At 47.3% G+C, this 132,976-nt stretch overlaps 6 protein-coding genes and 1 non-coding gene across 17 annotated transcripts; 4 read left to right on the top strand and 3 right to left on the bottom strand.

Moving 5' to 3' along the window:
- Positions 1 to 1,983: 1,983 nt before the first annotated feature.
- On the bottom strand, positions 1,984 to 25,810 carry LOC118076544 (synergin gamma-like). Of its 2 annotated transcripts, XM_060269403.1 has the most exons (7): positions 25,596 to 25,810; positions 23,170 to 23,224; positions 17,576 to 17,672; positions 15,944 to 16,104; positions 13,727 to 13,840; positions 3,926 to 4,034; positions 1,984 to 2,527 (listed from the first exon to the last, which is right to left on the bottom strand). In XM_060269403.1, exons 2-6 carry the CDS (start codon positions 23,218 to 23,220, stop codon positions 3,975 to 3,977), a joined length of 483 nt encoding a protein of 160 aa, XP_060125386.1. In that variant the 5' UTR covers positions 23,221 to 23,224; positions 25,596 to 25,810; the 3' UTR covers positions 1,984 to 2,527; positions 3,926 to 3,974. The 2 variants fall into 2 exon arrangements, with proteins under 2 accessions (XP_060125386.1, XP_060125385.1); XM_060269402.1 differs by lacking the exons at positions 1,984 to 2,527; positions 3,926 to 4,034 and adding an exon at positions 10,221 to 12,749.
- On the top strand, positions 9,946 to 10,521 carry DUSP18 (dual specificity phosphatase 18). Its single transcript, XM_035099383.1, has one exon. The coding sequence runs from the start codon at positions 9,955 to 9,957 to the stop codon at positions 10,519 to 10,521; it is 567 nt and encodes a 188-aa protein (XP_034955274.1). The 5' UTR covers positions 9,946 to 9,954.
- Positions 25,811 to 29,813: 4,003 nt separating the features above from the next.
- Positions 29,814 to 40,127, bottom strand: SLC35E4 (solute carrier family 35 member E4). Of its 2 annotated transcripts, none has more exons than XM_060269431.1 (3): positions 39,771 to 40,127; positions 38,299 to 38,998; positions 29,814 to 34,886 (listed from the first exon to the last, which is right to left on the bottom strand). In XM_060269431.1, the coding sequence occupies exons 2-3, from the start codon at positions 38,936 to 38,938 to the stop codon at positions 34,465 to 34,467; spliced, it is 1,062 nt and encodes a 353-aa protein (XP_060125414.1). In that variant the 5' UTR covers positions 38,939 to 38,998; positions 39,771 to 40,127; the 3' UTR covers positions 29,814 to 34,464. The 2 variants fall into 2 exon arrangements, with proteins under 2 accessions (XP_060125414.1, XP_034954448.1); XM_035098557.2 differs by having other exon boundaries at positions 39,651 to 40,126.
- TRNAA-UGC (transfer RNA alanine (anticodon UGC)) lies at positions 30,345 to 30,414 on the top strand. Its single transcript has one exon. It is a non-coding gene; the product is annotated as a tRNA-Ala (tRNA).
- Positions 40,128 to 44,336: 4,209 nt separating the features above from the next.
- TCN2 (transcobalamin 2) lies at positions 44,337 to 58,614 on the bottom strand. The gene is made up of 10 exons (XM_035099252.2): positions 58,292 to 58,614; positions 57,242 to 57,416; positions 56,555 to 56,744; positions 54,634 to 54,794; positions 52,081 to 52,242; positions 50,655 to 50,830; positions 49,574 to 49,745; positions 48,084 to 48,282; positions 46,478 to 46,599; positions 44,337 to 44,948 (listed from the first exon to the last, which is right to left on the bottom strand). The coding sequence occupies exons 2-10, from the start codon at positions 57,306 to 57,308 to the stop codon at positions 44,887 to 44,889; spliced, it is 1,311 nt and encodes a 436-aa protein (XP_034955143.2). The 5' UTR covers positions 57,309 to 57,416; positions 58,292 to 58,614; the 3' UTR covers positions 44,337 to 44,886.
- Positions 58,615 to 60,920: 2,306 nt separating this feature from the next.
- On the top strand, positions 60,921 to 86,252 carry PES1 (pescadillo ribosomal biogenesis factor 1). The gene is made up of 15 exons (XM_035098780.2): positions 60,921 to 60,992; positions 62,030 to 62,109; positions 63,238 to 63,391; positions 64,419 to 64,528; positions 64,830 to 65,001; positions 66,634 to 66,723; positions 70,842 to 70,958; positions 71,808 to 71,885; positions 73,131 to 73,220; positions 73,993 to 74,123; positions 75,847 to 75,972; positions 76,214 to 76,398; positions 79,023 to 79,156; positions 79,258 to 79,425; positions 85,318 to 86,252. The coding sequence occupies exons 1-15, from the start codon at positions 60,969 to 60,971 to the stop codon at positions 85,396 to 85,398; spliced, it is 1,740 nt and encodes a 579-aa protein (XP_034954671.1). The 5' UTR covers positions 60,921 to 60,968; the 3' UTR covers positions 85,399 to 86,252.
- Positions 86,253 to 102,579: 16,327 nt separating this feature from the next.
- GAL3ST1 (galactose-3-O-sulfotransferase 1) lies at positions 102,580 to 129,598 on the top strand. Of its 9 annotated transcripts, none has more exons than XM_035098706.2 (4): positions 114,078 to 114,886; positions 115,042 to 115,177; positions 121,430 to 121,563; positions 124,382 to 129,598. In XM_035098706.2, the coding sequence occupies exons 3-4, from the start codon at positions 121,439 to 121,441 to the stop codon at positions 125,523 to 125,525; spliced, it is 1,269 nt and encodes a 422-aa protein (XP_034954597.1). In that variant the 5' UTR covers positions 114,078 to 114,886; positions 115,042 to 115,177; positions 121,430 to 121,438; the 3' UTR covers positions 125,526 to 129,598. The 9 variants fall into 9 exon arrangements, with proteins under 9 accessions (XP_034954601.1, XP_034954599.1, XP_034954594.1 ...); XM_060269302.1 differs by lacking the exon at positions 115,042 to 115,177 and adding an exon at positions 117,456 to 117,570; XM_035098710.2 differs by lacking the exons at positions 114,078 to 114,886; positions 115,042 to 115,177 and adding an exon at positions 102,580 to 102,768.
- Positions 129,599 to 132,976: the final 3,378 nt, after the last annotated feature.

The following is a 132,976-nucleotide window of genomic DNA, read 5'->3' on the forward strand; positions in this document are numbered from 1 at the left end:
TCAGTATGAGAGTCCAGGCTCCCTGCCGCACTTGGGGTGCAGAAGTGTGGTGAAAGAGTCATTCGCAGCCACCTAGAATAGTAAGTGGTCACCATCTCCTTGGCCACTCTGGGCTCCTTTCAGAGCAAGGGCAGGATAAACTTCCTTTGCAAATACAGTACTGTTGAACCTCGGTTGTCGAACGTAATCCGTTCTGGAAGACTGTCCAACTTCCAAAATGTTTGATAATTGAGGTGCAATTGCTGGTCAGCAAAATCCATAGAAAAAATGGAGAAATGTGCCTCGGAAGCCATTCGACTTCTGAGGCGCATTCAAAAACGGAAGCATTCACTTCTGGGTTGTCGGCATTTGAAAGCCGAAACGCTCGACTTCTGAAGCATTCAACAACCGAGGTTCACATGAAACACACATCTAAACTGTGCTAAAGTGTCACTCCATCCAGTCGACGCCTGACTCTGCATTTTCTCACAGAGTTTTACAATTATGCAAAACAGAGGTGTGGTAAAACGTGTATGTGGACATCTGCCACTACCGATGTTGGGGTCTCATCAGAGAATCCTTTGCTAAAGCTGCATCCTACGGGTCAGGTAGCACAATGTACCTGGAGCTATCCATGGTCCTGACTGCTGATCCCCAGAGAATGCCATGGCAGAGTCAGCAAACTTGCCCTGCCCTGACTTGTTATGTCTGGGCTTACTTCCACCTGAATCCGTCCAACTCAGCCTGCTCACCCCTTGTGAGCCCCAAGTCCCAGCTACAGGATTGATGCAGGAGCTGAAGGCCGGTCGGAAGAAACAACTGCAGGAGGGGTCACTGTTGCTTACAGTAAGGGGACAAGGTGGAAAGGAGGTTGGCACAGAGCAAATGTGCCAGCAAAGCCCATTCAGCCCCGGTGTCTTTAATAGAGGATTAGACAGATTCATAGAGGATAAGCCTATCAACAGCTACTATCCACAATGACTATAGTCTGCCTCCATGGTCAGACGCAGTAATGCTTCTGAGTATCCGCTGCTGGAAGCCACAGGAGAGGACAGGGCTCCTGTGATTGGGTCCTGCTTGACTGTGAGAACAGGATGCTATACTAGATGGCTCATTGGGCTTATCTAGTGAACTTTGCTTCTTGTTTTATTTGGCACATGCCGACCTGCGCACTGCTTTTCCCCCTCCTGGCAAGCAACAATGGCCCACCTGCCAGGCTCAGTTAGGTCTGATCTGGGAGCACCGGGAGCTAGGACAAGTCAGGAGCAACAACCATTATAGTTCTGGGGATAGGACTTCAAACCTGCAAGTGAGTTGGTGCCTCATAGTTGTGGCCACCATATCTCCAGTCACCCAGGTCTTGCACATTCCTTTCTTTCTGGATGATCAAAGGACAGGAAGAGACTTCACCCAGAATGATGCCGAAAACAGACAAGTCTTTAGCAAGAACACTGCAGGCAAGGTTTGTGCCTAGTACAGGCATTAGCAGAATGAATTGTCAGGCACTAAGAGGCAATTTGCAGTCAGTCCTGGTGCTGTCTTTTAGTGTGAACTTGAGCCAGGATATCCATAAGCTGGTGGGAGGCACCTGAGAGAACAGAACCATTACTAGAAGGCAGTCAGCTGTCCAGTTTTCTGTGCATGTGTGTGAGACGCACACACAAAAATGTGTATTTCCCCCCTTGGTCACAGGCTTACCTTAGGCAAGTCACTATTTCTCTCTCAGCCTTAGTCAATCAACTATCTGTAAACAGGGATTAACAGGTTGTGGAGAACCAAAAGACCAGGACCAGTCCAATACATTATGCCGCTTGAGGCAGAGCAGCCTGGTGCCCCCTCCCGCCCCAGATCAAGTTGCAAAGCGTCCAAGGCCAAACTGAGATGTTTTAGCACCTGAGATAATAAATCCAAACCAACCCACAAGCACCTTTCCCCCTTCCTGGCAGTAAGAATACAATAATAATAAATGGGTCAATAGCTAACAATTTGCTACTTTCCCATAACACCCAAAATCTGCTGCTGCATTTTGGACCTGCAAAAAGACTGTAAAGCCCTCTGATCATCAAAAAAAACCACCCACCCCTATTCAATTAAAGGGACAACAGAAATAATTGTGCCACATGAATGCCGTGAAGGCCTTGTATTAACTTTAATTCCATTATCCTAATGAGACAAGCCAGCAGGAAAGCCTACGGGGCGGTGGGGGAGACGCATGTGTCTTTTTCACTATGATTTTCTGTGCCAAGTGGAACCATGAAGCCACTCTTCTAGCTCATGGTCACTCAAGTTACCTAAGCCTGTTTTGCTGTGGCAGGCTCAGATTTCTCCATCCTGTGCCTTCCTTGGCCTTTGTTAGCTCTGGCAGTGTAAAGTTTGAGGTGTGGGCTTTGAGCAAGGCCCTCTGGTCAATCTTCTCCAGCATTCTCTGGTAGTGGCCATATTCCTTCTTCCAGCGGTTCATCTTCTTCTGCTGGTCATGCGAAAACTTCTTCATCATCTGGTCAAAGAGATTGCCCATCTTCCTTTTGCTGTCTTCAATGTGCTTGAGCTTTAATAAATTGTTCAGGGAAGCAACTGTTAGCAAAGTCACTTAAATAAACACAGAGTCCAGAGAGAAAAGTCTTACGGTAATAACACTCTAAGCAAGCTGAACCAAACCAGTGCATAATCTGAGGATTAAGGAACAGTGAGGTTCTGTCTTTCTCCATTCATGGCAAAGAGACATATAACCAAACATACAGAAGGAAAAGCCCTACAAACTACTCAGCCAATCAGAGCATGTGTGTGAAGTTCATGCCACTCTACCTGGTCAGAAGCGGGTTTGTTGTGCCCGGACAGAAAATAGAGTTGTGTAACCTAGGGATGCATTCAGGCGTGAGAAATATTGCATTAGTTTTGCTGATTATAATGCTAACACTCCTTTTCCGTTTTCTAATGCTCCTTTAATGTTGCAGTAGCTGCTGTGTTATGGAACTGTGGCTTTTTGACTGATACACCAGCAAATCATGCTAAATTTCATTCACACCAATGGGCATGACATGGCACAACCATGCATGTCACCTGCCAAGTTGCAGGGAACCAGGCAGAGGGCCTTCTCGGTGGTGGCGCCCACCCTGTGGAACACCCTCCCATCAGATGTCAAAGAGAAAAACAGCTACCAGATTTTTAGAAGACATCTGAAGGCAGCCCTGTTTAGGGAGGCTTTTAATGTTTAATAGATTATTTTATTTCATTTTTCTGTTGTAAGCCGCCCAGAGTGGCTGGGGAAACCCAACCAGATGGGCAGGGTATAAATAATAAATTATTATTATTATTATTATTATTATTATTATTATTATTATTACCATTAACCCCCCCCCCCCCGCCCTTTCCACATGTGTGTGCTTCTATTTCCCCCATGAAAAAAGCAGGAAAAACCTGTATGCCAGTATACTACCCCAAATTTCATTGCTTTACTCCCACAATTTTCCAGGTAAACTGGGGGCTGCAAACACATTTTCGGGGACTCAAAAAACATGGAAACAAAATGCCCAATATGCACTGCATTCCATTAGTTTTCCAGAAGTGGCTTTTTCGTTGTATGAAAGCTCAAATATAATGCTGAAATTAACTGTTAGGGAAGCGCTGGGGAAATGGGATAAACCTCTGGGCGAATGCAGCCAAAGTATTCCTGGTTCGGGAGCCATGTGGAGCTCTTTCCCCCTCCACAACTCCGCTCATTCCTGTGGATGGAGTTGATTTGCAAGGACATTGTGTGCACAGAACGTCTTCTTCTTCCATTGACACAAAGGGAGCTTCTTGAACATAAAAGAGATAGAGGTATACAAACAAGTTCCCGGATACACGATAGCTATTTGGCTCACCAGCCTAAAGAAACATTCTCTTGCATTTGAAATGTAACACAAGCAGGAGGGCTCAGGTAAGGAGGTTCAATAGCGAGATGTACCTTGACTTCATGCACTCGCTGGACACTGATGTTGTCACGAATGATCACCTTAGAAAGATGACTCTTGGGTAAAAACCTCTTTAAAACGGCTTCGCTGCCACTGATCAAACTGCACGGGGGGAAAGCGCCTGGTTAGAACCGCATTTGCCTATTGCCTCCCCCCAAAATTAAGAAAGCCTGTTGTGTAAATACCACCAATTTAGGAATTTCCACCTGCAGGCCTAGCACTTTTTTATTTCTTACATTTATATACCTCAAGGAGCTAAAGGTAGTACACATGGTTCTCCTTACTCCCGATTTTACCATCACAACAACCCTGTGAGGTAGGTTAGGCTGAGAGACAGCAACTGGCCTGCAGTCAGTGAGCTTCATCATGGCTGAGTGAGGATTCGAACCCTGGTCTCCCAGGTCATAGTCTGGCACTATAACCATTACACCACACTGGCTCTTCACACTGGTACATTCTAGGAGCTAGGAGGAGGTTGAACCGCACGCAAGTTAATTTTCCATTAGTCATTTTCTCCTGCTCACTGGATGAAGGCTTAAATATTATGTTATGGAAGATTTGAATGTGTTTTTATCTTTTTCCTGCAACACTGATATAGCTGCCTTCTTATTTTTGTACGCCTCTTGGGGGGGGGACAAATAAAGATTTAAAGATTTGTTGTTGTTGTTGTTTAGTCGTGTCCGACTCTTCGTGACCCCATGGACCAGAGCACTCCTGTTTTGCACTGCCTCCCGCAGTTTGGCTCATGTTTGTAGCTTCGAGAACACTGTCCAACCATCTCGTCCTCTGTCATCCCCTTCTCCTATTTATTTAATGATTTAAATAAATAAATAAATAAATTTAAATTTAAATAAATAAATAAATAAGGCAGTCCCCTGGTTTGAACCTTACCCTTCTAACCAGCTGACCTAAAGAAAGGTCAGGCCTTCTTTCTTTCTTAGTCTCAGGCCCTCTGCAATATCTGAATGATATTTATGCTGATATATGTTGCATGGTTATTGTAAGGATTTCAAGAGCATATGCAAAGTGCTCAGTATATATGGTACACAGGGAGATCTGTTTCTGGGTCACTAGTTTTTTTGTTTTAACCAAAAGCAACTGCTATAGGCATGACAGAGAATATTATTTTCTACATACACATAATATAAAACTTTATATTTGTGGAAAGACCCAACAAAAAAAAACCCAACACCAACCCTCTTTCCTCTTCTTTCAACAAAAAAACTCTGAGCATTTGCTCAGAGATGCTGAGCCAGGGACTGCCTTGCAACCCCTAAAGGAGACACATAAGCAAGCTTTATATTTGAGGAACAACAAATAAACCCTTCTTCCCTCATGAAACAAAAGAACTCTGCAAATGCTCAGAGGCACGTCAGTGGGGCTGTCTTGCGACCCCTGAACATGGCATGCAATTCATGCAGACACAAAGGTGGGAAACGAAACAAAGCCTCTTCCCTCTTCTGTCAGGGAACGAAAGAACTCTGCACATGTTCAGGGGCCCTTCATCGGGACTGCCTCGCATGTGAAATATTTACATTTGCGAAAGAGGGACCCACCCCCCAAAAAGCTCCTGATTGAGAGGGGAGGGTGTCACGAGTGAAGCCCCTACCCTACCTCCCTGTGCCCTGGTTGTGGGGGGGGGGGCTTGACCCGCTCCACCCACCCATCCACCCACCCCCTTTACCTGAAAAGCACCAGCACTTGGCCTCCGACGTGGGGCTGGAAGAAAGTGACCACGGCCGGAGGGGCGTCCTCGGGCCTCACCGCCTCCATGGCGCCGCCCCTGGCCGGGGACTGGACCGGACTGCGCTCAGCCATGGCTGAGCAATGCCGCCCCGCGGGAAGGAGCGGCGGGTCACAATGGGATCGGGCGTTCAGAGTTGCCCTGGAAACCGGCCCCGGGGCTTAGAAGGGCTCAATGCCTTCTCGTTGCCGCGGCCGCCGCTGCTTCTGAAGCAGGAGGACGAGGAGGACGAGGGGGCACCGCAGGAAGCGTCTGGGGGTGGGCGGTGGGTAAGGAGAGCTCCCCGTCGCCAGGTCGAGAAGGGTTTTTGGTGGGGCGAGCGGGATGCGAAGGAAGCGCTGCGAAAGAATCCATCCCCAAACTAAGGGAAGGATGGGGGGGGGGGGGAAACCTCCATGTCCAAAGGCAGTCTATCTCTGAATGGCCATAACAGCATAAGGAGAGCCTGCTATATCCTGCCATCTAGACCAGCATCCTCTTCTCACAGTGGCCAACCTGAGGCCTGAGTGGGAAGCAGGATCTGAGCACAAGAGCACTCTCCTGCGGGTTTTCCAGAAGCATTTCTGTCTCTGATTGTGGAGGCACAGCAGAGCCATTGTGGCAAGTAGCCATCAACAGCCCTCTCCCCCATGAATTTGTTTGATCCTCTTCTAAGTCGGGTCGCCATCGCTGCCTCCTGCAGCAGGGAGTTCCATAGTTTGTGCTGTGTGAAGAGGTCGTTTCTCAACCTTTACCAACTATACAATGCCCTTTCTGATGGGAGACGGCCAGAATTGTACACGGCATCCTAAATGTGGCCGCATCCTAGATTTGTATATTTGGCATTACGATATGGGCAGTTTTGTTTCCAGTTCCTTTCCCAATGTTCCCTGGCATGGGATTTGCCTTTTTCAAAGCTGCCATATATGGGGTTGACATCTTCGTCCAGCTACCTGCTATGACCCCAAAGTGTTGCTCCTAGGCTGGTTCAAACCAGAGGAGGATTTAGAGGAGAGTGATCAGTTCGCCCACACTGGGCGCCTAGCCAAGAGGGTGCTGAAGGAGCCCCTGCAACAGTGACTTAGAATGGAAGATGAGAGGCAGGACGGCACCGAATTTTGGCATTGCACAGGGCACTGCTAAAATTTGAACACACCCCCCCCAAGTCCACCACTGTTCAGACCCCATGATTACTGTTATATATGTGCCCATTCACTCAGTTTGGAGAGGGTCCCTTTGCAATCTCTCTCTCTCTTTTTAACAACCCTGCTGAGCAGGTCTGCAAACTTTGCCATCTCACTGTTCTGGCATATCAATTTCTGAGCCTTGACAGGATTTGGAGAAGGGTTGTAGCTCAGTAGCATACCACCATTTCAGCCCCTGGCATCTCCAGGTGGGATTGCAAAAATCCTTGCCAGAAACCCTGGAGAAGGGGAGCAGAAGGGCCATTTAGCCTGGAACCTTGAACTCGAAATGAGGCCTTAAATTTTGACACTTAATTCACAGAAACAGAGAAGCGCAGAATGCTGATTTCTAGGTACTGTAGTTAAGAAGGTGCAAGGCTCCTGATGCAAATTTGCATGTGCTAATTTATACACATAGAGGCACAAATGTACAGGTCTGAGCAAATTCAAAGATGGTGAGGGTAATCAAAATAGCAACCATGCTTTTAAAGGGTTGCATCCAACTAGGATGCAATTCATGAGGATTTGTGGTCATAAACAATCCTGCTTTTGCATCTCCAGAAGCTTTGGCGTGGTCTCACTGTTTCATTTCCCAAAGGGTGCATATCCTGTAAGTTCCTGCTGGTAACTTTTCATACCACAAATGTTCCAAGTCGTTATCCTTCCCTCCCTCCCACTTTTATTTGTACCGGTATTACGCACTATACATTTAAAGCAGTATTGTTCCACTTTAAATAGTCATCATGGCTCCAACCCTCCAAGAACTGGAGTTTGTTAAGGGTGCGTCAAGCTAGGGCTGGCTACAAAGAATTTCATTTGAAATAGCTCCAAGTTTTCAATGTCTTTTTCTCCTTCTAGACATTATTGAAAGACTATGATGTTCAAGGAGCAAACGACTTCCTGAATCAGTGTGACTGGGGGCCACAGTAGATGCCGGTGGTGTTTGACCAGGAATATATACAGGTACAGGCAAAGAGGACTCACAAATTGCTACTGTTTTCCCTGGTAACTTTGGCAAGATTTGCAATATTTTTATATAATGGCATATATCCCTCTAGACCAGGCATCCCCAAACTTCGGCCCTCCAGATGTTTTGGACTACAATTCCCATCTTCCCTGACCACTGGTCCTGTTAGCTAGGGATCATGGGAGTTGAGGGCCAAAACATCTGGAGGGCCGCAGTTTGGGGTTGCCTGCTCTAAACATTGTGGGACTCCAACCTCCAACAGTCCTCAGCCAACAGAGCTAATTGCCAGTGTTGATGGGAGTTGTAGTCCAACAATATTTGGAGATCTGCAGGTTCCTCCAGCCCTGTTCTCTGCAAGGGAAACCAGAAAAATTGGCAGGTATTTTTTAATTATTCAGTGCCTTCACATCTTTAATCCTAACGCTTTACGAATAATTCCCAACATTGAGCGATAGCCAGTATTACAGTATTACGTATTTTTCTAGAAAATGAGGTGCTAAGAGCTCACCAATAATTTCTCCCTTGTTCTCTGGGAGGTAACAAAAACAAAAACCCTGGCGATAGCCACTGCTGGATATTGCAATTCAGTTTGCCTTTTTCCTCATTTTCTATTTTTCCTAAAATTTATACTTTTCAGATTTATACATTTCACTGATTTTACAATCCTTTTGACATTTCAAAGCTTGACTTCCTTCCCCCTCTTTCTGCAGTTCCTTAAATTTATTTTTAATATCTTCTGCATATCCAAATTAACTTAATTTGCTCATTTATTCATCTTCTTTAAATATACAGTGGTACCTTGGTTCTCGAACTTAATCCGTTCCGGGAGTCCGCTCGACTCCCAAAACCGTTCGAAAACCAAGGCACAGCTTCCGATTGGCTGCAGTAGCTACCTGCACTCATTCGGAAGTCACGGAAGCCGCGTTCGGACATTCGGCTTCCAATAAATGTTCACAAACCAGAACACTCACTTCTGGGTTTGCGGCATTCGGGAGCCGGTTTGTTTGGGAGCCAAGCCATTTGAGTACCAAGGTACCACTGTATACCCTTATGAAACTGCAGGTTAGTACAATAATCCTGCCAGTGTTTTTATCTGTTTACAATATATCTGTAAATATTTAATAAACCATTTCCATTCTTTTATAAAAAGTTTGTTATCTTGATTTATTTTTCTGGTAGGTTTCTGCATATTTCTGCATATTTGATACAAAAACTTAATGGATTCAAAAACTTATGGAATATTCTCTGCACTTGTTGATCTGGTTCTTTTTTAATCGTTTACAATACACGTTAATTTTGTTGTTGTTTATTTGTTAACTGTGAGGTGACTGAGGCACAATTTTGTGGAGGGGTGGCACACTGCTAAAACTGACGGTGAGCAGAGGTGTTGGGGTCTGGGGCTGCAGGCGGTCGAAGAGCTGCAACTATTTTTGCAGTAGGGTCCCCCTCTCTCCCGCGTCTAGCCTTGGCAAGCTGGCTTCTTGATGCCTTCCAGTGAAAGCGTGAACAGTTACAGTAAGTGGAAAGGATGCTACCAATTTATACTAAAGCAATCTTGTTATCTTGATTTCTTATTCTTCCGGTCAGTTTTGCCATTGCTACATATTCCATAAGTTTTTGTATCCATTCTTCCTTTGCTGGGACTTCTTCTTTCCATATTTGGGCAAGTAACATTCTTGCCGCTGAAGTCGCATACGGTGGTGCCTCGCTAGATGAATTTAATTCGTTCCACGGGTATTTTCTTATAACGAAAAATTCGTCTAGCGAATCCCATAGGAATGCATTGAATTTTTTAATTTTATTTTTTTGCCCATAGGAACGCATTAATTGAATTTCAATGCATTCCTATGGGAAACCGCGATTCGCCAGACGAATTTTTCGTAAAATGAATTCGTCTAGCAAGGCAACCTCCGCTAGAAAAAAACTTTCGTTAAGCGGAAATTTCGTTAAGCAGGGCATTTGTTAAGCGAGGCACCACTGTACATGAATAAGTTTCTATACAATTTAGGTAGTTCTGTCTCTTATAATTCCCAAGAGCTTCTGGTTCCTTTTCCCTCATTGTCTAACTGGAAGCCTCATTTGCCTCCCTAAAGCCTAGCGAGCAAGAATGATGCTTCCTGTTGTAGCTGATGTCTAAAGTTCGCCTTGATGAACGCAGCATTTGGAACCATCCCTATCCTACTCAGGCACCCGTCTGTCTACGGCCTTTCCCGGATCACGAACAGCCTGTTCCTCAGTAATGGCGAGGCCGCCAACAACAAGCACTTCCTCTACGCCAACCAGATCACCACAGTTATCAATGTTTCGGTGGAGGTGGTCAACACTTACTTCCCAGACATTTACTACATCCACGTCCCCATAACAGACTCCCCCTCGTCCCGCCTTTTGGACTTCTTCGACCCCGTAGCCGATAAGATCCGCACCGTGGAATCAAACCAAGGCCGGACGCTAGTGCACTGCGCTGCGGGTGTCAGCCGATCCTCCGCTCTGTGTATCGCCTACCTAATGAAATACCACTCGATGTCTCTGGCAAACGCCCACGCCTGGGTCAAGTGCTGCCGGCCCATCGTCCGGCCCAACAACGGCTTTTGGCAGCAGCTCATCCAGTACGAGCAGAAACTCTTTGGGAAAACCAGCGTCAAGATGGTCCAGTCCCCGCTGGGGGTGATTCCTGACCTCTACGAAAACGAAGTCAGGGTCATGATAGCCTTGTGACAATTACAGAACTCGCGCCCTCTGGGAGAAGGGGGCTCAGCGGAGCTTAACGAACCCCGACGCTATCTTTACTAAGTGTGAAATTTCCCCCAACTCTGTCCACTGCAGAGCCCTATTGCCTGACGAAGAAGAAGGGCGGGGATTGTCGATAAGGGGGTGCTCTGTGTGCATGCGTGTGCCTTTTTCTTTTCTATACATAAAAGCGACAAAAAATGGAAAAAACAAACAAAGCCTAGGCAAGCTCAGTTTGTGACTCCTTTGCGTCTCGTTCCAAAATAACAAAGCCTTCAGTGGAGTGGGAGATATTTTCTTTTGGGAAACACCCATTGTTGCAGCAAAGCAGGACTCTAGTGCCTAGGGTTACCAGACCGATTCTAGGGGGACGGGGTCCCTTGCCCCCTACCCAGTCATTTTCTTCTGAAGGATGCTGGTGGCGCTGTGGTCTAAACCACTGAGCCTCTTGGGCTTCCCAATCAGGAGGCCGGCGGTTCGAATTCCCGCAACGGAGTGAGCTCCTGTTGCTCTGTCCCAGATCCTGCCAACCTAGCAGTTCGAAAGCACACCAGTGTGAGTAAAAAAAATAGCTACCACTGCAGCGGGAAGGTAAACAGTGTTTCCGTGCGCTCTGGTTTCTGTCACATTGTTCCTGTGTGGGAGCGGTTTAGTCCTGCTGGCCACAAGACCTGGAAAGCTATCTGTGGACAAACGGTGGCTCCCTTGTCCTGAAAGTGAGATGAGCGCCGCAACCCCATATTCGCCTTTGACTGGACTTAACCGTCCAGGGCTCCTTTACCTTTTTTACCTTTAATTTTATTCTGGGGGCACAGCACCCTCAATATTCCTCTGCCCCCCCTTCCTGCTTCCCTCCCTCAGTCTCCTGCCTCCCCCCAGCTGGGCGCCACCCTCTGTTTCTGGCTTGCCTCCAAGAGGAGCAAGGGGGCACATGTGAGTGTGCAGCATGTCTGTCCCCTGCCTGGCTGCCCACCCCTCCTTTACCCACTTCCTTCCTTGCTTGCTTGCTTCCTCTGTATGGCTTGGCATGGAGCTGCCCAGCAGGAGCACACAGGCAGGCAGGCAGGCTAGCAGAACTAGTATTAGGTTCATCAATTGACTTGCACACAGAGCACCTATATTAATAAAATTGAACAATATGTTTAATTAGTAAAATAAAAGACTACTTGCATTTTACAGTATTTCCTTAAGCCTCTTTACCCTCACCTTATTTCAGGCTACGGACCTGCATTAAGACTTTATTTGGCGATACTGGTTGCAAATGCCATGCTACGTACTTACCCAAGGGCAAGGCTAATTCAATTCAGTAGGCCCAAAGTAAGATGGCATAAAATTGGCAATGGAGCAAAGATACCAGGGATGTAAATCGTGGCTGCCCGGGTCAGGTCTCACACTGCTAAGCCCTAGTCCAGCCTGGTGACCACCAGAAATTTTAAACTACAATTCCCATCACTCTCAGCCAGCAGCATGGCCGTATGATTCTGGAGCTGATGGGAGTTGTAGTGTCAAACTTCTGTTGGTCACCAGGCTGATAATATTTTTTTATTAATTTTCAATTACCATGCAATAACAGCCTCATTATAACAATACCAAATTATAATACAATTGCTAATACCAATCATTCAAATACTGTACCAAATTATATATTGTAGTCCAAAACATCTAGCAGACATTTGGCTGGGTGGGCAAAACGGTCATAGCAGATCCAAAAATAGCAGGTCACTTGAGGTAGAAGCTTCCCCAACAACATCAATCGTGCAAAAAGGTTCTGCGTAGTCCCACTGATGCTCACAGGGCTGAACCACCACTGATTTAGTCTGGATGCAAACCCAGAATCCAGATAGAGAAGTGCTCGGAACAAATTAGAAAACAGGTTGTTCCTGGGCACATTTTAAAGCATCCTACAAAAACAAGATAAAGGCTGGTTTCGGGCTATCTTGTTTTGTCTCTCCAAAGATACTTCCCACCACCAATGAAGCCTTGGGAGACGATTCTGTAGCCTTCCAAAAGTCTCTCTTTGTTTCTCCAGATCTTCTTAACCTCCAAAGAAACTGACGACTGGAGTACATTCAGAAAGTTGGAAGGGGGGGGGGGAGAGCAAAGAATCACGTCCCTCCTGGCAGAGTGGCATCCACACAGTTCAGCCAGAAATTGGCACAGTTGGCGTGATAACAGCTACCTTCGTACATAATAGGACCTGAGTTTCCAGAACTCACCTGAGAAGGCAAAGAAAAATAAACAAGGCCTTTTCGGTCATGGCTCCCTGTCTGCAGGATACCCGTCCCAGTGTGATCCACCTGAAACCTTCCTTAAGATCTTTTCAACACCAATTACAGAATTGTGTTTTCCCCAAGGCGTCTCTTAGACTAAGATGACGTTTTGTTATTAGTGGCTGTTAAGGGGGTCCTTCTGTTTTCATGCTGTATTGCATTTGTATTGCATACGCCTAGCACCTCTGTTGTTCAGCTTTCAGTAAATGCTTGAACACCTGAGATGTGAGTTTTCAGGACCCAACGTATTCCTCCAACCGTAATGTTTCAACTGTTTTTAATCCTGAATTTTAAGCTGATGTAACCCACCCTGGGACCTGCCAGTGAAGGGAAGGCAATAAATTTAACAACAACGACTATTATGGTCATTTTTTAATGTGGATAAAGGCAAAGGTAAAGGACCCCTGGACGGTTAAGTCCAGTCAAAGGCGACTATGGGGTGTGGCGCTCATCTCGCTTTCAGGCCGAGGGAGCCGGCGTTTGTCCACAGACAGCTTTCTGGGTCATGTGGCCAGCATAAATAAACCGATTCTGGTGCAATGGGACACTGTGACGGAATCCAGAGCACACAGAAATGCCGTTTACCTTCCCGCCACAGCTGTACCTATTTATCTACTTGCACTGGTGTGCTTACAAACTGCAAGGTTGCATAGCTGTCAACCCTCCCTTTTTTTGCAGGAAACTCCCTTATTCCAAGCCACAGCTGTCAACCTTCCCTTTTTTTGCTGGGAATTCCCTTATTCCAGCACCGTTTCCCGCTGCTATCCTGGATTGTTAGATATACCGTAGATATACCATGGCTGAGTGGGGATTCGAACCCTGCTCTCCTAGGTCCCTAGTCTGGCACTTTTAACACCAGCATCTAGAGGTCCACAGATTCCCCGTTCCGTGTGTGAAACAAATTTAAAAATGAAGAAGCTCACCTGGGGCTCCCGCTTCACCTCAGTTAGGCACACCCCACAGACTGCTTCGGGTGCTAAGTCAGAAGCTGACAAGCGTGAGTCACTTTCACCAGATGGCTCCAGCAGGTTAACATTCTGTAAGCAAAGTCAACCGGGGGGGGGGCACCCAAAGTGTCAGTGCCTGGCTTTCTCTGCCCCACAGCCCAAATCAGAAACCCCAGGCACTTGGTCAAGGATCAGAACTCTGAAGAAGCATGCTGCCAGTCAGAGTAAGGAATGCTGAGAGAGATTGTGAAGAAGGTTAGCTCAGTAGTTGAGCACCTGCTTTGCATGCCGAAGGTCCCAGGTTCAATCCCCACCATCTCCAGGTAGGGCTGAGAAAGACTCCCCGCCTGAAACCCTGGAGAGCTGCTGCCAGTCAGTGTAGACAGCACTGAGCTCGATGGACCAAGAGTCTGATTCAGCACAGTGAATGGCTGCAGCTCAGTGGCAGAACACCTGCTTTGCATGCAGAAGGTCCTGGGTTCAATATCAGAATTTCCAGGTTGGTTTGGGAATGTCCCCTGCCTGAAACCCTGGAGAGCCGCTGCCAGTCAGTGTGGACAATACTGAGGTAGATGGACCAATGGTCTTAAGAGAATAAGCTCAGTAGTAGAGTGCTTGCCTTGCTTGCAGAAGGCCTCAGGTTCAATCCCTGGAAGCATCTCACAAGTTGGGTTGGGATTATCCCCTTGCCTGAAACCCTGGAGAGCCGCTGCCAGTCAGTGTGGACAATACTGAGGTAGATGGACCAATGGTCTTAAGAGAATAAGCTCAGTAGTAGAGTGCTTGCCTTGCCTGCAGAAGGCCTCAGGTTCAATCCCTGGAAGCATCTCACAAGTTGGGTTGGGAATATCCCCTTGCCTGAAATCCTGGAGAGCTGCTGCCAGTCAGTGTGGGCAATACTGAGCTAGACAGACCAATATTTTAATGGAAGGCCAGGTACACACTGGCAGCGGAAGGGGTGTGTGATGGGTGTCGTCCGCCCCGCGTGTCATCCCTGAGGGGGGTGACATCGCCATCCCGCCCCCCTGGGACGCTTGCTACGGATGGCGCCACTGCCCTGGGACGCTCGCCATTCGCCCCGCTCCTGGGTGCACAGCATGTGTGCCACTCTGGGTGCCAGAGCAGCTAGCTCTGCCTCTGCATGTACCCAGAAGAACAGAATGATCAGATGATGCGGACATTCCTGAGCTGGGTGGCCCAGTTCCATTTGACAGCTTCCTAGCTTCCTAAGGGACAAATAAATAAGCTGCTGCTTATTTCACCGCCGGAAGGATGACACCATTTCCCAGAGTGCCATTGACCAAGCCTTGAATAAACGATAAATTGCAAGAACTCAGGCCAAAAGAAGATGGGTTTCAAATAAATCTTCACTAGATTTTATTGATGTGATGCGGAGTTTAAATAGGAATCAATCCCAATACTGAAGGCAAATAAAGGTAAATTCCAGTAAAAATCAGGACAAGGCCCTGTTTCGACTATTCTTTGTCAGCTGGAATATTGAGAAATTTGAAATAAATCTTAGAATAATTCTCCTTATAATAAAAATACATTCAGATCTCTAAACATAAAGTTTTATCATATGTAAAAGACAGAGACTATGTTTAAATGCACATAACAGGTATATCTGTGAGTAACTAACCTTACATCAAACTTACATTCTGTTTTCTAAATAGTTAAATTGCTTATAATGTACAAAAATAGCTTCTCTGTGCTTTAAATGATAAACCATCTTAAAATAATAATCCTTATTTCAGGAATACTTGTAATTTTCTAAAGACAAAGTTATATTGCTTATAATAAACAGAGGTAGCTTACCAAAGATTCACAGGTCAAAGTGTACCAATTTTGGCCTGAGTTCTTGCAATTTATCGTTTATTTCTGGACTTTCTCAAGAACTCCAATTTCTACTGCTATTGACCAAGCCTCAGCAAGCCCAATAAAGACAGACTCTCCAAGTGTCCCAGTTTTGACAGTCCCGGATTTACAGAAGCCATCCCAGTTTCGGGTTGGGTCCCAGAACGCCCTGCTGTTCCTTAGGATGTCCCTGTTTTCATCGGAGAATTGTTGGAGGGTATGTAAACAAGCTGCCATAAGAGAGAAAACCCACCAAATAAACTGAGCAGAGGGAGAGGTGGGGTCAGCGCCAACCTTTGCCTCCGGGTGTTCTTGACGCAACCGCTAAGACCTCCTTACCAGCATCTGAAATGCAGAATGGCCAAAGACGAGAAAGGACAGGAGGTTGTTCCAAGCCAGCTCCACCTTGCGCAGGCAATGCAGCAGTGCTTCGCTCTCCGCTCTCCGAGCCTTCATCCCTTCTTCCAAGCGCTTGGAGACCCGGTACACTTCCGACAACCCTGGATGCAAAAAGAAAAAAGAAACAGCAAGGAAAGTCGTCCTCTACAGCTCTTGGGATATAGATTGGCATGTGCACAAGCATAAACCAGTGGAGTGGAGTTACTTAGGAACTAGTGAGGGAGGGTATCACCTCTGGGGGTTCAAGTCACATCTTGCAAGCATTGCTGCAACAGCCACTTCCCAAAGGCCACTGTTTTGTGGGTGTGATCCAGCTGCATACCGGCAAATTTAGGCTGCCAGTGGCTTATCTAGGCTAGCATCCTGCTCTCACAGTGGGCAACCAGATGCACAAGAAACCTCTCTCCTCCTGCACAGTGGTGTAGCATTGGGAAGGGGCTACAGGGGCGGTTGCAAATTTGTTAGGGGCGCAAAATTTCAGCACTTGGTGCTGTCTTAATACAGCTGTGCAGAAAGGTATAGGATCCCTGGACAATTATGTCCAGTCAAAGGCAACTATGGGGTTGCGGCGCTCATCTTGCTTTCAGGCCAAGGGAGCCAGCGTTTGTACACAGACAGCTTTCCAGGTCATGTGACCAGCATGACTAAACCACTTCTGGCGCAACGGGACACTGTGATGGAAACCAGTGCATGGAAACGCTGTTTACCAGGCATCCCCAAACTACGGCCCTGCAGATGTTTTGGCCTAGCTAACAGGACCAGTGGTGAGGGAAGATGGGAATTGTAGTCCAAAACATCTGGAGGGCCGAAGTTTGGGGGTGCCTGCTGTTTACTTTCCCACTGCAGCGGTACCTATTTATCTACTTGCAGTGGTGTGCTTTTGAACTGCTAGGTTGACAGGAGCTGGGACAGAGCAATGGCAGCTCACTCCGTTGTGGGGATTCGAACCACCGACCTTCTCATTGGCAAGCCCAAGAGGCTCAGTGGTTTAGACCACAGCACCACCCGCGTCCCTTTTTTCTTCTTCTTACAGCTGTGCACTTCCCTGGCTGGGCTCTGTTGAAAATGGCTTCTCCATACGAACCAGGAAATGACCTCTCCAGCCAATGGCAATGACTCTTCTTATCTCTACAGCTACAATCTCCTGGGTGGCGCAAATGCAGTTGAATTTGTATGCATCTTCCATCCGTTTCCATCCATTTCCCTCTCTTCCCTCCACATTGCCCCGGGCCTTGGCAACCCACGCTACGTCACTGCTCCTGAGCTTCCCAGCAGCTGTTATTCAGAGGCATTTTGGTCTCCAACCGTGAAGGCAGAGCATGCCATTTGTTAGCCTTTTCCAAGAACTTGTCTAATGTTTTTTAAACTTATCCAGGTTTCTCAGCCCCCACTGCCTTCCGTGGCAGCGAGTTCCATAGCTGTGTGAAGAAGTACTGCCTTTTGTCTGTCTCGAACCTTCCAACATTCAGCTTCACTAAATGCCCCCCCCCCAAGTTCCGGAAAAGGGAGACCGATAGGCAGCAGAGGTTGTGACGCTGGGCTTTTTTTTATAGGCACAAATCCATACCATACCCAGGATATAGGCAGTCCCTGGTGCAGACAGCAGCACTTCGCTGCACACAGATGGGTGACTGATGCCCGCGAGGATTTCATTGGCATTGCTGAATACCTGCAGGGGAAAGAGGGAGAGAGACTGTAACAAACGTCCTGGGGGGTGTTCATCTCTGCACACCAGAGCTGGGTCACTAACAACAGCAAACTCTGAAGCACAGGCAGTCGTCACAGCAATCCGAACACCAAAACCCCTAAGACAATGCGACAAAAGACCCCGAGTAAAGAGCTTCTGGGATAAGATTTATAATGAGTTGAAGAAAGTGTTTAAAAACACGTTTGTTAAGAACCCAGAGGCCTTTTTACTCGGAATTACAAGGAAAGAATTGCCAAAGAAGGGTGTTACTTTTTTTTCTGTATGCCACAGCAGCAGCTAGAATTGTATTAGCAAGGAATTGGAAATCTGAAGATCTACCTACGGTGGATGACTGGCAGATGAAGCTGATAGAATTTATGGAACTGTCTGAACTGACTGTGAGAGTCCGAGATCGGGGAGAAGAGACGGTGGAAGGAGACTGGAAGAAATGTAAGATTTATCTAGAGAAATATAAGATTAGAATTGGACAATAAGGGAAGTGGATACTCAAAGATGCTGAAGAAGCATTAAGCGTTTGTGAGAAGGAAATAAGTCTCAAATGTAAAATAATTATTGAAAACATTTATTATAGCTATATTAGAAGAAGAAATAGATAAAGAAGTAGAGAGTGTTGCAATGGACAGGAATAGAAACGTGGAGGGGGGGAAGGAGGAAGTCGGCAGGGTAAGATACATATTGGATTAAATGTTAAAGAATTGTTTTTCTGTTTTTTCTTGGTTTTTGCTCTTTAATTTTGTCTTCTTTTCTTTAAGCTTTTTGTATTTTTGTATTTTGTTCTTTTTCTATTTGTTACAAAATCAATAAAAAATATTTATATATAAAAAAGACAATGCGACAAAAGTGAGCTTTTGAACCATGCAGACATTAGAGTTTCAATAGAAAGTCAGCTTTCTCCCTCATTCCTGCATTGCTTAATATCCAACCCAATGAAGAGTTCTGCTGAACTCAGAAGCTTGCTAGCTATTGCATGATGTTTTGCTTTTAAAAATAAAGGTGTTTTTTTGCTTTTTTTCTCCCCAAAATAAAAGTGGCAGTTTTAACCCTTAGCCCTTAGCCCTTAGCCACACATGCTAATACCCTACCCCTGCCTCCTCTTCCTCTATTTCGGGTGCTTCCAAACAGCCGCTGTTTTAGCAGTGGATCAAACATGCACATCAACAGATTCAGCTTGTGCTACTGAAGTGAACTCTGGTGCACCAAACTCTCTTCTGCCCCAAAATAAAAAATTGCACTTTTCGCAGTAAGGAAAGTGATGGGGAAATGCACGCGGCAAGAATTGCTTGCTGTAACGTCTTATAACCACCCCACCAAAAAAATCAGAATGAACGCATTGCCTAGAAGCAATTTAGGGGCACTTTTCTCTAAGAGAAGTTAAATCTGCCTCATTCCCTTCAGGCAACTGCCTTGAGGGCTAGAAGGTTTGCCAAAAGTGCGCAAAGCAATGAAGGTGGGATGTGTTTTTTTGATTTGTAAAGCTAGCTAGTTTCTGCACTCTCAGACACCCTCCTCCATTCTCTGTTCAGTCAAGAAAGATGCATTATCAGAATTCAAATGCTCATCCCAGCCAGACGAAAACACTCAAGGAGTTTGCAGAGCGGGTGTTTGTGTGACCAATGGAGAGTCCTGAGTAGACCAGATGAAGAAGTTACATGTTTCACAGGTGTACTGAGCCTGGAAATTCTGGTGCATCCCTGTGTGCTCAAAGGAGCTTTCAAGGCTCTACGGACTGTGCAGAATAACTGAACCAGAGCATTCAAAGAGGGAGGAGCAGCCATGGCTCAATGGCAGAGCACACATTTTGCCAGCACTACAGACCACACTGTGTTTAGTCTGTGGTACCCCCAGTTGAAAGGACCCCAGGAAGCAAGTGATCGGAAGGACCTCTCTCTCTCTGCCAGAGATCCTGGAAAGGAAAGCCGCTGCCAATCAGGAGCATTCAGCTAGATGGACCAATGGTCAGGGTCAACATTAGGCAGACTGAGACGCTCATGGAGAGGAGTGTGTCTTGGGAAGAGTCTCAAGGGCCAGGTGAAGAGGACTTGAGGGCCACACCACTTGAGCCAGTGTGGTATAGTGGTTAAGAGCGATGGACTTGTAATCTGGTGAACTGGGTTCGTGTCCCCACTCCTCCACATGCACCTTGGGCTAGTCACACTTCTCTGAAGTCTCTCAGCCCCACTCACCTCACAGAGTGTTTGTTGTGGGGGAGGAGGGGAAAGGAGAATGTTAACCGCTTTGAGACTCCTTCGGGTAATGATAAAGCAAGATATCAAATCCAAACTCTTCTTCTTAGCCGCCCAGGGTGGCTGGGGAGACTCAGCCAGATGGGCAGGGTATAAATAATAATTATAATTATAATTATAATTATAATTATAATTATAATTATAATTATAATTATATTATTATTATTATTATTATTATTATTATTATTATTATTATTATTCAGCCCCTGATCCAGCCAATCATTTGGGAAGAGCAAATATTTAGCCAGAGAAGAGTCGGAAAAGCAGTTTTGTCCTGGTTGCATCTGTGGAATGTGCAGGAATTAAAGAGAGATTTGAGGAAGGCTTTTCAAAAGTCCTTTTCGTAGGGCTGCAGGCACACCAAAAATTACTATTTATCCAATCCTTCGGTTCCCAAACCATAAGATGATCCATGTCTTCTCTCCCTCCAGGCCGACGCTTGCCACAGAGAAGGAAAAACAATAAACTTTTCAAACCAGAACCTGAGAGCGAAAAGCTAAGTTATGCAACACATAAAGAACACTTCCTTGAAGGTCGCTGAGTCCCCAAGAGAATTGAAAAGAATCAAAGGGCTGACCCACATACGCCAGTGCAATGACTAAGTTCAACCAGCAGAGGGGGGAAGATGCCAAACAGACAGCCAGGCAGTAAAAAATAATAATCCTGCAATCAGCATTTTAAAGGTTTTTTTGGTCCCAGAAGACTGATGGAGTGGAGAAAGTGACAAAGGACAGGAACGAGGAACGCAAAACAGGACATAGGTTTAACTTGTAAGAATAGGAGAGAAGAAAGGCTCAAAACTGGCCATAAGCCACATCAGGCTAAAAGGACCCCTGGACAGTTAAGTCCAGTCAAAGGCGACTATGGGGTTGCGGTGCTCATCTCGCCTGTCTGTTTGTCTACAGACAGCTTTCTGGGTCATGTGGCCAGCAGGACTAAAAAAACTGCTTCTGGCGCAACGGAACACTGACAGAAACCAGAGCGCACGGAAACGCCGTTTACCTTCCCGCTACAGCAGTACCTACTTATCTAGTTGCACTGCCGTGCTTTCGAACTGCTAGGTTGGTAGGAGCTGGGACAGAGCAACGGGAGCTCACCCCGTCGCAGGGATTCGAACTGCTGACCTTCCGATCGGCAAGCCCAAGAGGCTCAGTGGTTTAGAACACAGCGCCACCTGGGTCCCATACCTCCAGCTGTGTCCCCCCAGCTGCTTTGGACTACAACTTCCATCAGCCTCCGTCTGCACAGATGACGAGGGTGCTGTTTATTGATTACCTGTATAGGCTTTTGCTGTTGTTTTCCTGGGTCTCTTCTAAGGGTTATTGTATGGATTTTATTGTAATGTATTGGTGGTTTCGTCTGACGTTATGCTTTGTGTTCTAAGTCGTTTAGAGCAGGGGTGTCAAACTCAAATTCATCGGGGGCCGCACCAGCAGTTTGGTCACCCTCAAGGGGCCGGTTGTATCTGTAGGACTATGTGTCCACTCTTTATTGTCACTGCATTCAATTATTACTGTTTTTTTGTAATAATGTAAGTAATAACTAGCTCTGAAAGCAGAAACATAGTCAGAATAATGGCAAGTAGATATTTAAATGTACAATTATTGTACAATTTATTGAAAAATGATTTTTGGTAACTGCACTGGGTGGTGGAGGCTCGCTAGGGTTTCATGCAGGACCTTTGCAGAGCTACTGGTACCTGGAGATGCTGGGGTCCTTCTGCATGCAGGACAGATGTTCTGCCAGTGAGCCACCACCCTTCACCAAAGGGACTGGCTGAGGTTGACTCACTGGAGCTGCTCTCCTGGTTCCAGGGTTTAAGAGCCAGAAGTATAAAGCAGCATCCTATGTTTCTGAGGAGAGGGAGAGGGAGGGGAGGGGAGGGAGGGAGGAAGGAAGAAAGGAAGAAAAGAGGGAGTGGGAGGGAGAGAGGAAGGAAGGAAGGAAAGAGGGGAGAGAAAGAAGAGTAGGAAATAAGGAAGGGAATAAAGAAGGAAAGAAAAAGAAAGAGGGAGAGAAGACGGAAAGGGAGAAAGAAGGAAGGAAGTAGAGGGAAAGAAAGAATAAGAATGAGGGAGAGGAAGAAAGATGGGAATGACGGAAGAAAGAAAGGAAGGAAGTAAGGAAGAAAGAAAGAAAGAAAAGAGGGAGCAGGAGGGAGAGAGGAAGGAAAGAGGTGAGAGAAAGAAGAATTGGAAAGAAGGAATAAAGAAGGAAAGAAAAAGAAAGAGGGAGAGAAGACAGAGATAAAGAAGGAAGGAAGGAGAGGGAAAGAAAGAATAAGAACGAGAGAGAGGAAGAAAGAAAGGGAAGGGGGGGTCGCCGCCTTGATTCAGCACCAGTAAAGAGCGCGAAGGGACCCAGGGGCAAAAAGCATTTCCCGTGCAGCGTGAGGCAGCGGGTGTCCGTTTTAGGAGAAGTGCGTAAAGCCTCAGAGTTGCACGTTCGTGAGCCTGAGCCGCTGCTGAGCTCACGTTCATGAGGCTGAGCCGCGGCAGGAGGAGGAGGAGGAGAGGCAAGAGGAGGAAGAGGCGGCGGCTTGCCGTGTCGGTGCCCGGCAGCGCCGTGCGGAGAGTCCCGAGCCTCTGGGACACAGCAGTGCTCTGTAGCACTTTGAATCCTCCTCCTCCACGCGGCGCTGCTGGGTGCTTTGTCTGTGCTTCAGCAGCAGCAGCAGCAGCAGCCGTTTCCAGGCGCCGAGCCGTGGCAGGAGGAGGAGGATTCAAAGTGCTACAGAGCACTGCTGCGTTGCAGAGGCTCGGGACTCTCCGTGCGGTGCTGCCGGGTGCTGACCCGGCAAGCTGCCTCCTCCTTCTCCTGCTGTGGCTTGGGGCGCTCCACGCAGTGCTACTCCGGCTGCCTTTCTATCCCCCTCCCGGCCCCAGCTGTTTGTCGGCGCTTTGTCAGCATGGCGCTTCAGCAGCAAGGTCCCGCACTCGGCGGGTCACATGACGAGGTCTGGCAGGCCGGATTTGGCACCCGTGGTTTAGAGGCTCTTTATGCAGAAAGCAGTTAATCAATTGAATAAATAGTTGCCCGAAGGAGCTGGAGGGCACCAACTTAGTTCCACAGGGTGGGGAGAAGATATGCCTCTGCTTATAGTGGCAGATCAGTCACCATACCTCGGAAGGCAGCATACTAGCAAATTCAGAAGTGCAGAGCTCCTTCATTATAGTTATGAGAACATTGTGGCTAATAGCCACCAGTAGCCTTACCTTATGGATTTGCTGCAAGCATCTCATCAGATGGGCAGCCTCAGAGTTCATCAGCCTTGACAGGAATGAGGAAGAAGTTAAGAGTAATGTAAACTGTAAGTGGTGGTGGGGTTTCACCGACCATTGCCCCTCTTCCTCCTGCCTCTGGTCATGGGCAGATTAACATAAAATAAGTGTAGCAACCGAATCTTTCCCCATTACTTTGTGACCATGCTTTGCCTGCTATATTTCTGGGTGTCATGCATCTGTTGAAGACACTGGAGGAGTATGAGTTGTAGCTCATAGAATCATAGAGTTGGAAGAGACCACAAGGGCCATCCAGTCCAACCCCCTGCCAAGAAGGAAACACCATCAAAGCATTCCTGGGAGATGGCTGTCAAGCCTCCGCTTAAAGACCTCCAAAGAAGGAGACTCCACCACACTTCTTGGCAGCAAATTCCACTGTCGAACAGCTCTTATTGTCAGGAAGTTCTTCCTAATGTTTAGGTAGAATCTTCTTTCTTGTAGTTTGAATCCATTGCTCCGTGTCCGCTTCTCTGGAGCAGCAGAAAACAATCTTTCACCCTCCTCTATATGACATCCTTTTATATATTTGAACATGGCTATCATATCACCCCTTAACCTTCTCTTCTCCAGGCTAAACATACCCAGCTCCCTAAGCCGTTCCTCATAAGGCATTGTTTCCAAGCCTTTGACCATTTTGGTTGCCCTCTTCTGGACACGTTCCAGTTTGTCAGTATCCTTCTTGAACTGTGGTGCCCAGAACTGGACACAGTACTCCAGGTGAGGTCTGACCAGAGCAGAATACCGTGGTACTATTACTTCCCTTGATCTAGACACTATACTTCTATTGATGCAGCCCAGAATTGCATTGGCTTTTTTAGCTGCTGCATCACACTGTTGACTCATGTCAAGTTTGTGGTCTACCAAGACTCCTAGATCCTTTTCACATGTACTACTCAGTGGTAGAGCATCTGCCCTGCATGCTCTGCCACTTTTAAAACCATAAGGACTAGAACCTTATGTATTTTTCGTTCCATAAGACACACTTTTTTCCTCCTAAAAAGTAAGATGAAATGTCTGTGCGTCTTATGGCGTGAATGTGTGGTCCCTGGAGCCGAATTGCCCGGGGGCTAAAGGTACATTGTGCTTTTTTTTCTTTAAAGAAAGAGCTAAAGGCTAACAAGAGGGAATGAGCGCTTTGAAAGGAACCCGCTCAGCAGCTGAATGCAAGAGATCAGGGAGGGAGATAAGAGAGCTAGCTCCCTTCCTGGCCCCTCCCGGCCCCTTGCCCAGGCCTCAATTCTTGTCTGCAGAGGGAGACATATGACTGGCTGATTAGATTATCTGTCTGGAAACCGTCGAAATGGGTCCCTTTCCTAGAGAAGCTGCAGAGTTGAACCCCATAAAAACAGGATTTTTTCCCTTTGCAAGGAAACTCAGCAACTTTGAGCTGATCCTAAAAAAATGGAGCTTTCCCCCTTTGCAAAAGAAGCTTCCTCAAATATTTAATGGGGGGGCAAAGGCACCTAGGCCTCTAGGAGTTGGCTGCTATGCCTAGGGCAATTCAAGAAAGCAAATTTTTTTTATTGTTTTCCTCTAAAAAACTAGGTGCGTCCTATGGTCGGGTGCGTCCTATGGAGGGAAAAATACAGTGCTACATTTTTAGGGGAAGGGCGGTAGCTGAATGGTAGAGCATCCGCTTTGCATGCAGAAGGTCCTAGGTTCAAACCCCAAGGGCATCTCTCGGTAGGGCTGGGAATGTCCCCTGTCTGAAACCCTGGAGAGTTGCTGCTGTCAGTCAGTGTAGACAATGCTAAGCTAGATGGACCAGTACTTTAATGAAAGGCCATGTACCCAGAAGAACAGAATGATCAGATGATCTGGTTTTCCTGCAATGAAAAGAGTCCACTGGTACGTTTAAGACGGCACCTGACAAAGCAGGCAGAGGTCCACAGCCACTAATTCCCGCTGTTTGCAGCAGACACCCAGCTGAAAGGTGTGCTTTCCCCTCGCTTCTAAACAGCCTCGCTGCTAACTTCACACCTGAGTGTTTAATGCAGCCTGCGCTCAACCAGATGTTTTGGCCTGCCGTTCTCATCATAATCCCTGCCCAAGGGCTGGTGTGCACTGCAGTCCAAAACATCTGGAGAGCACTAGGTTGGGGAAGGCTGATTTAATTCTTCCACACCCAAAGGGGATAGCTTTCTCGGTTGCCAAAATGCAGGGCTTACTGCTTTTTTTTAAAAAAATAAATAAACAGACTATTAAGCACAGCTTCATGGGTTTTGAGCACACCACACATCCTTATATTGCTCTGAATTTCTCTCTCCAGCAACACACACACACACCTGTCACTCCACCTCAAAACAAAACCCACAGCTTTTTAAAACTCCTGTCAAGTAGGAGGGAAGCCTTTGACCTACCTGGAGTGACAGGTAACTCCTCTGCAGCTGGAATTCAAAGGTGTTTTCTGGATGAGATATGTGGGCAAGCAAACGACTTTATTCCTTCCTCCAAAGGAAAAGTACTGAACAGGAACCTGGCTGATTCCTTACCTTCTACAGGAAGTTTGCTTTGTGCCACTCCAGAGTCAGCTGACAAACTCTGGATTCTGAGCAGGCAAGTTTTCCCACCTGAGCTCAATGTACCGTAATCTCCTGCAGCTCTCAGGCGCATTGCAGAGTGAGAGTTCACAAGGCGCCAGGTTTGCCACAACTCAATAAATTCATTCCTCTCGGCATAGCTACCAAGTTTTCCCTTTTCTCGCGAGGAAGCCTATTCAGCATAAGGGAAAATCCCTTTAAAAAAGGGATAACTTGGCAGCTATGCCTCTCGGTAAATTAAGGATAGATCCACACCATAAATTTAAAGCACAAGACTTCTCCCAAACAAATTCTGGGAACTGTCGTTTGTTCAAGGTGTCGGAAACACTAGCTCTGCGAGGAAACTACCGTTCACAGGCTTCTGATTGGGGGGGGGGAGGGAGGGAATCACGTGTCTGTTGAATAACTGGAACACTTTAAAACACAATGTAGTGTTTAAGGCTGCATTCTTAACTCTGCTTGACTGGAAGTAAGCTCCCTGAATTCAATAGGACTTACTTTTGAGTAGACATTAGGTTAGGATTACACTGCTAACGTTTCTCTTTAAAGCACTATAATATAGGCATACTTATGTTACTGCTTTTTATATAAACTGCTCCAATATGTTTATCATATTTAGTTTATATAAATATAGGGTTGCCAACAAAGCATTCTGTCTTAAGCAATGGCAACCATGATGTAATTAAGCAGGTAAATACATTATCTCCCTGCCATAGCTGCCAAGTTCTCCCTTTTTTTAAGGGAAATTCCCTTATGCTGAATAGGCTTCCTTGCGAGAAAAGGGAAAACTTGGCAGCTATGCTCCCTGCCAGGAAAAAGCTTCACCTGCCGATTCTTCTTGTTGCTCTGTCTGCTGTTAGAGGAGCAGGAGCACAGCCAGGATGTAAAGGTGGCAACTTGGGCACAAGAATATAAACCAGGCATCCCCAAACTGCGGCCCTCCAGATGTTTTGGCCTACAACTCCCATGATCCCTAGCTAACTGGACCAGTGGTTGGGGAAGATGGGAATTGTAGTCCAAAACATCTGGAGGGCTGAAGTTTGGGGATGCCTGATATAAACCAAAGAGCTCCACTGGGTTTACAGAAACCCAGATGTCTTTTCCAACTAGCTTTAAGAATTCAGACACACAGATAAGCAGCAAAAAGATATTTCCAAAATAGGAAAAGCCTCGTATCATGATGTCCACTGTGTTCTGAAAAGCTAAAGCCAAGAATGTGTTTACTTGTTGCTGGTTTTTTAACTCTTTTATTTTGCAGCTGTTTTCAGTAGTTTTTAATGTGCTTTTATTACATCATTTAATTTATTTAAAATTGTGTGCTACCTTGAAAGTCCTTGTCCAGTGTCGCTGGATTGTTGGTGCCTCCAGGTGACCAGTTTCTTGAGCATCGATCCCGATTTGTTTTCAGGGAGGTTAGACGATGTTGCAGTGAAATTGCATGACATTGGCTGTTTAACGATTCATTTTAATTTGTATGTTGGGGAGGTTAGATGACGGTGCATCGAAACAAGGGTTATCTCACTGTTTCCAGTGCATTTCCCCACGGCTTTCATTATTGCAAAAAGTCTAATCTTTTGTCAGGAAGTGACTGAATCTCACCTGAAAACAGCAACAGTCTGAAAGCACCCTCCATTCATCCAGAGATCCGAGGGCTAAATTGGGAGCTCTTTTAAACGACTCCTCTATTCAGCCATCATCCTGACTTGTTCCATCTGGTACGCAGGCTGAGACCCTACCTGCCTGTGGACTGTCTTGCCAGAGTGGTGCATGCTCTAGTTATCTCCCGCTTGTACTACTGCAATGCGCTCTATGTGGGGCTACCTTTGAAGGTGACCCAGAAACTACAACTAATCCAGAATGCGGCAGCTAGACTGGTGACTGGGAGCTGCCGCCGAGAACACATAACACTGGTCTTGAAAGATCTACATTGGCTCCCAGTACGTTTCCGAGCACAGTTCAAAGTATTGGTGCTGACCTTTAAAGCCCTAAATGGCCTTGGTCCAGTATACCTGAAGGGGCGTCTCCACCCCCCATCGTTCTGCCTGGACACTGAGGTCCAGCTCCGAGGGCCTTCTGGCGGTTCCCTCGTTGTGAGAAGCCAAGTTGCAGGGAACCAGGCAGAGGGCCTTCTCAGTGGTGGCACCCGCCCTGTGGAACGCCCTCCCACCAGGTGTAAAAACAAAACAAAAAACCAGCTACCAGATTTTTAGAAGACATCTGAAGGCAGCCCTGTTTAGGGAGGCTTTTAATGTTTAAGATTATTTTATTTCATTTTTCTGTTGTAAGCCGCCCAGAGTGGCTGGGGAAACCCAGCCAGATGAGCGAGGTATAAATAATAATATGTTGTTGTTGTTGTTGTTTGCACAAAACTTTAACATGTACAGTGTCTACAAAGCCTCCCGTTACTCTGTGTGTGGCAGCTTTGGGGATCCCTTGCCCTAAATCCTTTGCCCACTTTCCATTTCCTTTTAGAGCTCCAATGCGCTCAGCTGCTGCGTGCAGGACGGATGTCCACCCCGTGTGACATTGCCTGGCATAAGGATCCTGCCTTTCTGCTACGGTTCTAGCGTTGAAAGGCACAGGAGCCCTGCTGAAGAAAGGTGGTGACAAACCAGGAACAGAATGTTCCCTGTGTAGTGCGGCTCCCGGGAGGGCGAGATCATGCCAAGACGTTAATCTTGTTAATCCAAATTGGGGGGGGGGAGGGCGATAGGCAAGGGAGACTAAGTACCAAGCAATATTATTTCCCCTTCCGTTGCCTTCCTGGGCCCCTTACTGAAGGGTGGAAGCCAGAGTCAACTCAAGATCTGTTTTAAACTGAGATGAAGCAATAGAGCTCCAGGTCTCCCCTACATCGGCTCAAATACATAGCCAGTGTCAACTTATTGATTAATTTTCCTAGTAGGGCTTGTTTCCCATACTATTTGGTACCATTGGTCCACGCTTCCTCCTGACAGGTCTTTCCGGTGTCTGGTTATGGTGCTTCTGGTTGCTGAGAGTAAGTGGGTTATGAGTTTTTTGTGATGCGGGTGGGCATTATTGTCCTGGAAGATGTTTAGCAAGGCCAATTCTGGGGTAAATTCTAATGTTTGTTGGGTTATGTATTTCTCTTATGGTTGTTGTCCAGAATAGTTGGATTTTGGGGCACTCCCACTACATGTGGAAATATGTGCCATGTAAACCAAGAAAACCCATAATAATAATAATAATAATAATAATAATAATAATAATAGCCAGTGGACAGCTCCTTACTGCCTCAGGAGCGCAGCAAGAAAACTGGCCAGATCAGCCGAGGGAAATCAGTGGAGAAGGAACAGAGGGCCTAAGATGTGGCTTGATCTTCCGCCTCCATTTATTCCATACATTGGGGGTGGTGGTGAGGAACCTCAGGCCTGGCGGGGAGTCAGTGTGGCCCTCCAGGACTATCTGGCCCTTGGAATGCTCTCCAGGCTACACTCCCTGTCCCCAGGCCCTGTCCTTCACCAGCTTTGTTTCCTACCCGCCATGAGTGTTTTTGCCTGGCTAGAATATGCCCTTGAACTCCGACAGCACCTCCTGCTTGCCTGCATGGTAGATAGAGCTGTGTTTGGGTGTGAGTAGGAACCTGCCTAGTATGTACAAGTCGAAACTAATCATTTGTTTCTCTGCCCATCTTTGCCTCCAGTCCAGCCTATCCCTGGCACCGTTGCCCAGAAGAGAAGGCAGCCCTCAGGCTGAAAAAGGTGCTTCACCCCTGGTGTGGGATGAAAAACCTCCCCTTGAGTTTGCTGCTGGCAAAAGCAGCCCTTTCATGCGACTGGCTGCCATGGCAACCGTCCATGATGGGCAGGAACAGGCATATTCCTGCATCGCCCGCCTTCTCTGGCAAGGGAAGGGCAAAGACCTTGGGGAATTATCCTCCTCCCTGATGTGGAGCTATTTCTTTTCTCGAAACAGCTGCTGGAGGTGGAGGAGTGGGCTCTCCCTCTCCCTCTCGCCCACATCTCTGTTTCCCTCCCTTCCTTGGGTCGTTCAAGGACACAAGCGCAACTGCTCAAGTAAGACAAAAATAGAGCTTTATTTGAAGGGCAAATGAAACCGGAGAGGGCGGCCTGGCCTTCTTTGTGCTCTGGTTACGCCAGAGGTTCCCTCAGTCGCCTCGTTGATCAGATGGCATGACCCGGACGGTTCACGAAAGGAGAACTTGACAACACATCCCTAGCTGGGACGGTTCAGGCTGGGTGTGATACTGCAAGGATCGCACACTACTGGAAGGAAGGATCGGGGACGAGAGCGGCGATGGCATCACCGGACAGGAAACCGGATAGATACAATTCCCCAGAGCTGTTTGTGCAAAAATTACGATGCCTCCACAACGGTGGTGATTTTGTTAACACTCTCCCACCAAGGACCTCAACATGGCATATGCGGTCCTCTGCCTACCCTTTATATGCTCATGACAAAACCCTGTGAGGTAGGCTAAGCTGACAGACACGGTCAGTCGGGATGTAACGATCCTGGCTTTGCAAACCATGGTTTGTGAAACCGAGCCTACGCACTGCTTTCCCTCCCCGGTGGCTTCAAAGAAAGGGACGTAGCTCAGTGGTAGAACATCTGCCTTGCAAGCAGAAGGCCCCGGGTTCAATCCCTGGCATCTCCAGGTAGGGCCGGTGGTGATGTCTCAGATCTGAAACTCTGGAGAGTCGCCGATAGCCTATGTAGGCAATTCTGAGCTCTGATTCTGTGTGAGGCAGCTTCCTATGTTAATACTGGTGAACCAAACCACGGTTTCCCATTACACACGAAACTGTGGCTTTCTGTTACTAGCCAGAATCCCAAAAACCATGGGGTATGAAGCCAGGATAGTTATGTCCGAAGAGTGACTGGCCTAAAGTCACCCATCGGGCTTCATGGCTGAGTGAGGACAGTAACTCAAATTTCCCTGGGTCCCGATTAGACACTTTTCACAACTACACCACTCCGGTTGTCACAAAATACCTTGTGCTTTATGGACAACTCAGGCGGCGGTTAACAATGACACAGGGCCTACCCCCCACCATAGAAATCTGGTTTTATGAAACAAATGGTATCGTGGGGAGACTTCTGCCCTTCTATCAATCCATAAACAGGAGGCCAGAAGAGACCAGAAGCCCAAGAACTCTCAGTACTGAAGTCCTCAACAGTGGTGGGTTTTTTCTACCTTCCCCTGTATACTGCCTCCGACAGAGGACAGACACTAGGGGTGGCTGTTCTAGCCGATGTCTTTTGGGTACCAGTGGGACAGACAGACCCGATCCACCAGCACTTTCAAACACTTTTACTCAGCCCTATATGAACGTATCCAGAGGAATCGTCATATTGACTTTTCCTCATGTCAATGGGCAAAAGTGGTGCCTTGCGAAATTTTATCTCAGGCACAAAGTGGCTAGGGCTGAACCTAATTCGACCCTCCCCCCTCCCCCAAAAGACACACACATATTATAATAAAAAAAAGTTGAATAATTTACACACTGGCAAAAACATTTGGCCACTCACACCCAGCACTGCTGGGTGCTCACGGCTAGCCTTCTAGTGGCAATCATATAAATCTGCTAACAGTTTTTTCCTGCTGCACCAAATTGATTCTGGCAGGCTATGTGGGGGTCAGTTCAGCCTTTATGTTTCCCCTTACACTTGAATAGGGAAACGCCTGTATCCACAGCCTTTTCACCAGGCACAAATGTGTTGGCTCTGCCCGTGATATCCGGAACCCAACCTTCTCCCAAAATGGTGTCCTCTTAGATGTTTTGACTACGGCTCCCAGCATCCCCCAGCCAAAATGGCTGTACAGTGGTACCTCGGTTTATGAACACAATTGGTTCCGGAAGTCTGTTCATAAACTGAAGCGTTCATAAACTGAAGTGAACTTTCCCATTGAAAGTAATGGAAAGTGAATTAATCCGTTCCAGATGGTCCGTGGAGTAAGCGTTCATAAACTGAAGCAAACTTTCCCATTGAAAGTAATGGAAAGTGGATTAATCCGTTCCAGACGGGTCCGCGGAGTACTTAAACTGAAGCGTTCATAAACTGAAGCATGGGTGTAATTGGTTCCGGAAGTCTGTTCATAAACTGAAGCGTTCATAAACTGAAGCAAACTTTCCCATTGAAAGTAATGGAAAATGAATTAATCCGTTCCAGATGGGTCCGTGGCGTTCATAAACCGAAAATTCATAAACCGAGGTGTTCATAAACCGAGGTTCCACTGTACAGTGGTACCTTGACTTACGAATAACTCTACTTACGAATGTTTCTACTTACGAACGGAGCTCCGTCCGCCATCTCGGATGCGGTTTAGATAGGATTTTTTCGACTTACGGATTTTTTTCTCCCAATGCATTCCTATGGGATTCGACTTACAATTTTTTTCGACTTACGAATGTGCGTTCGGAACGCATTAAATTCGTAAGCCGAGGTACCACTGTAGTTGTAGTTCAAAACAGCTGTGCTGGTAGGGTCTGGTGGAAATGGAAGAACAAAACATCTGGAGAGCGCCAGGTCGGAGAAGCCTGACCCCCCCCCCACACTGATTATCGAACCCCCTTTGCTATAAATGACAGCAAGCTGACATTGGCGCATGTTGCAGACATTACGGATATGTACATTATCCTCCGCTTGGAGAGAATGCAAAACAGGACAGCCAGTGTCGTAAGGGGGAAATGACAACCCACTTCTATAGGAGTGGCTGAAAGCCAATCAACACTTGCAGGTGAATCACATGGCACATGAGTTCCACATTGAACCGCAGGAACGAACACCAAAGTATGCAGAGTGAACACTTCCCTGCGTGTAGAAAGCTAGCCTCCCAGGGAGTTTGGGTGGGCTAGAACTCTCACCCCCTCACATGCTAGACTTCCACGTGCAAGCAGAAATTGGTCCAAGAGAATTCTGTGCCATGTGATTTGATCCGCTTTTGACTCCTTCAAAGCGGGGTGCATCCCCACCCCACAATAAGAAGTAAACAAATACAAACGTGTCCAAAAGCATTCCACCCTGTGGAGGGTAATACTGACCATTTTCACCCACTACCAGTGGGCTTTTAATGGGTGCCCATTCATCAGAGGATTTCAGTGAATCTGGTGGGCAGGTGGAGAATGCCCTTTGAATATATTCACACAAGCCAAACAGTAAAGATTTTCTTCATCCACCGAAAGCAAATAAGCACCCTAAGGTAGGAGTTCCTAGTCCAGGAACGGGGGGACTTTTATAGTCCTCCAGATGCTGGGACTACAATTCCCATCATCCCTAACCACTGACAAGGATGGCTGGGGCTGATGGGAGCTGTAGTCCAACAGAAACTGGAGGGCTGCAGATCTCCTCATCCTTGATGTAGCCCAGTGAAGATAAGGAAATACTAATGGGTGTCTACTCATAAGCAAATGTGCATGCGCTCTCTCTCTCACACACCCTTAATCCATTAGCAGGCAGCATAGAAATAAAACATCCATCCATAAAAATTGCACTATACGCCACCCCACCAGATGGCAGTAGAGAACGGAAATAGACATAGACACACACACACACACACACACGCACGCACATGGATGCCCCTGAACACCCCACTTTTCATCTCCATGTTCCTCCTCTATGGGAGCTCCTCCCCCCAGCTCATTCAATACTTTAGTACCAAGTGGGGAGCCCTGCCCAAGGAAAGGGGGAACTCTGTGCCACCTCCCTCTGCGGGCATCAATCCCACATCAATCCCTCGGAGGGGTTGTGAAGGAACTGGCATGAGAATTAGCATGGCTGCAAAGTGGCTTGCGGAGATCAGAGGTGCACTTCGGCACACGTTCAAGTCTCAACATTTTTTAAAAAAGGAGGAAACACTTGGTTCCCCCCAATTTTTAGCCCTATGAGAAGTAGCGGCTGGTGCCAGGGAGCTCTTCTACTGAGGCAGCTCCGCTCTTCCCTTCTCTCTTCCCCAGAGTCTGCATGTTTGAATTATCTGCCTCGGAGGAGCTGGGGAGCCTACCTGCCTGTAGAATTCTAGCACATCAGGGAGAAAACGAGAACAGAATCCTCTCTCCCCAAGGTGCTAGCTTTCTAGGGGCAGGGATTTTTAAAATATTTTTTTAAAAAAAGATTCGATGTAGGTGAGAATTCAGATACGCAGCAGAATCCGCTCCCCGCACCCCCTTCCGTCAAATCCTTCGGTGGGGAGAGGTGCCATCTCCTGGCTTCCTCTAAAAATCAACTGCTGTATCTCTTGCCCAGTGAGTAAAATGCCTGGGGGGTCAGATGGGGCTGAGTTATTTGGGGGAGGATAAGCCTTCCCACAATTCTTGCATCTGAGCGCCCACTGCCCCCTCCCCTGCAACGTAGAGGCGTGCTATGATCCATCAGAGAGAAGTGGCACTCCCTCCTACAGCGGCAGTAGTGGCTGGCACCCATTGGGATTGGCAGGACAGAAAGCAGGGAGCCCAGCAGTAGGTGGCGCCAGAGAGGCCACGGCAGGCCGAGTCAACTCATTCTTCCCCGTCCTCCTCCCGGCTGAGCAACACTCAGACCGGGGAGCAGGAAGCCGGCAGCCAGTGCCAACCCTCCTGGACCAGATGGGGGCTGGACGAGAGCAGGCTGAGGTTGGCGGAGCAGACCCCACCCCACCCCACCCCATTGGCCCTACGGCTCCTGTGCTTGGCAGTCACAGCTCCAATCACGTCCTCCCTCTCTCTGCTTACTCCTCTTTGCCCCGCCCACCCCTCGAGCGCCAGCGGGAGGCGATGCAGTCACAGTGATGGTACATGAAGACCCCGAAGAGGGTGAGGGTGATCCCCGCGTAGCTGAGCAGCGTCAGGCGGCTGCCAAAGAGGAAGTGGGAGAGCAGGAGGTTGCCCACAACGTTGAAGTTCCCCAAGACGTGGATGGTGAGGGCCGACGTCAGCGAGATGACGTAGAAGCTGGACAGGTTGTACACCACCGAGCCCAGGCAGCTGAGCAGGACACAGGCCCAGAGATCCCCTCCGTAGGCCAGGGTGCCGTCCCAGGCGGGCCCCACCTCCAGGACCAGAGCGGCCGCAAAGAGGATGTAGAAGCTGGGCAGCGAGGTGAGGCAGAGCAAGGTCAAGGAGTCCAGGCGCTCCTCCTGCAGGAAGGTACCTGGGTGAGAGGTATAACAAATCGTCATCATCATCATCATCTGGCTGGGTTTCCCCAGCCACTCTGGGCGGCTCCCAACAGAATATTAAAACCCCGATAAAACATCAAACATTAAAAAACGTCCCTAAACAGGGCTGCCTTCAGATGTCTTCTAAAAGTCAGATAGTTCTTTATCTCCTTGATATCTGATGGGAGGGCGTTCCACAGGGAGGGAGCCACTACCAAGAAGGCCCTCTGCCTGGTTCCCTGTAACCTCACTTCTCGCAGGGAGGGAACCGCCAGAAGGCCCTCGGAGCTGGACACCAAATTCAGAGAGGGGAAGGCTAGCCAGCCCTGAGGAGGGAAAGAAAAGCACAGAAGGAGGCAGGAGAGAACTTCCCAGAGGCATGGCCACTCCTCGACATGGCATGGGTTTCTCCAACGTGGCACCCTGCCATTGTTTTGGACTACAACTCCCATCAGCCAGGACGGCCAAGCAACCCATCAGTCCCAGCTTCATACAACTGTTTTTAGATATGTTGTAAGTCAGGACCCAGGTGGTGCTGTGGTTAAACCACTGAGCCTAGGGCTTGCCGATCAGAAGGTCGGCAGTTCGAATCCCTGTGACAGAGTGAGCTCCCGTTGCTTGGTCCCAGCTCCTGCCAACCTAGCAGTTCGAAAGCACGTCAAAGTGCAAGTAGATAAATAGGAACCGCTACAGCGGGAAGGTAAACGGTGTTTCCGTGTGCTCCTCTGGTTCGCCAGAAGCGGCTTTGTCATGCTGGCCACATGACCCGGAAGCTGTACGCCGGCTCCCTCGGCCAATAATGCGAGATGAGCGCACAACCCCAGAGTCGGTCACGACTGGACCTAATGGTCAGGGGTCCCTTTACCTTTTAAGCTGCTCAGAGTGACTGGGGCAACCCAGCCAGACGGGCGGGGTATAAGTAATAAAATTATAATTAATTTATTATTATTATTATTTCAGATTTTGGGGGAGGAAGCCTCATGCATAGAAATGCTCCCTCACAGGTAGGAAACTCCCCGCACTTAGAAAACCAGCAGGTCAAGGAGGAGGCTCACTGCTTATGTGCAGTGAATCCTTTTGTACAGAGCAGCATTCGACCCTGGGAGTCCCAAACCCACAATTTGAAGCAGTACAGCCCTAACACAGGTTTACCACCTCACTGAGAACTAGGCCCTTGAGTCCTGACCTTTTCCAAACTGTATATGTGGGTGTTGTTGTTGTAGTAGTAAAAAGATGTGTTTTTGAAATAAAAATAAATCTATCATAAAGCCCCCAGTGGCCTCTCCTCCAAAAGTAAACAGCCACTTACATTTCTCTGAGCATCAAATGACCAAGCAAGAATGAGGAAGTACATGTTAAATTTGCACAACCCTGCATTAGAGACAAAGTCCAGCCTAGATATGATGTTTTAGGCATTAGCCTTTTCCAAGTTGATGCCCCCCCAAGTGTTTTGGACTATAGCTCCCATCAGTCGTTGCCAGCATGCCAGTTTTGACTGACAGCTCCCATCAGCCCTGGCCTGGGACTAATGGGAATTGTAGTCCCAAATGCCTGCCAGGCAGCAGCTGGAGAAATGCATAGAGCAGAGATGGCCAAACTTGAGTCTCCAGCTGTTTGGGGATTACAACTCCCATCATCCCTAGCTAACAGGACCAGTGGTCAGGGATGATGGGAACTGTAGTCCCAAAACAGCTGGAGGGCCAAGTTTGGCCATCACTGGCATAGAGGTTCACTGGTGTAGGGTCACATTCACACCATCCATTTAAAGCACTATGATCCCACCTTAGACATGGAATTGTAGTTTGTTAAGGGTGCTGAGAGTTGTTAGGAGAAACGCCCCCTCCCCTAAAATGCTCTAACAATCAATCTCACTTCCTAGGAAACTGTGGGAGCTCCAGCTCTGAAAAGGGAATAGGTATCTTCTAACAAGCTCTCGGGAGTCTTTAACAAACTACAACGCACAGAATTCTTGGGGGAAAGCCTTGACGGTTTAAAGTGGGATTTGTGGTGCTTTGAATAGATGACATGAATCTGACCTAGCTCCACCATTAGAAGGTTCAGAAGGCTGTATGTTTAAGTTACACACAAACTGGAACGAGCTATCCCATTTCCAAGACAACAGCCCAGCGAAGGATAAAGCGTTCCCTTCTGAAAACCTCCCTGCAACGATTTAGCATCCCAAAACAAAACATGCCTTCTGCCCTGCTCAGCGTTTTAAGTTTCAGCACACAAACGAAACGAACGATTCCAGGTTCGAATCTGGCTCTGGTTTCAACGCAATTAGAATTCTGGGAAGGGCTGGGCTCTGCTTAATGCAAAACAAGAGACGTTTTGCAGATGTGGTCGATTGGCATAATTCCTCCATTATATATTCCCAGGAAGAACTAAAACAGGACAATCATATTCTTCAAGCACATGTCTGCAGCCATAAGGACGGTAGTCTGCAGCCATAAGGACGGTAGTAGTAGTAGTAGTAGTAGTAGTAATAATAATAATAATAATAATAATAATAATAATAATAATAATAATACCCCACCCATCTGGCTGGGTTTCCCCAGCCACTCAGGGCAGCTCCAAACAGAATATTAAAAACATGATGAAACATCAAACATTAAAAACTTCCCTAAACAGGGCTGCCTTCAGATGTCTTCTAAAAGTCAGGTAGTTGTTTATTTCCTTGACATATTATGGGAGGGCGTTCCACAGGGTGGGCGCCACTACCAAGAAGGCCCTCTGCCTGGTTCCCTGTAACCTCACTTCTCGCAGGGAGGGAACCACCAAAAGGCCATGGAGCTGGACCTCAGTGCCAGGGCTGAACAATGGGGATGGAGACGTTCCTTCAGGTATACTGGGCCGATGCCATTTATGGCTTTAAAGGTCATCACCAACACTTTGAACTGTGCTCGGAAACGTACTGGGAGCCAATGCAGATCTCACAGGACCGGTGTTACATGGTCCCGGCGGCCACTCTCAGTCACCACTCTAGCTGCCGCATTCTGGATTAATTGCAGTTTCCGGGTCACCTTCAAAGGTAGTCCCACGTAGAGCGCATATGCAGTAGTCCAAGCGGGAGATAACTAGAGCATGCACCACTCTGGTGAGACAGTCCGCAGGCAGGTAGGGTCTCAGCCTGCGTACCAGATGGAGCTGGTAGACAGCTGCCCTGGACACAGAATTGACCTGAGCCTCCATGGACAGCTGTGAGTCCAAAATGACTCGCAGACTAGAAACTCACTTTAAAAAGGACCATCAAGAAGGGCCAATGTTCCACACAGGCCACCCTCCCCATAGCTGCCAAGTTATCCCTTTTTTAAAGGGATTTTCCCTTATGCTGAATAGGCTTCCTCGCGAGAAAAGGGAAAACTTGGCAGCTATGACCCTCCCGCAGCCATGCAAGACACTCACTTTGCTGTATGGACTTCAGCCCGCGGAGGAAAGTGGCGGCAAACAGGAAGCAGCAGCCGGCTTGGTCGAAATGCACCTCCCCAACGATGCTCAAGGAAGCCCCCAAGCAGATGGGCCCCATGGCCACGTACTGCAGGGGGTGGTGGTGTTTCCCAAGCAGCACCTTGGAGAGCGTCAGGGTGAAGAACGGCGTTGTAGTGTAAACCATCTGGGCAAAGTCCAGCTGCACGTAGTTCAGCCCCAGGTTCCCAAAGGCCACACTGGCGCAGAAAGTCAGGCTCAGCAGGAAAAGCCTGCCCTTGGCTCCAGGGCACGGGGCGGGGTACCCGGCGCTGCCGGCCCACAGCTTCGCCAAAGGGTTGCCCACCACCACGGCCGTCAGCATGTGCAGGGAGGAGAGCAAGACCGGGTAGCGGAAGTTGTGGACGGCAAAGATCCACTTGTTGAGGCTGGACATGGTGGTCCCCGTCACCAGCCAGACGAACACCGTGAAGACAAGGGGCAGAGCGTGCCGGGGCGGTTCGGGGGCCCTTTGCCCCCCACGCAGCAGCGGATCTGGCTCCCAGGGAGACAGGGGCCGTGCCCCATTGTCAGAGTTCATTTCTGCTTCATTTCTTCTCCCCGGAGAGGGTGGGCACATCGGGGGCGGCAGCCTGACATCGGCACAAGGGACAGAGTCCCTGCACAGACAGCTGTGAGCCTAGAGACAAAATGTTATCCTGAAACAGTCATCCAACTAACCCAGGTGTCAATCTTATACGGCTTAGGCCCAGGCTAGCTGAAGGACCATATTCTCCCATATGAACTTGCCCAGGCTCTGAGATCTTTGGGGGAAAGCCCTTCTCTCGGTCCCGCCACCCACACAGGAATGCTTGGTAGGGACACGGGACAGGGCCTTCTTAGTGGCTGCTCCCAGACTTTGGAGCTCCTTCCCTGGGGAGGCCAGACTGGCTCCCTCCTTGCTGTCCGTCCAATGGCAGGCAAAGACTTTGATTCCAACAGGCCTTTTGGAAAATGACTTCTTTTAAGGCGCTATTTTTACTATCAGCATTTTAAAGGATTTGTTTTCATTCTGTTAAGAGTTCAATTCCTTTTTAACAATTACCCGTTACCCGTTTTTAAGCTTTTTGCATTGTATCGGTGTTGTTCTAATTTGTGAAAGCTGCCTTCAGTCCCAGTCTGGGGGAAAGCTGGCATATAAATAAATAAATGAATGAATGAATAAATAAATAATATTGCATGAGCTCACTGTCTCCTGGGCTGGTTTTAGTGCCCACACAAAGTTTGCCATGTGCTGCTCAGCTATTTTCCCCTTCCTGTCTCCTCTCCAGAAGTCACTCCCAGTGACTCACCAGTATCCTATTTCCAGTCCCAGCCGGGGAGCGAGCAAGGATCCCTCTGGCTTCCTCAGGGGGAATCTGGAAGAGACAGAGGAGAAACGCCCTGGGTGTGCCTTGACGTTGGAGAATCACCTTCGGCTGCGACCTCCAGCCCCTGCGATGTCCGGCACCTTGTCAGCTCCGGCGGGACAGGAATCCGGCGGCTTCTAGACCCTCGGCGAGCCTCATTCTGTAGGACGACACACAACAGATTAGATCCCTGGAGTCTCACTTGAACCGTGCTGCGGAGGTCTGCCGCCTACGGAGAGAGATGCTGTCCCAGTCGGCGAGAGGCTGAGCCGCTTCTGCTGCCAGCTAGCCTTGTGCAAGGATGCCGGGCAGGCGGAGAGGAAGAAGGCAGTGGAAAGTGTGATGGGCTGCCTGGGAGGTTGGCAGCGAAGCTCCTCCCTCTCGTATCCTGGGACTGCAGCAGCAGCAACAACAACAATGGGTCATGTGTCTGCGTCCTTAAAGTGATCAAGGCCAGGCAGCCCAAGCGGTTTGTGGGCCCGCCCAGGCCGACTCATCTGTGGTTTGTCCCTGTGGGAGGAAAAAGATCGTACAGACTGTCGGAAAGAAAGAGCAGTCGGGAGAGCATCCTAAACAAAAAACCCAGTCACCATGGAGACACAGCAATGGGGAGAGAGAGACTGTGCCACGCTATGCCTTTAATGTTACGAGAGACATTGCACATATTTTTGTAAATCAAGAATATCTGAAGAAGTGTGCATGCACACGAAAGCTCATACCAAAATAAAAACTTAGTTGGTCTTTAAGGTGCTACTGAAGGATTTTTTTCTATTTTGCTTAGTTTAAAAAACACACACACATGGCTTCCACCCCACTCAAGGATCCTGGGAGCGGTTGTTCCCGCCGAACTACAATTCCCAGCACCCAGAACAAACTACAGTTCCCGTGATTCTTAGAAGGGGGAACTACGGGCTTTCAATATGTGTCCAAAAGTGCTTTCAAAATGGTGATGGAAGCTGCTGCAGCCATTTAAAGCACGCATTCATTGATTTCTTTATCGGTGCTATTAATAAATTTATTACTCGTCGTTTGGCAGGAAGCTCCAGGGTGAGTTACGACGATTTAAAATTAAGACTAAAAAAGAGGAGATATAGTACAAAAAAGTGAATAAGGAGTGGGCTATCTTTAAGGAATACATCAAAATCTATGTGGAAAAAGTAGAACTTTTGACAGATATTGAGTGAATCCAGAAAATGATTAGAGTGAAAGGAGAGTAAAGTTAAGATAGAAGAGATTTAAGAAATAACGAAATGTGTTTAAGCTAATTGGAAAAATAAAGTAGCGTAACAAGAACGGCTGGAAGTCAAGTCACTCGGTGGGTGTCTGTGTGGGGTAGGTGTGTAGGTATGTTGATATGTATAGTATAGGTAGGTATTATATAATACAGGTACGTTTTGTGCTATGAAAATAATGTAGTGTGTTGTGTATACATGTATTGTGTAAATGTATGTGTTTTATATTAAAATAAAATAATAATAAAAATTAAATTAAATTAAGAATTTAAAAAACCTAGATTGCAGTCACGGGAATAGGGTGGGCCTTGAAAACACACACATTTCAGGTGTCAAAGGGTGGGGTGAAGAGGTGCGTATTCAGCATTCTCTGAGAGCCATATATTGAAGGTGTCAGGCGCACCTCTGTGGAGAGTTTCTCAATTTCATAGAATCATAGAGTTGGAAGAGACCACAAGGGCCCTCCAGTCCAACCCCCTGCCAAGCAGGAAACACCATCAAAGCATTCTTGACATATGCCTGTCAAGCCTCTGCTTAAAGACCTGCAAAGAAGGAGACTCCACCACACTCCTTGGTAGCAAATTCCACTGCCGAACAGCTCTTACTGTCAGGAAGTTCTTCCTAATGTTTAGGTGGAAACTTCTTTCTTGTAGCTTGCTCCGTGTCCGCTTCTCTAGAGCAGCAGAAAACAATCTTTCTCCCTCCTCCATATGACATCCTTTCATATATTTGAACATGGCTATCATATCACCCCTTAACCTTCTCTTCTCCAGGCTAAACATACCCAGCTCCCTAAGCCGTTCCTCATAAGGCATCGTTTCCAGGCCTTTGAACATTTTGGTTGCCCTCTTCTGGACACGTTCCAGCTTGTCAGTATCCTTCTTGAATTGTGGTGCCCAGAACTGGACACAGTACTCCAGGTGAGGTCTGACCAGAGCAGAATACAGTGCTACTATTACTTCCCTTGATTCTAGAAAGATGCTATACTCCTATTGATGCAGCCCAGAATTGCATTGGGGTTTTTTTAGCTGCTGCATCATTTAGGGGCTGCCACTGAGAAGGCCCCATCCTGGCCCGTCACCCCCACCAAGCTTGGCTGTGAAACTACCAAAATTACAATCAATATACATTTAAAGCATGTGGCTTTCACCCAAGGGATCCTGGGAATGGTAGTTCCCCCCCCCAGAACTTTAATTCCCAGCACCCAGAACAAACTACAGTTCCCCAGGATTCTTTGGCAGGAAGTCACGGGCTTTAGGCATGTGTTAAATGTAGTACTTTAATATATGGGGTGGAAATGCCCTAAGGTGGTGATATAAGCCGCTTCAAAGCAGCGGTGTTTGCTGGGGCATCAAGGGAACTGTAGTCTCTGGCTCTGCACTCACCATGCATTTAAGGCACATTTAAACCACCCACAAACCCCAAGAAACCTGGAAATAAAACAGCTGGAAATAAAATAGCAGGTTTAGGAAGAAGGTTCAAATACTAAGCAAGTGGGGACCTGAGTGAGAAAAGCAACAACTGACACATATTATTAATAATAATAATTAAATTTTGTATACTGTCCCTCCTCCATAGGCTGACCTTTTGCCTGGCTTCTCAACCGCTATCAACACCACAAGGCAAAAACTCCTCCGCTCACCCCTGGGTGAATTGCACACAAAGATTAATACCTGGAGCCCAAGTTGCACAGAATCAAACTAATTAGGAGTCAGGAATCACAGATTCTGTAGTTCTGGTAGCAAAAGGGGGGAAGGCCACACAGCTCAATGGAAGAGCATGTGCCTTGCATGCAGGAGATCCGGGTTCAAATCCCTTGGCAGCATCTCAAGCTAAGGCTGGGGGGGGGGGGAAGGCTCCCTGCCTGGATCCCTGGAAAGAGGCTGCTGCTGCCAGTCAGTGCAGACAGCACTGAGCTGTGTGGACCCGTAGGCCTGGCTCAGAATAAGGCAGAGTCCTATGTTTACTCAGAAGCAAGTCCCACTTAACCCTTGCGCTTTCGATGGCTCCTGGCATCCACCAACCCCGTCCAGGGAGACCCGCACACGCGTCTCCCTGGGTTAGGAACCGCGTCACGTCTGAACCGAGCACCCTCGCCTCTCCGCAGGCCCGGGAAGCAACTATACCGGCCAGAGGAGGGAGATATGGGTGGAGGGGAAGAGTGCGGCGTCCTGAAGGTGACTCTTACCTTCAGGTAAGGCGGGGCGAGGCGCAGCTCCATCGCAGCCAGCCGGGGGGGGGCACCGGCTGGGTCCCCAAGGGATCGCTCTTCCGAGAAGGCGAGGCAGAGCCGGGGCGAGCCTGTGGCTGGGACCACGCACAGATCCCCGGGGCTTAGCATCCGAAATCGGGTCCTTCCTTGCCCTTGGGTGTCATTTCCCACGCTCCCTTTCCAGGCGATGATGCGCTCCTCCTCCTCCGGTATCCTTGCAATAACCCCTCGGAGGCGGCAGATCGAGGGGAGAAAGGAAAGCGATGGAGGAGAGAAAAAGGAGAAGGGGGGGGGGGGTCGCAATCGCTTTGCAGGGTTTCTTTTCCGCCCCCTAGCAAAGCGAACGGGAGCCTGCCGGCCAAAGCCGTCTCGCCGGCGCCGCCTCCCGGCTGCAGGTGGGTGGTGCCAGTCTGGCTTACGCGCACCGAAGGAGGAGGAGGAGGAGGAGGACGGAGGAGAGGTAACATTGCCTTGCCTCCCGCGGCTCCACGCGCAAAATTGCGCCCCCACCGCCGCCTGTGCGCAGCGGCCAGCAGCGTGGTGGCGTAGAGGCTGCTGCCGTGCCCAAGCAAGGCTTGGGAAGAGATTACAGTTTCGGATTGGATGCATGCTTTTAAAATGTGTGTGTGTGTGTGTGTGTGTTTATAAATCAGTTTTGTGTTTGTATGTGTTTGTTTGTTTGTGTTTTTCCCACGGCAGCTCAAAGCAATGCTTCGAAGCTGAGGATATATTTTTTCACTTATGGTGGAAATGCAAGCGGGCAAATGGTGTACAACTAAATTTATTATTATTATTATTATTATTATTATTATTATTATTATTATTATTTACATTTCCTAAAAAAACTGGAAGCATTCCTTCTTTGTATAAATGAGAATGGGGGGGGGGAGCCCATAACTTATTCTTATATGCGGCACAATAAAGGGAGGGGGGGGGAACACATAGCCATGGGGGGAGGTAGGACCCTGAGTCAGCCAAAGCAGTGGGAGGTGGGGACATTTTCAGGAACACGCGTGGGGAGGAGTCTTATTTTTGAAACTTGCAGTAGGGGAGTCAGGATTGGGACAGGGCAGGTGAGGGGACTCAAAAGGGAGACTCTGAAGGTCCATTTAACACACAAAAAAACCATAGCAATGTGTGGCCGGGCCGGCTAGTTGTATATAAGAATGGAAAATGATATGAGTATATAATTTTTATTAGTCTTCAATTACACTAATCCAATACTAGCCTCATTCTAACACTGCCAAATTATAATACAATTAATAATACCAATCACTGAGATGCCGAATTATACAATTTAGGTGGCCTCCCGCATGCTAGAATTGATGATTTGATGGTTTACTTCATTTCTGCGTTCCAAAAATCTTATAAATTCCAATTACGTTCTGGTCAAAATAACAATCCTTTATATCACCAGCTGCGGTTTTAAAGATTTCCATTGGCATTGGCACATTAAATGATTTATACAGCTACAGGTGAAGCATTCAAACTCTCTTCTTGTTCTTCCTGTGTGTGGCAATTATTCTGTCCGTAATGTTTCTTCCTGCCATAATATATCATGTCTATCAGTTGTTGTTGTTGTTGTTCTCCATTATGCCTTGGGCGGAGCTTGTGTCCCATTGTTGTTTCAGGATTTCTCCATTGCTCCCTCTGTGCTGGTGTCTTTATGTGTCCTGCGAGCCAGTTGGGGCAGAGATAGCAGAGAGCCAGGTCCTTGCCAGAGTGAGGGCTATTTCTACCAAGGGCTAAATTTGAAGAGAATGGTTTCTTTGTCTTGTGGGATGTAGTCTGCGATACCTGCAAAACGGGAGGGCAAAAGACGAGGCTGTGAGGACAGAGAGGCATTACGAAGACCAAATCCTCCTCTAGCTCCTCCCCAGGACTTTGGGTTTGCTGCAATGATATGGGAGTGGAGAAATAAAGTGCAGAATTCCGTCTCCTGGCAATCTCAGTTTTTTAAATAAAAATGTTAAGTTCCTAGACCAGGCATCGGCAACCTTGGCTCTCCGGATGTTTTGGAACTACAACTCCCATGATCCCTAGCTAACAGGGCCAGTGGTCAGGGATCATGGGAGTTGTAGTTCCAAAACATCTGGAGAGCCAAGGTTGCCTATGCCTGTCCTAGACCTTAGGTTTGCAAACATATGCTTGAAGATAAATCATTCCAAGAGGAAGTGAGATGCACCTCTCAGTGCCTATATAACATCCAAGCCACCTTCAACGCCTTCTGGAAATGCAACAAATTTCAAGACTGAATTAAATCTGCTGGCTATGCAAGGTGCAGAACAGTCGTACCTTGGAACCCAGACACCTTGGTACTCGTCTGTTTTGGCTACCAAACACCGCAAACCCGAAAGTGAATGTTCCGGTTTGCGAAGGATCTTTGGAAGTCGAACATCTGACGGGGCTTCCGCGGCTTCCGATTGGGTGCAGGAGCTTCCTGCAGCCAATCGGAAGCCGCGCCTTGGTTTACGAACGTTTTGGAAGCAGAACGGAATTCCGTTCGCCTTCCGAGGTACCACTGTAATAATAATACTGATGATTATGATTATTATGATGATACCCTTCCTTTTCTCCTGACTGGGACTCAAGGTGGCTTAGAGATAAAATAATAACAGCTAAAACATGGGGGGGGGATACAATCATTAGAAAACAATTAAACCTGAATAGAATCAAAACTATAACTGCCCTTCTAAAATTGCAACACCCAAGCAGAGAAACTGATGTAGGGTAAGGCTCTGCCAAGAGAATCTAATTTGCCCTCAAATTAACACCCTCAGCACAGGCACATTATGTAGTCCCTAAAGGTGTAAACCAAGGGACCCAGGTGGCGCTGTGGGTTAAACCACTGAGCCTAGGGCTTGCTGATCAGAAGGTCAGCAGTTCGAATCCCTGTGACGGGGTGAGTTCCCGTTGCTCGGTCCCAGCTCCTGCCAACCTAGCAGTTTGAAAGCACGTCAAAATGCAAGTAGATAAATAGGAACCGCTACAGCGGGAAGGTAAACGGCATTTCCGTGTGCTGCTCTGGTTCGCCAATAATGCGAGATGAGCGCGCAACCCCAGAGTCGGTCACGACTGGACCTAATAGTCAGGGGTCCCTTTACCTTTACCTAAAGGTGTAAACCAGGCTTGGAAGCCTGTGGGGACAAAGCCTAGGGAATGGTTTAGAGCCGGAACTGGTGTTGCTAGCTGAGGCTGATGGGAGTTGTAGGCCAAAGCTCTTGAAGAGCACCGGGTTGGCAAAGCCTGGTTCAAGCCAATCCCTCCCTCCCCGTCCCCAGAGATAGGACAAAGGTCTCCTTTGCTGCTGGGCTTCTATCACTCGCCTTGCTCCAGGGCGGTGTTTGGAGCTCGGAGAACCTTCCAGTACTTGCGTTCCCCTTCCCGAGGCTTCACCCCCATCACTGCGGTCAGCAGAGGGCCAGACAGCGTGTTCTGGGTCTCAAACCTGTTTAGCAAAAAAAGGAAGAGGCGCCATGAAGAACTGAGGAATGAGCAGATGTAGGAACACTGGAAGAACTGTTCTGGACCAGGCCAAAGTGGCTGAACAGTTTGCATGTGGGAAACTTGCAATCCAAGCATTTGAACCTACCTGGACCCTGAGATCATCTTCTGAGGCCCTCCTTTGTGTGCCTCCTCCTCGAGAGGTCCAGAGGGTGGCAACACAAGAACGGGGCCTTCTCTGCAGTGGCTCCCCATCTGTGGAATGCTCTCCCAAAGGAAGTTCGCCTGGCGTCTTCATTACACACCTTTAGGCGCCAGGCAAAAATGTTCCTTTTTAACCAGGCCTTTGGTTGACCTGATTGACATCCTATGCCCTTTTAAAATGTGGCTCTTTTCTAGGGTGGGGGTGGGGTGTTATTGGGTTGCTGTTTTTATTCTAATTACATATGTTGTGATCTTTTCTGTGAACCGCCCTGAGATATAGGGCAGTATATAAACCCCAATAAATAAAAATGATAAAAGATCCCTCTCTGCATTTGTGATTGCTACCAACTTGTATTCAGAGGCAGAGATAAGGGGAGGCAGAACAGCCAGCTAGTAGGCATTGATTGCTATATTATATTATTAATAATATCATTAGCAATGTATTAATTAGAAATCGTTTTGAGGGTGTGTTTTCATGCAAGCAAGGGGCATATAAATTTTCTGAAACAAACCAGTAAGTAAAATCAGTAACCTTCTACACAATTGGCTCAAGGTGATGTACAGTGAAAACAGAAGTAAAATTAAATTTAAAGGCAAAGCATTTGTATCGTTATAGATAATAAAATCAAATAATTAAAATTGGGGGGGGGGTTGCTATCCCCACTCTCAACAACGCTGACAGTACCAATATTTTTCTGCCTCTAAGACGCCCCCATGTATAAGATGCCCCCTATTTTGGGGGACTCATATTTAAGAAAATGGAGGGAGATGGCCCAGAGTATAAGATGCCCCCTAATTTTTGACATTATTTTCTAAGGAAAAAACCCTAGACTTATACACGGGAAAATGTGGTAATAATTTTGAATGAAACGTCAGAAATTTGTGTGTTTGTTTAATTTCTATTTTGTTATAGTGCCTTTCTTTCGTCTTGTATGTTATTGAAGTGTATGTTCTTTCTTAAGTACATAAACAATTTTTTAAATAATCAAAAAACCCACCAAAAACAGCAGATACATCTACAGTCGTACATTGGACCTGAAACACCTTGACTCCTGAACTAATTGGCTCCCAAACGATTGAAACCCAGAAGTGAGTGTTCCAGGTCGGACTGGGAAACACCCGTCTGAAACCCTGGAGAATCACTGCCAGTCAGTGCTGGCAGTATTGGGCTGGATGGATCTGTGGCCTGCCTCGGTGGAGGGAAGCTCCCTCGGTTCCTGTACCTCCACTGCCCCTCACCCCCTTAACACCAGCCGAAGCAGGTGAAGATGGAATTGGCCTCACATGAAGCGCTTGGGGGTGTTCAGCCTCTCTGCAACTTTCAGCACGTCCAGCAGAGAGGAGCCGAGAGGAACTCTGAGGACATTTCTGTACAACGGCACGAGAAGAGGTGGCTGCTTCACAAGCAGCTGGACGCGGATGCTCGGCGTCCTCCCGGCGGGCGGCTCCAGCCTGGGAGAGGAGGTGACAAGCTCCAAACCACCTGCATGCAAGAAAGCAAAGGTTGAGGGTGCATCAGGAGTCAGGCTGGTTTCTGGTGGACCTTATTGCCTCTGCATCATTTGGTGGTGCCGTTTTGGACCCTTTCCAGGTGTGTTCCACCTCCCCACAGGTGTCTCTCTTTCCCCTCTGGCTTTCAAGTGGTACCCTGAGAACCTTGCCTCTTTAATCTCAGAGGGGGAGCAAGAGGCCCTCTGTGTATGCTCAGGTGAAACCTCTGCTTGTTTTTTGGTTGGCGGCGAAGAGAGCATGCAAGTTGTCATGCGGACATAAGAAGTGTGCCTGCTGGGCCCGGAAAGCTGGGAAGCTCACAAGCAGGACCTGAGCACAGCATAGAGTGTGATTCCCATATTTTGGACAGCTCAGAGGTAGTACTCAGCCATCCTGGCTAGTAGCTGTCGACAGCCTTTTCCTCCACAAATTTGTCTTTTAAAGCCTTTTAAAGGCCATCATTGCTTTTGGGGGGAGCAAATTCCGCAGCTTCAGGCACAGAGATCTGCTGCCTCCAGTCTAAGCACGGAGAGCGGAGACATCAGGGAGCTGTTATCTCTGACCTTAGTGCTTAGCACCACAGCACTAAGATCAGAGGTGAGTCTTTGCTTATAGGTCTTTTAATGGTAGCAGGCAGAGGCTTGTCTCCGGTCTCAGCGCTGTGGAAGCTACATTGCTAAGAATGGAGCTATACCTGTGTCTGGTCTTCTTTAAAAATAATATTATTTTATTTATGATTTTCAGTTTTACACATTTCAGTGATTTTAACAATCATTTTAACATTTCGAATACGACTCCCCCCCCTCTTTCTGCAGTTCCTTAATTTTTTTTATATTTTCTGCATATTCCAAACTAATTTACTCATTAATTTCATCTACTTTAAATATATACTCTTAGAAAACTGCAGGTTATTACAACTAATCTGTGTACAGATTAGTTGTGAATATTCAATAAACCATTTCCATTCTTTTATTAAAAGTTTGTTACCTTGATTTCTTATTTTTCTGGTAAGTTTTGCCATTTGTGCATATTCTGTAAGTTTTTGCATCCTTTCTTCTTTGGCTGGGACAAGCGATCTTTTGGCTCGATGTCAGGCAACTGACCTGTAGATGGCCCTTCCCACCTGTCAAAATGGCCCGCAGAGGCCAGTTCTGGATCTGGTCCCCCCTCTATGGTCCCAGTGTTCCGCAACTCTACCCTGGCTTGACTAGAGCCAAAAGTGGACTGCGTCCCCACTACTCCTTTGCAACACCCTCTTTGCTCCCCCCCCCCCGGCCCACTACCTCTCTCATCTTGGCACACCATCCTGGCGACATCCAGGTAACTCTTGCCATGCAGGGCAGGCAGCAACTGGGACTTGATGAGGGCGTTTTGGAAATCTCCTCGCTCCAGGCTCCGAATCAGGGTTGCAACAACCTCGGGACACTCTGGGTTCATCCCCGTAGCAATGAGGAACTGAATCGCAAAGAGATGGAAAAGGCATCACAGACTGAAGAAAAGTGCCTTTATCTTTATGTTAGTTCTTGCACTCTCACCTACGGTAGAAGAGGCTATCGGTGGAACGCTGGCATTGCCTGAAATCCTGGCAAAGCTAAAAGGGAATGCCGCCTGAGCCAGAAGTTCCGCAGAGGTTTCCACTCTGTGCTGAAGAGGCAAGCCATTCTCTAGCTAAGGTCTTCAACCTCAGATTGGAAGGGGGGGGGGAAGACTTGCCTCGTCCGCACTACAAGTGGTGTTTGAAAAAAACCGTAGAGCCAAGTGGAGAGAATCAGATTCTGGAATGGGATGCAACAGGAAAGGAAATCCAGAGGTGTCTGGGGCCCACTGGGCTGATGGGGCAGAAGGTAAGGAGACCAACAGTAGGTGGCATCAGAGCCAATGACAGGAGGAGCCAGTTCATCCTAGCTTTGTTCCCTTCCTACTTGTTGAGTTCTGCGACTATGGAGGAGGAGGAGGAGGAGGAGGAGGAGAGGCTCAGCTACCTCTAGGCTGCTTGTACATAAGAAGCCAGGCAGGTGGGGGCTGGGCAGGGGCAGAGCAAGGTTGGTGGCGGGGCAGTGCCCCGTTTGCTCTAATGGGCCATGCCCACTAGTGGAGGGATCCTTCAAGTTTCTGCCTCATGGTTACAGAGTAAGAAAATGGCTTAGCAAGAGCTATAGCAGGCACCCCCAAACTTCGGCCATCCAGATGTTTTGGACTACAATTCCCATCTTCCCCGACCACTGGTCCTGTTAGCTAGGGATCATGGGAGTTGTAGGCCAAAACATCTGGAGGGCCGCAGTTTGAGGATGCCTGAGCTATAGAATAGTAACGGTGAGAATTGCCACCCACAGCTGAATTCCTCCATGGCTGAGTCCTCCTCACCTGTGTGGCCAGGGGGCTGCTGCCGACATTGCCAAAAGCCCCTTCTGCAGTCTTGGCCTGCAGTATCTTCTGCTTAGATCTCTCCACAGCCTGGGTGAGGTTTGCCACCAGCTCTGGCCCGTAGAAGGTGGCCCGTTCCAAGCAGGCAAAGGCCAGACCTCCCATCGCCTCTGTGTCTGGGTGAGCAAGGGTAAAACAGCCATGAAGGGGAGAGCTGACCCGTCAGTCCCAAACACATGCCTACATCCTTTGCATCCTCCATCAGTCCACCTAGCTCAGTACTTTCTACACTGACCGGCAGCAGCTCTGGGAGTCTCTCCCAGCCCTACCTGGAGATGCGGGCGATTGAACCCAGGACCATCTGCAAGCACAGCAGGTGCTGTACCACTGAACGCCGCCACCTGCTATCCATACTCACGGTGCCCCCTGCTTCTCCATACCTCTGTCCTCCCAACAGCTAATCACCGCTCCCTGCCCCTTGCCACCTGAGGCAATGCCCCACCCTGTCTAATGGTAGGGCTGGTACCAGAGAAGACAGCCAAGTTGCTACAGGGGAAATGGGCACAGAGCCCCGGAGCAGCCCTTCTTGATGTGCCTCCTCCACAAGAGGTCTGGAAGGTGGCAACACGAGAACAGGCCTTTCCTGCAGTGGCTCCCTGCCTGTGGAATGCTCTCCCCAGGGAGGTTCAACTGGAGCCTTAATTATACACCTTTAGGCACCAGGCAAAAATGTTCCTCCTTAACCAGGTATTTGGTTGATTAACATCCAATGTCCTTTTAAAATGTGTTGGAGAGGTTCATTGGGATGTTTTTGTTTTTATAATGTAGTTTGTGTTTTTATATTGTGGCTTATGTTGTAACCACCCTGAGACCTACGGGTATGTAAATAAATAAATTTTACACACACACAACCTGAAGGAGCGTCTCCACCCCCATCATTCAGCCCGGACACTGAGGTCCAGCTCTGAGGGCCTTCTGGCAGTTCCCTCAATGCGACACTGCGAGAAGTGAGATTACAGGGAACACCAGGCAGAGGGCCTTTTCGGTAGTGGAACGCCCTCCCATCAGACATCAAGGAAATAAACAACTACCTGACTTTCAGAAGACATCTGAAGGCAGCCCTGTTTAGGGAAGTTTTTAATGTTTGATATTTTGCCGTTTTTTTAATATTCTGTTGGGAGCTGCGCAGAGAGGCTGGGGAATCCCAGGCAGATGAGTGGGGTATAAATATATTATTATTATTATTATTAGTCAAACAAAATTAAAACGGGTCATCCCTTCCTGCTTGCTGCCCCCAGCCGGAAGCCGCACAGACGATTAAAGCTGCAATGCATCAACCCCCAGGGCAGGGGGCACAAATAGCAAAGGAAAACATTTGAGGACTAGAAACCTGAGTGGACTCATGTGCAAAGGGGGCAGCACATACCCACAGAGTGCTTGTTGTGGAGCACAAATCGTCCCTCCTCCTCTGCATGCAAGAGCTTGCGGATCACATGCTCGTCGATCTTCTTGTGGTGGACGCACAAGGCTAAGACCCCCAAGCTGTACTGGTAGTAGTTGGTGATGGGGTGTCCTTTGTCCTTGTGACCTGGGTGCAGGAGGAGAAAGGCCAATGGGTAAGTCTGCCTTTTCTGCCACAATTAATTACCCAGCTCCTTGCTGACCTTTAGCCAAGAAGCCCTGCTCTGAGGCTTCCAGATGCTGGAAAAACCTCTCCTTAAGTGCTTGCCCGTATTTCAGATTTCCAACACTTGCTTTCATTCAATCAGTCTTTTAATGTGGCGGCACCTACCCACTGGAACTCCCTGCCACTTGACACCAAGCAGGCGCCTTCATTGTGCTCTTCTTGGCACCTGCTAAAAACATTTTTAGAGACCAGCCTACCCAGACATGTAGAATGTTGTTGTATGTTTTAGACTATTGCTGATTTTATGGTTTGAATCTTTTTAAGCCTTTTGTTTTTACTGATAATTTTATTGTTTTGTTGTCATTGTAAACTGCTTTTAGGTTGTTGTTTTTTAATAAAAAAAATCCAGCCTATAAATTTTACGAAATAAATATATGAAATAAATCCCACCATTTCTTGTTTATTTGCTATTTTCAACTTAGATGCCCTTAACCGTTCCCTGACTCGACTCCTGGCTCCAAGATCCCTTTCTGAACCATCACTACTTTGTGGGAGAGATTTTAGTGCACACCAGAAATTTAGGATTGCATAGCTGAAATGGATTAAACTGCTCTCTGCCGCCTCGGGGCAACAAATTCACTTTTAAAAAAGGACCAGACCTCTTTTTTTGCAGTTAGGAAAGTGACGGGGAAATGAGTTGAAAAAGTGTGTTATGAAAGAACAAGTTAACATGAAAATGTACAAACGCATCGTAAGCAAACCAGGACGGATGCTCCTTGTGCTATATATAACCTCCTTCCAAACCGATCAGAACAAATGCTCAAGAAAGGCTGGATCTAATCTGACCACCACGTAAGCTTTGTGCAAGCAAATCAGGACAAACTGTCAACTCTCTCTGCAGGAGAGATGGGAAGCTGAGCTCTCTCTCTCTCAGCTCTTCTGCAACAGACCAGCTTCATCCAGTCTCCTCTCCCTTAGCTGGGAGCTGCCATTCTGTCAGACTGCCTCAATGAGGAAGAAGGCTCATTCCATCATATTTGCTGAAAGACCAGCTCCATCAGGCAACTTCTACCCCTGACCTGTGCCAGGGGGCATCATAAGAACAAACGTTTAAGAACTGGTGCCCAAGTTAATCCCCCCCCCCGCCAATCTATATGCAGGAGTTGGTAAAGGGACACCTGAGGGTTAAGGATACAGTGGTACCTCGGAAGTCGAACGGAATCTGTTCCGGAAGTCCGTTCGACTTCCAAAACGTTCGGAAACCAAGGCGCAGCTTCCAATTGGCTGCAGGAAGCCCCTGCAGCCAATCAGAAGCTGCGGAAGCCCCGTCTGATGTTCGGCTTCCAAAGAATGTTTGCAAACCGGAACACTCACTTCTGGGTTTGCGGCATTCGGGAGCCAAAACGTTCGACTCGCAAGGCACTCGGGATCCAAGGTATGACTGTGTTTGTTTGTAAATATGGGTGTTAATTAGAGATAAATTTGTAATGTAAGCAGCATGTAATAGGGGAAGAAATGGAAATATCGGAGAAAGGGAGCCAGTTTTTGAAAAAATGGTATTAAATTAGTTTTAATTTGGCATTGGTGTGTTATAAATTTGGAAAATGAATAAAAATTAATTGGTTTTAAAAAAAAGAACTGGTGCCTGAGTTTGATTATTCCCCCCCCTCTTCCCTCCCCATCCCTTTTCCCTTGTGTGTCGTGTTTCTTCAAACTCTAAGCCTGCTGGCTGGGACTGTCTTTTTTTTTTTTTAATGCACTTCATGTAAGCATTTGGGTGAAGAGGGGGGTAAGGTAAAGGTAAAGGGACCCCTGACCATTAGGTCCAGTGGCGACAGACTCTGGGGTTGCACACTCATCTCGCATTATTGGCTGAGGGAGCCGGGGTATAGCTTCCAGGTCATGTGGCCAGCATGACAAAGCCGCTTCTGGAGAACCAGAGCAGCACACGGAAACGCCGTTTACATTCCTGCTGTAGCGGTTCCTATTTATCTACTTGCATTTTGACATGCTTTCGAACTGCTAGGTGGGCAGGAGCTGGGACCGAGCAACGGGAGCTCACCCCGTCACAGGGATTCGAACCGCTGACCTTCTGATCAGCAAGCCCTAGGCTCAGTGGTTTAACCCACAACGCCACCTGGGTCCCACATGGGTACCTGGGTACAAATGCTCTAAGAAAACAATAAACATGCCCCCCAGAGGAGCCCCGAGAACACCTATGAAAGGTGCCTACAACTCAGTCTGATGGTGTGATCTTCCCAGTCAGGGAGAAAGCGGTCCCTAGTCAGCATCTCTTGCCGAAAAACAGCGAACGCAGCAAGGAAACTTCGTTGCCATCCCCTGGAACCTTACCTATCTGTGCCTTTTCCTTGTTCAAGTGAAGCTTAAGCTGGGTCACCAGCTGCCTCCCTTCAAGAGCCTCCATGTCGTGGCAGGCGGCCCGCAGCGCAAGCAGGTACAGGGCCAGCTGACCTGTGCTAGGATGCTCATGATAGCGGACGGGAGTCGGAGTGCTGGATTGGAAGAAGTCAGAATAACCACACCGTTAGCCCCTCCCATGCAGCCAGGCTAGGCCTTCTCCAGGTTTAACTTCATTTATCCAGTTTCGCTTCATTGCAGGGTTTCCCAGACTTGTGTCTCCAGCTGTTTTCTGGACTACAAATCCCATCACCCCCGACTGCTGGTCCTGCTGGCTAGCGAGGATGGGAGTTGTAGTCCAACGGCATCCGGAGACCTAAGTTTGGGAAACCGTGTTTTATTGGGTTTAGAGCCCACCTTTTTCTCCAAGGGGTTTAAGGTTGCGTACACGGCTCTCCCCGTGCAACAACCTTGCGAGGTAGGTTGGACTGAGAGTGCCTAACTGGGCCAACATCACCCAGTGAGCTTTGTGGCTGAGCGGGGATTTGAACCCCCAGCTTCCCGTTTCCTAGTCCAGCAGATGAACCACAGCACCACCAGTGGCTCTCTCTTCTTTTTGTCTAGAATTAGGATGTTCATTCATAATAGAATTTACATCCACTGGCATAATAATGGTGGTGTAATTGCTATATTTTAAATGAAGACTTGATTGTAATCCTCACCCTCTCCCTTTCTTCCCCTCTGTTGTCTCCCACACTGTCAAAACTCAGATTGTAAGATACTTGGAATGGGGTGGGCCTGTCTGTCTGTCTATCTATTTATCTATTTTTTTGCTTGCTTGCTTTTTTTTTTTGCTTGCAGTGAGAGATTTTACTTTCTTGGGCTCCTTGATCACTGCAGATGGTGACAGCAGTCACGAAATTAAAAGACGCCTGCTTCTTGGGAGAAAAGCAATGACAAACCTAGACAGCATCTTAAAAAGCAGAGACATCACCTTGCCGACAAAGGTCCGTATAGTTAAAGCTATGGTTTTCCCAGTAGTGATGTATGGAAGTGAGAGCTGGACCATAAAGAAGGCTGATCACCGAAGAATTGATGCTTTTGAATTCTGGTGCTGGAGGAGACTCTTGAGAGTCCCATGGACTGCAAGAAGATCAAACCTATCCATTCTGAAGGAAATCAGCCCTGAGTGCTCACTGGAAGGACAGATCCTGAAGCTGAGGCTCCAATACTTTGGCCACCTCATGAGAAGAGAAGAATCCTTGGAAAAGACCCTGATGTTGGGAAAGATTGGTGGCACTAGGAGAAGGGGACGACAGAGGACAAGATGGTTGGACAGTGTTCTCGAAGCTACGAACATGAGTTTGACCAAACTGCGGGAGGCAGTGCAAGGCAGGAGTGCCTGGAGTGCTATGGTCCATGGGGTCATGAAGAGTTGGACACGACTAAACGACTAAACAACAACAACTTGCTTGCTTGCTTAATGTTCCTTTGTTGGAATGCAAGAGTATACTGAACTAATATATCACAGAATGGTAGAGTTGGAAGGGATCACGAGGGTCATCCAGTCCAACCCCCCCATCTTTTTGCCCAACATGGGACTCCAACCCACAACCCTGAGATGAAGCGTTTCTGGCTGGTTGCATCAGGCCAGTGGCTCATCCAGCCCGGCATCCTGTTCTCACAGTGGTCAACCAGAGGCCCATATGTGAAACCCGCAAGCAGGGCCTGATCCCAAGAGCCCTTTTCTCTCCTGTGGTTTCCAGCAATGTACATCCGTTGCTCCACCCCCTTCTGCCTCTGGCCCCGCCCACCACTGCTGTGAGGCTCCTGGGAGATTGCCCAGAAGAAGGAAATGTGCCCCTCGTGCTGCAAAATCCCTACCACCACCACCAAAACCCTGTGCTAGACATACGAGCTGGCATTGGGCTGAAAGGCATCTTTCAGGCGCTGGAGGTACTGGCTCTCCTTCTGCAAGTTGTGGTCATTAGACAGCCGCAGGGCCAGGTAAACACTGGGATTCGGCTCCTCGGACGCATCCTCTGCCACTTTCAAGAGCTCCGTGTTCAAAGACCTGATGCGATCGGAATTTCCTTCAAGGATATCTGACCCGAGAGAAAAACAAAACAGGATCGCATATGTGGCTGCTTTAAAACACACGACTTCCCCCAAAGAACTATGGGAATTGTAGTTTATTAAGGGTCCTGGCGATTCGGTTGGAAGGGACCCAGGGATCATCTAGTGCAATGAAGGCATCTTGTGTCTCTGTGAGAGGAAAACTAGAGTTCCCAGCATTCTTGCCCGGGTGGAGGTCATGAGGTTTGAAGAGGTGTTGAATGTGCTTTGAATGCATGGGGTGAATCTGCCCTGACTCTTCCTCATTATGGTAAAAACATTTCCCATATCATCGCCACAGATTCTCCACCCTCGTTCTGATTCTGTTCTACATTCTGTTGTAAAGTACCTTGTCTTATACACCCTCGATAGTTATACATCATAATGTGAATCTTCTTTGTGCTTTTAAAAGAATTTCAGCGAGGGGGAGAAGCAATTTGCAAACTATCTATCTATCTATATGATACTTCTCGTAAGCAGAGATTACCACACAGCTGGACGGAGGCAAACAGGATAGGGAAGAGGACGAAGATCCATAGACCTCTGGGGTCCATGCTTGTCACAAGAAGGAAGCCAATGGACAGAGATGCCGGCCAGAATTTCAGGAAGGAGTCCAGGGATCGACCCAAGGAACTTGGCTCCTGCTGCACTGCAAAGACAGCCTGTAAAAGATTCAATGGGAGGAATATCATGATGACACAATCTTCCCAAGGAAGAAGTGCTGAGTCTGCGTAACAGGAAGGACTTTGGCTGGATGAGAAACAGCAAGGGCTGGTGAGACAGATCAAGAATGTCCATTGGCTATCTTGGTGCTTCACAGATAGCATGTTACACACATATCTGGTTCCACAGAAGCCACTTTATTTCAACTAGATATTTGATAGGGAGTCGCAGGTTGAGACTCCACGCCACAGCCGTTGAGATCAAGCATAGGAAGTGGTCCACTAGATATCCACGGAGAGGACTCCCATGCCCTCAGTGCAGGAACAAACTTGTGGTGGGTAATGCTGGCACTGTACCCTCCAACATTTCTCTGATGAAAACAGGGACGTCCTACCATACCCTCCAATATTTCTGCAATGAAACTAGGGACGTCCTAAGGGAAAGTGGGACATTCTGGGATCAAATCAGAAACCGGGACGGCTTCTGTAAATCCTGGAAAGTAGGGTCTGCCGTCAGTGGCTGCTAGATGTTTACGTTCTTCCACCCACCCTATTGGAGGGAATATGCCTCTGAATGTCAGTTGCTGGGAATTGGAACTACTGAACTAAGTACATTCTTCCCCCTTCAACCTGCTCAGCCAAGCCATTGTGTCTGCCTCTAACATCCCTTGTTGGATAAGGGTGCTTCAGGCTGTAATTCCATGCACCTATTTCTGGCAGGAAGCACCACTGAACACAGCAGGACTTACTTCTACGTAAACGTGCATGGGACCGAGCTAAATCAATAACATAACGTTGTACTCGAGGGATCAAAGATATGCGGGGAGGTTTGGGGTGTGAGGGGAAAACGAGCTGTCTTAAGGAGGAGAGCCTACCTGATATGGTCACTCGATGTCCTAGGAGTCCTCACCTCTTCCCTTGAATTATGGATCGGGGTGCAGAGGACTGAAACCAGCTTTTAGAACGAGTCCTTCCCTCCACTTTCTCACCACAGGCAGGCAGCGAGGAATCTTCTTTCACTCTTGTTTATTTCAGGTCACGTGACATCCCCTACAGCTGCTGAAGTCAGCTGTTTGCAGGATGTTGCTTTCAATTTAAGCGGCTGGGCTGCAGCTCTGGAAGGGGAAAATACACAAGTGCCAGAGTCCCGAATATGTGGAATCAGGACAGGTCAAGACCATGTTGGAATAATTCACAGAAGACGGCCAGGAACAAAGGAGCCCCAAATAACCTTGTGACGTTGCTCATATATTATAGTACCTTCCCATGATTTACCTCAGATAATAGTAATCTGAAATAATGCCAGGCTCTTGGCTGGAACGTGTCTTCAGATAAAGGGTACAAAGATCGTAACAGCCTGAGCTGTTTCTTAACGCAACTCTTCTCCTTTTTAAAAAAAAGAAACAAAAGTCCTAACTCCTCACTGAAAGAAACCTCCCACGAGTTCGTTTTCAAAGTGAAGTTTGCCCACAGTGATTTTGCATCAAGATATATGTTTAGGCATGACCTGGAAGCTGTACGCCGGCTCCCTCGGCCAATAATGCGAGATGAGCGCCGCAACCCCAGAGTCGGTCACGACTGGACCTAATGGTCAGGGGTCCCTTTACCTTTACCTTTCTATGTTTAGGCTATAGAATGTTGTCGTTTAGTTGTTTAGTCGTGTCCGACTCTTCGTGACCCCATGGACCATAGCACGCCAGGCACAAAAACTTCTTTTTGCAGGATCTGAGTTAATTCAACCATTAATCAGATGTAACTATTTCATGTCTCTCTCAAAAAAAATGCTGGAAATGTTCATTTCTTGTTTAAAAGCGTTTATAAGCTGCTTAATATATTTGGGGGATAAAAATATTAAGCCCTGTGTGTAACATAAAAGCAAACATTATTGTTAAAACAAAAATGTAGCATAAAACCAATGAAAGAGTAATATGATAACAAATAAGGGACCCAGGTGGCGCTGTGGTTAAACCACTGAGCCTAGGGCTTGCTGATCAGAAGGTCGGCGGTTCGAATCCCTGTGACGGGGTGAGCTCCCGTTGCTTGGTCCCAGCTCCTGCCAACCTAGCAGTTCGAAAGCACATCAAAATGCAAGTAGATAAATAGGAACCGCTACAGCGGGAAGGTAAACGGCGTTTCCATGTGCTGCTCTGGTTCGCCAGAAGCAGCTTTGTCATGCTGGCCACATGAGCTGGAAGCTATACGCCGGCTCCCTCGGCCAATAATGCGAGATGAGCGCGCAACCCCAGAGTCGGTCAAGACTGGACCTAATGGTCAGGGGTCCCTTTACCTTTTACCTTATGATAACAAATAAAACAGGATTCCCGGGGGATTGAGGCACATAAATCAGAGTCTGAATTTATGGATCAGGGAAAGCCTGGATTAATCATTGATGGGCTGCATATTCATTTGAAGTTCTCTGATAGTAAAATTGGGCACACTGTACATTTAAAGCACATTTGAAGCATAATTTTCTTTCCCTCAAAGAATTTTGGGCACTGTAGTTGAGCCCTCACAGAGTTACAATTCCCAGCAACCTTTAACAATCTACTGTGTCCAGAACAGTTTGAGGGGAGTTTGTGCTTCAGATGTGCTTTAAAGGTATAAGCAGCTTAAGAACCTTCCAAGTATTTTTTTTTTAAATCCAAAACTGTGCAAGGCTGTGTCATAAACCCAAGGCAGCATGTTTTCTCTGTTATCTATTGTCCCCATATTTATTGGATGGGCCCGTGGCTAAGAAAGAGAGGCTTACAACAGCCCTTCAATGTAGTCCAGTGTTAAAAGTGCAAGTTGGTGGCAGAGCTGAGGCAGATTTGGGTTTTCAGACAAACATCCACCTCACGTTGCAGGAAAAGGCCCACTCACTTAAATGCAAGCAGCTGGATACAAAAGCCTTCAATGGACTTGCATGAAGGCGATGGCATGTGGACATGCTTAAAAACCGGTTAGAGGGAAAAAGCAGGGATCTTTGCGTCTACAGTTTAGGAACCTAGGAAGCTGCCTTCTATTGAACTGGTTGCTGTAGTGTCTGCACTGGCTGGCAGCAGCTCTTCAGGGGAAATGCCCAGCCCTCTCCGGAGACGCCACTGGGAATTGAACCTGCATGCACACAAGAACCGAAAGTTAAGCCCTGGGTGTCAGTCTACATTTTCCTATCTCTAGACACCCGACTTTATGTCACATGAAACCTTTCTATTTCTAGGCCTCTATCATAGTCATCCAATCCCCCAGCATGCGCCGCGTCCCCCAGGTCGGCTTCGGTCTTGCTTAAAGCCCTCCTAAAGGTGCCCAAACATATGCCTGCTCGAAACCGTTGCCGCTCGGAGAGCTTCCCGGCGTGGCGACTGAAACTAAGCGACTTCATTATCCGCTTCGCTTGGCCGGTGACACGCCGCCGGGCGGGCGTAACTCCAGGACGTTGGTCCCCGGTCAGGCAGCCGCGTGGACACCCTGAGGAGGAGGAGCGGTGACGCATTTAGTGGGCGGAGCCCGCTTTGGCCAGCCTGCGAGAGTCGCCACGTGAGTGTCGGCTGTGCGGCAAGAGAGGCGACAGCGATGGGCGGCGTGGAGAAAAAGAAGGTACCGCGTGGCTTAAGGCAGGCCCAGGGGGATGGCGCTTGCTTTCCCGTGTAGCGAAGTAACGTGTCAAAGTGGAAACACGTTACTTCCGGAACTGGCTACCTAATACACGGCGGCTTGCGGGTTGTTGTTTTTTAAACTATCCTTCTGGTGAGGCAGGGCCGTAGCATGCAGAAGGTCCCAGTTTCGGGTTCAGCGTCTGATAGTCTCTCCAGATAGGAATGGGAAAAACCCTGAGGAGCTGCTGCCAGTTCGTGTGTAGACGCTACTGGGCTAGGTGGGCCAGTGGCCAGACTCGGGATGTGTTAACTTCTTATGTTCCCGTGCCCTGGGGCAGGAGTAGCCGAAGGGATGATCTCAAGATGCTGGACTTCCAACTCGGGTCACTCTTCTATTGGCCACTCTTGGTGGAAGTGCCATGGGGGCATTTGCTTTCCCTGTACAGTAGAAGGTTTGAGGCTTGTCCCCCAGCATCTCCAGGTGTGGCAGCGAATGTCCCCTGCCTGAAACCCTAAAGAGTAGGCTGCCAGTCAGTGTAGACCAGCCTTTCTCATCCTTGGGCCCCGTATGTTATTGGACACTACAACTCCCATCATCCCTGGCTGCTGGCCCTTCTCACTGGGGATGATGGGAGTTGTAGTTCAACAACATCTGGGGACCCAGGGTTGAGAAAGGCTGGTGCAGACAAATACATAGTGAACTAGATGGTATAAGGCAGCTTCTATAACTCATTGAAGGTCCTGGGTTCAGTCCTTGGCATCTCAGTGCTGGGATGGACTCCCTGCCTGAAACCCTGGAGAGCTGCTGCTCTTCAGTGTCAAAAATACTGAGCTAGAGATGAGCCAGCAGTCTGGCTCTGTTCAAGGTAGCTTCCTATGTCTTAGCTGTTTACTGTCTAGGCATGAAGGCAGCACTGTAGGATCACCTGCCTTTAAATTAATACTCTTAATTCTTCCCTGTGAGCCACTCAGTTCTTTCTTTGGGTTTAACTCGTGGAAGGGCATATATTAAGTGTTGTCTCTCTTTTCATCCCAAAGTACGAGAGGGGTTCTGCCACCAACTATATTACCAGGAACAAAGCCCGGAAGAAGTTGCAACTGAGCCTTGCAGACTTCAGGTAAGGAAAGGAGTCATCACTTACCAGCTTGCTGTGGCCTCTTGATACATGTGTGTGGCAGGAGTGTCTGAGTATTGCAATGCTGCCTGGCAGGGGTGAAGTTGGGTCTCTGTGTACACACATGCCACTGGATCTCTGTTTGCATCTCTCTAGTGGCTACTAACCACAATGACTCTGCTCTTCTTCTGCAGTCTGAGAAGAGAGTGCTCTGGTGCTCAAGTCCTGCTAGGGGGCTTCCTTTGGGGGCATCTGGTTGGCCACAGAGAGAACAGGCAGCTGGGCTGGATGGGCCATTGGCCTGATTCAGCAGGCCTTTCTTAGAGTCTTATGTCAGGGCCAGTGTTTTGGTGGTGGAGTCATAGCAGACCCTATCGCACTGGCTTCTTGGCTTTGGGTTTTGGTGGTGGTGGCAGCAGTATCCTGTCGGAAGCATAACAGCAGAACCATTCAGTTAATAACCTAAGGGTTAATTCTGTTTACACATATCTGAAGAAGTGTGCATGCACATGAAAGCTCATACCAATGAAAAACTTAGTTGGTCACTTAGGTGGAAGGAATTTTTTTAAAAATTGTAAATTATTTTTTAATTTTGTTTTGACTACGTCAGACCAACACGACTACCTACCTGTAATTAATTCTGTTTACAGTTAGTTAGAGGGTGGTGGTGTTACCCAGCAGCCACTCAGATTGGCATGGAGAGCTCACCTCCTGACTGGCTGTGTAGTTTCAGAGGAAGTTTTATTCTGTATCTTTAGCTGCTATGAACAAGGCTTGTAAATGAGACAAAACCTCTCTGTTTATGTCTCCTCAAGTTATACGCAGTTTTTGTTCAGTTTACCCAATCAAGTATTATCACTTTCTCTTCTCTGTGGACTCCGTCTGCATTATTTAGGTGACTGCTAACAGTTCTGACCTGTCAAAATAAAAAAATTCCTTCAGTAGCACCTTAAAGACCAACTAAGTTTATATTTTGGTATGAGCTTTCGTGTGCATGCACACTTCTTCAGATACACAGTTCTGACCTGTGATAGCTTCGCAGTGAATAACATTGTGCATTATGTTGCCTTAACTTGGCCAAGGGGAAACCGACAAGACATCTGTTCTCTTCCCCACCCCTGCCCTTTCCAGGCGACTCTGCATCCTAAAAGGGATTTACCCTCATGAGCCCAAACATAAGAAGAAGGTGAACAAAGGATCTACTGCTGCCAGGACTTTCTACCTCCTGAAAGACATAAAATTTCTCCTCCATGAGCCCATTGTCAACAAATTCCGGGAATATAAGGTATTGTGATCCCAGGGAATCCTGCAGCCAATCACAAGCATTAGATTTAATATCACCACCTGAAACAGTTTTAGAGAGCTGACTTTGGAGACGGATTAGAGGAAGGGAGTTATCATTTCCTTTCAAGAGCTGCAATCCATTTTGTTCTTCCTGTTCAGCGATTTGGGTTTTTTAGAAAATTTTGAACTGCAAAGGAAAAAATTCTGTTTCAGAATTTCCTGGCTAACCCACATCACTGAACAGCAGAATAAAAATGCATCGAGGCAAACTAAAGCTACTGTTTCTGAAAGAGTAACTTCCTTAGGGGATTTAAGTATCCGGAAATATTCTGAGTGATTTAATTCTGCCTATTTATTTTGCTTGTAGCAAGTAAACAAATTTGGAAACTGCCAAATGTGCCTGATACTGTATTTGAAGTTGGGATTCATTCATTCCTTGTTTCAAATGAACTTCTACAACTGAATATTTTCCACGGAAAAAACAAAGCACTGAAACATCCCACATCACTGCCTTTTCTTTAATGACTTGATACTGAGCCCAGTTGCTAATGAGATGTATTACGTGATAGAATATCAGTTTCCTCCAATGAAATCAAACTTGGTTTTGTCCTGTGTAAAGTTTATCAGCCATTAGTGTTTCTGGCAGGGAAGCTAATGTCAGCATGTGTCACCTAAAAAGAGACTGGGTGCTGTAGAAGCGAGAGAGGGGACTTGAGATACAACTGGCACTCACTGCATTTTCTGGAAACAATTGGAGACATTTTGTTTTGACTGGGCTTTCCCAGCTGCATAAAGGAGTCTTTACCAAACCTTGTTAGGGTTTTAGTCTTGTTTAAAATGTTTTTGTTGTTTTCGTGTTTTTTAATTACCTTGCCTTGAGACGGTGGTTAAGAAGGTGATTATTAAATCTGTAGCGATGAGGATGATAATAAAATGTTGGTGGGCAGCAGGCTAGGTCAGGGAATTCTAGACTGGGCGGCCGGGAGCTGGCAAGGGCGCCTGTCTCTGAAACCTTTCTTCTCTGCAAGGTGTTTGTCCGCAAATTGCGCAAAGCGTACGGGAAGAGCCAATGGAACACTGTGGAGCGGCTGAAGGACAACAAACCCGGATATAGGTTGGACCACATTGTCAAGGAGAGGTAAGAGACAGGGAGAACATTGCAGAGGAACCACGATGGGGTTCCAAATAACTGGCCACAGGAGGGCCAGGAGATGGCAGTGCAGTTCCTTCTGGCCAAGAGCTCATGCTATGGATGTGCCACTGGGGCTGGCCCTACATGCAATTCCCCTTCTGATCCTCAATTTCATCCCCAGCAGAAGGGGGGATCCGATCCCATGGGGACAGGGCAAGCTGACTATAGTCCGGTTGTCTATAAAGCACTCTGGGATGATTAAGGCTGTGTGAGTTGCATGGTCTTGTTCTTCACCTCCCCCTTGCAGGTACCCGACCTTCATTGATGCCCTACGAGACCTTGACGATGCTCTTTCCATGTGCTTCCTGTTTGCCACCTTCCCGCGTACTGGCAAGTGCCACGTTCAGACGATCCAGCTGTGCCGTCGCCTCACCGTGGAGTTTCTCAACTACGTCATCTGCTCACGCTCTCTGCGCAAGGTGAGCTGAGAGAGGCTATGGGGAGTTATGGATCCAGGAAGGGGTTGGCTTTATTTCAGATAGATCAACGCACATCAAGCTGGGTAACCTTAGAGAGAAGGGTCTTCAGCATCCTGGTGCCCTCCAGATGTTTTGGTCCCATTGGGCTGTGCTTGCCGGTGCTGATGGCCATTGCTGTTAGCATACATGCTGAAGATCTAAGCCTCTGGACCCCCCGGTCTCTCTTGCCGGGTGTCTTCTCTCTCCGGTGTAGCCAACTGAAATCGGTCCAAGTTCTCTGTGAACTTGAACGCGCTATTTGCAGAGTCCATCCCAGCGTTTAGCGTGGTTGGCAGCAGCAGCAGCAACAAGAGGAGACACAGAAACGTTCTCTTGCATATTTACAAGCGTTAATTCAGAGCATCTCAGAAGCAAGACCAAACGTGTCTTTCTTCATCAGCATAGCAAAAGCAAGTGCGTATAGCAGTACAATAAGCACAAAACGGAAGTATACAATCATGTGACACACAGCAACAGTTTACATGCCTGTTCCTCTTAAGGTGGAACGGAATCCTAACAATTGCTGCCTAAAAACATCTGGCTGGCTTAAGCGCTCTTTCACTGCCTTGGCCAACCTGGTGGCCACTAGAAGTTTTGGACTGCAGCTCCCATCACCTGCAGCCAGTGTGACTGTGTGATGCTGAGGCTGCTTGGGAGCACATCCATGCAGGCAGAGCTTGATAATTCCCTTTTAATGTCAATTTTTCTTTTGGTGGGGCAAGGGGGAGAGAGGAAGCATTGATTTCTCTGGGCCAGTTAATCTAGAGCAGGGGTCCTCAAACTAAGGCCCGGGGGCCGGATGTGGCCCAATCGCCTTCTCAGTCTGCGGACAGTCCAGGAATCAGCATGTTTTTACATGAATAGAATGTGTCCTTTTATTTAAAATGCATCTCTGGGTTATTTGTGGGGCCTGCCTGGTGTTTTTACATGAGTAGAATGTGTCCTTTTATTTAAAATGAATCTCTGGGTTATTTGTGGGGCATAGGAATCTGTTCATATTTTTTCCCCAAAATATAGTCCGGCCCCCCCACAAGGTCTGAGGGACAGTGGACCGGCTGCCTGCTGAAAAAGTTTGCTGACCCCTGATCTAGAGTTCGGAAAAGTAACCATTGCTTCAGCAATGCAGTTAACTCAGCCTGGGGGGCTTTATAAAGGAACTGTAGGCTCCACTTCTTTCTTGCTCAAGTGCTGATCCTGGCAGGAGTTTCTTTGTGCTTCCTCCTCCTCCCAAGTAAACTTAGGTGCAGCTAGCTAGAGATGGAGTGTTGGAGAGCAGTCTGAGAGACAGCCAGGAAACCAGGCACCCGGTGTAGGGACCTCCAGCCCCTGGAACAGAGATACCTGGCTGTTATTGCTTCCCAGGGTCACGGGCAGTGCTTTGCATGGTCCTGCCCCTCCTCCTGCAGAGACTGCAGGTTTGAGGTCTGGGCAGGGCTGAACCCTGACGGGCTGATGGGAGTCGTAGTCCAGAACATCTGGAGGCCACCAAGTTGAAGAAGGCAATATAAGAGAAGTGGCCAGGCTTTTTTCACCTGCACTGGTCTTCTGTGTTGATTCTCCACCTGAAACCACCCTCTGTCCTCCCCTTGCCAGGTGTTCCTGTCCATCAAAGGCATCTACTACCAGGCAGAGGTGATGGGGCAGCTTGTCACCTGGATAACACCCTACGCTTTTTCCCACAATGTGAGTACTGGGGCAAGATTCCCTGGGATAATTTTGTTAATCTCATTGCCGTTCCCTGCAAAACAAAGGCACTGACCCCTTCAGTATCATGGGATGGAAGGGCCATAGCTCACTGGCAGAGCACCTGCTTTGCATGCAGAAGATCCCTGGTTCATTCCCCAAAAGCATCTCCAAATTGGGCTGGAAATGCCCCCTTCCTGAAAGTCAAGAGAGCTGAGTCAGTATAGCCAGTATTAAGCTTAATAGATGGACCAAGGATCTTACTCAACTTCCTATGACAAATCTTTCAATTTTGGTAGCTATTTCCCCCTATTTGTAAGTTCCATACTATATCTTTCTTAACATTTTTTTTTAACATTTCTTCTCCCTTTCTTTTTTTTCTGTTTCATCGCTTCATTTTCTATAACTGAAATTATTTTAATATAATATTATTGATAATATTATTATTTTTAAATCTCATGGAAATTTTATCAGCAACAACAATGACATCATTTTTCTCCTGGATAATGTTATTTCTGCTCTTTCTCACCTTGCTATTTTTATTCCTAGTTTTTGTCTGCCGATTTGTTCTTGGTGATTTCAGTCTCCTTGTTGCCTTTGTTAGGCTGCCTTGGAAACTTTGACTTAAAAGGTGACCTAGTTTTTAAACAAAACAAAACAAAACAAAAAAGGTCTTTAATATTGATCAGGTACAGGAAAATCTAATCACCCATCGTAAATGGTCAGATCAGTGCATTTTTTAATCTTCTGTACATTTTATTTTATTGCTATGGCTGAGTGGCAAATAAAGATTCTTCTGATCTGATCTCAAATGATAGGCAGCAAGCTTGTGATTTGCGCACAAGGAGTGCCAGACTTCCTAAAGTCCTAAACAATGGATCAAGGTTTAGGATAGCGTTCCCCATCCTGGTGCCCTCCAAATACTTTGTAGTACAAATCCCATAAGCCCCAGTCAGCATGCCCATATGATGCTAGGGCTGAAGTCCTGCTGGATCAGACCAGTGGCCCATCTACTCCATCATCCTGTTCTCACAGTAGCTACCTAGATGCCTGTAGGAAATCCACAAGCAGGGCCTGAGCACAAGAGCTCTCTCCCCTCCTCCAGTTTCCAGCAACTGCTATTCAGAAGCATTATTGCTTCCGACCATAGAGGCAGAGCATAGCCATCGTGGCTAATAGTCATTGTCTACCATGGGACGCGGGTGGTGCTGTGGGCTAAACCACAGAGCCTAGGGCTTGCCGATCAGAAGGTCGGTGGTTCAAATCCCTGCGACAGGGTGAGCTCCCGTTGCTCGGTCCCAGCTCCTGCCAACCTAGCAGTTTGAAAGCACATCAAGTGCAAGTAGATAAATAGGTACTGCTCCGGCGGGAAGGTAAAAGGCGTTTCCGTGTGCTGCTCTGGTTCGCCAGAAGCGGCTTTGTCATGCTGGCCACATGACCTGGAAGCTATACGCCGGCTCCCTCGGCCAATAACGTGAGATGAGCGCTGCAAACCCAGAGTCCGTCACGACTGGACCTAATGGTCAGGGGTCCCTTTCCCTTTACCATGAATTTGTCTACTCCTTTTTTAAAGCCACCCAAGTTGGTGGCCATCGCTGCCTCCTGCACGAGTGAGTTCCATAGCTCAGCTGTGCTGTGTGAAGAAATCCTTTCTTCCTTCCTTATTATATAATATTTATTAAATATTCTGTTTTTCAATTTAAAATACTCATTTTAACATCCTTAAAATATCAAGGATTTCCCTTCTCCTCTTTCCATGGTAAATCCCTGCATATTTTACAAAAACTAAACCATTCAGTATTCTATTATTGCATCCATTAAAACTTATTTACGCTGTTGAATTTATCTTCATGCTGCCAACGTTTTCAGCTTTACACTATTATTTCCCGTATATTCAATAAACGTTTTCCAGTCTTCTCTAAACGTATGTTCTTCTCGTTCTCTTATTCTATATGTTAAGTCTGTAAGCTGAACATATTCTGTCAGCTGAAGTTGCCATTCTTCTTTGGTTGGGACAAGAATTCCTTTCTTTCATCTGTCCTCAAATCTTCCAAGATTCCACTTCATTGCAGGTCCACAAGCTCCAGTGTTTGTGGCAGAGGGAGAAAAAACTTTATTCCTCCCATTCCCCCATGCTGTGCATAATTTTATGAACGCCTGTCATGTTTGGCTGCCACCTCTTCTTGTGGGGGATCATTTTGCTTCCCCTTTTCTGCAATCTCCTTTTTGAGGTGAGGCCACCAGAACCCTCCAGTCAATGGCGCCCTGGCTGTGCCTTGGCCCACCTCCTCGTCCCCATTGGCTGCCCAAAGGGAACTAGGAGGCTATGAACTGGTCCTTGACTCCTTTTGCCCACGGTGCACGTTGACCTCTTGTTCTTGGTTATTCCAGCTGACCTTCCCTTGGGTCGAAGAATCATTAACTTTATAAAACGGGCACTGCAGAAGTGACCCAGCTGGTTAATTGGACACAATTGGCCCTGTCCGTTGGCTTGCATAACTTTAATCTGTTGCTTTTCCCATCAGGCTATGCCTTAATGCACCTTGCAGATACAATAGCAACATATACAACCACGGCTTGTTAAAGGGGTCGCTTGGATAACAGGTGCTGCTTGTTGGCAAGCAGGCAAGAGGGGGATAAAGCAAATAATTCAATTAGACAGCGCCTATATGATATCGAGCGACACAGAATAATCTGGCCACAATCAGGAAATTTTGTCCATGGTGTGATTATTTCCCATCTAGTCATTCTGACACTTTGGCACCCTGTTTGTAAAATTTAACAATTCCAAAATACAGGCACACTTTCACTTTCGCAAGATTGAATATACTCCCTTTGGCTGTACTTGAGGGTTGATTTCAGAAAATTCCTCTGGAAAAACACTTACGTCCCTGCAGAGATGGCAGTATTGGGTCAGTGGCTCATGTGCTTCTGGCTTGTATAAAGATTTGAGGAGTGAGGTTATTACCCCTCTATTATTGTCCATGCCAGGTCACTCAACCATTGCTACTGTGTCCTTTCTTTTAGCAGATGAAGATGATCAGGTGACAGCAAAAACTGCAAGGTTTTTAGCGGGGGCAATTAGAATAAGATCTATTATTTGATTATTGATGTATCCCCCCCAAAAATGTATTTTCTATAGTTAAGCTTTTACCTCTGTTTTCAGTACATTTTATTTTGTTTTATTGCTATGGCTAGTGGCTGATGCAAACAAAGATTATTCTGCTTCAGGCGGAAGGGGGAGAGTTGCAGTTGGGCTGAGAAAGCCAAGCAACTAGACTTGGAGAAGAGGAAGGGAGATGATGATCTCTCCACCCGCAGAGACACCCCAAAGGGAAGTCCAAAAGCAGCAGCCAAGCACAAGAGGCCTCTTCCCTCCTGTAGTTTCCAGCAACTGGTATTCAGAAGCATTGCTGCCTTTAGCTGTGGAGCATAGGTGCCAAGTTCCGGATTGAAAAATCGAGGATCAGCAGCGCCGCGGCACCGGAAATCGCTTCTACGCACTTCCGGACATGCGTAGAAGCGACACCTGGCGCTGTGGACATTTTGGAAATGGGCACAGCGGCATCGGAAGTTGCTTCTACGCATGTCCGGAAGTGCGTAGAAGCGACTTCTGGCGCTGCGGACATTTTGGAAATGGGCACAGCGGCATCGGAAGTCGCTTCTACGCATGTCCGGAAGTGCGTAGAAGCGACTTCCGGTGCTGGCGCGGCACAAGAAGAACATGGCCGCCGGCAGGAGCTCCGTAATCCGGGGGAATCCGGGGTATTTTGCCATTCGGGACACCTGCGGGAAACGGTTAGAAAATACGGGGGTTTCCCAGGGAAAACAGGGTACTTGGCAGCTATGCTGTGGAGGCAGAGCATCATCACCATGTCTAATAGCCATTGATAGCTCTATCCATGATTGTATTTACTCCTCTTGTAAAGCCATCCAAGTTGTTGGCCGTCACTGGCTCCTGCAGGAGCACATTCTGTATCTCTGCGTAGAGCTATGAAAGTAAAGATGTTACTAGAGAAAACTTCTACATGGAAGTAGAACTGGGTGTTTTGAAAGGGGTGTGTGTGTGTGCGTGTATGTGTGACAGTGGCTTAATCAGCACCCCTCTTTCCTCCCAGCACCCAACAGACGTGGACTACAGAGTCATGGCCACCTTCACAGAGTTCTACACCACTCTCGTGGGCTTCATTAATTTCCGCCTCTACCAGTCCATCAACTTGCACTACCCTCCAAAGGTGAGGATTTCACTCTGTAGAATTGAGGGGAAAAACTGGAGGGCAGGGGAAATCCCTGGGACTTGAGACTCAAGCTGGCGTACGTGGCTCTCCCTCTCCCATTTTATCCATGCAAGAACCTTGTGAGGTAGATTAGGCCGAGAGAGGCAGTGACTTGGCCAAGGTGACCCAGTGAGCTTCATGACCCTCAGCCCAATAGCCAGCTTAGTGCAGTAAGGTTTTTATTCCTTCATTAGCCAAAATATTTATATCATGTAGGCCACAAGAGAACTTTGGACATGGAACCTGTGGGCCATGCACTGCCTTGTCAAGTGGAGGTTGGGCGGGGGAGTGAGGCAAAAATTCAATGCTGCCTTCCCAGAGCTGGCTAAGTGAGACTCTGGGCTTTGAGAAGGAGGTGAGGGCTCTAGGACCCTGTCAGAGCCCTCATGCCTCCTTCCCAAAGTCCAGCATCTTGCTTACTTAGCTTTGGGAAGGCAGTGCGGGGGCATCAAATTTTGATTCAGCCGTCATCACATTGGACCACCTTGATTTTAAAGCAAGAGACCTGTCGCTTAAAAGGAATGACAAAAAACCTGAAAAATGAACTGGTCACAAAAGCACAGAAGGGATGGGGAGAGAGAAAGATCAGGCAACTTTGAGGGTAATGCTGGGTGCCGGTCATGAAAAGGCCCCGTCCCACATCCCAGCAGACCAAAATCTGTTGTGTGTGTGAGAGAGAGAGAGAGATGGCGGGTTACAGGCAGAAAAGCCCTGAAGATGGACTTGGGGCTGCCAGCCGGCAGGAATGTTCTCTTGTTAAACTGATTCTGAGGAAGGAGGTCATCCCTGCATCTGTGTGTCTTTCAGATTGAAGGCCAGTCCCTGTCCGCGCTGACGCCAGAGGATGGGGAGGTGTATGCCTTGGACTCGGAGAGCTACCTGGAGGTGAGTGGGCAGGAGTGCCGAAGAATCAGCCGTCTGGGCCTTGGATGGGGAACAGCAGTCTGGATGGAGGGCAAATGCGGGCCTCCAGGATATGCTCCACCTTGGCCCTTGAGACGCGCTCCGAGCCACACACAACAGCCCCACTTCATTCCCTCCTAGAGTGTGTTTCGTTTGGCTGGGATGTGTCCTTGAACTCCAACCATGCCTCCCACTTGCCTGCAAAGAGGATACTGAGTGTTTGTGTGCAGAAACCAACCTTGTGAGCCAGGTTATCTTCAGCCTTTTCAGACCCAGGACTCTCTTTTAACCCAAACATGCTTCTGGGGACCTGTTTCTTAACCATTTAATAACAACAACAATATTTTTTTGTTATTTACGACCTGCCCATCTGGCTGGGTTGCCCCAGCCACTCTGGGCAGCTTCCAACACATATTAAAACATTAAGTCAAAAATGAAAACTTCCCAGTACAGGGAATCTTTTGCCATATATTTGCATGACGGCAGGGCTCCTGTTGTGACCCACCTTGGATCGGACCTTGACCCACCAATTGAAGACCAGTGTTTACATTCATGCCCCCCCCAATTACCTCTGGCCCCAACCACCGCAGGCCTGCAGTTCCCCTGGCTGGAAAAGTTTCCCAACACTTGGTGTAGGGCAGTGTCACAAGTGCACACAAAGGGTAGGAAACTTTTTCCATCCTGACGGCCACACTCCTTTGTGAGTAACTTTCCAGGGGCCAAACATCAGTGGTGGGCGGGGCCAGAGGCAGAAGTGGGCAGGGCAATGGGTCCCTTTTTTTACCCTTGCACAGTGGGCTACATTTCAGCCATCCAAAAGTCAGAGGCCCATCCAGACAAGTGCATAAGAGGCGTTATCGCAGTTCAGGGCATATGGAACAAGGTCAGGCCTGGAGAGAGGTCCGGATAGGTGTCAAGTGAAATTTTTAAGTGTGTGATGTCATATTGTGTTTTTACTATTTGTTGGAGGCTGTCAGATGGGCAACCCAGTCAGATGGACGGCATATAAATAGATGGTGATGATTTCAACTACGGTGGAACTACTACTACTACTACTACTACTTCCTCAAAACCCTTTGATTTCCTGCCTCTGTTGGCCACTCTCTTAATTCTGCTTTACATCCTGCCCCAAATGATCAAAACAGTGGACCACCTCTGCTTCTGTTTCATCTGCACCCAGTTCACAATTAAGTATCTGTTAATTGCTGGACATCTTTTTCCCATCAGAAACTGTCGGCTCTCAGTGCCAGCCTGGCCCGAGTGGTGGCACCTGACCCAGAGGACGAGACAGTCGTGGATGAGTTCCCTGTGGAGGAAGTAAGTTCTGCCTGGAGCTATAGAGTGGGGGGGGGGCTCCACAGATCCACCCCTCCCACACCCAAAAAAACCCACCTGGGAATGGGGCACTGGCCCTTTGTGGGAACAATGAAGCCATGCAGCATAAGTTGCCGCTCCAGCCCATTGCAGAGAGGCTGAGAGGGCAAAGCCAGAAGTTGGAGGGGCTTCTCCAGTGTGGTGTAGTGGTTAAGAGCGGTAGACTCGTAATCTGGGGAACCGGGTTCGTGTCTCTGCTCCTCCACATGCAGCTGCTGGGTGACCTTGGGCTAGTCACACTTCTCTGAAGTCTCTCAGCCCCACTCACCTCACAGAGTGTTTGTTGTGGGGGAGGAAGGGAAAGGAGATTGTTAGCCGCTTTGAGACTCCTTCGGGTAGTGATCATAGCTGCCAAGTTATCCCCTTTTTAAAGGGATTTTCCCTTATGCTGAATAGGCTTCCTCGCAAGAAAAGGGAAAACTTGGCAGCTATGGTAGTGATAAAGCGGGATATCAAATCCAAACTCTTCTTCTCTTGGACTGTAGCTATTCTTAGCCGTGGTGGTGGGTACCTGAAATGGGAGAGCTCTCCTGAGCTCACCTCAGGTTAACGAAGAAGTCACCCAAGATTTTCCTGACCTGATGCCCCCGGGTGCTTTGTGCTCTACCTCCCAAGGCTGATGGGAGTCATAGTCCAAAAATGTATGGAGGGCACTGAGTTTGGGAAGCTTGGCTTCGAAGGGAATCTCACTGTGCCTTTCTCCCCCCTACACCAGGAGAGTGCAGAGCAAGAGGAGGCCCGGAAAAAGGAGCAGGAGGCCCTGGAGAAGCAGAAGAGGCTCTTTGAAGGCCTTCGCTTCTTCCTCAACAGGGAGGTGCCCAGGGAGCCTCTGGCTTTCGTCATCCGGTATGTAGCACGGTCTTGGGCTTTTGACTCTGGGGATTCTGCCAGGTGCAACCCAGGCCTTGGTAGTTCGGCTGGATTTTGGTGGCCCTATTGGGGTGGGGAGAGGACAGAGTCTACATGCAAGGACCCCAAACCCTGGCCTCATTCCAGGCTTAAGGGCTAAGACTGCAGCCCTAGCCCCACTTAACTGGAGTTAAGCCCCATTGAGTTATTCCAATAATTTATTCGTTTTATTGCCTGCCCTTCAACTAAAAGTCCCAGGGCAGGTCGCAGCAATTTAAAACGCAACCTTCCTTTAAAAAGAGTTTAAAACAAATTGTGATCACAGGAATAAAACGGGTCCTGAAAGCACACACCTCTGGTGTCCAAGGCCAGGTTAAAGAGATAGATCTTACGCATGCGGAAAAGCCTGTACATTGAAGGTGCCAGGTGTCTGTCTGTCAAGAGGGAGTTCTGTAACTTGGGGGCTGCCACAGAAAATGCCCTTTCCCATACCACCTCTGCCCCAGCTTCTGAAAGTGGTTGAACTGCCAAGAGGGCCTGCTCTGCTGATCTTAACACCCAAGAAAGCCTGTTGGGAAGGAAGCAGCCTTTATGATATTTGGGGCCGTAGGCATTTCGGGCTTTTAAGAAGTATTAATACAGTGGTACCTCTACTTACGAATTTAATGCATTCCAAACACACATTTGTAAGTAGAAAAAAAATGTAAGTCGAATCCCATAGAAATGCATTGGGAGAAAAAAATCGTAAGTAGAAAAAATCCTATCTAAAAATTCGTAAGTAGAAAAAATCCTATCTAAACCGCATCCAAGATGGCGGACGGAGCTCCATTCGGAAACATTCATAAGTAGAGTTATTCGTAAGTAGAGGTACCACTGCAATAAGACACGGGGCGCGGGTGGTGCTGTGGTCTAAATCACTGAGCCTCTTGGGCTTGCCGATCAGAAGGTCGGTGGTTCGAATCCCCACAACGGGGTGAGCTCCCGTTGCTCGGTCGCAGCTCCTGCCAACTTGGCAGTTCGAAAGCACACCAAAAAGTGAAAGTAGATAAATAGATACTACTCTGGTGGGAAGGTAAACGGTGTTTCCGTGCGCTGCTCTGGTTTCGGTGTTCGTTGTGCCAGAAGCGGCTTCGTCATGCTGGCCACATAACCTGGAAAAACTCTCTGCGGACAAATGCTGGCTCCCTCCTCCTGTAAAGCGAGATGAGCGCTGCAACCCAAGAGTCGTCTGCGATTGGACTTAACTGTCAGGGGTCCTTTACCTTTACCTTTTTAAAATAATAATATTAAGAAGAAGAACAATGATTTTATATTTTATGTGCCGCCCATCTGACTGGGTTGCCATAGCCACTCTGGGCGGCTCCCAACAAAGTATTATAAAACACAATATAACATCGACCATTAAAATCTTCCCTGAACAAAGCTGCCTTCAGATGTCTTCTAAAGGTCAAATAGTTGTTTATCTCCTTGGCATCGATGGGAGGGTGCCACTACTGAGAAGGCCCTCCACCTGGTTTCCTGTAGCTTCACATCTCACAGTGAGGGAACCTCCAGAAGGCCCTTAGAATGGGACCTCAGTTGAATTGTGTACAGAAGCAGACTGGCAAGCAATTCAGTAGGACTTACTTCTGAGCAAGCATGGTTGGGTTTGTGCTGTAAGGTTTGGTTTTCTTGTTTGATTGGTTCAAGTGTGTGTGTGTCGTTGTCCCCTTTCTGGCAGGTGCTTTGGGGGCCAAGTGTCCTGGGACAAGTCTGTTTGCATTGGCTCTACCTATGACGTGACGGACCCAACCATCACCCATCAAATCGTCGACCGGCCTGGTCTGGAAAAGCAAGTGATAGGCAGGTGAGTGCAGCAGTCTCTTGATCGGGACTACAACTCCCATCAGCCCCAGGCAGCATGTCCTGCCAAGGATAATGGGAATTGTAGTCTGACAACATCTGGTGAGCCTCTGGTTGGCTGCCTCTCGGATAAAGGCTTGGAGGTTCACAGCGAGATCACGGGTCTCAGATTCCCTCCATCCACCGGGTTCTAGATCACTTGTCCATTCTGCTTCTCGAGAGACTGGGCTTGTGTTTCTCCCCAGGTATTACATCCAGCCGCAGTGGGTCTTCGATTCAGTCAACGCCAAGCTTTGCCTTCCGGTGGCAGATTACTTCCTCGGCGTCTTGCTGCCTCCTCACCTCTCACCGTTCGTGACTGAGAAGGAAGGGGACTACATCCCACCAGAGAAGCTGAAGCTGCTAGCCTTGCAGAGAGGCGACGAGCCAGGTAACGCGATGCTCCGTGAACCGTGGACAATGGTTCTTCAGACTTGGGTCCCCTGCCATTGTTAGACTGCAACTCCCTTTATTCCCAGCTAGCTTAGTCAGTGTTGAGGCGGGGGGGAACAGTTCCACAACATCTAAGGATCCCCCATGCTTGAAAATCAGTGCTGTAGATCGGACCCTACGATTGGCAGGTGAGGCCTTGTTGGTTGCTGCCACCGCTGGGGGCTGCCTGATTGGCATTGACCCCTGACAGTGTTAGGATTTTGAGTACCCGATGCTGGGTAGTGTGATTGGTATAAATCACATGAGAAGTCTGAGAAGAGTGTGGGAATGGAAGACTGTTTTATCTCTTCCGTCTGAGCGTGTTATTGTTATTGTCAGGGGACCTCCGTACAGGGAGCCTCCGCCTCTCCTGTTGACCAGCACTTCGCCCAGTGAGAGCAGCAGCAGTGGGTCAGGTGGGGAGAATAAGGAAGTTGAGGAGTTGGAGGAGTCAGGGCTCGGCTATGCTAGAGAGCTATTGCAACGCCCTGACCCACAGGTGGAGGGGAACAGGCAGCCCCTTCCGGCGCCCAAATTAAGGCGCACGACCAAACGTAAGGTCGGGAGGAGGCGTTTCGGGGTGCCCAAACTCTTATGCTGGGCACGTAACAGGAAACGTCCATTCCCGGATTCTGCGAGTGACCGAGAGGTCATGTTTTCTGCTATCTCTGCACTGTAAATACTACCGTATGCACAATAAAACTCTTAAAGACAGAGAGGACTTGGGCGTCTTTACTCAAGAGTAGCCGCAACAGCACCATTACAGTTATATTACGTTCAGTTTTGCTATATGCAACAGTCTTGTTGTGCCTGAGCTGGAGAACACAGATGTGATTATGGATCCTCTGTATATAGTGTGAATAAAACATAGTTTAGACCTACGGATGTCTTCTTCTTGCTCCAAAATGCCAGAAGATCTGTGTGCACTTTTCCAAGGAGGAGTGTCGCAGAGAGGCACTCTGGAATGAAGGGGAATGCCATTCCAGAAATGTGCCTTCCTGGATACGCTCAGAGGTACTGGGGGTCTGCTGTCCCCCCCCCAAGGAGCATATTCCGACAGACAGGGCCTTTTCATTGGTAGTTCCCTGGTTACAGAATTCCCTCCCTAGTGAGAGACACCTATCGTCATCGTTATTAGCTTTCAGGAGGAATTTGAAAGCATTCCTCTTTACCCATAAATTTGGTGGCTGAAGAAAACTGTTCCTATGGTCACTCTAAACCACTGAGCCTCTTGGGCTTGCTGATTGGTAGGTTGGCAGTTCGAATCCCTGCAACAGGGTGAGCTCCCACTGCTTTGTCCCAGCTCCTGCCAACCTAGCAGTTCGAAAGCATGCAAGTGCAAGTAGATAAATAGGTACTGCAGTGGGAGGAAGGTAAACAGCGTTTTCTTGCGCTCTGGTTTCCATCACAGTGTTCCGTTGCACCAGAAGTGGTTTAGTGATGCTGGTCACATGACCTGGAAAGCTGTCTGTGGACAAACACAGGCTCCCTCAGCCTGAAAGCGAGATGAGCGCCGCAACCCCATAGTCACCTTTGACTAGACTTAACCGTCCAGGGGTCTTTTACTTCTTCTTTTTTCTTTTCTTTTTCTACTGTTCCTGCCAACCCCAAGATCACTTGCTAGAAGGATGTTTTTGCGTAGAACTGCTTTCAGATGTTTTTAATTGCAATCTGCTTTTAGAATTTTCAAATTTGTTTTGGAGTGTTTTTGCTTTGCTTTTGAATTGTTGGTCTGTTGGCTTCCCTGGACTCCTTTGAGAGGAAGGTTGAGATATAAATTCAGTAAATAAATAAAAATAGTGTGGACGAGAACAGTGCCCTCCAGATGCTTCCTGACTACAGCTCCCATCATTTTATTTTAAGTAACAATTTTTTTTGTACCGCTTGATTGTAAGAAACCTCTAATAGGAGGTTTACAAAAAACATTTAAAAGAATGTTTAAAATAACGGTTTTTTTAAAAACTGAGTTATCTGTGCATACTCAAAAGATTATTTATAATCAACAATAGCTAAAAAGAAATAGAACAGAAGGGAAGTTTTTAATGGTTGATGTTTTACTGTGCTTTTAGTATTTTGTTGGGAGCCACCCAAAGTGACTGGGGTAACCCAGTCAGATGGGTAGCATATAAATAATAAAAGAAGCAGCAGTAGTAGTTGTTGCTACTAGTCAATATGCCACATTCTGACTTCTCTTAAACAAAAATGTTTTTTTAAGGCAGGTACCAAAGAGTACAGGGAAGCCTGATGTCAATAGGCAAGGAGTTCCAAAGTTTAGGTGCTGCCACACTAAAATATTGATTTCTTACAACTGTAGAATGAGTGTTGGTTCCGCAGATTGAACCAGTCAATTGGGCACCTATGGGGTCAGGCAACCCCTCAAGAAACTGGTCCACCAATATGTGTAGGGTGCATGTTTTGAGAGGGTGCTCTCTAGGCCAAGGTTCAAGATCCTTGGAATTGTCTGTGGACTCCTATTCTGACGTGTTCCATTCTGACGTGAATGGTGAGGGGCTTTCCTCTCGTAAGCCTGCCTTACCTGTGTGGCGCTCACGAAAGGTAACACGAGGTGGTTCCTTCCTGTAGGAGAAGAGAGCGAATCGGAAGAACAGGAAGAGAGTGACGATGCCACAGAAGTCTCGGAGGAAGAGGATGAGGATTCTGAAAAAGAAGATGAGGGGAAGCTGAAGAAGATGGAAGCGCAGAGGACCCAGAGCAAGGTAGGTGGGGAGAGAGGCACGATTGTTTCCTGAAAGTTTTGCCTGCCTCTGGGTTGCCCTTTTGAGTTTCTGATTTCCTCCTCCTCCTCCTCCTCCCTCAGGCCCTCCCAGTGAAGGTGACGGCAGGTAAAGTCCTGAGAGAGGACAAGCAGCGGCTGGCGCAAGAGGAGCAGAGCGAGGAGAAGCGCTTGGCCATCATGATGATGAAGAAGCGGGAGAAGTACCTGTACCAGAAGATCATGTTTGGGAAGAGGCGCAAGATCCGAGAGGTATTGTCACAAGGGGCCACTATTTCCTGTCCTGGGCTTGAGCTCTCTTGCTGTGGTGGGCCTAAGAAAATGCTGCCTCTTCAAAGTGCGGTTGGGTCCTACGAAGTTGTTCTGTTAGGTTTCCCACCTGCACCATGGGACTTTCTCTCCCCACCACGTGCCCCTCGAATCTAGGGGTTCCTCCGACCTCTCTGGAGCAGCTTTGCGGGGGGAGGAACACAGGGCAAGGGGAGGCAGAGGAAGTCATATTGTGCAGTCCTTAGGATAATAATAATAATAATAATAATAATAATAATAATAATAATACAGTGGTACCTCGGTTTAAGTACACAATTGGTTCCGGAAGTCTGTACTTAACCTGAAGTGTACTTAACCTGAAGCGAACTTTCCCATTGAAAGTAATGGAAAGTGGATTAATCTGTTCCAGACGGGTCCGCGGAGTACTTAAACTGAAAGTACCGGTACTTAAACCGAGGTATGACTGTACCCCTCCCATCTGGCTGGGTTTCCCAAGCCACTCTGGGCGGCTCACAACAGAATATTAATAATACGATAAGACACCAAGCATTAAAAACTTCCCTAAACAGGGCTGCCTTCAGATGTCTTCTAAAAGTCAGATAGTTGTTTATTTCCTTGACATCTCATGGGAGGGTTTTCCACAGCGCGGGCACTATTACCGAGTAGGCCCTCTGCCTGGTTCCCTGTAACCTCACTTCTCGCATCGAGGGAACCGCCAGAAGGCCCTCGGCACTGGACCTCAGAGTCTGGCCTGAACTAGGGGGGTGGAGACACTCCTTCAGGTATACTGGGCTGAGGCTGTTTAGGGCTGCAAAGGTCAGCACCAACACTTTGAATTGTGCTTGGAAATGTACTGGGAGCCAATGTAGGTCTTTCAGGACTGGTGTAATATGGTCTCGGCGGCCACTCGTGGTCACCAGTCGTATCTGCCACATTCTGGATTAGTTGTAGTTTCCAAGTCACTTTCAAAGGTAGCCCCACATGGAGCACCTTGCAGTATTGTCTACACTGACCAGCAGCAAATGGGTCTCCTAAGGCCTACCTAGAGATGCTGGTGGAATGAACCTGAGATCTTTTGCATGCAAAGAACATACTCTACCATTGCACAACAGCTCTTCCCTAAAATGAAGTAATATCCTGATCCTCATGTTCCAAATTAAAAACTGGTTTAAATTGGGACCTAGGAAGCTGCCGTAGACTGAGTCAGAACATGGGTCCATGTAGCTCAGTATTGTTGGCACTGGTGGGCAGCATCTCTCCTAGGGTTCAGACAGAATCTTCCACAGTCCTACCTGGAGATTTATTGGGTTGAACCTGGGACCTTTGTGTGCAAAGCAGATACCCTGTCACTGAGCTATAGCACAAACAGGATTACAGCAATTGTTGGAATTTCTTTTCTTTTCCATCTTTGAGCCAACACCATTCTGGCTGCCATTCATCAAAGATGAATAATCTTTGGTCTTCTTTTTTTATTTCATTTCCCATTAGTCCTAATAGGAAGCTTTCTGGGTTTTGGGGAAATGTATATTTTAACATCTTTTCTAACTCGTTATAAACTGATTCCCAAAATGTTTTTACTTTTTCACCTTGCCACCACATATAGTATATTTCTCCATCTTTTTGGTTACATTTCCAACACTTTTTATTTTTATTTTTGTAAATTTTCGCCAACTTGACTGGTGTCGGGTACCAGCGGTACGTCATTTTCATGATGTTTTCTTTTAATATTGTACACGCTGTAAACTTTATATGTTGGTTCCATAGCTTGTGCCACCAGAGTGGCCTCTTTGTTGTGATCTTATCTCAACTCTCACACACCCCGCCTTCCTTAAACATTACAAAATAAATATTGAACTCTGCTGCAGCAGCAATATCCTGAGTCACGCATCCAGCAGTGCCGTTGCAGGGAGGGAAGCGGCTTGTATGTGTGGAGGGCCACATTTTTCTCTGCTTCTGCCATTGTGCATTTGTGGGTATTAGCTGAGGCATTCCTAGCTCTCCCTCTGCAACGTCTGGCATTCAATAAAGCAGGCATAGAAAACCTTTGGCCTGCCAGAGGTTATTGAACTACAACTCCTGTTAGCCTCAGCAAGCTTGACCCAGTGGCCACGAATGATGGGAATTGTAGTCCCAATAGCAACTGGAGGACCAAATGTTCCCCACACAGGCAGTAAAGTGATGGAAAGTTGGTGCTCACTACAAACTTTCCTGACCTTAAGTTTGTGGCGTGTGCCACATTCTTTTCTTCCTTTAGATTGGTTTTATTGAAAGATTTTCGTGCCTAACCGTGCTCCATATAGCGTCTCTTGTTTTTAGTTCATAGAGTCTTTTTCCCAGTCGGTTACATTTGGTGTGAGTCATTGCTATCGTAGGCATGGTGAGTTTTGGGGGGTGGGGAGGCAGGCAGGGGAGAGAAGGGGGTAGTGTTATTTCCTTCTTTTGCATAGTGTGTGTATGCCGTTTTGTTTCAGCATCACGTGGATAGTTTTGTTATCTATTCATATATTTGTTTTCATTGGGGGTGCAGCAGGTTGGGGAGCCCAGAGCTTGATGGTTTGCATTTGATTAGTAGCAGTGAGGTTTGTTTGATTGTGGGAGGGGACTGGAGGAGTTGGGTCAAATTAGCCATATTGATTTGTATGCTGTCGGGAGATTTATGCTGTGTCTTGTTGGGCTGTATATGTACCATAGAATCATAGAGTTGGAAGAGACCACAAGGGTCATCCAGTCCAACCCCCTGCCAAGCAGGAAACACCATCAAAGCATTCTTGACATATGCCTGTCAAGCCTCTGCTTAAAGACCTCCAAAGAAGGAGACTCCACCACACTCCTTGGTAGCAAATTCCACTGCCGAACAGCTCTTACTGTCAGGAAGTTCTTCCTAATGTTTAGGTGGAATCTTCTTTCTTGTAGTTTGAATCCATTGCTTCGTGTCCGCTTCTCTGGAGCAGCAGAAAACAATCTTTCTCCCTCCTCCATATGACATCCTTTCATATATTTGAACATGGCTATCATATCACCCCTTAACCTTCTCCTCTCCAGGCTAAACATACCCAGCTCCCTAAGCCGTTCCTCATAAGGCATTGTTTCCAGGCCTTTGACCATTTTGGTTGCCCTCCTCTGGACACGTTCCAGTTTGTCAGTATCCTTCTTGAACTGTGGTGCCCAGAACTGGACACAGTACTCCAGGTGAGGTCTGACCAGAGCAGAATATAGTGGTACTATTACTTCCCTTGATCTAGATGCTACACTCCTATTGATGCAGCCCAGAATTGCATTGGCTTTTTTAGCTGCTGCATCACACTGCTGACTCATGTCAAGTTTGTGGTCTACCAAGACTCCTAGATCCTTTTCACATGTACTGCTCTCAAGCCAGGTGTCACCCATCCTGTATTTGTGCCTTTCATTTTTTCTGCCCAAGTGTAGTACCTTACATTTCTCCTTGTTAAAATTCATCTTGTTTGCTTTGGCCCAGTTGTCTAATCTGTTAAGGTCATTTTGAAGTGTGATCCTGTCCTCTGGGGTATTAGCCACCGCTCCCAATTTGGTGTCGTCTGCAAACTTGCTCAGGATGCCCTCAAGCCCATCATCCAAGTCATTGATAAAGATGTTGAATAAGACTGGGCCCAAGACAGAACCCTGTGGCACCCCACTAGTCACTACTCTCCAGGATGAGGAGGAGCCATTGATGAGCATCCTTTGGGTTCGGTCAGTAAGCCAGTTACAAATCCACTGAATGGTAGCATTGTCTAGCCCGCATTTTACCAGCTTCTTTACAAGAATATCATGGGGCACCTTGTCAAAGGCCTTGCTGAAATCAAGATAGGCTACATCCACAACGTTCCCTTCATCTAACAGGCTTGTAATTCTGTCAAAAAAATGAGATCAGATTAGTCTGACATGACCTATTTTTCATAAACCCATGCTGACTTTTAGTGATCACAGAGTTTCTTTCTAGGTGCTCACAGACTGTTTGCTTAATGATCTGCTCTAGAATCTTTCCAGGTATTGATGTCAGGCTGACTGGGCGGTAATTGTTTGGGTCCTCTCTTTTCCCCTTTTTGAAAATAGGGACAACATTTGGTGAAGGCATCCTCTTTTGTTTGTCCCCGTGCTAATTTCAATTTGTTGGTTAGCTTTTCAGCTGTTTCCCATACAGTTTGGTAGCAGTGGTCCATGTTGACTCCTGACTCCAGTGCCCAAGCTATGACGCTCCTAGCTACTGAGAATAGGTGGCATATGAGTTCTTTGTAGTCTGTTTCTTAGCAGTGTTCGCAGCCTCGTTGGAATGCTGCCTAATTGCACTTCTTCCCTCTCATATTAACACATACAGGTAGGAGGAAAGAATTCCTCGAGTCCACAGAGTCAGGGCAGGCGGGCTGCGCTATTAATGAGCACAGCTCTCTTTAACAACTCACTCCTTAGCAGTCTTTATCTAGCGTTGTCTTGCAGATTTATAGGAGTAGCAAGATTTATAGGAGTGGCAAGAGTAAAAACAAGAGCCCTGGACCATAAAACATTCTAAAAACCGCCTTGAAACATCCTTGAGGCTCCAGAGAACAGAAAATAAAAACAAGAACTTTACGGAGCGCAAGTCGAGGCTGCCCTTCACGTCGCCATCTTGGAGCTCAGTTCTTTGTAGTGAGAGTGTGCATTGCTGTCTTGGAAAATACTTAAATCGGGCCAGTTCTGGAGTTGCTTCTAATACCTGTTCTGTTATTTTGCATTTTTTTTTGTCGCACTGGAAGTCGAGTGTGCCACATTCTGATGGAGAAGGGGAAATTCAGTCTCTTAAGATGGACAATTTAAGAAACACAACACACACGGTTTAATCCAGACTTGACCAATCTGTTGCCTTCCAGATGTTTTGGACTACAACTCCCATCACGACTGCTGGTTGGGGCTGATGGGAGCTGTAGTCCAAGACACCTGGAAAGCACTAGGTTGGCCAAGGTTGCTTAATTTTGTCTGATGCTGAAAATTCAAGCATTGACCTAACGTCATTTTGGGGGGGGCGGACGGAGGCCTTGAGCAAGAGTATATAGGCTCAATATGGGGCTGCTTTTGGAGAGCAGATTCATTGGTTCATAGCTACAACAAGGCAGAATCAATGAACTGTATGCCACTCTCTGTGACCCGAAGTACAGTGTCGCTGCAAAAATCTCTCCATGTCCTTTCACTTCTGCAAGAAATTAACCTGATTCTCGAGGTCTTCTTGGCTTGAGAGTTCCAATCCAAGCATTCGGGTGCACAGCACCCTTACTAACAGAGGGCGATGGCCTGCAAAGGGGTGTTTGCTCAGTGAAATCGCTTGTGATATACACCGAGGCTGCCCATCAGTGCCTCCTGTAGTAGCTGGGGAACATATCATCAGAATTTCACAATGCACAAAAGACTGTTGGCGGTTCCTGCTTAGTTTCTGTTTGTACTGACTTGGCACCTGCTGTACTGAACACACCTCTTTAAACATGCCCATATTTCACTGGGTGTCAGAATTGGACACCCTCCCTCCCTTCCATTTTGAACAGAGGAGAGCTGCAAATAGCTTCTCTCTGAGCCAGTGCAGGGGGGGCTGATGTAGGTGGCCTCCCCTCACATAGAGGAATGGGGTGGCCGTGCTCATGGCTTTTGGTTTTTCTGTCTCTTTTCTTGCCTTTCTAGATGTGGCAGCCATTTTATCTTACACTGCACTCCCCCCCCCCCCACATCAGTCATTTTGTGACTGGCTGAACAGCCCTTTCTCAAAATTCCAAATGGGCCCACTGACCCAAAAAAGTCGGCAGCCCCTGCTGTATATACCACATGTGTAAAAAAAAAAAAGAGTTGGATTTTTGAGGCATGAACTAATGCATTTTATTTTTTCTCCCCTCTCAGGCTAACAAACTAGCAGAGAAACGGAAAGCTCACGACGCAGTAGTGAAATCGGAGAAGAAGAAAATGAAGAAAGCACAATGAGAGTAGCAGGGGCCTCTCATCCCAGCCTGTCCCTTCTCACACAGGCCTACAAAATGGGCACTTTGGGCCTTTCAGCTGCTGGTGGGATGCCTCACAATTCTGGCTTCTTCCCCTGAATCCATTTTCACCAAGGTGGACGCCTGTGGGATGATTGGGCCTAGTAGTGCCTTGGGCTTCAAGGGGGACAAGGTCCGCTTTATTTAAAAACACAACTGAATTCTCCTCCATTCCCATCAGGGTTTCCACGTCGTATGATGGTTGCTGTCGTGCATCAGATTCGGCAGTCAGGACAGGCTTTCTAGGCTTTTATAGAAAAACGAAACAAAAAAATGCGCGAGGCCGCCTCTCCCCACTGGTAAATGTGTGGGGTAACTTAGAGTGTGTGAATAAGTGACTTTTTGTGAGAAAAAGTCTCTCTGGCTATTTTGGCACAGGGAGTAAGTAGGCCTGAGGTCTGCAAGGCCACCACAAAGACCACCCCTTAATTTTAAATTTCACTTTCTTCCAGTTGGTGAGCATATGGGAGGGAGCGTGTGGTCTTTCCAGAGGGTAGAATTGCCTCTGGACTGTTGCTGTGCTTTGTAAAGAAACCTATTTTCACTGTCGATGCAAGGGCTCAGGTCTTGGTAAACGGAACAGCTTGGGGATTTTAGGGGCAATGGGGTGTGTATTCCCCCCCCCCCCGGCCTTGCTTTTTGTCTTCTTTGATTCTGATGCTGCCCCATAGCAGCCATTCATAGCCTGGACAGTTAAATAATGCATCTGGACCCCGAGCCTATTCCGCTTTTTGTATTACAATTTCAAATCGCAGAATAATTTACGTTCTCTTTTATTAAACTGAGCTTTGAAACGAATTTCAGCAGTCTTCTTCTTCCTCCTCCTCACAAACATCATTAAATTTATTGCCTGCCATTCACCAGCAAGTCCCAGGGTGGGTTGGAATAATTCAAACTTAAAAGCAGTTAAAACCAATTGCAATCACAATCCAGTTGGCAGAGAATGAGACTCTTAATCCCAGGGTTGTGGGTTCGAACTCTGGGTCAGACAAGATTCCTGTATTGCAAGGGGTCGGACTAGATGACTCTTAAGGTCACTTCCAATTCTATGGTTCTATGAATAGGGTGGGCTCTGACAACGCACATCTCAGGTTGTGTAAAGAGGCCAGGGTAAAGACAGTGAACAGCAGACCAAATGTGTCTTAACAGCTTGCCTTTTGCCTGCCTCTTCCCCATGCCTGCCCACCACCCACAAAGGCCAGCTTTTTTTGCCACCTCCCTGCAGATGGCTTATTACCAGAGTAAATAATCTACTATGCTTAGGTTGTTGTTGTTTAGTCGTGTCCGACTCTTCGTGACCCCATGGACCATAGCACGCCAGGCACTCCTGTCTTGCACTGCCTCCTGCAGTTTGGTCAAACTCATGTTGGTAGCTTTGAGAACACTGTCCAACCATCTCGTCCTCTGTCGTCCCCTTCTCCTAGTGCCCTCAATCTTTCCCAACATCAGGGTCTTTTCCATGCTTATATCCCGTCCTTTTTCCTCTAAGAAGCTTAAAGTGTTAAACAAACATGGTTCTACTCCTTCCCATTTTATCCTTGCAACAACCCTGCGAGATAGGTTACAATTAGAGATGACAGAAAAAGGATATAGGAAGCTGCCTTATACTGAATCACATGGTTGGACTGTCTAGCTCAGTGTCGTCTACACTAACCAGCAGTGTCTCTCCGGGGTTTCAGGCAAAGCAGGAGACACCAAAGGTTAAAGGTGAGACCTTCAGTCGTGCAAACTGGGTATTTGTACAATAGGAACATAGGAAGCTGCCCTGAATAGCTCGGATGGTTAGAGCATTGTGCTGATAATACCAAGGTTGCAGGTTCGATCCTCATATGGTACAGCTGCGTATTCCTGCATTGCAGGGAGTTGGACTAGATTCGCAGGGTCCCTTCAAACACTGATTCTGTGACCATGTTTATCCCATTGGTCCATCTGTATCGTCAATACTTGACTGGCAGGTATTCAGACAGGGCTCTCTCCCAGCCCCAGCTGGAGGTGCCAATAATTAAACCATGGACCTGCAGGCAAAGCAGGTCCTGTATCCTTGAGCTACGGCCCTCAAGGTGGAAACAGTCCTGTTCCTTGCTTTGTGTTGCTGCCACATTGATTCTTTTTTTGCAGAATCAAGACCCTGGCGCCTTTGGTAAGAGGGGCAGAGAGGAGGAGCGAAACAAGGTGCTTCAACAGGTCATTGATAGAACACAAGTGAGGCGAGTCCAGTGTAACAATGACGAAAATCCAGTTTTTAGCAGACGCAGTCAAATATGAGAGGCATGTCTTGCAAAGGTGGCGTGTGGCTAGATGGCAGCAAGGTGAAAGCCTACACCAATCTACTCCCCCTGTAGTTAAAGGGGGGGGCGATACTTCCATGCTTCCCATGCCCTATCGAAAGTGGAGAAAAGTTACACACAAGATACACTCTTGGCAATTGTCTTTGTGATGTCAGAAGTTCCTTCAATACACATTTGGTACTTGGGTAAAGGTCTGATCTGACCACAAGCTATTGGAAGGGTGTGGTGCCTCTGGCTTTTGCAGCTTTGGGGAGTATTTCTGTATCATAATCACGTCCGTGTTTTCAACAGTGGTATGTTGGAGAATATGTAATAAACAGCATGTGCATGTATGTGGACTCGAGAGATCCTACTCCACAGCAATGCTAATCAATGCTTCAGCGTTCATCAATCCAGAGTAAAACATGGGGGCGTAAATGCATACCTTCCTGATTTTCCAGAGATGGTCCTGGAATTACAGAAGCCATTATGGTTTACGACTTGATCCTGCAATGTCACAATTTTCCTTTTTCCTCCTCTCCACATCTCAGAGAATAATTAAAAGTGGTCTCTCTCTCTCTCTCTCTCTCTCTCTCTCTCTCTCTCTCTCTCTCTCTCTCTCTCTCTCTCTCTCTCTGTGTGTGTGTGTGTGTGTGTGTGCGCAAAAACAAGAGTCCTGCTTATAATGTGTTGTTGTTCAGTCGTGTACGACTCTTCATGACCCCATGGACCATAGCATGCCAGGCACTCCTGTCTTCCACTGCCTCCCGCAGTTTGGTCAAACTCATGTTCGTAGCTTCGAGAACACTGTCCAAGCATCTCATCCTCTGTCGTCCCCTTCTCCTAGTGCCCTCCATCTTTCCCAACATCAGGGTCTTTTCCAGGGAGTCTTCTCTTCTCATGAGGTGGCCAAAGTCTTGGAGCCACAGCTTCTGGATCTGTCCTTCCAGTGAGCACTTGGGGCTGATTTCCTTCAGAATAGATAGGTTTGATCTTCTAGCAGTCCAAGGGAACTCTCAAGAGTCTCCTCCAGCACCATAATTCAAAAGCATCAATTCTTCAGCGATCAGCCTTCTTTATGGTCCAACTCTCACTTCCATACATCACTACTGGGGAAACCATAGCTTTAAGGCAGGCATCCCCAAACTGCGGCCCTCCAGATGTTTTGGCCTACAACTCCCATGATCCCTAGCTAACAGGACCAGTGGTCGGGGAAGATGGGAATTGTAGTTCAAAACATCTGGAGGGCTGAAGTTTGGGGATGCCTGCTTTAAGGGGCTTATAATGTACTGACTTATACAATACATGTACCAAACTAAGGAAATGATGAAGCTGGCATATCAGGCCCTTGCTATAATTCTGAAGGAAAGATGTAACCAATCCGCTTTAAATTCTCGAATTGCCAGGCTTCAGAAGCCAGCCGTTTTTAAAGAAGCACGAGGAGTGCCCATTCCTTTATTGAAAATTGAGCCATACGCTGCCTATTCAGAAGTAAGTCCCACAGTATTGGCTCAAGGTGACCCATGTAGGTGTGTAAAAAGGTAAAGGGGCCCCCTGACCATCAGGTCCAGTCGTGTCCGACTCTGGAGTTGCGGCGCTCATCTCGCTCTATAGGCCAAGGGAGCCGGTGTTTGTCCGAAGACAGCTTCTGGGTCATGTGGCCAGCATGACAAAGCTGCTTCTGGTGAACCAGAGCAGCGCATGGAAACACCGTTTACCTTCTCGCCGGAGCGGTCCCTATTTATCTACTTGCACTTTGATGTGCTTTCGAACTGCTAGGTTGGCAGGAGCTGGGACAGAGCAACGGGAGCTCACCCCGTTGCAGAGATTCGAACCGCCGACCTGATCAGCAAGCCCTAGACTCTGTGGTTTAACCCACAGGGCCACCTGGGTCCCATATGTAGGTGTGTAAAGGTAAAGGTAAAGGGGGCCCTGACCATCAGGTCCAGTCGTGTCCGACTCTGGGGTTGCGGCACTCATCTCGCTCTATAGGCCGAGGGAGCCAGCGTTTCTCTGCAGACAGCTTCTGGGTCATGTGGCCAGCATGACAAAGCTGCTTCTGGCGAACCAGAGCAGCGCACGGAAACGCCGTTTACCTTCCCGCCGGAGCGGTCCCTATTTATCTACTTGCACTTTGATGTGCTTTCGAACTGCTAGGTGGGCAGGATGTAGGTGTGTATATGACATCAATTGCAGAAAACGAGAGATACTTTGCTGCCCCGGCAGCATACCTCTATTTCCTCAAATCCAGAAACACAAGAAGGGCCTTTACTCTCGCCCGAAGTTTGGCGTTGCCCTCGCCGGTTTTGGAAGGATCTTTTGGAAAAGTCCCATACACCCAGAGACTTTGTGCCTGCCCACTAGGGGAAATAGGAAGCCCCGAACATTTGTTTTTTAGATGCCCCTTTTATGACGAGGTACGCAGAGATACCATTGCCCCCCAATTGGAGAGGCTTGCTGACCTTCCGGATAAGCCTAAACTTAACGCTCTCCTCTTAGGAAAGATCAAAAGATGACCTGGATGGTTGCCAGATTCTGCGCGCAGATTTGTAGGCGCAGACCATCGTCCCAGAACAGTCGAACTGAGCCTCCAGGGTGATAGGGCCAATCTGCATGGTATCTCAAACTTTAAATTTTAGGTTCTCGCATGTCTATGCATTTAACTTAATTTTAATTCTTAAGCTGTTTGCTGTATATTGTTTTAAATGCATATTTTATTCCTGTGAAAGCTGTCCTAGATGTGCCTTTCGAGCTGATCTATAACCATAATAAACGAATGAATGACATCAATGTGTGCAGGAGGTCAAATGCAGAAGGAGCTTCCTGATATAGAATAGAATGTCCCTATTTTCATCTGAGAAATGTTGGAGGGTATGCAAATACAAATGCGCAAATGGGGCGGAAGTGGCCGTGACCAGGCCGCAGATTGGAGTAGGCCGAGAGAAGTGAAAGCTCTGGCTCTGATTCTAAGGCACGGCAGAGAGGCCAAATAAAATTTTGCAGCCATGGTCTTCAGAGTGGCTTTCCTTTTCTCTCTTTTTTTCTTTTTGCATTTTCTATTTTACATATACAAGCGAAATGACTTCCCTGCCCCCACATTGTGGATCTTAATATAATGACTTCCCCCTCTGCATCTCAGACTGGCTTTCTGAGCAGGAAAAGGAGCAAGGCCTGTTTGCAAACCAACTTTGGGGAGGCTTGCTTTATCTCTCTGTCTCTGTCTGTCTATCCATTCATCCATCTTGCTTTTTCATGTCTTTCTTTCTAGTCTCAAAGCTACAATTAGACGCTGTTCAGAATAATAATGATGATGATGATAGATTTGCTCTATCTATCTACCCTCCACCGTCAGCTTTCTGCTCTCAAAGCTATAATATGATACAGTTTGGGGTTATTTTTATTTTTATTATTGTTATTACTACTACTATTATTATTATTACGGAGGGGAGGAAATTTAGTCCCCCCCCTCTTTCTGGTCTCAAAGCTACGATTTGACACAGTTTGGGGTATTCTTCATCACCATCACCATCACCATCATTAATTATATTGAGGACTCTTGCTGTTTATTATCTTCGGTTTTGTTTGTTTCTTGAGCCGCAGGAGCGAGTGAGGCCTAGTGGTGGTAGTGGGGTGTTGTGGGGGCGGAGCTAAAAAGGGCAAGCTCAATTTGGTGTGACCAGTTGCTAAAATGGGAGAGTCATGGTTGCTACACCAGAAATTGACCCACGGCAGACTGTTTTTACTTTCCAACTAGCCCTAACTTAATCCATGCTGACGCCTCATCAGTGTAAATTATTTGGATCCATTCCATCTCAGTTCTGTTGTGGTTTTGGGCTAGCCTTGGTCACCCTGGTGAGTTTCCACAATCTGTGATATTATAAGGGAATAATTTTTAAGACCTAGTGATTTTGTGAAATTTCATAGGCATAGTTTTTGTTCTTTCTACCGGGGGGGGGGGATTGTGATTTTAAGCAGTTTCAAATATAAAATGAATTATACAACTGAGATATAACAACTGCGTTGTCATGAAAGCCAAAATACTTCAAATCTGATCGACCCCTTTCCATTTTTTTGTAGCTCTCAGGAGAACAGGAGTGGCCATTCAGGTGATTCAGGGATTGCTTTCAAGGTAATTGCTTCATTTGGTCCATTGTAGTGAAGGCAATAATTTTTCTCCCTGAAATAGAGATGACAGCTTGGTTGGCCCTGGAATATGTTGTCCCAGGCAGCAGAAATATTGACAAATCAGGAGGTGAAATATGAAACATATCATCATCCTGTTTAGGTGGACTCCCTTATTCAGACCATGTTGTACTCCTGGCATGCAAATTTTCTTCATTGGCGTTAATTAGCTCAATGTGTATTATTATGAAGTGAAGACACACATCAATTCAAATCTTTTTGAGTGGGTGGTTCTTTGTATATCTCCACACACACCCCTTCTTTCCTCGGGTACATTAGGGTTGCCATATTTTGAAGAGGACTGATCCAGACAAGTCATAATTTCTCTCATTTGGCATGCAATATCTGTACAACTTCCTTGTCCTACTCTGACCACTGCACAACAATTCACGTGACCAGGGCTTCGAATGTTTTTTATTTTATTTTATTTTATTTTGCATTTATATCCCACTTTTTTCTCCAAGGAGCTCAAAAAGGTGTGCATAGTTCTGCCCCTCCCTGTTTTATTCTCACAACAAACCTGTGAGATAGGTTAGGCTGAGAGTGAGTGACTGAGCCCAGGGTCACACAGTGAGTTTTATGGCCAAGTGGGGATTTAAACCCTGGTCTCCCAGTTCCCAGTCCAACACTAACAACTAGACCACACTGGCTCTCAGAACATTGGTCCACCTGGATCCTAGTACTGCCTACACCAAGGGTCAGCAAACTTTTTCAGCCACTGTCCAGTCCACTGTCCCTCAGACCTTGTGGTGGGCCGGACTATATTTTGAAAAAAAATACGAACGAATTCCTATGCCCCACAAATAACCCAGAGATGCATTTTAAATAAAAGGACACATTCTACTCATGTAAAAACACCAGGCAGGCCCCACAAATAACCCAGAGATGCATTTTAAATAAAAGGACACATTCTACTCATGTAAAAATATGCTGATTCCCAGACTGTCCACGGGTTGGATTTAGAAGGGGATTGGGCCGCATCCGGCGCCCGGGCCTTAGTTTGGGAACCCCTGGCCTACACTGACCGCCAGCAGCTCTTTGGGGTTTTAAGACAGGAATTATAGTCCCAAGATTTTTATTTATTTTATGTCTACGCTTGCCGTCCTCTCCCCTCCAAAGTTCATCTTTAAAGACCACAGAACTTTTTTGTTCTGCTGCTGCAGTGGACTAACATATCTACCACTCTGAAATTTATTTTGTGTTTTATCATGATGGTGGCCTAATATGTTTTGTGCTTCCATTTATACATATATTTAATTGCTGATGGCCACCTTGACTTTTTCCCTTATTTTTCATAGTGGTGGAAGGCAGGATATTTGGTTTTTTTAAACAACAACAACAACAACAACAACAACAACAACAACAACAACAACAACAACAACAACAACAACTCAGGAATAAAACAAATGAAGATACAACCAGCACTGCAGATCCGCTGTGCACTTGTTGTTGTTGCTGTTGTTGTTGTTTAGTCATTTAGTCGTGTCCCACTATTCGTGACCCCATGGGCCATAGCATGCCAGGCACTCCTGTCTTCCACTGCCTCCCGCAGTTTGGTCGAAACGCATGTTAGTGGCCTCGAGAACACTGTCCAACCATCTCGTCCTCTGTCGTCCCCTTCTCCTAGTGCCCTCCATCTTTCCCAACATCAGGGTCTTTTCCAGGGAGTCTTCTCTTCTCATGAGGTGGCCAAAGTCTTGGAGTCTCAGCTTCAGGATCTGTCCTTCCAGTGAGCACTCAGGGCTGATTTCCTTAAGAATGGATAGGTTTGATCTTCTAGCAGTCCAAGGGAACTCTCAAGAGTCTCCTCCAGCACCATAATTCAAAAGCATCAATTCTTCTGCGATCAACCTTCTTTATGGTCCAGCTCTCACTTCCATACATCACTACTGGGGAAACCATAGCTTTAAGGGGCTTATAATGTACTGACTTATAAAATACATGTACCAAACTAAGGAAATGATGAAGCTGGCATATCAGGCCCTTGCTATAATTCTGAAGGAAAAATGTAACCAATCCGCTTTAAATTTTTGAATTGCCAGGCTTCAGAAGCCAGCCATTTTTAAAGAAGCGCGTGGAGTGACAATTCCTTTATTGAAAATTGAGCCATACGCTGCCTATTCAGAAGTAAGTCCCACAGTATTGGCTCAAGGTAACCCATGTAGGTGTGTAAAAAGGTAAAGGGGCCCCTGACCATCAGGTCCAGTCGTGTCCAACTCTGGGTTGCGGCGCTCATCTTTCTCTATAGGCCAAGGGAGCCGGCGTTTGTCCGAATACAGCTTCCGGGTCATGTGGCCAGCATGACAAAGCTGCTTCTGGTGAACCAGAGCAGCGCATGGAAATGCCGTTTACCTTCCCCATTTGTTGTTGTTTAGTCGTTTAGTCGTGTCCGACTCTTCGTGACCCCATTGACCAGAGCACGCCAGGCACTCCTGTCTTCCACTGCCTCCTGCAGTTTGGTCAAACTCATGTTCGTAGCTTCGAGAACACTATCCAACCATCTCATCCTCTGTCATCCCCTTTTCCTAGTGCCCTCCATCTTTTCCAGGGAGTCTTCTCTTCTCATGAGGTGGCCAAAGTATTGGAGCCTCAGCTTCAGGATCTGCCCTTCCAGTGAGCACTCAGGGCTGATTTCCTTCAGAAGGGATAGGTTTGATCTTCTTGCAGTCCATGGGACTCTCATGAGTCTCCTCCAGCACCATAATTCAAAAAGCATCAATTCTTCAGCGATCAGCCTTCTTTATGGTCCAGCTCTCACTTCCATACATCACTACTGGGAAAACCATAGCTTTAACTATATGGGCCTTTGTCGGCCCATAAGGTGATGTCTCTGAAGATGCTGTTTGTCATTGCTTTTCTCCCTAGAAGCAGGCTTCTATTAATTTCGTGACTGCTGTCACCATCTTGCAGTGATCATGGAGCCCAAGAAAGTAAAACCTCTCACTGCCTCCATTTCTTCCCCTTCTGTTTGCCAGGAGGTGATGGGACCAGTGGCTATGATCTTAGGGTTTTTTTTTTATGTTGAGCTTCAGACCATACTTTGTGCTCTCCTCTTTCACCCTCATTAAAAGGTTCTTTAATTCCTCCTCACTTTCTGCCATCAAGGTTGTGTCATCTGCATATCTGATGTTGTTGATATTTCTTCCGGCAATCTTAATTCCAGTTTGGGATTCATCCAGTCCAGCCTTTCTCATGATGAATTCTGCATGTAAGTTAAATAAGCAGGGAGACAATATACAACCTTGCCGTACTCCTTTCCCAATTTTGAACCAATCAGTTGTTCCATATCCAGTTCTTACTGTACCTTCTTGTCCCACATAGAGATTTATCAGGAGACAGATGAGGTGATCAGGCACTCCCATTTCTTTAATAACTTACCATAGTGGACACAGTCAAAGGCTTTTGCGTAGTCAACGAAGCAGAAGTAGATGTTTTTCTGGAACTCTCCAACTTTCTCCATAATCCAGCACATGTTTGCAATTTGGTCTCTGGTTCCTCTGCCCCTTCGAAATCCAGCTTGCACTTCTGGGAGTTCTCAGTCCACATACTGCTTAAGCCTGCCTTGGAGAATTTTAAGCATAACCTTGCTAGTGTGTGAAATGGGTGCAATTGTGCGGTAGTTGGAGCATTCTTTGGCACTGCCCTTCTTTGGGATTGGGATGTAGACTGATCTTCTCCAATCCTCCAGCCACTGCTGAGTTTTCCAAACTTGCTGGCATATTGAGTGTAGCACCTTAACAGCATCATATTTTAAAATTTTAATAGTTCAGCTGGAATATCATCACTTCCACTGGCCTTGTTATTAGCAGTGCTTTCTAAGGCCCATTTGACTTCACTCTCCAGGATGTCTGGCTCAAGGTCAGCAACCACACTACCTGGGGTGTACGAGACCTCCATATCTTTCTGGTATAATTCCTCTGTATTCTTACCACCTCTTCATGATGTCTTCTGCTTCTGTTAGGTCCTTACCACTTTTGTCCTTTATTATGGTAATCTTTGCACAAAATATTCCTTTTATATCTCCAATTTTCTTGAACAGATCTCTGGTTTTTCCTATTCTCTCGCTTTCCTCTATTTCTTTGCATTGCTCATTTAAGAAGGCCCTCTTGTCTCTCCTTGCTATTCTTTGGAAATCCACATTCAATTTCCTGCATCTTTCGCTATCTCCCTCACATTTTGCTTGCCTTCTCTCCAAGTTTTCTTGGCAGGGATACTGGAGTGGTTTGCCGGTTCCTGCTCCAGGTAGATCACATTTAGTCAAAACTCTCCACTATGACCTTTCCGTCTTGGGTGGCCCTGCATGGCATAGCTCATAGCTTCTCTGAGTTGTTCAAGCCCCTTCGCCATGACAAGGCAGTGATCCATGAAGGAGGCTGTGCACTTACTTGGAAGTAAGTCAGGCAGGTATCAAGCAGACTTCTGAGTAAATAAATATGGCATACATTTTCATTGTGAACTATTTTCATCATCTTTCATCATTACCTATTAATAGAGATTTCATGTTGCCAGAACTTACAGAAAACTTGGGGGAAAGAATTGGAGGAAAGATCCACTGATTTGTCACTGAAATAAAACCTTGGGGAGAAGGGAAGAAAACTAAAGTGACAAGAGAGAAGACCCAATCAAGTGTTTGATGAAATGCAGAAGGTTTCAAGCTGTATCCATGCTGCTTAGTACCTCATCCCCAGGGGTGAAACAGGAAGGCTTGGGAACGAGATAGTGTCTTGCAACATGCAAGTTATCTTCGGTGATAACTTGTAGCTGAGTAAGATTGTCTTCCATAAGCATGGTCTTAATGGTGAGTCTGTTAAGTGACTATGGAGACCAATTCTGGATCCACACATCCTTCCACAGTGGGGACATAGGTTTCTGGGTGGGAATTGATCATGGTGAGGGTTTGCTAAATGTGGCTTCCTCTTAGCTCATTTCTCCCTTTCATCCTAAGTTCGAGTGTCTTCAAAGTCCATGACACCTTTGGTAAAGGCTGTTCTCCAAATGGAGTGCTCGCGACCAGTGTTTCCCAATTGTCGGTGTTTATACTACATTTTTAAAAGATTTGCCTTGAGTCTTTAGACCTCTTTTGTTGACCACCATCATTATGCTTTCTATTTTTAAGTTTGGAATAGAGTAGTTGCTTTGGAAGACAATAATCATGCATCCGAACAACATCACCAGTTCAATGAAGTTGATGTTGAAGAATCATTGCTTCGACAGCGATGATCTTCCTTCTTTCCAGTACACTGCCATTGTTTGCCTGTCTTCCCAAGTGATGTGTACAATTTTTTGGAGACACCGTTGTTGGAATCTTTCAAGGAGTTGGAGATTGCGTTTATAAGTGGCAAATGTTTCACAAGCATACAGTAAAGTTGGTAGTACAGTAGCTTTGTAAACAAGCATTTTGGTTTCCCTACGAATGTTCCGCTCTTCAAACACTTTGCATTTCAATCAGGAGAAAGCTGCACTCTCAGAGCTAAGGCGATGCTGGATTTCGGCCTCAATGTCAGCCCTTGTGGAAAGATAACTGCCCAGGTAGGAGAAGTGATCGACACTTTCCAACGTTACACTACTAAGTTAGATTTGTGGTGCTGCAGAGGGGTTGTTTTGTGCTTGTTGGTGCAGCACTTGGGTTTACTGGATGTTGAGCAATAGGCCAAGCTTTTCGTAAGCTTCTGCAAAGATATTTAGGATGGAGGTCATCCTCTGAGTGTGCACACACTACATTGTCATCAGCATACTTAATCTCTATGACAGAAGTTATGGTAACCTTACTCTTTGCTTTCAGCCTACTCAGACTAAAGAGCTTTCCATCTGTTCAATATATGATTTCTACTCTGGTGGGGAGTTTCCCTTCGACAAAGAGTAGGATCATGGCAATGAAAATAATAAATAGAGTTGGGGCAAAACACAACCCTGTTTAACACCTGATCCCACTGTGAATGGTTCACTTTGAGAGCCATTGTTACCTGCGATTGTTGCTGTCATGTTATCATGGAGGAGCCAAAGGATGTTCACTCATTTATCTGGGCAGCCAGTTTTCAGAAGGACAGTCCACAGGGCATTATGATTTACAGTGTCGAAGGCCTTAGTCAGGTCAATAAACACCATATACAGTGGTTGGTTTTGCTCTCTGCATTTTTCTTGAAGCTACCCAGCAGTGAAAATCATGTCCACTGTCCCCCTAGAAGGAACAGCTGAAGGAAGAAAAAGGAGGCTACACATTCTTCTGGAAAGGTCTACTACCTGAACAAGAACTTGGAATACATGGAGTAGGCTTTGCTATCAAAAACAATTTTGTGAAACTCTTGTCAGAAGTCCCTACCAGCCCAGACATGCAAGGCGCTGCACACAGTACAGTGGTACCTCGGCTTAAACATGCCTCATGGTTACAAATGCTTCAGGTTACAAACTTCGCTAACCTGGAAGAGTTACCTCGCGTTGAGAACTTTGCCCCAGGATGAGAACGGAAATCCTGTGCTGGTGACACAACAGTTTCAGGTTAAGAACAGACCTCCGGAACAAATTAAGTTCGTAACTAGAGGTACCACTGTATTGGGACAGGAGGAGCTGTGGTGGGGGGAGAAAGAGGGGAAAGGGGAGGAAGTGTGGGAACAAATAAGGCAAAGGAAGGCACAGGCAGAAACCATTCACACCTTCTCAAGAAACTATTTCAGTTAGGAGGGGGGAGAAAGGAGGTGGAGGCAGTGGAAGAACCAGCCCCAGTGGAACTTGCGCTGCCTCTGGCTCAGCACTGTAGATGCAAGTTGAATTATGGTGCTGGAGGAGACTCTTGAGAGTCCCATGGACTGCAAGAAGATCAAACCTATCCATTCTGAAGGAAATCAGCCCTGAGTGCTCACTGGAAGGACAGATCCTGAAGCTGAGGCTCCAATACTTTGGCCACCTCATGAGAAGAGAAGACTCCCTGGAAAAGACCCTGATGTTGGGAAAGATTGAGGGCACAAGGAGACGACAGAGGACGAGATGGTTGGACAGTGTTCTCAAAGCTACGAACATGAGTTTGACCAAACTGCGGGAGGCAGTGCAAGACAGGAGTGCCTGGCGTGCTCTGGTCCATGGGGTCATGAAGAGTCGGACACGACTAAACGACTAAACAACAACAGGCTGTTCCTGCCTACCTTCCTTCCACTCATCTATTTCTGACCCTCTACCTCCACTGCTCAGGAGGCATGTTGCCTGTGGGAGAGGGCGTGGGTGGGTGAGGAAGCCTGAAAGGGAAGCTGGCAAAGAGGAAAGAGGAATCGCTGGAAGTCACTGAATTGGAGGGCAAATCCATCTCAGGGGCCAGGGCCGGGCTGCTGGAGTGACCATCTCTCCTCCAAACAAAAAAACCTGACCCACGTTATACCTACAAAGGAATACCTACAAAGTTGGATCTGACCAAATTGCTCATCTAGTTCAGCATCCTGATTTCACAGTGGACAGCCAGATGCTCCAATGCAGGGATAGAGAACCTCAGACCCAGGAGACAAATGTGCCCCCCCCCAGTCCTTTGATTCGAATCTGGCCCTCAGAACTATCCCTAGGCCACGCTCCATCTTCTCAGTTCACATCCCTCTTTTTTTTAATTAAAAAAATTCCTTTATTGCAAACACATAGATACATCCATTATACATAAATAAAAGGAAAAGGAAAGGAAAGGGGGGGGAGAGAAAACAGAAAAAGAATAAAAGCAAAAAATAGATAACTAACTTCAAAAAACGAATATTTTCAAATTAACTTCTACATAGGGAGTACAAGCTTGGTTTGCTTTGCAACCTGAGTGATAGGAATATGGTTGACAATTGTGATGGGGTGTGAATGGGATTAGCCTTCTGAAGATTCTCCTTTTGAGCCCTTTCACTGACACAGCTTCCAAGCATAATGGAACATAGGAAGTTGCCTTGTATTATCTAAAGAAGTGTGCATGCACACGAAAGCTCATACCTATGACAAACTTAGTTGGTCTCTAAGGTGCTACTGGAAGGAATTTTTTGTATTGGGTGAGACCATTTGTTTGGAAGCCACTCCCCAGGGTTTTCAGGTGGGAGACATTCCCAACTCTATATGGAGATGCCAGCGATTGAAACCTTCTGTATGCAAAGCAGGTGCTCTACCCCTTCCCCTATTCCCATTCACCACGAAAGCTAGAAAATGAAGAGTGATAACTTTTATGAATACAAACCTACAAAGTGAGTACTGAGTTCTGCAGAGAAATATGCTCTGTGAGGAATCACAAAAGCAATTGACTCTGTTTGCAGTGCTTTGTTTCGTTGGCACCCACATTTTTCAAGCCTGAGTTGGATTCTTTGCAGTCCACAAAACCGTTCCTTTCAGTCCAGCAGAACTCCTGACTGGCAGCAGATAGGAGCTGGCGGCCATCCAATCTGATCAAAAGTATAGAGGGCTGAGATGGGGCCCTCCTCATTGTGTCTTCTTAACGAAACGACACGTGGGCATCTGGCTAGTCAGCAGTGGTGGGTGGGCTGTTCCTAGACTTGCAGATTTGAGCCATTTCAACAGTGGCTGTCTCTCTAGCACGTCCTCTTTCTCTCAAGCCCTTTGCGTCTTGTTTCATTTTACCACCAAGCGGTATATAAATTTCATGAAATTAATTGTGAGATAAATATAACATGAGAGTGTTAGAAAAGCAACAGTAAGAGGATCGCAAGGGCTTGACGCTAGAGACCCGCAAGATTTGGCCCCAACAGCATTTAAAGCACTATGATGCCACTTTAAAAAAATCATGGCTTCCCCAAAATTCAGAAGGGCAGAGGTCCCTTCATGGTAGGCACACACAGACCCCATCTAAGATTATACAGACTTCTATGATTATACAATAACCTGGTAATTACACTATTGTCGTTACTGTTGCATCACAATCCAGGTGTTGCATTTCAGACAGATCCACTATTTTGCATGTACATTTGCACGTACATGGGCAAATGTTTTGGAAGGCTCCAATATCTTATTTCAGAGCGACAATGCAAGTTCTATTGTACCTAAAAGAACTTGCACATCATTCTCTTGAAACGGAAGCGCCTGGTGTTTTCCGTTTCCCTAAATGCTTCTCTTTGGAGCATACAGTGGCTATAAAAAAAGGTCCTATTTCATGCTGATTGGGCGGCTGTAGGAGACAGGCATTCTGCTGCAACAGGAATAATAATGTGTCTTTGACCCATGACCCCACCCCTGCAATTGTGGATCACTACACCACTGGAGCCATCCCTTTAAAATAGTTGCCCTTGATTTCAGTCTGACAGGCTAAAGCCCAGGCTGGTGCCGACTACACAATGCCTCTCATTCTGCACAGTAGGAGATGGGGTGATGTCTTTGGCAGTGCCAGTGGATGGGGGCAAGGATCCACTGCCGCCATGTGGCCGGAAAGAGCACCCTCCTCTTTCAGCCCCCATCATCTTGCCCATTGAGAACAAAGGAGCCAGCGGACTGCCTCTCCGGTGATCCCCGCAGCTCGTCTAACAGCAAAAGGAACCATTTGTTTCCGATGAACAAAACCACAGCCTCTTCATAGACTGAAGACCTTGGGAAGGAGCTTCCTTGGCCCTGCTAAAGGGCTGCATCCAGAGCTGTTCATAAAATGTTGAACTTAGAGGCAAGGCAGACTGCAGTTTCAAAAATAAGTGGTGCTGCAGAATCAAAGGGAGTGAGCCAAGCCCTAAGGCTAATTCCCTAATCCTGCACTACCGTAGCAGGATGGGGGGCAAGACACTTTCAGCTGTTCATCAGGCAATGGCTCTTTCCACCTGCCTTGCCTCAGCCTCCAACCCTAGGAGCCTTTCCCAGACATGGTTTTTTATGTTCTGTGGTTTTAGGGAAAACAGCCTTGTGGACCAGATTTGCCCCACAGGCTGGAAGTTCTCCACTCCTTCTTTAGTACCATGTTCAAGTAGTACTGTTTTTATATGTGCTGGTTTGGTTGTTTGTTTGTTACCACTGACAGGCCTCGCTTTCACACAAAAATGCTGGCTCTTTCTTTAAAGTCATCTAAGTTGAGCGCTGTAACTCTATCATATAAGAACAAGTTCCAGCAGTCAGCAGGTGAGGCCTTCCATAAGTCCACAAGTGGGATGCTTCACTCTATTTCCTGCCCCCAACTAGTATACCATACCTGCCCCTACAGCCCCCAACAGTCAGTCAAAAATCTATGCCCACTGAACATGTTTCAGCCTGCATTGTGCTGTTTTGGGGGTCCCTAAAGGTAAAGGTAAAGGGACTCCTGACAGTTAGGTCCAGTCGTGGACAACTCTGGGGTTGCGGTACTCATCTCGCTTTATTGGCCGAGGGAGCCAGTGTACAGCTTCCGGGTCATGTGGCCAGCATGACTAAGCCACTTCTGGCGAACCAGAGCAGCACACGGAAACACCGTTTACCTTCCCGCCGGAGCAGTACCTATTTATCTACTTGCACTTTGACATGCTTTCGAACTGCTAGGTTGGCAGGAGCTGAGACCGAGCAACGAGCTCACCCCATCACGGGGATTTGAACAGCCAACCTTCTGATCGGCAAGCCCTAGGCTCAGTGGTTTAACCCACAGCACCACCGCGTCCCTTGCCCATCGTAATTCCTCCCCCCTGCCAATATTTTCTGTGCTTCTGCAAATCTTAAGGTTTTCCCAAACCTGTAGATCCCACTTCTTTATATGTAGGGTGGTGCCTTTGGCCTCCATAAATAATAGCCCTCCAGAGTGATGGTATGCTCCTGTTTGTGCAAGCCTGACCTTCCTACTGAACGGAAGCAGAGCAGGGGTATATTTACTGAAATCTCAGCTGACGTAGAAACCGTTGCCAGCCCTCGCCCAAGAACCGACGTACAAACCTGGTGCAGTCTTGCCTTCTCTGCCACCTAATGTGAGTCCTGTGCTGGCCTCTGAGCCACAGATTTATTTTATTTTCCATGCTTTCAGCTGATCTGGCTATGGTAGGCAGGGCTGTGGAGAAGACTTGCTGGATTCTGCTGCTCTTAGCAGGAGAGCCAGGGAAAAGAAGGCAGGGACGGCAGGGACAATGTCTTTGTTGATACCAGCACTGCAGAGACATACAAATGATGCTGTTGTTCTTGGAGCTGGCTTGGGAGCCCGTTGTGAAAGAATTCTCTGTATTCCCTGACGTGGGAAGAGAGAGGCAAAGCTAGGAGAGTCAGCCTGGGTTGCAGCAGGAGCAGCAAGAGTTGATTCCCAGAACGTTGTCCTCCTGGGAGACGGTGGAAGGCTCCTACAAGCTTCCCAAAAGAGGAAGCTGGCCCTTGCAATGAGGTGGAGAGCCCTTGGCGGCAGTGGTGGTGGGCCTTCCTGAGGCTCCTCTCAGCTCCGGCAAAGACCCCCTTCTTTGGCCAAGGCTTGCCAACACCGGCAGAGGGTTTCTAGGATGCTGTAAGCAGGTCTGCTAGCGGAGAGGCCATCCCATGTTGGAGAAGCATCCCCAAGTTTCCCTGGCAAACTCTGCTTTGGTGGTGACAGGGCGAACGAAGGTTTGCTGGAAGGTGCTTAAACTGAGGGAAAGGTGAAGTACAAAGCCAGGCTGTTTGTTATGCTGTGTGCCAGCAAGAGTGGGGAGAGTAAGGCAACAAGAAGTGGAGGAGATGGGTTGGGAATTGGGCTGAAGGTGATGTCTAGTAATTGCTAGAGATTGTGTGGTGCAAACTGATGTGCATTTGTGAATTTTTTCCATGTGTTTGCATTATGTGAAGAAATTGCACTGTGTGTACCAGCTCTGAGAAACTCTTTCCTCTATGTTCCATGCTTAACGGTGTGGGACTTAACCCTAGCGAATCATGGCTGAAATTGAACCTTTTGTGCACAGGTTTTGCATTTATTTGTTTCTTCCTCAACTTGCATTTTCCTGCCAATTATTAACCCAATAGTGCGCTTAGGTTAAAAAAGAAAAAGCTTTAGACTGAATACCCAGAAGCCCAAACAGGAATCAGGAAAATGGAATGAAACTGATTTGAGGTTTGGGTGCTTTGGGATGTGTTTATATCCTTTTTCAGCCATGAAACACAACAGGTTACCTTTGAAGCATATTGCCATCTCTCATCAACCCAGTGGTGAATGTGCAATATAATTTATATTGTGCAAGCTTTCGTTTACTCTGTTTAGTTCCAGTGTACTGCCACTAAGACAGGGACAGGGGTGGCGCTGTGGGTTAAACCACAGAGCCTAGGGCTTGCCGATCAGAAGGTCGGCAGTTCGAATCCCCGCGATGGGCTGAGCTCCCGTTGCTCGGTCTCAGCTCCTGTCAACCTAGCAATTCGAAAGCATGTCAAAGTGCAAGTAGATAAATAGGTACCGCTACAGCGGGAAGGTAAACAGCGTTTCTGTGCACTGCTCTGGTTCACCAGAAGCGGCTTTGTCATGCTGGCCACATGACCTGGAAGCTGTACGCCGTCTCCCTCGGCCAATAACGCGAGATGAGCGCCGCAACCCCAGAGTCGGTCACGACTGGACCTAATGGTCAGGGGTCCCTTATAATAAGAATAATAATTCATTATTTATACCCTGCCCATCTAGCTGGGTTTCCCCAGCCACTCTGGGCGGCTTTCAACAAAATATTAAGATACAACAGTCCTTCAGATATTAAAAGCTTCCCTAAACAGGGCTGCCTTCAGATGTCTCCTAAAAGTCTGGTAGTTGTTTTTTTCCTTTGACATCTGGTGGGAGGGTGTTCCACAGGGTGGGCACCACTACCGAGAAGGCCCTCTGCCTGGTTCCCTGTAACTTCGCTTCTCGTAGTGAGGGAACCACCAGAATGTTATATTCCTAAACCCTAGGAATTAATAAATGCTAGGATTTTTATTAATTGGGATATGGATTAAAACATAAACTGGAGAGCTGTGCCATCTTATGCCAACCAACCTGGCCTAGCTACAGCTATCCAGAGAACAATAAAGGCCATTAACAATACAAGGGAACTTCCCTCTTGCCCCCAGGTGTAAGGAGAGACTGGGTATTTGGGAGGTTGCCAGGGTAACTGCTTTGGGGGAGAGCAAGGGGTTTCTGGGAGAGAAGAGGAGGGGAGATCCATCTTTGGGGAAAAGTGCCTGCAGGCTGTTTGCAGCGCTGCCTCTTGGAATGATCACGCTATTAAGATCTGCACTCCCTCCATGCAGACTGAAGGGAGGGATAAGGTGGATAAACCATATTTCGTAACGCACAACAGTCTCCGCCATGTCTTCTCTTCTCCAAAGGGGCACAGACCCTGTGTGTGCGCCTGGCACCCCATGGGCTCTTGCCACCGCTTGGCAGAGAGAGGGGCAGGCACCCGGCTTTGTAACAGATCCCATCATACACGCTGTAGTTCTTTCTGACCCTCGCGGGCAGCTACCATTGGGGCAAGAGGCAGGGACCGATTCTCACTTCTACAGTAGTAGAGAATTGCAAGTTCCTTGCATTAAAAAAGGGACCCCCGGAACTGCCTGAGTGGCTGGGTCACTGCAGGTTCAGTTCCTCCTGAAGCATATTAATTATTAACCCTCACACTGAACGGAAAGTCAATACAGAGGATGGGCAGTGAGAGAATGCACGAGAGATGTAAATCTAACTGTCGAGGCAGGTCTGAAAGTCCATATTGGAGTACGGTATGTCAAGAGAAGAAACACTTTGCTTCATGCAGACAGATATATTTGGAGGAGAGAGCTATCAGTGGCTGCCATCTATGATGCCTCCGCAGTTGGGGGCAAAAATGCTTCTGAATAGTTGGAAGCCACGGGAGGGGAGAGCACTCTTATGCTCAAGGCCTGCTTGCAAGCATCTACCGTAGTTGGCAAGAACACTGCAAGAACAGGATGGTGGACTACGTGAGCCACTGGCCTGATCCAGCAGGCTCTTCTTATGTTTATATTGGGGTTTTTAAAAGAATTTTAAAGGGGGGTATTTTTAATAATAATAATAATAATAAATAAAAATAAAAATACAGTAAAAAAGTGATTAATAATAGGAAGTGTGTGAAAATGAATAAAAAATGAAAACTAATGGTACTAATGAAAAATGGGTTTGTGTATGTACCGTAATTAAAATAATGTATTGGTGGTCATTTTGACTCACAGGAAGTTTTAATTTCACCGCGGGGGCTGGATGTCGGGTCTCTGGGTTAGGGCTAAGGCGGCAGTCCCAGGGAGCGGCCTTCAGTGGTTCAGGCCTCCTGCATGGATACCATTACAGTTATTCAAAGAAAAAGATGATGATGATGATAAAGAATTTTCCAGCAAGGGAGGTCCCACGCTGCACTTAGAATCATAGAATAATAGAGTTGGAAGAGACCACAAGGGCCATCCAGTCCAACCCCCTGCCGAGCAGGAAACAAGGAAACTTGTTTCCCCCCGGGATGGTCTCCGGTGCACGGTTCCCCCCTGGACCCCAGCCTGCTCTTTTTGCGCTAGCAGCCGGGGATGTAGGCTCAGGATTGGGCCAGGGCTAAGCCACGCGATTCCTCACAGTCTCCCTGGCCCTCCCAGTACCCTCCTACCTCTCTCCCTTGGTGGTGGCTGCGGTGGCAAGCTGGTGCTCCTTTTGCTTTTTGTTTTCTGTACAGCTGGGCTGTTGGTAGGGTACTCCCAGTCCTGGTGGGGTCAAGGCTGCTGGGGGGGGGCTAGGGGCTCTGCGTGGCCTCCCTGGTTGTTGTGTTAGGCATCCCTGGTTCCCCCCCCCCTCACGGTGGCGGTGGCGGCGTTGTTGCCGGCACAGGGAATAGCCAGGCAGCTGTGGTGCTCACCATCTTGTCTCTCCGGAAGTCTTACATTCATATTGTTATGAATTTGTGGGAGCCTTGACTCTCGTAAATTCCTGGGTCTAGTGGGTGTTGGAGTTTAATTGATAAAAAAAGGTAAAGGACCCCTGACAGTTAAGTCCAGTCGCGAACAACTCTGGGGCTGCGGGGCTCATCTCACTTTATTGGCCAAGAGAGGTGACGTTTGTCTGCAGACAGTTTTTCTGGGTCCTGTGGCCAGCATGACTATGCTGCTTCTGGTGAAACCAGAGCAGCGCATAGAAACACCGTTTACCTTCCCGCCGGAGCGGTACCTATTTATCTACTTGCGCTTTTTGACGTGCTTTTGAACTGCTAGGTTGGCAGGAGCTGGGACCAAACAACAGGAGTATTAAAATGGCCAGATGCTGGTTTAGCCTGTTAAACAGCTCAAACCAACTTCCTGGGGCAGGTAGAGATGGACAATTTAAGTGGACAAAGGGAAGGTGGAGAGCTATAAAGAAAGCAATTGACAGACTCTCTGCCAACCAACAGCTTTGAAATACCGTAGTTAGTCTGAAGACAGTGCCTGAGTTTTTGTTAGGAGGAAGCTTTAGCATTTCAGTTAGATGTGGTGTAATTGAGGGGGGAAGCATGTCAGTCTACAAGTGGTAGCAAGCTGGGGGTGGTCAGAGTATGATGTGGGCTGACTGTTTGAATTAGAGGCAGCAGCAATGGGAGAAACAGGACCCCTCTTGGGGTGCAAATGCTATGGACCCCTCCTTCGTAGCTCAGGTTGTATATATGTATAAATAAACCATATACTGTATCAGAAAGATGGTGGTGGGGTGCACATTTTTATTCTTATTTATTTATGATTATTTCTTTGTCAAAATAAAATCTATTTCTTTAAAAAGCAACACAAAAAGGGCATTAGCATGGAGGCAACCCTTTGGTCATTATCTATGATAGTGTATGATAAACTCCTACATTTTAGGGTTACCAGAATGTAGGGGTGGCTGAATCTGACAGTTTTGGATTCTCTATTTCTTGTTTTTCCAATTCTCTACGGTTCCACATCAGTTTGAAAATTTTGTAAAATAAGTCCTCCTGAACATTCATCAGAATTCTGGCGCAAATTTCTCTTCTTACACACATTTTTATATGCATTTATGCTTCATATACACATTTTGGCAAAGCAGTTTCCCCATATACCTTGCATTTTTGGTGTGCTTTTTCACTAAGGCATTCATTTCTATGCAGTTTACCCTGCATTTTTGTACACATCTCCTGGCTAGAGAACTGCATTGCAAAATTCAGAGATGTGTGAATTTTCACGGGTGGCTGTGTTTTGGTTTGTATGGTGTTTTGGAAAGTGAGAGTATAGAGGTTCACCTTTAAATACTAACAGAATCTCATTTGTCCCCCATACTTACCAAAATGCAACTTTTTTTCCCTCCATTATACACCGCAGAAGGAAACAAGAACACAGAAACTAAATGGGAAGGAATTCAGTGACTAAAGAACAATGATAGGAGCATTTTTTAACCATGTGGATTTCATTACAAGTGATCAAAGTATGACATGGAATACAGAGAAAGGAAATCAACCCACATGGGCCTTTGATTGATTAAACGCCCGGGGGGGGGAGACCCAGGAAACATGAACCCTGGACCCCTGGAATCTTGCACCACCCAGAGACCGAGGTGGTGTCAGTGGTGTAGTGGGGGGAGGGGCACAGCCCTGGGTGCATTTTTTGGAGGGAGTGCGATCAGTTGCTCCCATGACAGGCTCCTTCATTGCCAGCTTCCTCACACCCAGCCGCGGCTCCACTCCTGGGTCAGGTCTCACCCAGGGGTGGAGCGGAGGAGAGTCGGTGGCAGCCTTGCCACCTCTCTCCACTGGGCTGGGGTGTACAAGTGCACCCCACGTGCTGCTTTGTGATGAGAGCCTTGGTGGGCTCCCTCTGCCCCCTGCCCCCCTCTGGGGCACACCCCATGCGCCCATCCCGGGCAGCGGTACCTTATGATCTGCCACTGGGTGGCATGAAATAATATACAGTGGTACCTCTGGATGTGAATGGGATCCGTTCCAGAGCCCTGCTCGCAACCAGAGCAGTGCGCAACCTGAAGCGTCGAATCTGCGCATGCTCGTTGCGTAATTTGGCGCTTCTGCACATGCACGTGACGTCATTCGGCGCTTCTGCGCATGCGCAAATCGCCAAAACCAGAAGGAACCCATTCCGGTACTTCCAGGTTCAGCGTGTTCGTATCCTGTGATGTACACAACCCGCAGCGAACGTCACCAGAGGTATGACTGTACAGTATAAGAAAAGGCAGTCAAACAGGTGTCTCAAAGCTCCAGGTGGTCTCCTATGTGCCAAACCAGGCAGAGGCTGGACCTCCCTCCTCTGCCCCGCAACCTCTCTCTCTTTCTTTCCCCTCCAGTTTGTATCGGGTTCCCAGTTCTTTCTGTGGATCAGCCTCCAAGGGAAAGGTCAACATAAAGACACTGGGATGCAGTGTTGAATGTCAAGAAAGAATAAGGGAGTCTTGTTACCCAGTTCAGGATCTATTTACAATTTCCATTCATTATTCATTGAGATGAGAATCTCAGCTACATAATGCAGCCAGCTAGCACCACGCATCCATCCCTCAACCCTAGCTTCTCTCGTATGTATGCCAGTTTATTAAGGGTGCTGGGAATTGTAGCTCTGAAAGGGGTAAACTACAGTTCTCTGGATTATTGGGGGGGGGGATGTAGAGGATGTGCTTTGTGTGTACTTTAAATGTATAGTGTGCCCACAACTTCAGACTGATATGGAGAGGGTGCTGTTGGAAGGAAGCCCATTCTTGGCAGTTTGTATATGCACAGTAACATTCAAAATTTGGGTGCTTCTCGATAAATCTGCACACAGCTCATATGCCAAATCTGAATGCTTTTGAGTCACTGAAGATTTTGCAATTATTTTGGCAGGAAATAATTATTTGTTTACTCTGGGCAGCTCCCAACAGAATATTAAAAACATGATAAAACACCAAACATTAAAAACCTCCCTAAACAGGGTTGCCTTCAGATGTCTTCTAAAAGTCAGATAGTTGTTTATTTCCTTGACATCTGATGGGAGGGCACCACTACCAAGAAGGGAAATTGATGGGCTGCAGCCTTAGCAAGAAGTTTAGTTTGATTGTGGGATACATTTTATTCAGTTCATATTAAAAGGAGAACCTACTGAATTTGCACTTCTCGCAGGGAGGGAACCACCAGAAGGCCCTCGGTGCTGGACCTCAGTGAACTTGGGACATTCCGCATAAGGATGGTCAAGAGATTATCATTTCTGGAGCTGAAAGTGTCTTTGGATTGCTGTAAAATCCCACTGTTTACACTTAGCAAATGATTTTGGCTGCTGTGCGAAAGGAAGGCTGTTGAGCTATTGGGACTATAGCAGGCTCTTGTTACAGTGGTACCTTGAGTTACAGACGCTTCAGGTTACAGACCCCGCTAACCCAAAAATAGTACCTCGGGTTAAGAACTTTGCTTCAGGATGAGAACAGAAATTGTGCGGCGGCTGCACAGCAGCCGTTAGCTAAAGTGGTACCTCAGGTTAAGAACAGTTTCAGGTTAAGAACGGACCTCCAGAATGAATTAAGTTCATTCAGAACGGACCTCCAGAATGAATTAAGTTCATGGGTTTCTGAAAAATAAGTCATGTCAGACTAATCTGATCTCATTTTTTGACAGAATTGCAAGCCTGGTAGATGAAGGGAACGCTGTGGATGTAGCCTATCTTGATTTCAGCAAGGTGCCCCATGATATTCTTGTAAAGAAGCTGGTAAAATGCGGGCTAGACAATGCTACCATTCAGTGGATTTTTAACTGGCTGACTGACCGAACCCAAAGGGTGCTCATCAATGGCTCCTTCTCATCCTGGAGAGTAGTGACTAGTGGGGTGCCACAGGGTTCTGTCTTGGGCCCAATCTTATTCAACATCTTTATCAATGATTGGATGATGGGCTTGAGGGCATCCTGAGCAAGTTTGCAGATGACACCAAATTGGGAGGGGTGGCTAATACCCCAGAGGACAGGATCACAGTTCAAAATGACCTTAACAGATTAGACAACTGGGCCAAAACAAACAAGATGAATTTTAACAAGGAGAAATGTAAAGTACTACACTTGGGCAAAAAAAAAATGAAAGGCACGAATACAGGATGGGTGACACCTGGCTTGAGAGCAGTACATGTGAAAAGGATCTAGGACAGGCATCCCCAAACTTCGGCCCTCCAGATGTTTTGGACTACAATTCCCATCTTCCATGACCACTGGTCCTGTTAGCTAGGGATCATGGGAGTTGTAGGCCAAAACATATGGAGGGCCGAAGTTTGGGGATGCCTGATCTAGGAGTCTTGGTAGACCACAAACTTGACATGAGTCAGCAGTGTGATGCAGCAGCTAAAAAAGCCAATGCAATTCTGGGCTGCATCAATAGGAGTATAGCATCTAGATCAAGGGAAGTAATAGTACCACTGTATTCTGCTCTGGTCAGACCTCACCTGGAGTACTGTGTCCAGTTCTGGGCACCACAGTTCAAGAAGGATACTGACAAGCTGGAACCTGTCCAGAAGAGGGCAACGAAAATGGTCAAAGGCCTGGAAACGATGCCTTATGAGGAACGGCTTAGGGAGCTGGGTATGTTTAGCCTGGAGAAGAGAAGGTTAAGGGGTGATATGATAGCCATGTTCAAATATATTAAAGGATGTCATATAGAGCAGCGTTTCTCAACAGTACTGTGCTGCGGGACGCTGGTTGGTGTGCCGGGAGACGCTGGCGCCGAGAAGGGCGATTTGCTGCCCTGTCACGTGACTGGCGGCCGCCATTAGGGGCGCTGACCCGCCGGAAAGGAAGCCGGCCGGGTCACGACGGGGGCGGGGCGAGCGCAGCTCTCAACAGCCACCACCGCGGCTGTTTGTCTCGCTCTCGCTCCTCTTGCTGGCGGCGCCCGGGAGTTTTTTGGTTGGCGCGGGAGTGAGCGGCCTCTTCGGCAAGGAGTCCTGCAGAAGGTGAGGTGCTCTTCTTGCTAGCCCAGGGGTCGGCAACCCGCGGCTCCGGAGCCGCATGTGGGAGCCTCAAAAGGGAGCCTCACCAAGAAGCCCCAGCCCACACAGACAGGGACCGATCGGAGGTCGGTCGGTCGTTTGTTCCCTTCCGCTGCAGAAACTCTGCCGCCGGGGCTGCGCGCACGGGGAGAAGGCGGCGAGTGGCTCCGCCAAGGACATAATGCAGAACAGACCCGCAAAGGAACCCCTCAACAGTCTTTTGCCATTAAACTCCAACTTTTACACCATGCACTTTTTGCACCCGTGTGTGTAATGATTACGTCTCCCCTCCAAACTAAACTATAGGGCGGCACAGAGTTGGTGTGCCGCGGGATTTTTTTTCATAGAACAAGTGTGCCGTGGCCCAAAAAAGGTTGAAAAACACTGATATAGAGGAGGGTGCAATGGACACGGAGCAATGGATTCAAACTACAAGAAAGAAGATTCCACCTCAGCATTAGGAAGAACTTCCTGACAGTAAGAGCTGTTTGACAGTGGAATTTGCTACCAAGGAGTGTGGTGGAGTCTCCTTCTTTGGAGGTCTTTAAGCAGAGGCTTGACAGGCATATGTCAGGAATGCTTTGATGGTGTTTCCTGCTTGGCAGGGTGTTGGACTGGATGGCCCTTGTGGTCTCTTCCAACTCTACGATTCTATGATTCTATGATTCTAAGTTCTTAATCCAATGTACCACTGTATATTCTTAACTTGGTCATTGGCATCGGCTATGTACACACAGTTAAAGTACATTCCCCACCCCCACCCCATAACCCTGGCAGTTGCCGTTTAAAGGCATTGGGAATTGTAACTCTATGAGGTGTATACTACAGTTTCCAGAATTCTTTTCTTTTTTTCCTTGTGAAAAAAAATTATTAAACAAATTTAACAAAATACATCCTCAATCAATATAACCAATTACTTCCCCCCTTTTATACCCTCCCCTGCTTCCCTCCCTCCCCCACCCTCCCAAGACTTCCCTCAGCTCCCCTCTCTCGTTTGTTTGCACATGTTATTCTCTGCATGTTATAAAATTGTACATATCTTTACCTTATCTATCCTATATTCTACTAATAAATTGTGGATGTTTATTCAAAACCTGCCAAGGAGTCCAAGTCCTTTTGTTGTCTTTTTAAATAGTATGTATAAAGTTCCCATTCTTCCTTAAAATTTCGGTTGTCCTTCTCTCGTAGTTTATATCTTAACTTTGCCAGTTCTGCATAGCTCATCAGTTTTTCTTGCCATTGTTCTTTCGTTGGGACTTCCTCATTTTTCCATCCTTGCTCTAATAAGCATACATTCTTTGTTTTCCTTGGCAGGTCTTGTCCTAAAATCCCTAACAAAATGCTCCTGGTTTTTTTTTTAGAAATGTCCTTTTGAACATTTTTTTCAGTTCATTATATATCATCTCCCAAAATATTTTAACTTCTCTACATTCTCACCACATCTGATAAAAAGTACCTTCTTTTTCTTTACATTTCCAACATTTATTTAACCCAGTTTTGTACATTTTTGCCATTTTTACTGGTGTAATGTACCATCTGTACATCATTTTCATGTAGTTTTCCTTCAAAAGAGAACAATCTGTAAATTTTAAATCTACTTTCCACAATTGTTCCCAGTCCTCGAATTGTATATTATGTCTTATATCTTGGGGCCATTTAAGCATAACCGACCTCCTCATCTTTCGTTTCCCATTCTACCAAAATACTGTATGCTTTCTTCAGAGTTTCACATCTTCTTCTATCACTTCCTTTTGAAATCTAGAAATAACTAGTTTCCAGAATTGGGGGAGGGGCTTTAAATGCTTGCGTCCTGCTTGTGGGCTTGCCACTGGTTGGCTACTGCAAGAACTAGAATAGATGCTGGACTAGAATAACAGAATTGTAGAATTGGAACGGATCACAAGGGTAATCTAGTCCAACTCCCTGCAGTGCAGGAATCTTTTTGCCCAGCATGGGGCTCAAACCCACTACCCTGAGCCTCCTACTGTACATGGGCCTCCTTTGGCCCCACTCAGCAGTGTTCTTAAATTCTTAGACATTTGCACTAAAATGCTGGCAAATTTTCATGAGGATTTTTTTTTAATGCAGGTTGCTGTGGAAAGGTGGAGAACTTAGCTGCCGTTCTGCATATGCCCTAGAACCCTTTGACTGCTTTTTACATGACTGGGCCAATAATTGGGGCTCTTGCCAGCATAATGGCAAGCTTTGGCTTAAGCTGGACACCCTGAGCCCTGACTTTCAGGGCAGCTCCAGGTACATGTTAATGCCTGATTAGAAAACCTACTAATCAGTTGCCAGCTGCTATCCCACATGTTAATGGCTGATTAGGAAACCTAATCAGTTGCCAGCTGCTATCCAGAAGAACATACCAACCCCACCCCAATTTGGTTGTTAACTGATAAAAGCCTTCTTCCAGCTAGCAGCCCCCCCCCCCCGACCATCAAACAGAGGCCGCAATATATTTGCGAGCCTCTAGCAAAGTGCCACTAAATGCTTTTTGCCCTTGAACTGGACTTGTAGCGAAAGATCGGACTTTTTGCAAGAGGAAAAGTAGCATGAAAATGGACTTGGAAACGGAGGGTGACACTTGCTCGTGGTGCTGCATCATTTAACCTCCCTTCAAACAGATTCCTGCCAACCTAGCAGTTCGAAAGCACGTCAAAAATGCAAGTAGATAAATAGGAACCGCTACAGCGGGAAGGTAAACGGCGTTTCCGTGTGCTGCTCTGGTTTGCCAGAAGTGGCTTTGTCATGCTGGCCACATGACCTGGAAGGTGTACGCCAGCTCCCTCGGCCAATAATGCGAGATGAGCGCGCAACCCCAGAGTCGATCACGACTGGACCTAATGGTCAGGGGTCCCTTTACCTTTTACCTTTACCAAACAGATTAGAATGGAAGCCCATGAAATAAATAGCCAAAGTAGTGCTTATCCACACTTGCTTTTCCTCCACTGTTTCCAAGAACAGACAGCTCCATAACCAAGTGCTCTTTTCTTCACCCCGGGAAACCATTCCTTTACTGCTGAATCACAGCCAGCAGCCATCCAAGAAAAAACAAATGGCTAATATTGCACTTCAGCTTTAATGAGCGTGTTTTTATGGGGAAAGCTCCAGCGCGGAACAAAGAGCGCTCCAAGACAGAGCTTTAAAGCACAGACTTGTGCCTACCGGTAGGCAGTGTAAGGCAGAAGGTAAGTGTGGATAAGTGTGTAGTCTTACCTCTCCGAATGAATGCGCTTTCTTTCCCCCTCTTCTTTCAGAAATGTCAGAAATCTCTAATCTGACCTTTTCTGTCTCAGCTGGATAACTTTGCTGGTGGGTGCTTTTGTGTCGCCATCTCTCGCAGGCTCCTACTCTCTAGCTGGAAAAGGTGAAATAAGTAACAAAGAGATCTTTTCTCCCTCACTCTCATTGAACTTCCCAAGGACGCCAAGGCAAGCGAAAAGCTCTGTCCTCGTTAGATTGTGTCTCTCGCAAAGCCGGTAATAATTAGCTGGGGGCTTGATTTTTTGTTCACACGCATGATGCTGCTTTGAATTGTCTCCCTTGTCGGGTTTTGTTTTGATGTACGTAGATTTTGATCGTTTTGTTGTAATCATTTATTTGCCTTACATATTTATCTGTTCTTTAATGATGTGGGGAAATTAGAATGTATTTTTGAAGATAAGGTGAGGGATGGAAAATGGAATGTAGGAAGGCGCCTTATACCATGTCAGCATATTGAACACCCCCCCCCCCCAAGGAGTCCTGGGAACTGTAATGTATCCCTCACAGATCTATAATTCCCAACACCTTTAGCAAACTACAATTCCCAAGATTTTTTTCTTTTGGGGGGGGGATATGTGCTTTAAATGTATGGCATACACACAGCCTCAGTGCCTCTCTATGCTGACTGTCAGAGGCTTTCCATGGTTTCAGGCAGGGGGCATTTCCAGCCTGACCTGGAGCTGCTAAGGATTGATCTACAACCCTTGCTCTAAAAATAGAGTAAGATCCTAGTCCTCATGCTTCTGAATAAAGAGCCGATTTAAATAGGGACATAGGAAGTTGCCTTCTACTGAATCAGACCATGTAGCTCATTATTGCCTACCCTGACAGGCAGCAGTTCTTCAGGGTTTCATTCTCTTTCACTGGAGATGCTGCTGGGGATTAGATTTGGGACCTTCTGCATGCAAAGCAGATGCTCTACCACTGAGCTGCAACCCTCCCTTTGGCCATTTGGTGACTGTGCAAGGGGCTGAGTCTCTAGCATTTGAGCCAAGTGCCCTGTCATCACCCTCAAGAGTTTTTGGGTAGCAAGACTAGACCTACTCCATCTAAGAGATCCTTGAGAGCTGAGCTGGTGAAATAGACCACAAACTCCATAATGAAACTCCATACAGAAAGTGTTCCGTGCAGAAGTTCCTTCCATTACCCCAGCCTTTGCCACCCTGATGCCCTCCAGGTGTTTTGGGTTGTGCTAAAGGGCACAGAAATGTGGGGAGGGTGAAAGGATTCAGACTGCTTTGGCAAGGGAGACCCTGTTGGCAGTCTCTTGGTCACTGAGGGCAGGGGCAGAAGCAGTCACTGAAACAGTGGAGAATCAAACAGGAACAGTGAATTTGACTCGGCCCAGAACCCCAGAACAGAGAGGGAAGATTGTGCGTGTATGACAGCCTATGATGGCTACCTACTCAGGGCAAATGGGCTGCCAGACACCCACCCACCACATGCAAGAACTAACATTTGCCTTGCTATGACTCAGTCAACATTAAGGAAACCAGCCTTCGCCAACCTGGTGCTCTCCCGATGTGTTAAACTACAGCCCCCATCAGTCCCCCCTCCAGCCAACATGGCTGTATGAAGCTAAGGCTGATGGGAGCAAAGTCTGAAGCTGGCAGAAGTTGTAGTCCACAAAGTTAAACTCGGCTAGGAGGCATATTCTAGATTAAACTGGTTAGCTGCTTTAACCTCTAGGGCAGGCATCCCCAAACTGCGGCCCTCCAGATGTTTTGGCCTACAACTCCCATGATCCCTAGCTAACAGGACCAGTGGCCGGGGAAGATGGGAATTGTAGTCCAAAACATCTGGAGGGCCGAAGTTTGGGGATGCCTGCCCTAGGGATTACAGCAACAACTTATACTTGGGGTTGCCTCTGAAGACAGTTTGGAAACTTCAGTGGTGCAGAATTCAGTGGCCAGGTTGCTGACTGAGGTAAGACAGTTGAAGCACATAACGCCAATCTCAGCCCGACTACACTGGCTGCCAATTAGTTTCCAGGCCCAATTAAAAGTGTTGGTTTTGAGCTATAAAGCCTTAAAGGGCTCAGGACCCAATACCTCAAGGCCTGCCTCTCCCCATATGAACCAACCGGGACCCTGTGATCATCATCTGAGGCCCTTCTTTGTGTGCCTCTTCCGCAAGAGTTCTGGAGGGTGGCAGGCATGAGAATGGAGCCTTTTCTGCCTTTGTGGAATGCCATTCCCAGCGATGCTTGCCTGGCACCTTCATTATGTGTTCTAATAGATCTTGTGGTGCTGAATGTTTAGGCTAAGTAAATATTGGGGTTTAATTAAAACTTGTATGTTGTAACTGAGATGTGCTGAAAGAGAGTCTCATTGTGTATTATGCAAGGGGTTTGAGCTGTTTAAATAATGATTATGTGCATCTTACACATGGATTTTAATTACACATAGATATTAATCTGGCTGGGGAAACCCAGCCGGATGGGTGGTGTATAAATAAATAAATTATTGTTATTATTATTATTATTTATTATAGAAAAAAACGCTCCCTTTCCCTTATGGGGTACCCAAGAGCCCATATAGAGTCCTTCTGTAAGTTCTCTATCAGCAGGAGAAAATAACGGAGACCAACCAGAGAAGCAAAGCAGCTAGTAAGCCTGATCTTTATTAAAGCTGTTGCAACAGGGTGCTCACACACACACACATATGAGGGGGGGAGGGACCCTGAGCCATGCGTGCAAGCCCTTATATAGACATCATAAATTGCCCGCCCTGGAGTCCAAGACCACCCCCAGAAACATCATACATAGATCACAGAAGGGGTGTGGCCCAAGACCACCCCCTTAATACATCAGAGAAGGGGCGGAAATCTGGGTGTGTTGTTTTTCCTGTCTGCCAGGTTACCTGATTGGGTTACCTGGGCATCCTGGCCACTCTTTTGTTATAACTACTCAATTCCTGAATCCAGGTCACAGGCTCACACCCTATTCATATCTTAAATGTGCCCTTGAGACAGGATTTGTGAAAGAGACAATGGGGAGATTTCCCATTTCCTTCGACCTTGCAGAGAAATATTTGAGGTCATTTTGGGAGGGAGAAAATGGTTTCAGGACTTTTCTGTGGGTTCCAGACATGTGGTTTACATATTTGTATGTCAAAATAAAAAATAAAAATAAAAATTCCTTCCAGTAGCACCTTAGAGACCAACTAAGTTTGTCATAGGTATGAGCTTTCGTGTGCATGCACACTTCTTCAGATACACTGAAACAGAAGTCACCAGACCTTTATATATAGTGAGAGGGTGGGGAGGGGTATTACTCAGAAGGGTGGTGGGAATGGGTGGTTGGCTGATAGGAGTTGTAAGCCTGTTGACAACTGAATTGCAACTCATTACCAAGCTTAAAACCATGGAGAGGCCTGGTCTGAATAAGGACATTGGATTCTTATCTCATTATACATAATAAAGCTTTCTTTAGCCATCTCACCCCTTGCTTTTTCCTGCAAGACCAATTGCAGTCGTGAACAGTTTTACCACTCCTATCAGCCAATCACCCATTCCCACCACCCTTCTGAGTAATACCCCTCCCCCACCCTCTGACTATACCATAAGGGTCTGGAGACTTCTGTTTCAGTGTATCTGAAGAAGTGTGCATGCACACGAAAGCTCATACCTATGACCTACTTAGTTGGTCTCTAAGGTGCTACTGGAAGGAATTTTTTTATATTTTATTTTTTGTTTTGACTGCGTCAGACCAACACGGCTACTTACCTGTAACCTATATTTGTATGTGTTTGCTTGGTACATTTATGAACATCTATTATATATATATAAGACCTTAAAATTCTAACTATTATTATTATTATTATTATTATTATTATTATTATTATTATTACATTCTCAAAGTCTGAGAATGTAATTAAGATCCATGTGTACTGGAATGTGTGTACCCACTTCTGAGCATCAGCAATTAGCATGTGAAGAGTAGACCTAGGTAAATGTTCTCAGTGTGTACCAGTCTTTAATCCTAGTCAATCAACAAGTGTTGATAAAATCAGGGAACACCTGAGGGGATTAACCAGTAGTACTTACCGTAATAGCATCCAAAGAACTGACAATTAGAATGCAACTGAATTAGGGAGGCTTAATTTTTAGGAACAGCGGATTTGGGAGAGAGGCCTTGGGCTGAGTGTTGCACTGCTGTCCGGAACAAGTCTCTCTTGAGATGACCGTGCTGTAAGATGTGGATTCCCCCATGCAAACTGAAGGTGTAAATATGTGAATAAATCATATTTCTTAAAGCTACGACAGTCTCTGTCAAAGAAGCACAAACCCTGGAATCCCATGCACTCTTGCTTGGCAGAGAGGGGAAGGCACCCAACTGTATCTTTAGTTGCCAGGCAAAATAATAATAATTCTCTTCCCCCAGGGCCTTTGACTTATTAACAATTTAAGGCCCTTTAAACTGGCAGGGGGTAAAAAATAAACACGCGGAGGGCAGCAGGTTGAGGATGGCTGGTTGGATACCCAGAGCTCCTTCAATCAGACCTTCCCGGCTGCCAGCCAGGGAGCAACCCATTTGCACTCTCACCCAAAACTCTGCCTGCCTGCCATGCCCATTGCCAGCTCTGCTACTGCAAAGCCCCAGGAAGTATGTCTCCTTGGCCTGACACAGAGGACAGTGCTGCTGCATTGCAGACACTCGCACACCGGGAGCTCAGGCATTCTCTCTGCCTCAGAAAGGAGCAGGCATTTGCTCCATCCAGCCACTGAAGCTCCTGGAGCCACTCTGAGGTCTGATTTCAGCAGACCTCCTCCTCCTGACAGCAGGCAGGTGCTGTAGCCTTTCCATGTTTCATCTTTGCTCACTGCTAGCAAGGAGGTTGCTGAGCAAATTGTCAGGATAGACTTGAGGGAGAAGGGCTGTCTGTCTGTCTGTGTATGTGTGTAGGGTTTTTTTGGGGGGGGAGCGCATTACAAAATACGGAGCCCTATGGGATTGTGTGCTTTATTTATTTGGCTCAAATTTCTCCTGCCAGCCTTAACCAGATGAGAGGAACCTTAGACTCGGGGGCCAAATCTGGCTCCCCAAGCCTCTCTATCTGGCCCTTGGAACTCTCCCCAGGCCACACCCCTTCACTGGCTCTGCTTTGTACCCTCCTTGAGTGGTTATTGCCTGGCTGGCATGTGTCCTTGAACACCAGTAATGCCCCTTGCTTGCCCAGGTGGAGAGTAGAGAGGGGGTATGCAAGTGTGTGTCGAAGTTAAATTACTGCACAAAGGTAACATCCGCATCAATTGGCCCGCTCACTTTTCCCTCCACACTTGCCCACCACTGGCATGTGGCCCGAAGAAGGGTATCTACGAGGGAATGTGGCCCTTGTTCTGAAAAAGGTTCCTTGCCTCTTCTCTTAACCAAGGCTTGAAACCAGGGTCTGGGGCTGTTTCCAGCAGTTAGAAGGAGGAATCTCATCAGCCTTCATTGCCGTTAGCACTGATGCAACAGGGAACTATGGTTAAGCAATCTGCCCATGATTGTTGTTGTTTAGTCGTTTAGTCGTGTCTGACTCTTCGTGACCCCATGGACCATAGCACGTCAGGCACTCCTGTCTTCCACTGCCTCCCGCAGTTTGGTCAAACTCATGTTCGTAGCTTCGAGAACACCGTCCAACCATCTCATCCTCTGTCGTCCCCTTCTCCTTGTGCCCTCCATCTTTCCCAACATCAGGGTCTTTTCCAGGGAGTCTTCTCTTCTCATGAGGTGGCCAAAGATCAGCTTCACGATCTGTCCTTCCAGAGAGCACTCAGGGCTGATTTCCTTCAGAATGGATAGGTTTGATCTTCTTGCAGGCCCGTGATTACAAACCTTTTAGGCTCTGACTCTTCTCCCTCCCACTTCAGTAACTGCAACTTCAAGAGGAAGGTGTTCAGCAGGTGCCAAAGAGAAAACAGAGATGGGAGGGAGAGAATACCAAAGGGGGGCAGCCGCCGCCACACCCACTTTGTATGGAATGGACCTCCTGCTAAGATGGAATCTGCAGGAAACCCTCAGCAGTCAGTTGGGTATATAAGGCATGAGGTTGATCTTTAACAGAGTTCAGAGACACCTTCCAGGCAGGTAAAGAAAACACTTGGGGCTCAAAGCAATACTAGTGAAGGGTGTGGCCTGGGGTGAGTTCTCAGGGCCATATGCAAAGAGCTGGAGGGTCCCAGGCCTGAGGTTCTCCACCACCACCACCACCCCGGTATAGACAACACTGAGATAAATAGACGAAAGGTTTGACATAGTATAAGGCAGTGTTTCCCAACCTTGGGTTGCCAACTGTTTTTGAACTACAACTCCCATCATCCCTAGTTAGCAAGAGCAGTGGTCAGGGATGATGGGAATTGTAGTCCGAAAACAGCTGGAGACCCAAGGTTGGGAAACACTGGTATAAGGCAGCCTCTTGTGTTCTTGCTTCTAGGAATCTGCCCATGAATTCACTGCCCTTTCCCTCTGTTTTCCTTTTCAGGCGATTGCGATGGTGCGTCAGGGGAAGAACTGGAAGTCCATGTGTAAGGGCCTCATCCTGGGGACTCTCCTAACCAGCTTCATGCTGCTGCTGTACTCCTACGCCGTCCCACCCTTACAAGTCAGCATGACCGAGTGAGTCTGGTGTGCACAGGAGAAGACGTGTGGACCAAGAGACCATGAGCGGAACCACAGCCTGTTCTGCCTCCACAGAAAGGCTCTCAGAACAGAATATATGTACGAAGGAGATTGAAGGGATTGAGCCCTGATGGGGTAGAATGGACTGTACCACTTCAGGTGGAGAGGGGATCTGTTTTCTTTCAGGGGCATGCATGGAAATTCCCTGCAAGTAGAAAACTTGACGCATGTGGGGGCTGGGCAAGAAATGTTATCCTTGATGTGCTAGCTTTCTGTTTTCAAGGAATTGGGTTGTCTGTGTGGGAGGGTTAGTGTTGGAAAGCACTGTACTGGTACAGTCCACTCTGCCACTGGTGAATATGTAGCTCTGGAATCTCCAATGTGGTGCTTGTGGCTTTAAAGCACCCTCGGTCACCTCTCGGTGCCCACCCAGGCCCTCTGCGCCTCCCAAACTACAGTTTAGAAAATTTGGTGAGCATCCATCTCTCTCACACCACTTGGAGATTCCAGGGGTACCAGGCACACTTACTAGGGTCTGTGTTTCCTTTTAGAACAATGAGGCACAGTGGAGTCTGAAGTGTTTTTATGATATATGGTTTATTTACACATATTTACAACCTGAGCCTACTATGGATGGGTTCAGAGCAGGAACACCCCTATGCTTCTCCCATAAGCATAGCAGGTTTGGGTTTGCAAACAGAGAAATCAGCCACGTTCTCTGTGTCTCTTTGTCACAGTCAGCTCACATGGTGCTCAGACCCCACTTCCTCTCTTTACCAAACTGCTTGCCAAAGTGGCACTTTCCCCTGTGTTCAGTTAAGTCATCCACTTTGAAATCCTAAACCCCTTTGATCTCTGTCCACCAACACACAACTGAGGGAGGGACCCCTCCCTCCTTATCTGGTACATCTTCACCCACTGTAACCCTGGAAACTTCCCCCTTCCAACTCTGTGATTAACTATTGCTAAATACCTAGAGCTCAAGGTCTCCTGCCTTGTTGATGGCTTGCTTTATGGGTTAATGCAGGCATCCCCAAACTTCGGCCCTCCAGATGTTTTGGACTACAGTTCCAATCTTCCCCGACCACGGGTCCTGTTAGCTAGGGATCATGGGAGTTGTAGGCCAAAACATCTGGAGGGCCACAGTTTGGGGATGCCTGGGTTAATGGCTCTGCCTTTGCATCCCCATTTACCTGGTTAGCCTGTATTTTTACACTGTTGAGTTGTTGTTGTTGTTGTTATATGTAACATGTAATATATATATATATATATATATATATATATATATATATATATGTATATATATATATATATATATAACCACTGAGCCTAGGGCTTGCTGATCAGAAGGTCGGCGGTTTGAATCCCTGTGATGGGGTGAGCTCCCGTTGCTTGGTCCCAGCTCCTGCCAACCTAGAAGTTCGAAAGCACGTCAAAATGCAAATAGATAAATAGGAACCGCTACAGCGGGAAGGTAAACGGCGTTTCTGTGTGATGCTCTGGTTTGCCAGAAGCGGCTTTGTCATGCTGGCCACATGACCTGGAAGCTATACGCCGGCTCCCTCGGCCAATAATGCGAGATGAGCGTGCAACCCCAGAGTCGGTCACGACTGGACCTAATGGTCAGGGGTCCCTTTACCTTTTTTATGTGTGTGTGTGTGTGTGTGTGCGCGCACACACACACGCGCACGCGCACACACACACACACACACACACACACACTGCCCTAAACCTGCAGGTCTCAGAAAGTTTCAATGTTAAATCCATTGATTAAATTCCAACATTTACTAAAGCCAGAATTAGGGGTTTGCTTAAATTCTAACCCCTTTAGTTAATCCAGAGATTTTAGGAGAGTCTTGCCCCCCACAAACTTATAACAATATATTTCAGGTGTCAGAAGTCATGGTAAAGAGGTGCATCTTGAGCATATGGTGAAAACTGTTTGATGAAGATACCAGAAGCACCTCTGTGGGGAGGGAGTTCCACAATTCAGGGACTACTACAGAGAAAGTCCTCTCCTGGGCCACCATTCTCTGCACTTTGGAGGGTGGCAGAACTTCTCTGCAGATCTTAACACACAAAGACCTTGGTAGTGATGGAGATGGTCCTACAGATATTTGTGGCCTAGGTCATTTAGGGCAGCGTTTCTCAACCACTGTTCCGCGGCACACGTCGTGGCAGGAAGCCGGTTTCCTTTCCGGCGGGTTAGTTATAATTATTGGCGGCCGCCAGGAACGTGACAATGCAAATCGCCCTTCTCGTCGCCGCACGTCGCGGCAAAATTTAGACAAACTAAACTAAAATTTAGACAAACTTAAAGAAGCTGGCTGGATGAGCTCAACCTGAAACTTGCTGAGCAAAGGATTGTGCTGGCAGAGAAATCAGCGGCTTGTGAAGCCTTATTACAGGAGATTGCAACCAACACAGCAATTGGCAAGTGTTTCTTACAGTCATAATTATATAGTCAATATAGGGCGGCACAGAGTTAAATTTTTTAACTTTTTTAATGGTGGTGTGCCTCGTGATTTTTTTCATGGAACAAGTGTGCCTTGGCCCAAAAAAGGTTGAGAAACACTGATTTAGGGATCTAAGTACCATTGAGAGCATCTTGAATTGGGCCCAGAAACGCGTTGGCAATCAGTTACCTCCTCTAGCAAACCACATTCAACTGCTGAAAATGAATGTCCAGTGGAAACTGGAAGCTAGAGGAAGGTCTGGGACCTTTGCCAAGCGTAGTGCAGTCAAGGAAGATGGTGAGAGAGCTCCTTATGCATTCCTGGAGAGATCCTGATTGTTGACTCTGCTTTCCCCTTAGGGTCCCAATCCCCTACTCGTGCTCTTCCTACCCTTCCCAGGCTCGGCTGCCGGCTTTGGCCAACGGTAGCCACAATCCACAGAAGTGCCACCCCAAGCTGGACATCATGTTCCTGAAGACCCACAAGACAGCCAGCAGCACCATAATCAACATCCTCTTCCGCTTTGGGGAGAAGCACCGCCTGAAGTTCGCCTTTCCCAGCGGACGCAACGACTTCTACTACCCCTCCTTCTTTGAGCGGAGTCAAGTGCAGGACTACCAGCCTGGCATGTGCTTCAACATCATCTGCAACCACATGCGCTTCCATTATGAGGAGGTGCGCAAGCTGCTACCGGCCGACACCATCTTCGTCACCGTGCTGCGGGACCCCGCCTACCTCTTTGAGTCCTCCTTCCACTATTTCGGGCGCATCATTCCCGTGACCTGGAAGTTGTCGGACGACGATAAGCTGGCCGAATTCCTGCAGGACCCTTGGCGTTACTATAATCCCAATGGATTCGGTGCACATTACCTCCAGAATCTCCTCTTCTTCGACTTGGGCTATGACAGTAGCATGAATGCCAACAGCCCTCTAGTTGAACAGTACATCCGCGAAGTGGACGAGCGTTTCCACTTGGTCATGCTGGTAGAGTACTTTGACGAGTCTTTGGTGCTTCTGAAGGACTTGCTCTGCTGGGAGCTGGAAGACATCGTCTACTTCAAGCTCAACGCCCGGAATGACTCCAGCGTCTCCAGGCTGACGGACGAGCTCTACCAGAAGGCCACGACCTGGAATCTCATAGACGCCAAACTCTACCGGCACTTCAACGCCACCTTCTGGCGCAAGGTGGAAGCCTATGGGCGTGAGAGGATGGCCAGGGACGTGGCCAGGCTTCAGGAAGAGAATGAGAAGATGAAGAACATCTGCATTGACGGGGGCCGCCCGGTGGATGCCAGCGCCATCCAGGAATCCAGCATGCAACCGTGGCAGCCGTTTGGCAAAAAGACCATCCTGGGCTACAATCTGAAAAAGAGGATCCCCAAGAAGCACCGGAAGCTCTGCCGCAAGATGCTGACGCCGGAGATCCAGTACCTGACGGACCTGGGGGCCAACATCTGGGTCACCAAGCTGTGGAGCTGGGTGCGCGAGTTCCTCAAGTGGTAGGAGGGCCGCACAATCCCTGTTCCTGACAGCCATGTGCCCCGTCCAAGAGAACAACCAGGTGCTTTCATTTTGGTCCTCCCAACCACCCGCCCCCCCCCACCCACACTTCTTCTTTACCTTAGATGGTCAGATACGGCTCCTGCTTGCCACCATCCAATGCTTGAACTAGCCTCAGAATGAAAAGGGACAGCAAGCTTGAACGGTTAAAAGGAGAGGAATTGCCAAGGCCAAGGGAGGGCACCATCTAATCATCCATTTGGGGCCCAGGCTGTGCCAGGAGGGGGATGTTGCGGCACAGGCAAGGGCTGAAGTAGATGGGGCCCCGCCACCCCTGGGTGCCACACAGAGTCCAAGCACTTGAGCCAACCCCCCTGTTCCAGCTGAGAGCAGAGCAAGCAGCAGCAGCAGACAACGGCATCAGGACACCTCTGCCAATTTGCAGCATTTTGCTAACTCTTTAGAGCTCTGGTTTTCTTCCTCTTGACTCTTGTTTCAAACTGCTGTGGACAGTGATGGATGAGCTGCCACCCCCCACCCACCCTGCTTCCTTCGTCCTCCTGGCCGGGAGAAACTTGGTTGTTTGTGCTTGTGTGGCTATTCGCACATGTATGTGTTTGCATGTATTGACGGATGCTCCTTTCTAAAGAAGGGAAGTCAACACACGTGTAATTTGCTCACATCTGCAGGGATGGACAAAGGATGTGCCGGATGGGCAGCACATTTCTGAACGTATGCGCAAAGACACAAATATTGGACATCTGTCTATGGGGATATCTATACAGCGGGCTTAAAACTAGTTAAATCAGGGGTAGCCAACACCTTGCCCTCCAGATGTGGTTGGGCTGCAAGTCCCATCATCTCTGACAGGGACATTCTGAACCCAACAACATCTGGAGAGCACCACATTAAATAGTAATACCCCTGAGAATCCAGGCCACTGTAATTCTGTGAGAGGGAGGCAGAGCCCCTGGTCAGCATCCTCACTGTAGTAGAGCTCCCAGGATGGTCACCCGCAGCAGTTAAATCAATAGCCAACTGCTATGCATGTGTAGTGTAGATATTGTCCATGCAGGGGATTGAAACATTACTGCGAACTGAAACATTACTGCGAACACATTAACTGTGAATGAGTGTGTGTGTTTGTTTATGTTAATTGCACACGCAAGTTAAGCTCCAACACAAAGGTGGCGTTTCACCCCTCTGTGTTGTTGGCAGTGCACTCCTAAGACTGAAACAGCCCAGTGTCTTTTGCTCCGTGGGGGGGATGATCGAGTGTGTTCCTTTGTGCACTGAAATCTGCCTCTGTTTCAGGATTGCGCAAGCCACAATGCGTGAGAGGCAACAAGAAACTGTTGTTTCTTGACTCACCTGGCAGCGATAGACTGGACAGCAGCCTTTGCCCACCTGGGGCCCTCTCTAGATGTTTGGCAACACAGCTCCCATCAGCCCCAGCCAGACAGCAAGCATTGCCTGGGGCTGATGGGAGTTGTAGTGCAGAAAGAACATCAGGAGGGCCCAGGGTAGGCAAAGGCTGCTGTATGTACATGAAAGCCAGGATCGACACACTTCCTTTTCTTTTAGTTCTTTTAGTTTCAAGGGCACCGTCGACTTCCTCAATCCTCTATAGGTGGGGAAAGATCAGCCACGTCCTTAGCAGATCCCTCTTTTAATCACATTCTGGTGCTTACAAATAGCTGCTTTGGAGGTATACAATAAAATGCCCAGTAAAACTGGGACTCGGGTTTGCCAGCAAAGGCTGCTCTTGCCATCTCTCTCTCTCTCTCTCTCTCTCTGTGTGTGTGTGTGTGTGTGTGTGTGTGTGTCACTTTTAGCAGTTAGCAAGAAGTGCGGTGGGTGTGGGTTGTATTGTTTCTTTTAAAGCAGCTGAAGCAATGGGGCTGTTTGGAAAAGGACAGAAGGCACCTCTAAGTACGTAGCCCAGCAAATGGCATGAGGGTTGAAATGCTCCCCATCCACTGCCACCACCAACCCTGGACATTCAAACCACAATAAGCAACAAAGAAAAAGGCTACATTCCCACCATACATCTAAAGTGCTATGATACCACTTTAAACAGGCATGGCTTTCCCCGGATAATTCTGGCAGCTGTAGTTTGTTGCAGGCCCTGTTAGGAGACCCCTAACAATTCCCAGAGCTCTCTTTGAAGAGCGATTTATTGTTAAACCGTGCTGAGAACTGTGGCTCTGGAATTGGGATTAGGGGGGGTCTCCTATCAACTCCCAGCACAAAGTACAGCTCCTAGAATTCTTTGGGCGAAGCCGTGCCTGTTTAAATTAGTATCATAATGCTTTAAATGTATGGTGCAAATGTGACCCAACCAAAAAGTGCCGCGTTGCCCTTTAAACCCTCAGCCTCACGTGAGCAAAGCCTCTTGGTGAACATGAACTATAGACCCTCTTGACGTATAACTGGAAGACCTCAGGACTGCGCGCCACATATACAAAGCACGTTCAACATTTAAAGCACATGGCTTCTTCCTGCAAAGAAGTAGTTTCTCCCCTATAGAGCTACAATTCCCAGCGCCCTTAACAAACTACAGTTCCTATGATTCCTGGGGGGGGGAGCCGTGTGCTTTAAATGTATGGTGTGTGTGCCGTGTTAGTTAATGGTCCTTGGGAGCCGAGTCTTTTCAGAATGGGTGCTCATCAACTCAGGTTGAATTCTCCACCCTGGAATACTACCTAGAGACAAACCCAATTTGTGCCAATGTACCTCTTTCTGTTATTATGTTATTCTGTTACTTCGGCCCTCCAGATGTTTTGGACTACAATCCCCATCTTCCCCGACCACTGGTCCTGTTAGCTAGGGATCATGGGAGTGTGTAGGCGAAAACATCTGGAGGGCCGCAGTTTGGGGGTGCCTGCCCTAAAGAATCCTGGGAACCATAGTTTACCTATAACGGAGCCAGTATTCCCAGCACCCTGAACAAACTACTGTTTCCAGGATTCTTCTGAGAAAGTGATATGATTTCAATGTATGATGTGTGGATGTGACCCTTGTCATCATCACCCAGCAGAACCGTTTCCCATACACCTCTGTGGGGGGTTGGTCCACAAGGTGCAGAATGTCCCATGTTGTCTTCCTCCAAACTTCCGCCGTCCCTGCCAGAGCTAATGTCCTCGCTGGTTGGAGGGTCCTGGAGTTTCTCTCCTCAAAGAGGAGGTGTCGGCCCTGACAAGCAACGGGATCTGATGAGGACTAGTGTGCTTACAGGGAGGGCTCCACTCAGAATGTGATGCGGGAGAGGAATGGTGGGAGGGAGGAGGCTTCCCAGTTGCTGCTTCTCACTGCAAAAAAACAAACAAAGCAAAAAAACCCAGGAGAGGCGTCTGCCTACACACCAAATATTTAAAGCACATGGCTTCCCCCCAAATAATCCTGGGAGCTGTAGATTACCCTTCGCAGTTCCCAGCACCCTTAACAACATCCAGTTCACAGAATCCTTTGGGAGAAGTCATGTGCTTTAAATGTGCACAAGTGAGCATCTCCACCACAAGGAGTTGCTTAGGACCTGGGTGGTGCTAAAAGGCAACCAAAATGTGGGGAGTGTACTCAGAAGGGTACAGCGAGGGAGATCCTTTTGGGGCTCCCTTTCCCCATGTATGACTTCAGGGACAGCCAAGGTGGGGCCCTCCAAAAGCTGTTGAACTTCAGCTGCCATCAACCCCTGCAGCTAGCAATGGTTAGGGATGATGGGAGTTGTAGACCAATAACTCAAGGGCACCCTGTTGGCTACTGCGGGTCCTACTGTGACTGATAACAATAATTCAGAACAGCATCACTTCCTGTCTGTTCCATCACAGCTCTCTCTCTCTCTCTCTCTCTCTCTCTCTCTCTCTCTCTCTCTCTCTCTCTCTCTCTCTCTCTCTCTCTCTCTCTCTCTCTGTATATATGCCTACAAACACACACCATTAACTCAGTATACATGTCTAATGTTCTCCACTTGTAAAGATGAGAAATGTTAAAAATCACTATAATTTTGTAAAATAATTATAATGTAAGGCTGTTTATAATACAAAGGTCTTTGAGGTGTTCAGACTCTGGATTCTTTTTTCCCCATTTGTAGTGGTGGCGTGAGCTGGGGTGGGTTGGGGTGTGGGTGTGGCGAAGGGCCGTGGCTCAGCGGTAGAGCATCTGCCTTGCATGCAGAAGGTCCCAGCTTCAATCCCCAAAGGCAGCATCTCCAGGTTGGGCTGGGAGAGACTCCCTGTCTGAAACTCTGGAGAGCTGCTGCCAGTCAGTGTAGACAATACTGAGCAGGGTGGACCAATGAACCGACTCGGTATGAGGCAGCCTATGTGATGCCAGCTAGCGAAGGAATTGCAGAGCACAGTTTCTGGAGCTCAGCAGAGCCTATCTAGTGACAACATCACAGGAGAACCTCCCAATGGACAACTGTGTCCCATGAGAATCAGGGCACTTCCCGGCAGTTGCCATTTTGGGGTGGAATTCAATCACATACTGGCGATTTCAGGGTGCACAACTGATGTTGAATTGGCGCTCTTCCACAACCAACCTGCCTCTTCTCCCCACCCCTCAAAACGAATGTGTTGTGATAAGGAAGGTAATGGTTCCCCCAAAGTGCAGGATAATATTTGCTTGGTGCACCATCGCCTAACCTCCCCATGCACAAATCAAAACAAATGTTTTATAACTAGCCAACATAATCTTGCTGCTAACTTTCTGCAAGGATTTAGTTACAGGTAGGTAGCCGTGTTGGTCTGAGTCGAAGCAAAATAAAAAAATTCCTTCAGTAGCACCTTAAAGACCAACTAAGTTTACATTTTGGTATGAGCTTTCGTGTGCATGCACACTTCAGATGTGTATCTGAAGAAGTGTGCATGCACACGAAAGCTCATACCAAAATATAAACTTAGTTGGTCTTTAAGGTGCTACTGAAGGAATTTTTTTCTGCAAGGAAATCAGGTTGAACGCTCAAATAACAATTTGTTGAGAAGCAACCCCAGTTGCTTAGGGGAGGTCCGTTTGAATTTTCTGCCTCAGGCACCAAATTGCATCGTGCTGGCTCTGAGCACCAGAGGAGGATGAGCAGAGACTGCTGGGCCAAGCGGGTGGATCAATGGGGAGAGCAGATCCACCCCATTCATACATTTAAAACACATCATCCAACAAACATTTAAAGCACAGGACGTTCTTCTGTCCATTAAGATTTAGAAGCCCGTGTAAAATATACAAAGGCCCGGGTGACAGCCCTAAGCATGCATGGCTGCTGTGTTCCAAGCAACTTACTCTCAAGTTAGTGCACTTACAATGGTGGCTTTATTAGGAGGCAAAGTCTGCTGAACTCAGTGGTACATAAAAGGTGTGGACCAGCCTCTGGGTCCTCCTCCATGACTCCCCATCTGTATAAAGGCCTGTATTTGCATACAGTTGCAGTTAAGTATGAGATGAGAATTAAAAGAACCTCTGAGAGCCTTTCCTCACAGAGTACCGTAACTGCAGGCTCCTTGCTACTTACCACACATGCAGAATTAAAGAGCAAGGTTTTTTACACAGGTCTGGGCCTCTAGCACCTACACAACCCCTCAGTTTTCCTTGAGAACACAGTACTCTAACCTGGAAGTGAAGCTTTTCCAAGCTGATAGCTTACGGGGGTGTTTTGTACACCACCCAGCAATTCAAACCAGCCTTTCACCATTGATAGAGTTGCCAACTGACCAGGCAAGGGGGGAAAGCACGAGGTTGCTTCTGTGCCTTTAATGCTGCTAATGTGCTGTGAATATTGTTAGGTGACCCTCACGGGCAGCTGCTAACATCTGCACATCAGACTGTTATTAAAGACACAGTTATAGCAGCTGGTTGGAAAAGCTGGCGATTCTACACAGCTCTGCATTGGCTGAATGTATATTGCCCAGATTGGAACAGTTTTACTTGCTTTTATCATTGCAACAGTTTTATCCGTTTTTGTAATAACTGTATATATTACACTGGGACCTTATGCTGAAGAGTGGATAAGGAAGTTTATAATAAGTAAATCAAACAGATAATGCCATTGCTGTAACCATTGGGTCATCCTCCCCTTTAACAGGTTGCATCTGGGCTGCTAGTCCAGCTCTCTCACCCCTTTGGGTAGATACATGTTCCCCGCCCCGCCCCCATTAAAGCAGGTACATGGTGATAAAACTCAACAATGCTTTTCTAGCAGAACAAATCCGCTTTACCCAAAATGGGCTGTTTGCGATAAGGAAAGTGATTGTGGAGGAGGAAAAAACATTTTACATCTGGTGTGCTCCCTCCACGGGTCTGGGAAATGGTATGCCCACAAGACTTAACCACAATCCACATCAATCCTAGATGTGTTTTGTTGTTGTTGTTTTTTTAATGAAATGTGCTACATTTTGATGCATTCCTCCCCAAACCCACTTAAATCTGAATTGGAAAAAGTTAGCTGCGTTTTAAGCCTGTAATAGACTAAGACCAACCGTTTGATTGGGGGGGGGGGTGGCATCCAGATTTTGCACGCACAAATGCTCAGTCAACAGAAGAGCTCAGATGTCCTTTTATCACCAGTGTCTTCAGCGATTACCTCTGGGGAATGTTGCTCCCTTCCTGATGGAGAGGGAGGCTGATCAAAAGCAATCCTCATCACCTGTGCACCTGGGAAAGTGGCTTGAGCCGCCCCCAGAAGGTGGGAGCGGGTATAAACAGGTGCTTTAGAGTAAGCTAAAGGGCTGGTGTCTACCTTCTTTCTGCATTGGAAGCTGAGAGCGTCAATATGAGGTTGCAGAAGCAGAGCTTGGTGGTATTTCTTGCCTGGAGTTTGGTGACTGCTGCTGCTGCTCAGAGTGGTAAGTTGCATCATCTTTTCTCCTGCAAATTGCATTTGGGAAGGGCTGCAGCTGAGTGGCAGGGCCTTGCATGCAGAAGGTCGGCGGTTCAATCCCCAGTGGGGGAGACTTCTACCTGAAACCCTGGAGAATTTCTACTTGTCAGTGCAGGAAGCACTGAAACAGACCAGTGGTCTGACTTGGTATAATGCATCTTCCAAAGTTGTCGCCATGTTGTCGAGATGAACCAGCTGGGCTTGCATCTCCTTTGCTGCGAGTTTGGAGGCTTGAGGGGGTGACCATGAGTATCTCTTCTTACTCACTGCCCTCTACAAGCCTCTGAGGGAGGCTTATGTTGAAAACAATAGGGCTGAGGATCTCCAGTGACCAATGTGGGCTGAGAAGGCACTTGAACCCAGAACTGCCCCTCGCCAATCCCTGCATTTAAATCTGTTTTGTTCCTGCTTTTCAAAATATCATTATTGAATTTTATTATTGAGTTTATACCTTTATCTACAAAAGTACACAGGGCAGCCTACCTAAAATCTAATATTTAAAAAGCAACATCGACATGGGGCGGGGGGGGGGGATGCATTACAAAATAAGGAGCCCTATGGGACTGTGTGCTTTATTTATTCTCTG

This window comes from Zootoca vivipara, chromosome 17 (assembly GCF_963506605.1).
Source record: "Zootoca vivipara chromosome 17, rZooViv1.1, whole genome shotgun sequence".
NCBI lineage: Eukaryota > Metazoa > Chordata > Lepidosauria > Squamata > Lacertidae > Zootoca > Zootoca vivipara.

What these genes read in the sequence shown, in the direction of transcription:
- LOC118076544 (XM_060269402.1), bottom strand. Translation starts at nt 23,220, where the DNA reads ATGAACTCTGAGGCTGCCCATCTGATGAGATGCTTGCAGCAAATCCAT. An exon ending in ATTCTGCATTTCAGATGCTG is followed by an intron (nt 13,841 to 15,943) that starts GTAAGGAGGTCT and finishes CTTTGCTTACAG; the next exon opens with AATGTTAACCTGCTGGAGCC. An exon ending in AGGTGAAGCGGGAGCCCCAG is followed by an intron (nt 12,750 to 13,726) that starts GTGAGCTTCTTC and finishes TTGCCTTCTCAG; the next exon opens with GTGAGTTCTGGAAACTCAGG.
- DUSP18 (XM_035099383.1), top strand. Translation starts at nt 9,955, where the DNA reads ATGAACGCAGCATTTGGAACCATCCCTATCCTACTCAGGCACCCGTCT.
- GAL3ST1 (XM_060269301.1), top strand. Translation starts at nt 119,530, where the DNA reads ATGCCCATTGCCAGCTCTGCTACTGCAAAGCCCCAGGAAGTATGTCTC. An exon ending in CTCCTCCTGACAGCAGGCAG is followed by an intron (nt 119,752 to 121,429) that starts GTGCTGTAGCCT and finishes TTTCCTTTTCAG; the next exon opens with GCGATTGCGATGGTGCGTCA. An exon ending in TTACAAGTCAGCATGACCGA is followed by an intron (nt 121,564 to 124,381) that starts GTGAGTCTGGTG and finishes CTTTCCCCTTAG; the next exon opens with GGTCCCAATCCCCTACTCGT.
- SLC35E4 (XM_060269431.1), bottom strand. Translation starts at nt 38,938, where the DNA reads ATGTGCCCACCCTCTCCGGGGAGAAGAAATGAAGCAGAAATGAACTCT. An exon ending in GCTGAAGTCCATACAGCAAA is followed by an intron (nt 34,887 to 38,298) that starts GTGAGTGTCTTG and finishes CCTCTCACCCAG; the next exon opens with GTACCTTCCTGCAGGAGGAG.
- TCN2 (XM_035099252.2), bottom strand. Translation starts at nt 57,308, where the DNA reads ATGGACCCCAGAGGTCTATGGATCTTCGTCCTCTTCCCTATCCTGTTT. An exon ending in TTTCAGCCCAATGCCAGCTC is followed by an intron (nt 54,795 to 56,554) that starts GTATGTCTAGCA and finishes CTTCCAATCCAG; the next exon opens with CACTCCGACTCCCGTCCGCT. An exon ending in AACACCCCCAAGCGCTTCAT is followed by an intron (nt 46,600 to 48,083) that starts GTGAGGCCAATT and finishes TTTGCTAAACAG; the next exon opens with GTTTGAGACCCAGAACACGC.
- PES1 (XM_035098780.2), top strand. Translation starts at nt 60,969, where the DNA reads ATGGGCGGCGTGGAGAAAAAGAAG. An exon ending in GCTCACGCTCTCTGCGCAAG is followed by an intron (nt 65,002 to 66,633) that starts GTGAGCTGAGAG and finishes TCCCCTTGCCAG; the next exon opens with GTGTTCCTGTCCATCAAAGG. An exon ending in CGCAGAGGACCCAGAGCAAG is followed by an intron (nt 79,157 to 79,257) that starts GTAGGTGGGGAG and finishes CTCCTCCCTCAG; the next exon opens with GCCCTCCCAGTGAAGGTGAC.